Consider the following 144,179-nt stretch of genomic DNA (forward strand, 5'->3'; position numbering starts at 1 on the left):
TCTACATAATAGTTGATACTAGTGGTTGAGTTAAATTTTAGTTTCATTCAAGAGTAGGCTACTTTCTAGATGCAATTTTATGCTTTTGCTGATAACAGTAACTTTTAGTTTAGTTGAAGACATATATATCACCTCTTAAGGAGACAATTCTTGTCTGTCATTAAGGAAGATTGGGGAACTATAACTTTTCCAAAAAACCAGAAATATCTCAATCCTAATATGAAAGAAATTCTGCTATGTTAGGCTAGGAATAAATTACAGTAAATGTTCCCCTCTTATCACGTGTATTTCATCTGCTTGATTCTCATAATAGAATACTAATCTTAGGGACTTCCCTGATGGTCCAGTGGTTCGATCCCTGGTTGGGGAACTAAGATCCCGCAAACCGCACAGCACAGCCAAAAGAAAAAAAAAAAAAAAGAATACTAAGTTTACTTTTTAAATGTTTTTTGGCCGCGCCGTAGGGCATGTGGGATCTTAGTTCCTCAACCAGGGATGCAACCCCTGCCCCTTTCAGTGGAAGAGCGGAGTCTTAACCACTGGACCGCCAGGGAAGTCCCAAGTTTACATTTTTAGTTTTAAAAAATCTTAAGATTCCAGAAAAGTCTTTCCTGTCAGTCTCTGCTAGTCAAACTAAGCTGGCTAGGTCACTTGGGTTTTTCCCAGGAGAGCCCCAAGCGAGCAAACTCTTCGCTCCAGTTCAGCCCGCCTCTGCTCTCTGACCTCTCCTTCAGCCCTGCCCCGCCTCGCCGACCGCCTGCACCCCGGCCCCGCCCCTCCCCAGGCCACGCCCCTTCCCACATCCATCTCCCTTAACCATTTCCTCAGTCGGTGGTTCTCGCCCCGCCCCTCAGCGCCGCGCCGCGTTAAAGTCCTGCCCTAGGCCTCTCTGGCCCTCTGGAGGACTTGCCGTCTGTGTCCGGCGGCGCCGGGCGGCGGTGGGCGGGTCTGACGTGTGGCGTGAAGAGCCAAGCGAGTGGGCTGCCGTGTCGGGGCTGTTTTCGGCTCCAGTGTTTTGGCGATGGGGCTTCGGGAGATGTGGAGACTCATGTCGAGGTGAGTGAGCGAGCGGCCTAGGGCAGGTTCATCGGCTGCGCTCGCCCGGGTGGAAAAGGTCGGGGGGGGTGGGGACTGCCTGGCCTTGACGTTTCGAGTCGCCCTTGGAGCGCAGCTCTCAGACCCGACTCCCGACCCGCCTGGACCACCCTCAGCCGTCTTCTGGGTCTCGCTGTCACTCCTTCTAGCACCTTCTTTGCAGCATCACCTTCGTTTTCTGCCTCTCTGGCTCTTAATGCAGCCTTGACCCCCGTTTCTTTCCTTTTTCAAAGTTGAGTAAGTTTGGGGGACACGCAGGGTTTCAACTTGTGGGAATTTGGTGGCATGTTTTGTACTGCTAACAAACGCTCGTGCTTTGCCAGTTGTTATCTGTGCTTGTGGTGTGATTGTTGCTCAGCTCTGTCGCGTAGTTCCAGCGTTAGTGCAGCTGTCTGGAACTTTGAGGCGAGTGCTGCGCCGCACAGCTTGGCTTGGGGGAGTATGTGTGCAAACGTGTTTAACTTTTTTTTTTTTTTAAATATGGAACGCTTCACGAATTTGCGTGTCATCCTTACGCAGGGGCCATGCTAATCTCTGTATCGTTGCAATTTTAGTATATGTGCTGCCGAAGCGAGCACCGTGTTTAACTTTTGTAAGTGCTACTCAATGCAGCTTGAACTCAGCTGAGGAAATCTGGTAGCAATCACTGTAGGAAGTTAGGCTGCAGCAGTCTTGAGGCCTACCGCCTGCCCCCATGCATTACCAGGTATCAGCTCAGGCTGCTTGAAGGGAGAACCGGCTAATTTCCTTGACAGCTGAAATTCCTAGGGGTTTTTAGTCTTGGATTTCGCTTTAGGGCAAAGGGATGGGAGTGGTTTTTGATTTAAGAATACTTTCAGCTTTAGGGCAATGTGTCTAGTCGTTTTAACCTTGTATCCATGCACCTGGTATTCAGTATTTGAAGAAAAATCTAAGAGTTGCTTTCCTTCTTGTTTTTTTTTTTTTTTTTTTTTTTTTAATACCTTGAAATTAGTTGTCTCTGTGCCTCTAACCAGCTCACAGAGGAACTTGGCAGATATAAAGAAAATCGGTACATATAATCACAGCTGATGCTTTTTTGAAGCTGTGAGCAAATACCGAATTAATGGAGAAACAAATTGGGAACACATGTTTGTTAACAAAATTAACTGACTTGGGAAAGAATCTGTCATTCCCAGAGTTCAGATTGGCTTTGTTGCACGCCCAACTGCAAGGTGCAGACTGATTAGGCGAGTCCTGGACTGGTTTGGGGGCTTTGGTCAGAGATGCCTTTTCCAGGGCCAGCCCTGGAGTGGGTATTACCCTGGCAAAGCAGAGACCTGAGGCCAGTATCATCCAGTCTTAACAGCCTAATTACAAATGTACTAAGGAATAGGGTGCCACCGTTTTCTGAGAGGAACAAGGGTCCCTGTGCTGTGGTTGACATTGTTGGGCAGTCCTTGAACCCTGGCTTCCCTTGGCTTTTGTGGCACTGTCTTGCTTTCCTACTACCACTCTCCACTACTTATCTTGCCCTAGTGCCAATACAGCCCTTGGAATTTTCTGTTATTGTAGTTCCCCAGTAAAGTACCTCTCTCTGAAGGTAGCTCTCAAATTTGTATGTCTAACCTTGATTTATCCTGAGCTCTAGTACTAGTCACAACCACCTGAATGTCTCTTTTGCACCTCAAATATACATTTGCACATAAGTGCAACCCTTATGCCTCCTCTGCACTTTCAACTTCATAGCACTATCTATTCTTCTAGATTCCTAAAGTTATCTCAGTTCTCCTGCACTCCCAATCCTTCTCTCTTCCAGCTCATTCGAATTTGAACAATCCTCTCATTTATCACTTGTTCTTTTTGCAGAAACTTGATTAATGGACTTATCTCTTCCCAATTTGAATAGGTTCTGCACATGACTGCTAGACTAATCTTGCTGAAGTTTACTTCAGTGCCTTCCATTCCTCTGCTCAAAAGCTCTTTGAGGTGTCCTCCTACCTATGGAATTAAATAAAAAGTTCCCAGCCTGGGTTTCAAAGATTAGGCCCCAGTTTGTAGGCTCAAGCAGCCTTCAGGCCATAGTTTTCAGCTGTAGCTTTCTCACTTATTCCTCATAGAGAGCTTAGAGGTTCTTAGGCCTCAGTGATTGTCTACACATGTGACTTCCTGAAATGTCTTTAGTTCTAACATTTCTTTCAAACTCCAGTCTTTCTTCTCCACTCACTGTTGAATATTTCTACTTAGGTCATTACAACCTCAAATTCAAAATGGAATTCATATTTCATCCTACAAACCAGCTAGTTTCCTTCCCAAGCTTTTCAGTACCTATTTCTCCTAGCTCTCCTGGCGTGAAATCTTGTAGTCGTTTTTGGCATAATTCTTTTTCTTTTCCATTGAGTTTTTACTTCATAATAACTCAGTAAATCATTGCCTTGTTTCCACAGCTGGTGTTCATCAGTTCATGCCTGAGTTACTTGGCCTTGGACTTGATTTTCTGTTCTATTCACATTCTACCATGCCTAGTTCTGCTGTAATAATCTTCATTAAGTACTATTTTTATTATATCGTCATCTTAAACAGTTTCATGAAAAGTTAATTTTGTAAGCCCATGTGTGCTTTATTGGATAATCAAAAATCTTCTAAACGATAAGGTCCTCATCCTTCTAAGACAGTCGTTTTTAACTTTAGCATGTATGAGGATCACCTGGAGGGTTTGTTAAAAATAGATTTATGAGCCTTACCCCACAGTGTCTGATGCAGTAGGTGTGGAATGGGGCAAAGCATTTGCATTTCTGACAGGTTCCCAGGTAAACTGATTGTGTAGGTCCAGGAACCACACTTTCAGAACAACTGCTGCTAGCAGCCAAGTTGACCATCACTTGAAGGAGATAAGCCTGATAAAGTGAATTAGTAAATTAGTAGTAGCTGGAATGTGCATGTCTCTTCCCTTCCACCAGATGGCACTTTGGGAGTCAAAAGGAAGGAAAGAGACCATAAATTCAGAATTACTTGGAGACTCTGAACATGCAAATACATTTCTGAGATATAAAAGTTAATACCAGATTTTAAATAATAGCTGAGTATAAATTGGAACATATAGAAGTAATATGATTGTATAGAATCTGGCAGGGAACTTAGCTGTACTTAGGTTTGTTTTCTATGTTGCTTTATAGTAACTGGTCCAGAGATTTTTTTTTGACCTGTAAATGCCATACACAGTGGTTCAAACTTGCATTTGGTAGGTTTACATTAACTTTCTCTGAGTGAAATAGAATTCTATCTCATATGTAAAACTGGGACTTGAAGCCAGGCCTTGTGTTTCTCTTTGTTTATTCTTTATGCTGCAGGTAGTACTTAAATTGTTAAATAAAACCTGCCAATCTGGCAGCATCCTCATTAGCCTTGAACTGGCATTTGGGTATTGGCCATTAAGGAATTCAAAGTTATTCTGGATCTAAAGAAATTAGTGCTTAAGTTTTTTGATACTTAATTTTTCTTTTTGGAAATTTTTTGAGTTAAGTTGAAAAAAATTTGAGAAGTGGTGCTTTAGGGTAAGTATAGTTCAGATTTTAGAAGTCTATATGAAATCTCTATTTTAAAAATACCCCTAGGGCTTCCCTGGTGGCGCAGTGGTTGGGAGTCCGCCTGCCGATGCAGGGGACACGGGTTCGTGCCCCGGTTTGGGAGGATCCCACATGCCGCGGAGCGGCTGGGTCCGTGCGCCGTGGCCGCTGAGCCTGCGCATCCGGAGCCTGTGCTCCGCAACGGGAGAGGCCACAGCAGTGAGAAGCCCGCGTACCACCAAAAAAAAAAAAAAAAAAAAAAAAAAAATACCCCTAAATAAGGATCTGTCACTTCAGGTTAATTTTTTTTTTTTTGAAGTGGACCATTTTTAAAGTCTTTATTGAATTTGTTACAGTATTGCTTCCGTTTTATGTTTTGGTTTTTTGGCCGAGAAGCATGTGGGATCTTAGCTCCCTGACCAAGGATTGAACCCACACCCGCTGCTTTGGAAGGCGAAGCCTTAACCACTGGACCACCAGGGAAGCCCCCCAGGTTAATTTTTATAAAGTATTGATTTTAATGACAACTTCTCTGAACTTTGGAATCTTTTGGGGAGCTTCAAACAAAATATCTATGTCTGTGTCCCATCTCCAGAGTTTGATAATTGGTCTTGGATGTGACTGGGGCTTTGGAATGTTTACAGTAGTCCCAAGTGATTGTACTGTGCTGACTAGTTGTGGAATTACTGGCTTAGGATAAGAATATTCTGGGCTTCCCTGGTGGCGCAGTGGTTGAGAATCTGCCTGCCAATGCAAGGGACACAGGTTCGAGCCCTGGTCTGGGAAGATCCCACATGCCGCGGAGCAACCAGGCCCGTGAGCCACAATTACTGAGCCTGCGCATCTGGAGCCCGTGCTCCGCAACAAGAGAGGCCACAATAGTGAGAGGCCCGCGCACCGCGATGAAGAGTGGCCCCCACTTGCCGCAACTAGAGAAAGCCCTCGCACAGAAACGAAGACCCAACACAGCCATAAATAAATAAATAAAAATTAAAAAACAAACAAACCAAAAAAAGAATATTTTACTTGTGGTAAGGCAAATTCAAAATACGCTAGTCCAGGAATGTGAAGTGTGACTGACTTAAATTAGTGATTTTCCTCTTTTTTTGTAGTAGTATTCAATTTGAATGTAATAGAAAATGAAAGTAATACAAATTCTGAAAAGTAAGTTAGATTACAAATATTTTTATGAATTCAGTCAACTAGAATGTGGTTACAAGTGGTAACAATGGTCATATTGCCCTTTTTCTTAATGTCTCAGCTGAACTTTTGCCCTTCAAATAATCTCAAGGTATCCTTGAAAAATTAATAAATTGGCAATTTATCAAGTCCATCAGATAGTATCTGTGTCTTTGCATATGCACAGCTCCTGTCAGGCTGCTGCTGCTACTACTGATCTCAGCTTTGACCTCTCCATATATCTTTTTTTTTTTTTTTGCGGTACGCGGGCGTCTCAGTGTTGTGGCCTCTCCTGTTGCGGAGCACAGGCTTGGGGCGCTCAGGCTCAGCGGCCGTGGCTCACGGGCCTAGCCGCTCCGTGGCATGTGGGATCTTCCCGGACCGGGGCACGAACCCGTGTCCTCTGCATCGGCAGGCGGACTCTCAACCACTGTGCCACCAGGGAAGCCCTCTCCATATATCTTAAATCTCACTTCTTGTATCCCAGTACAGGTTTCCCCTGCTATCCGAAAGTAGAGCATTTCTGTGAAACCTCGCATAAGCCAAAATGGTGTAAAGTAAAGAAGCAGTTATCTTATGACACATCTTGCTAATAGATGTACAAAACAAATTGAGATAAAGCACAGAGGCTCCCACAGTTCAAGTCTTTGGTCACTTGGTACTGAGAGGCAGAATGCAGTTCCTGCGGAAGGAGCTCGGTGGTGCCACTCTCACTGCTCGGGGTGCATGCTGCCTCTATAACATCTCGCTTCAGAACAAACACTGAACGCTCTTTTTGCTCTTCACCTGTTTTCACAAAAGTGATAATCCTCTTTGGATTTCTTTGGATTAGTGAAAACAGGTGCCAATGTAGGTCTTTGGAAAAAGCAAAGTGGTGTAAAGCGAACTTTTTTTTTTTTTTTTTTACGGTACACGGGCTTCTCACTGTTGTGGCCTCTCCCGTTGCGGAGCACAGGCTCCAGATGCACAGACTCAGCGGCCATGGCTCACGGGCCCAGCCGCTCTGTGGCATATGGGATCTTCCTGGACCGGGGCACGAACCCGTGTCCCCTGCATCGGCAGGCGGACTCTCAACCACTGCGCCACCAGGGAAGCCCAAGCGAACTTTTGAAAAGCAGGAGATGCCTGTATCTTCCTAATTATGGTATTTTTATATGCATCTCTCTCACTAAACTTTTGAGTTTCTCAAAGGCAAGAATGATGACTTTTGGGGGACTTTTTAAAAGACCCAAAGCTTAAAGATACAATTTGATGGATTTTCATGAACATACTCATTTCAGTGGCACCTGGATCAAGAAGCAAGATAGTACCAGCATCCAGGAGCCCTCTTTATGCCCTCTCCAGTCACTACCCTCCCCCATGTTGCTTTGCTTTTACTTTTAATTAGAAAGTATCAGTACACGAAGTACTTAAATGTGCTATATTCTGAAGTCTATAGCAAGCTTTTATATATGTGAACAGTCCTGTAACCATCATGATAGAGACAACTTCCAACATTCCATGTTTCCTCATGCCCCTTCCCAGTTTCCCCCACCCTCCACCATTCTTACTTCTGTTATTATTGATCACTTTTGCTAAGTTGTATCTTAAGCTTTGTATTCCTAGCCTAGCAAACACTTTTAAAATAACAGACTTAGAGTTGTATTGTATTTGTTTTGTAGCCAGTTTTCTTTTTTTTTTTTTTTTTTGCGGTACGCGGGCCTCTCACTGTTGTGGCCTCTCCCGTTGGGGAGCACAGGCTCCGGATGCGCAGGCCCAGCGGCCATGGCTCACGGGCCCAGCCGCTCCGCGGTATGTGGGATCTTCCCGGACTGGGGCACGAACCTGTGTCCCCTGCATCGGTAGGCGGACTCTCAACCACTGTGCCACCAGGGAAGCCCGCCAGTTTTCTTTTCGTAACTTCTGTCATGACTATTTTTTTATGTCATAACTATTATTTAAATATTTTTAAATACATATTTTTCTTGGCTATGTAATGGTTTTGTAGAGATGACAGTTTTCAAAATATTACTATACTGTTAGATACTTTGTTTCCAGTTTTTTCCATATGTAAATAATTGTTGCAGACATCTTTGTAAATCAAACTTTGATGGTGTCTGAGGTTTCCTTAATACAAATGCCTGTGAAATTACTAGGTCTATGGGTATGATCATTTTAAAGGTTGTGGGTCCGTATTTCCAGCTTGCCTACTGGAAAGGCAATACCAATTTATATGTCTCACAGCAATGTCTGAGAATGCCTGTTGCATCCTTATCAAACTTTTTTTTAAATTAGCAGTTTTCCTTAACTTTTTTTATTTTTATTTTTTAAAATAAATTTATTTTATTTTGGCTGCGTTGGGTCTTCGTTGCTCCATGTGGGCTTTCTCTACTTGAGGCGAGCGGGGGCTACTCTTCGTTGTGGTGCGCGGGCTTCTCATTGCGGTGGCTTCTCTTGTTGTGGAGCACAGGCTCTAGGTGCACAGGTTTCAGTAGTTGTGGCTTACAGGTTCTAGAGCTCAGGCTCAGTATTTGTGGCACACGGGCTTAGTTGCTCTGCGGCATGTGAGATCTTCCTGGACCAGGGCTTGAACCCATGTCCCCTACATTGGCAGGTGGATTCTTAACCACTGTGCCACCAGGGAAGCCCTTAACTCTTCTTAAAAAAGCAGTTTTAGGTTTACAGAGAAAATTAGCAGAAAATTTTGACAAATGTATAATGACAAGTCTCTACCATTATGACCGTACAGACTAGTTTCACTGCCCTAAATATCCCATGTGCTCCACTTGTTCTTTCCTTTCTTCCTCCCGCCCCTAAACCTGTGATATCCACTGATCTTTTTACTGTCTCCATAGTTTTCAGAATGTTCTGTGGTTGGAATTATACAGTATATAGCCTTTTCAGATGGACTGTTTTGCTTAGCAGTGTGCATTTAAGGGTCCTCTTTTTTTTAATTGTGGAAAGATAGCTTATTTCTTTTTATTGCTGAGTAATATTTCATTGTATAGATACACCACAGTTTGTTTATCCATTCAGCTATTGAAGGACCTCTTGGTTACTTCCACATTTTGGCTATTATGAATAAAGCTACCATAAACATTCATGTGTAGGTGGACATAAGTTTTCAACTACTTTGGGTAAATACCAAGGAGTGCAATTGCTGGGTCATACGGTAAAAGAGTATGTTTAGTTTTGTAAGAAACTGCCAAATTTTCTTTCAAAGTGTCTGTACCATTTTGTGTTCCTACCACAATGAATGAGAATTAAACTTTTTAAAAAAATACTTTTTGTTGTAATAACTTTTCAAAGAAGCTAAAGCAAACAAAAGGGAATGTAGTATTTATACATTGAAACATGGCTACCCACATTACTGTGTTCATTGTATTCTACATTTGTTTCAGGTTTAATTCATCCAAAAGGACTAATATCATACTGCAGCATTTGGTAAGTTTGGACTTTGTTTTGCTGGCATTATTAGATTATAATGTGCAATTTAAAATGTTGTTGTTAGGGAAGTAGAGAAATACTGGCAGATTTCATTGATCTTGGTACACTTTGGTTTCCAATTTTATAGTGTCAAAACTTGACTCATATAACTTGTTGGAGGTGGCATAAGGTTATGGATAAGAGGATGGATCTTCAAGTCAGAATGCCTGGGTTTAAATAATGGGTCCGCTACTTAATCTTGGGCAGATTACTTGGTCTCTTTCAGCCTCCTTTTTTGATATATAAAAAATGGGGATAATAGTATCCATCTTAGAGTGCTTATGAATAGTAAATAATTCATTAAAAAATCTAGCATAGTGCTTGGCATATAATAATCATTTTATACATGTTAGCTACTATTGTACTAGTAGTACCATTCCAAAGCTTAGATGGTATTAGTTTATCACACTGCAAGGAAGAAATGATTTTTATTCATTTTTCTATATCTTTGCTATAGACTGAATGTGTCCCCCTGAAATTCATATGTTGAAATCTAATTGCCAGTGTGTTGATATTTGGAGGTGGGGCCTTTAAGAGGTGATTAGGTCAGGAAGGCAGAGCTCTCATGAGTGGGATCAGTGCCTTTATAAAAGAGACAGCAGAGAGATCCCTCACCTTTTCTGCCTTCTGAGGGAGGTTGCAGCGAGTAGACAGCCATCTATGAACTGGAAAATTGGACTTAACCAGACACTGAATCTGCAGACGTCTTGATCTTGACTTCCCAGCCTCCAGAATTGTGAGAATTAAATGTTGTATAAGATACCCAGTCTATGGTATTTTTGTTATAGCTGCCTGAACAGACTAAGACACCCTCATCTATGCAGTAGGTCCTTATTACTTATCTAGTTTATATATAGTGGTGTATATGTGTTAATTCCAATCTCCCAATCTATCCCTCCCCCCTTACCCCCTGGTAACCATAAGTTTGCCAAACAACTTACTTTTATTTCAACAACTTCAGTAATGTCAGAGCAAAATATTAACGTAAAGTCTAAAAGTTTTCATTCCTATGGTCAGAAAAATTGTATTTTACCCATAAATGGTGATAATGTCAGTAATGGCATAAGTCTCTCTGTGTCTCTTCTTACATATTTTAGGATTCAAGTCTACAATACAAAAAATTTGTAAACATTTACCTGCATTTCTTACTCCCTGGACAAATTTCTGAGACAGTAGACTTAAAGTCTGATACTGAGATGTGGACGTGGTCCCTAAAGGATTAGAACAATGGCCTGGATATCATTATAGAATATGTTATTATACGATAATTCAGAAATTTCTTGGTTCAGCATTTCTCAACAGTGTTTCTGTTAAGTGCTTTCAATAAAAGAGTTGTATAGTCAAAAAAAAGACACCCTCATGCAGCCTGACAAGTACCTTGCATGTAAAAAGGACAAGTCACTCTGATACAGCACTTATGGTATTATGCCAGGTGCTATTCTGAGTATTAGCTCAGTTGATTCTCATAGTCTTACGGAGCAGATACTACAGGTCCTTTATCTGCAATTCTGAAACCTCAAAATCATAAGTTTGTGTTTGGTTTGGGGTTAGTTTGTGGTAAATGCATTTGATGGCAAAATATGATCTGAACATACTTTTGAAACTCTTTTTGTCCATATCCTAACTAGTGTTTAATACTCATGGTTTGGTGCAGAAGTAGTAAAGCATTTGGTTACAGTGTACTGAACCAGACTCCACTTAGGATGTTTTATATACTATATAATATGTACTGTGTTACCTTTCCAAAATCTAGAAAATTTTCTGAATTCTGAAATGCATCTGGACCCAAGGGGTTTGGGTAAAGGGATTATGGTCTTATCCCTATTTAATGGATCGGAATTTAAGGGACAGAGAGGCTAAGTAGTATGCCCCAGTGTCACACATCTGGTAAACAGGAGGTGGGATTTGAATCCAGGTTATCTGGCTCCATAGACTACCTACTGCACTCTACAGCCTGTGGCAGAGTGAACACTAAGTAACTATTGCATAGTTTCTCAGTTCAGCCTACACGGAGATGGGCATATGAAAACTTGACTATCTTACCCTTATTTATTTTAGCCAGCTGATATACATGGGAGCTGAGGAATTTCCTGGAAAAAGAATTTAGAACAATGTTACTGTTCATATTTAGATTCATATTTAGATATGTGCACAAGTGGAATAGAAAGACATGACAGTCCAGATTCCATGGGGCTCTGTGACCTGGGGCATAAACCACATTGAAGAAAGGAAGGTAAACTGGATTCTCATCAGGGCCTGAAGACTGAATGGTTCTAGCTCCAATGTTGGCTTTTACATGTGCTTCAGAGATCGAGAAGCTGTACCCCAAGAATTCCTCCTGTGACCCTTCTAAGAGAGCTAATAGAGCAAGAGCCTCTTTTACTTCATAGCGGAGTGATGGGAATATGCCATTGATGGCGGAACTGTAGGCAGCGTTGTGAGAAATGGATAGGACTGACTTGTAATAATAGTGTGACATTCCTTGTGACCCTTCAAAGATATTAGATGGACCTGAACCTGGAAAGGAGGCAAAGGTTCTGCATTTCTGCAGATAGTTTGTCAAGCTAATGCAAGCTAGTAGGACCTATTAATGAGGTCTCCTTTATATTCATAGGCTGATTTGGACATATTTTTACAACAAAAATATTCATAGAAAAAATTTTTTTTCTTTTTTCCATAATGTTTAAAACTCTTACACAGCATTTAATTTAATATGCAGAAGCTCATTTTTTCCATATAATTTTGACCTGGACATGGAGAAGATTTTTTCCATCAGAAAGTAGTTCTTTTCAGTATGAAGGTATACTGGTTGGACTGCATGAACTGAAACTGCACATGTCATTTCACGACAGCAATCATGTTCATATTCTGTATGTGCAGATGATCTAGAATCAGTATCAACCAATTTATAATCTATGCCTTTTGAACAGACATACATTAAGTGCTTGCTTTGTATATGCAAAGAACTTGACTGATGTCGACTTTGTAACCAGTGAAAGCTTACTGGAGCACTGTCATTTATTTGATCTGGGCCTTGACGCATGATTAGGGTTTCAATAGGTAGAGATGGGAAGTAGTGAGAGTTCATATAGTAACACTAAGTGGGATTCTATTATCTCCATTTTGTAAACACAGAAGTTGAGGCTCTGAGACCAGCTTGTCTGAGGGTGTGTAGTAGTGAGTGGCAAAACTAATGTTTGAGTCCATCTGACTCCAAAATCTGTTTTCTTTCTATTGCGCAATGTGTTTATTCCTGTGGCAAGAACTGTGAGATAGGAGCATGGAGGCTACCCTCGGCTTTCTGAGTCTCCATTGTAAGGAGTGCTGTGCAGTGGTGGATCTGGAGAGTTTACCTGGGATCAGACGTGGAGAGACTTGAAGGCCATGTCAAGTAAAGTTGGATGTTTTTGAAATTAATGGCGAGTCATGGAACATTTTTGAATGGCATTAACAAGATTAGAATTGGGCTTTAGCAAAATTTCTCTGAACACAGTGTGAAGGATAGACCATCTGGCAAAAATTCTGGAAATCTGCCAAAAAGGAAAATTATAATAATGCCGTATGGCTAGGGCAGTGAGAGTAGAAAGTAATGGATAGAATCATTTTAGAACTAGTTTCTCTGGTATTTGGTAACTACTTCAAGTTGTTGGCAGAGAGGGGAGGAGAACAGTTAGGAATCAACACCAACATTTTGTGCTTGGTTGACTGAGAAAATGGTGATACCATTACCTGATACAGGGAACAGAGGAGGAGAGAGAGATTTGTTGGAGAGAAATTTCTTGGTAAATTCGTTTTTTTTTTTTTTTAGATGTTGGGGGTAGGAGTTTAGTAATTAATTTATTTATTTTTGCTGTGTTGGGTCTTCGTTTCTGTGCGAGGGCTTTCTCTAGTTGTGGCAAGCGGGGGCCACTCTTCATCGCGGTGCGCGGGCCTCTCACTGTCGTGGCCTCTCTTGTTGCGGAGCACAGGCTCCAGACGCGCAGGCTCAGTAGTTGTGGCTCACGGGCTTAGTTGCTCCACGGCATGTGGGATCCTCCCAGACCAGGGCTCGAACCCATGTCCCCTGTATTGGCCGGCAGATTCTCAACTGCTGCGCCACCAGGGAAGCCCGTAAATTTGGTTTTTAACAAGTTGAGTTTGGGGTGCCACGTAGGTACTCCTGTAATTGTAGCAGGCATTTGGAATAAGGACCTGGGCCTCTGGAAAAGTAAAGGTACAGATGCAGGTTTGAGCCAGCTGTTTAGAGGTGATAATTGAAGATGGGAAGTAGATGATATCACAGAAGGTGAGAGCTAGAGCACAGCTAAGGACAGTTTGAGAGACTCTCTATAAACCATTTCCATATGGAGGAATTCACTGACCCAATTTGAAGTCAGGAAGGATTGAGTGAAGCTTTGAGTAATCAGCATTTATTAAATGTTTTTTGATTCTATGAATCGTACTTGTATTGTGCTTTGGTGTCATATTTGTGTTATAATAATTTAAATTTAATGACATTCTTTAATATTGGCTGGAAATGGATGACATGTCAAAATAAATCATATTCTGCAAAAGGTAGGATATTTCCCTGGGTATGTCTTTCAGCTGTAACTTAGTTCAGTGGCAGAGAATGTCGCATATAGTGAAAGGTATGTGCTTGAGATTGGGATTTGGGTATCCACAGTGTGAAGCTTATCTTAGGCTTGTGTTACTCAGGACTGCATTAGTAGAATGAAGGATTATTCATTCAGCTTATTAAACATTTTTTGGATACCTGCTATGTGTCATGCACTTGATTTTCCTCAAAGGAAAGGCTCATTTCTCTCAATGTTTGTGAAGTCTCTGACAGTGTTTTCCAAAATGTAACCTGAATAATACAAGTCCCAAGAGATAGCTGTTCCATGAAAAGTAAAAAGTTCTTTAATCAAGTGAGAACTATGCTGCTCATTGTATTTTAAAAGTTTACATTGCGTATTTGCCTATTAAAGACTGAAAAGTCTTATAGGAATTAAACTTTATATTGGTTTAAGTTTTTCCCAAGCTTATTTGACCATGGGCTATTTTCTCCTTCAACATAGCTGCAATAAACATCTCTTTGCACACTTTAGGAAATATTGCTACTATGGATTTTGCCAGAATAGTTCCATGTTCCAGCAGAGTGGATGTTCTAAGTTATTTTATTTATTTATTTTTAAAATTTATTTATTTTTGGCTGCGTTGGGTCTTCCTTGCTGTGTGTGGGCTTTCTCTAGTTGCGGTGAGCGGGGGCTACTCTTCGTTGCAGTGTGTGGGCTTCTCATTGCGGTGGCTTCTGTTGCAGAACACGGGCCCTAGAGTGTATGGGCTTCAGTAGTTGTGGCTCGCAGGCTCAGTAGTTGTGGCTCATGGGGTCTAGAGGGCAGGCTCAGTAGTTGTGGCTTATGGGGTCTAGAGGGCAGGCTCAGTAGTTGTGGCGCATGGGCTTAGTTGCTCTGTGGCATGTGGGATCTTTCCGGATCAGGGCTCGAACCCGTGTCCCCTGCATTGGCAGGTGGATTCTTGACCACTGCACCACCAGGGAAGTCCTCTAAGTTATTTTTGTCTCAGGGATATTATTTTGGCAGACTTCATGCATTCAATTCAGCACAGGGCTGTGTGTTGATGGTGTCCATGCATTTTAGCAAGTTTCCTTCACATATATCCATTGAATGGATGTTGTCCTTACCCCTTCTATTCCATCCCCCCACCCCCAAATTTGGATTGTATGAGAAGTTCATTTCTGACTCTGGTCTCTGTAATCTTTCCTAATATGAGAAATTTCTCTTCATAGAAGCCTTTTCTAGGTTTTAACTAAAAGTTAGTGATATTTTTGGAAAAGAGATTTTTTTCTGCAGAATTAATTAACATACATAAATGACACTAATACTGCAGACTTCATCTTTTTCCCTTCTGCTCTTTTGCGTGAATGTTTTTGATTAATGCACTGATAGTTGTTTTCAGGTTTTAAGAAGGTCATGAACTTTTCAGGTGGGGGAAAAAAGATCCTTTGTTCATTAATTTTACCATTCTAGTGGCTTTTTTTTTTTTTGGCCGTGCTGGGCGGCATGAGGGGTCCTAGTTCCCCACCAGGGATGGAAGCCGCGCCCCTTGCAGTGGAAGCGCGGCATCTTAACCACTGGACCGCCGGGGTAGTCCCTCTAGTGGCTTTTAACAGAAGATTCTGTAATATTCTTTGCTCAAAGTGTGACCCTCTGTAAATGTCCTGCAAAAATACTTCACCTAAGTGCTGGAAAGTCGATGCTTAAAAGATATTCCTGCATCCATTGTAATAGCAAAATTTGTAAATTACCCAGTGCTAATCAGTAGGGGACTGATTAAATTGATATCTAAGGATGAACAGCTGTTAAAAATAAGTGGGTAGCATGAGTGTGCAATCGGCAAAATCCGTACTAGGAAATTCTATAGGTTAAAAGGCCTGGTTTTTTTCAACAAATTGTGAAGAAAAGAAAGGAATGGAGGCAGAACCTGTAGATGTTAAAAGACTTGAAAGATATATCCATTTTTTTAAAAATGGGTAGATGATGTTTATGGATGTACACTTTGTGTTTATCATAAAAACCAAGACAGTTGTTACTTTTGAAGGGAGGGTGAGGGCTATGCTCGGAATGGGGCAAGTGGAGGGCTTTTGGTCTGGCTAGACAATGTTGGGTCTGGGATAGGATTTTACCCCAATAACAAGTTAGTAGTTAGCTTGTTACTATTCCATGGATGCTGGCAAAAGATATGCAACTCTTGAGTTAGAGACAAAGGACGTCATTATTAGTGACCCAATTAGCAGCATTGAGCTTCAGGTTTGTATTGGTTCCCTTGCTCCCCAAGTCCCACAGGGGTGACAGAAGGCCCAAATGAATGCATTCATATGCAGTGGGTTGCATTACAGGACAGCAGTACTGAATTTGGGGAATCTGCTGGTTTGTAACACACTGTAAGCAAGCCTGCTCTCTGTCCCGGGGGGAGACTTTACATTTTCTTCAGTGTTTCTCGCGGCAAATACAGTCCTGAAAAATGACCCAGGTGAAGAGCATTCAGGCCCTTAGATCCATGAAATACACAGCAGTAAAGTGCAGGGAAGCCTCAGGACCCATGGTAGATGGTTTCTCCCTACAGCCAGTCAGCTCATTGCAGATGTAATTAGTTAAGATGAGGTCGTGCTGAAGTAGGAATTACTGGGGTAATTCAATATAATTTATCCTTATATAAAGGGAAAATTTGGAGACGTATATACACAGAGAATGACGTGTGAATATTGGAGTTATGCTGCAACAAGCCAAGGAATTATCAGAAGCCAGGAGAGAGGCCTGGAACAGAACCCTCCCCTAGCGCCTTCAGACAGAGTGTGGTCCTGCTGACACCTTGACCTCAGACTTCTAGCTTCCAGAACTGAGACAATAACTTTCTGTTTAAGCCTAAATGTAGTTTGTGATACTTTGTTATGATAGCCCTAGCAAAGAAACACAGTTATCATGTTACATTTGTCAAAATTAAGAACATTGCTATATTAGTATTAACAATAACTTCCTAAATGTAGTTTGTGATACTTTGTTATGATAGCCCTAGCAAAGAAACACAGTTATCATGTTACATTTGTCAAAATTAAGAACATTGCTATATTAGTATTAACTTTATACTTTTTGGATTTCACCAGTTTTCCCGTCAGTTTTCTGTTCCAAAATCCAATCCAGGATACCACATGGCATTTCTTTGTCATGTCTTCTTAGTTTCTTCTGGTCTCTGACAGTTTATCAGTCTTTCCTTATTTTTCATGACCGTGGCAGTTTGGAGGAACACTGGCCAAGTAGCCTGTAGAATAGCCTCTAATCTGGGCTTGTGTCTGTTTTTTTGTTGTTGTTCTTTCTTTTTTCTTTTTTCTTTTTTTTTTTTTTTTTGATGACTAGCCTGTAGTTAAAAGGTTTCTGGAGAGAATATCACAAAGGAAAAGCCCCTTCTCATCACATATCAGGGAGTATCTGTGGGTTTTGACATATGCCTTAGGGAGTACATGACATCCTCATGACACAGCTGGTGATGCTGACCTTTATCACGTGGTTAAGGTGGTGTTTGTTGGGTTTCTCCTCTCTAAAGTTACCATTTTCCTCTTTTCTACTCTGTTCTTTGGAAGCATGTCAGTAAGTTCAGCCCACAGTCAGACGGTGAGGGGGCTAAGCTTTACCTCCTGGAAGGGGGATTTCTACATAAATTATTTTGAATTCTTTTGTGGGTAAGATCATCTCATCTCCCCCATTGATTTATTCAGTTATATATATCAGTGTGGACTCGTGGATATTTATTTTATTCTTTGGGTTATAATCTAACAGCACATTATTTATTCTGTTACTCACATTGTTTCAACTTTGGCCACTAGGAATTCCTTCATTTTGGTTTCTTGTGTCCCTTTGATATGACCTTTTCCTTTTAATTTTCAATTTTTTAAAAACACCTCGCTACTTTCTGATACTGGAAGATGTTCTCTGGCTCTAGAATCAGCCATTTCTCCAAGGGGCTCTGGTTGCCTTTATTGGAAAATTGCATTTAGAAATCAAGATCTGAGTCTGGGAATGCCCCTTGCTACTGGGGTGTCAGGGTTTTCTCTTGGAGATAGAACTAGAGTAACGTATATATCTGTAGTAGAATACATATGCTGTATACTGTTTACTGTCCCATGTATACATAAATAGCAATAAGTGTTTCTGTGTTTATCCTCTGTTATATTAATATATAACCTCTTAATATATATGAAGAAAGCATGTTCATACTGCTGTCTCTGACTTTAATCCAGTACCACACGGCAGGCTTCATTCTAGCCTTCCCTTCTTGCTTGTCTCTAACTCTCCTCCTGACCAGTGAGAGCCTGGTTCTCACCACCCTCCATTACTTGTTTTTTTTTTTTTTTTTAATTTTTAAAATACAGTATGTACCTTTTTTTAAAAAAAATTATTTATTTTTGGCCGTGTTGGGTCTTCATTGCTGCGCGTGGGCTTTCTCTAGCTGCGGCGAGTGGGGGCTACTCTTTGTTGTGCATGGGCTTCTCATTGTGGTGGCTTCTCGTTGTGGAGTACGGGGTTCTAGGTGCATGGGCTTCGGTAGTTGCAGCACACGGGCTCAGTAGTTGCGGCATGTGGGCCCTAGAGGGCATGGGCTTAAGTAGTTGCGGAGCGTGGGCTCAGTAGTTGTGGTGCGTGGGCTCTAGGGTGCACAGGCTTCAGTAGTTGTGGCACGCGGGCATCAGTAGCTGTGGCTTGTGGGCTCTAGACCACAGGCTCAGTAGTTGTGGCGCACAGGCTTAGTTGCTCCGCAGCATGTGGGATCTTCCCAGACCAGGGCTCGAACCTGTGTCCCCTGCATTGGCAGGCGGATTCTTAACCACTAGACCACCAGGGAAGTCCCCATTACTTGCTTAACCTCAGTATACACGCAAAGCAGTTTTGAACAAATTTACTAACTAGAGCATAGGTTGACATACAGGGTTTTTTATATATTTCCTTACAGCTTGCAGTCAAATGACTGTTTTCTAAAGTTACTTAGGTCAGCTTTCCTGCCACCATCCTCAGGATCTCACTTCAGTGTGCTTGTCATACGTGTGTGGTTTGGTTACATTTATTTGCCACAGTCTACATTCCATGTTGGAATTCCCTGACACTGGGTGATTTTTAAAATATAATTATAGTTTGTATACATTCAAGTTCACTCTCTGTACATTTCTTTGGGTTTTGACAGATGCATAAATCATGCATTCATCACCCAAAGTCCATGCAGAACAGCCCCATCCCCCTAAAACTTCTGCTGTACTTCCCCTCTGCAGTCATTCACTTCTCCCACTCCCCATCACTGACCTGTGTTATGCCCCTATAGTTTTGTTTTCTACAGAACATCATATGAATGGAATCACACAATATATAGGCTTTTGCGTCTGCATTCTTTCACTTGGCAATCATCTGTGTTGTTGCATGAACTGATAACGTAGTCCTTCTTATCACTGAATAGTATTCCATTGTTTGGATATACCACAGTTTGTTTATTCATTTCCCTGTGGAAGAGCATCTTGGTTGCCTTCAGGTTTTAGTGAGTAAGAATAAAACTGCTACACCTGTTTGTGTACAGGTTTTTGTGTGAACATAAGTTTTTAATTCATTTGGGTAAATATCTAGGGCTATGATAGCTGGGTTTTATGGTAAGTCCATGTGTAACTTTATACAAGTTTGCCAAATTATCTTCTATAGTGGCTGTACCATTTTTCAGTTCCACCAACAATGAACAAGTGTTCCTATTGTTCTGCATCCTTGGCAACACGTTATTGTCTGTTTTTGGATTTTAGCCATTTTAATATGTGTGTAGTGGTAGCTCATTGTGGTTTTAATTTGCATTTTCCTAATGAGAGATGATGTTGAGCATTTCATGTGTTTTTTTGCCATCCCTATATTTTCCTTGAAGCTCTTCAGATTTTTTTTGCCCATTTTAATATCGGGTTGTTTGCTTTCTTATTGAGTTTTAAGAGTTTTTTATACAGTTGACCTTTGAGCAAGGTGGGGGTTAGGGTCACTGATTCTCTGTGCAGTCGAAAAATCCAAGTATACTTTTACAGTCAGCCCTCTACAACCGAGGTTCCTTCTCTGCACCTGTGGATTCAACCAGCTGGGGATCATGTAGTACTATAGTATTTACGATTGAAAAACATTTGAGTGTAAGTGGACCTGCACAGTTCAAATCCGTGTTGTTCAAGGGTCAGCTGTATATTTTGTATGCAAATTCTTTATCAGATATGTGATAGGCAAGTATTTTCTTCTAATTTTGGTTTGTCTTTTTGTTCACTTTATCTTTTGCAGAGCAGAAGTTTTAAATTTGATGAAATTCAGTTTATCAATGTTTTCTTTTGTGGATCATGCTTTTGGTGTTGTATCCCATTAGTCCTTAATGTTTGGAAGGCACTGTGAACCAGAGTCCAGGGGTGTGGCCCTCATAAGTGTTCCTGTCCCTTCTCTGGGGGTGGGCTGCCTTTTTCCCCCCTTTTCCTTTGTCCCCTGTTCCTTTTACCCAGCTGTGATTGGTAAACACTAAGGTCAGTAGGCTATGGTTTTGAAGTGCTTCTCCCTTGGGATTAAGGGTCTTATTTTATAGGCCCCCATCCCACTTCCCCACTGTGGTGGGCCTCCACCAGAACCCTGGGCTACCAGCTTCGAAGGCTCTCTCTCCCTTGAAGATTTAGCCTTTTGTTCTGTGTGGAAGATGAGGGGAAAGGATTCAGTTGTGCCTGCTGTTTCCCTCCCCCAGCCAGCACCACACGGGGGAGCTTTCTCCAGTCTTCCCTGGGAGAACCTGATTGGGTTCCAGGAGGAAAAGCCAGCAAGAATGGGAGCTCCCCCCGTGACTGTGACACCCGCCACCCCCGGGAGCTCCATACTATCACACTTGACCTCTAGCAAGTCATTAAAAATTCTAGTTAATCTTCCTTAGGGCTTCTGCCTGAGCTAAGCAAATATACTGGTCCTGCATCTCCCTGAAGGCACCTGTCTCTCCAGATTTTATTACGGGGCTGTTTGCCCTGTGACCTCCTGTCTCTGACTGAGTTCACCAAAGCCATTAATTTTCAGTCTGTTCACCTTTTTTTCTTGTTACAAGGTCAGGAGACGCATCTTTTCAGCTCTCAACATCTCTGAGCTGAAACCAGATAATAGAGATTTAAAGGATTGTCTGATATTAGGTGATAGTTTATGTAAAGTTGTTCAGTGGAAACAGTCATGGAACTTTTTTTGTTTTTTTTGGGGGGGGTGCTGGCAAATCTGACTTGGTTCAAGCAAAAAAGAAATTTAGTATGGAGAGAGATGAAAGTTTATGAATACTTGTGTGTAACATGTTTGTATAATATGAAATCTGTTTTACTTTAAAATTTAGAATGATGTAGGTATCTGAAAAGTACAGCTTTTTAGTCTGTCATCTGACTTTTCATATGAGTAAGGGTTTAATCAAGGAAGTAGAACCACTGAGTATTGAAGGGGAGCAAAATAAGCCACTCCAAAATGTGCCACTTGCCTCACTCACCATGGTGCATGAGGCCCTAAGAACTGTATAGACAAGTTCTTCACAAGTATATGCTTTCGTAAGCTCATTCTATAATCTGGCCTTAAACTACTTGTTCTGCCTACTTTCCTATCACTCATTTTCTCAATCAGCCTTTATTCCACTCATGTTTAACATCTTAATATTTCCAAATATTCGCTGTTCATGTTTTAGAATGTGTTACTCTCCAGGATTTTCACCCCTCTTTTTCTTGGCATATATCAAGGCCTAGCTCAAATATCACCTTTTTTCCCCCAAGTTGTTGGTAACTACTGTAGTCAGAATTATTTGCCCTCTCTATTCATCTTTGATTTCCAAGTACCTAACATATTGCTTGGTATACAGTAATAAAGATTTAAGAGTATTTCATAGTCCAAGAAATTCTAGGACTGGGCTCTATTTTATTTTTATTTTTTTAGGAACAAATTTTTAAATTAATTAATTAATTAATTTTTGGCTGTGTTGGGTCTTCGTTGCTGTGCAAGGGCCTTCTCTAGTTGTGGCGAGCGGGGCCTACTCTTCGTTGCGGTGTGCGGGCTTCTCATTGCGGTGGCTTCACTTGTAGAAGAGCATGGGTTATAGGCACGCCCGGGCTTCAGGAATTGTGGCACACAGGCTCAGTAGTTGTGGCATACGGGCTTAGTTGCTCCGTGGCATGTGGGATCTTCCCAGGCCAGGGATCGAACCCATGTCCCCTGCATTGGCAGATGGATTCTGAACCACTGTGCCACCAGGGAGGTCCCATGGACTGGGTTCTATTTTAAATCAGTTGACTAAATTCACTCAGAAATAAAAATTAAGAGATTTAAGAGGTATATGTAGTTTGCTTTGGAATTGTCTATCTACAGAGTCCAAATAACTTTAGAAAACTTTGTCAGATGTACTGAGTTATCCATTCGATTAGCTAACCTTAACATTGTGTGAAAGATTTGCATTTAATGTATGTTTTGATGTTGACTTGTGACAAAAACTTAATGAGTTTTATCCTAAAGTTATTCTTTGTTTACACAGGGAATGTCTAAGCACACAGATGCAGCAGCAGAAGTCCTATTGGAAAGAAAAGGTTGTGCAGGAGTGATAACACTAAACAGACCAAAGTTCCTAAATGCACTGAATCTTAGTATGATTCGGCAGATTTATCCACAGCTAAAGGTTTGTAATTTTCTTAAAGCAATCATATGGATCCTTCTGAAAGTATATCCTTAGAGAATATTTCTGATATTCTCTCCCATAGAATCACTTGACTGTCTGGGATCAATGCCCAAGCCCCATCGCTTCTAGAGTCCTCAGCGCTTTCCTAAGTGGTTTTCCTGGAGCACCCCTACTGATAGGGAGTTCATTGCCCCAGAAGACAGCCTCTTCCACTTTCACAAGGCTCCAAGTTTCTTCTTGTGTTCTGCCCCTCTTTATTTTATTTTTCCAACCTGATGATATATTAGGCCCGTATTTTTTCACCTTGGTCTCAGAGTTGTCGTGGCAAAGATTTCAGTTGCCATCATCAAACTTGGATCATAAAATGCACTCATCTAGCAACTTTGTTGGGATAGCCTCTAATTTATGTCAGAAAAGAAAATGAAGTTGGGATCCATTCTTCTGGATATGTTTTATAAAGCCTATGCTTTGTATATATCCACATATGTCTGTATATACACATGTGTTTATGTGCATATGGATGTATCATTAAGGAGTTTGTATTTATGATATGCTTATACCATCTTCTTTTACATTTGGATAGAAGTGGGAACAAGATCCAGAAACTTTCCTGATCATCATAAAGGGAGCTGGTGGAAAGGCTTTCTGTGCTGGAGGTGATATCAGAGGTAAAAACTTCTTTCCCTTCTCATCTAAATGCTTTTTTCCCCCAGTAAAACTGATAAGGTATTAGCAAATTTTTGTGGTACTTTGTAATTTGCTTTACTTTCTGGAATTGTTTTTTGTTAAACAGTTAATACATTTTTAGTGTGGTTAACTTAGAAAAAGAAAACATTTAAAGACTTACCTCTTGTAGTTAATAGAAAAATGAGAATAGCAGCTGTTTTTTTTTTTTTTAACTACATACGTGCCCTTCAGGTATCTTGTCTCTTTCCCTGAATCATCCTGAACAAAATGTCCAGTTATGGTATGTGATTCTGCTTTTTATTTTAGAAGAGCTGTTATTAAGCAATTCAGTTTATCACATAAGCCTGACAGCCTGGCCATGTTGAGTGACTTGCCATTCTCCAAACATGACATGCTCTCACATATTTCCATGACTTTGTGCTTTCCCATTGTTCATGATCCCAAAGCAAGAATGCACTTAATTGTAGTATTTATCCTATTATATTATCAATATTTTTTTGTGTTTAAATTAACATGCTGAGATAAATAAAAAGGTTAATTCTCCTTATCTTTCTAGTTATTTAGGTCAATCTGTACATATTTAACTATTAAAGACAAAAGAGAGAAGAAATGTTATTACCACTGGTTGTCAGTATTTTATATATACTGAAAACATTTTGAGTTTTATTTCTTATGGAATTGGTAGGTTCCTGGGATGGTTTTTTTCTTTGTGTTTTATTTTTTTATATTTTTTGTATTGTGTTAAGATGATAATGTTCAGGTTGATCTAATTACCATATTTATAATCTTATGTAAACCATTACATTTGAAATAGGAAGAAACAAGCTTGGTTCAGGACATAATTTCAAATATCTATTAAATTTAAAATAACTGAGTCTTAAAATTTCACTTTAAAATTTTCAGTTGCTTCGACTGACTGGTTAACGGAATCGTTTTTGAATTTGTTTTGCCCACTACCTAAATATTCTTAAAACATTGTTTTTCAGCCTGGAATTCATCTTTCCTCAAGGGCTGGGCTTTTAATCTTGTCAGTTTACAGATGGGCAGAGCCTTATGTATTGATTTTAGCTTCTTCTGACTGTGAACTATTTTTGCATATAGGCCTAACTTTACATTGCTGTTTGGAAATACCGTTAAAAATTCTAGAATTATTCTAGTTCACATGTATAAGCAACAGATTTCAATTCTAGGCAATTTAGTTTCTTTTAAACATCATAGTCCAAGACAGTAAGTGGGCACTCTGAAAAATAAAAATTTTTTTGTAATTTATTTATTTTATTTTTGGCTGTCTTGGGTCTTCAGTGCTGCCCACGGACTTTCTCTAGTTGCGGTGAGCGGGGGCGCTACTCTTCGTTGCAGTGTGTGGGCTCCTCATTGTGGTGGCTTCCCTTGTTGCAGAGTACAGGCTCTAGGCTCACGGGCTTCAGTAATTGTGGCTCACGGGCTCTATAGCGCAGGCTCAGTAGTTGTGGCACATGGGATTAGCTGCTCTGAGGCATGTGGGATCTTCTTAGACCAGGGCCCAAACCCATGTCCCCTTCATTGCCAGGTGGATTCCCAACCACTGTGCCACCAGGGAAGCCCTGACAAAAAAATTTTAAATGATGTTACTAAACATTTAATTTATATAGAACTGATTGGTTAGAATAAGATTGGAAGGAAATCTCAGAAGATTTCTGAGGTAAAAGAGCTTTATTCCACAGGCAATGCAATTTACACTCTTTTTCATTTAGTATTGGGGAGAAATGATGAAAGATAATAGATGAGGGTTTTAGGGGTTTTATTGGTGAAAGCCTCAGAATGACAAAACTAGATATCAAACCTTTTTTTATTTTTAAAATATTTATTTATTTATTTATTTGGCCACCCCATGTGGCTTGCAGGATCTTAGTTCCCCAACCAGGGCCTGAACCTGGGCCACGGCAGTGAAAGCACTGAGTCCTAACCACCAGACCACCTGGGAATTCCCCAAACCTTTTTTTTTTAAAAACCAAGAAAAAAAGTCAATATTTGGTTGGAACATTTTGAAGGAAGCTGTATCAGAGTTCTGAAGTTAGTCTAAAAATCTATTAATAGTCAACAATTTTTATGTAACTCTTTCCCATAAAAGAAGTAAATGTATATATTATATTTAATTTGTATTTTAGTAGGTAATTCTCATAGGACTTAGGAAAAGCATATGAGCTTGAAGTGTATGGAAGAGAGGTTTGATGGTGGAGTAGATTGGACTATGGAACTCTGGATAATAGAAACTTGCAATAGAAATGAAACCATTTGATTGTTATATATTATTAAGATATTTACTGAGCACCCGCTTATTAAGACAGGCATTTGTATGCTGTAGCAATATCTTTGAGAGGTTATATTTCCATTGATATTAATAAATAAGGTTATTACTATCTCATTTACCTTCTTAGCCTCACCTTTTACCATTCTCCTTTAGTCTTTTAAAACTACTTATTTCTTGATTTTATTCTTTCTTGCCTGTGTGCCTTTGTAGGTACTCCTTTTTCTACTCAGAACTTTTCACTTTTCAGAACTTTTCATTTTTAGGAAATCCTTACCTGTTGTTCACATTTGGCTCAGAGTTCTCTCTTCTGGGAAGCCTTCTTTTATTTTTTTAAAAAATTACTTTTTTGGGGGGTGCATCATGTGCCATGCAGGATCTTAGTCCCTGACCAGAGATCGAACCTGTGGCCCCTGCAGTGGAAGCATAGAGTCCTAACCACTGGACTGCCAGGGAAGTCCCTGGGAAGGCTTCTTTTAATTACATCTCTTATGCTCATATTCCCACGGCACCCCAACCTTAGAGTGGGCATGACACAAGGAGTGTAGCTCAGTAGTCTGTCTTACTAGTCTGAACTCCAGGGCAGCCGTCTTATATTGCTGTCTTGTTATCTACAGCACTGAAAACAGTGCGTGGTACCTGGTAGATGCTCAGCAAATGTTCCATGGTGAAATGAATGTGGCAGAAGTATTTAACTAGATGGAATATATACTGTGTATGTGTGCATGCACATGTGCATATATTTCTTTGTGTGTATATGTATAATGTACTTTGTGTTAAGATATATTACCAAAGGAAACATGTATCCAGCAAACATTCGTTGAGGTGCTACAGAAAATAGTCAAAAGAAAATGCATTTTGTACCAATATATAACTTATAATTTAAGTATAACACTTTGTAAGAAGTTCTGAATAAGAATTTTTGCCTTGAAGTTATGACATTGGACTATGGATTTGGGGCTAATTATAGTGTGTCCGTGGCATGGGTGACTTCAGAACCTTAACAAACCATTCTAGACTTTCCCCCTGGTACTTACTATCACATTATTTAAAATTTTTCTATTTGACTATATTGACTGGAAAACACTTTCTTTGATTTGTAATCCTTTTTTCTTTTTTTATTGTAGTGATCTCAGAAGCTAGAAAGGCAAATCAGAAGATAGCTCAAGATTTCTTCAGAGAAGAATATATGCTGAACAATGCTATTGGTATGTGTGCTCTGCTGAGAGCTTTGAAAATTGAATCAAGACATAAGCTGCACAGTATGAATTGTTAAAATGTAATCAACAGACACTCTTGTTTAATCTTTTATATACTTTGTGCCAGGAATAAACTTGATTAAAGTAGTCTGACTGCTCATTCCAGAACAATTCATACTTGATTATTAAATAGGGTATACTTAACTACTATTTGCCATATAATCAATATGGAAACATGGATTCTGATCATATGGTTGGCTTTCTTGGAAAACAAAAAACTTGGGTGCTAGTTTTCTCTATAAAATGAAGTGTCATTTCTGAATTCTTGAGGAACTCTGGGATGAAATTTCTTTATAGTTATCATTCCAGATTTTGTTGGAAGTGACACAGTAGTTACATTTATCAGGCATGTGTTTCAAATGTTAAATTACAGGGAATAATATAATAAATACTTGTGTACCCACCAGCCCAGAATGAATAGACCACTACATTTTATTTTTGCTTGATGTTTTGAAATTTATTTAAATTAAATAGAATACTATGAGTTTTTAAATTACTGTTCAGTCTACTTCATTGCTTGCTTCAGTGCCATTTCTTTCTCTCTCCAGAAGCAACCAGTATCCCTCCTCAGAAGCAACCATTGTCATTAGTTTTTAGCACATCCAGTTAGACTGTACCTTATATTTTTACTACATATTTATGAACAAAAATAGTATTACTTTGTGTTTTTGAAATTTGCATAAGTACTTTCTTACTGTGTATACCATTCCATAAGTTTTTAATAACATGGAATGTAACTGTTCTTATATTATTCACTTACCCCATATTACTTAATCTGTTCTATATTAGTGGTTATTTTAGATTATTTCAGCTTTTTACTAATACAGATTGTTACACCCTTATATGTACACCCTTAGTGCCCATGTGCAAAAATTTCTAGAAATAATAGAAGTCAAATGGATGGATCATAGAGTTTACGTATCTTCACTGTGTTTCCAAATTCTTCTCTAAAGTATAAGACTTTATTTTCTACGTGTCCTTTCTATCATTTTTTGTTTTTAAACTTTGTATGCTTGATATCTTATTGTGGTTTTAATTTGTACTTCATTGGACACAGGTAAAGTAGAAGGTGTTTATGTTAATCATTTAGATTTTCTTTTCAGTTTCATCCTTTGTTTATCTTTCTTTTGGATTGTCTTTTTCTTACTGATTTTATAGGTCTTTATGTATTCTGATTCTTCACTTTTGTAGATCATATATATTATAAATACACTTCTCTCAGTCTGCTACTTTATCTTTTGGTATATACAAGTTTTTGTTTGAGATGAAATGTATTCATTCTTTTCCTTTATGATTTCTGCTATTTGCATTTAAAAAACGCTTAATAACATGGAAGTTTTTAAGATGTTCTTTTATATTTTCTTTTAATAGTTTGTTTCTTTATACTCTAAGTCTTTGAAGTGCTTGGAATTTTTTGCATGTGACATCATCTAACTTTTACTTTTCAGCTAGAAAGCCAGAAGTTGTAATGCCTTTGATTGAATAGTCCTTGTTTTCCTCACTGGTTTTAATGATACTTCTATCATATATCAAGTTCTTATATGTGACCAGGTCTGTTTCTGGGCAACTTTGTTCATTGGCCTATTTGTCTGTACATATGGTAAAACTACAGTGTCGAGATTATTATAGCTTTAAGATATGTCTCTCTCTGGTAGGACAAGTTCCCCTTGTTTTCTTTCAAGATTTTCTTGGCTACTCTTGGACTTTTGATTTTTCAAATGAATTTTTTTGGGGGGTTTTTAAAAATTCAAATGAATTTTAAAATTATTTTGATATTTAATAAGCTTATGCAGTCATCGCCATTAATCAGTTTTAGAACATTTTCATCAGATTGACTTTCATGTCCTTTCATAATGTTTTATAATTTTTTCCATAAAGAAAAAAAAAGATTTTTAAAGTGTTATTTTTAGACAGTTTTTTTTTGTTACTACATTTAATAGTAATTTTTCTTATTACATTTTCTAATTGACTATTTCTAGCATGTAGAAATGCTTTTGATTTTAGTATTTTGTTCTTAACATCCAGCAACGCTGCTGAAATTTATTATCAGTTCTAATGATGTTTCTTTAGGTTCTCTTGGCTTTTCTACATTGGTAATTCTACCATCTACGCATAATTTTTTTCATCTCTTTCCAGTCTGTATACTTATGACTTTTCTTGTTATATTTTGGCTAGGACCTCTATTATAATGCTGAATGATTGTGATGTCTTATTTCTGATGTCCATGGGAAAGCTTTTAAAATTTCATTCTTCAGTATATAATCATTTTATAGACACTTTTTACCAAGTTACAGATGTTACTTCTATTCCAAATTTGTTAGGGGTATTTTCTTTTGTTTGTTCAGTTGTAGTGGTCCAGTGCCTGAGCATCCACTTTTCTGACTTTTTCTCTTCCTCTCATGGGCAGGAGCTTACTGAGTTTTAGGATCAGCAGATAGAGTTTTTCTAGCTATGTTTTACAAATCGTATAGCTCTTCCTACCGTGAGGCTTTATGCAGGTATTAACTCATAGCACGTTATGTGTGGCCCATGTTATTCCTGACTCAGAACAGATACACACACACACACACACACACACACACACATGCGCGCGCACACACACACACACACACACTCATAATCTTTGGCTGTAGCTTCCACACAGCTATTAGCTTTGAGTTTATTTGTTTCTGGCACCTGAGGATTTCCCTTGTTTGGCTTTGAACTTGGATATACACTGAAAACAAAATTTTTTTCTAGAATTTTTGTCTTTGAGGTAGAAGTGGGGAGACGAGGCTGTTTCCCAGTTTAACTCAGTGAGCCACATTGAATGGAGAGCTCTCATTTCTTTGAGTCTATAATTCTACAGATCAGGTTTTACTTAGGATGTTTTATTCATTCTAAAAATTCATACCAGCGCTGTCCAATAGTACTTTCTGTAATGATAAAAGTATTCTGTTTCTGTGCTGTGCAATATGATCACTACTAGCCACACATGGCTAATGAGCACTTGAAATGGGGCTACTGTGATCAGTAAACTGAATTTTACCTTTGTTTAATTGTAATTAATTATAATCTAAATAACTACATTTGGCTATTGGCTACTATATTAGACAGTGCAGTTCTATACTAAATAAAAGGAGAGGGGAGAAAACCTCTAAGCAGTTTGAGAAGAGTTTAGTAAAATGTTAATATACAGAGAGAAAGCCTTCCAGATATAATTTCTATACATTGTAATGACATATTTTAGTCATTAAGGAATTTGACAGATTCTGGCCTTGTGTTCCTACATCAATTAGCTTCTGATATTTCATATCTAAAATATAGGTATCTGTAGCTGAAATGGGATATTTGTATGCATGTCCACTCCAATCAATAGAGATATTTGTTTCCACTGTTTCTAGGGAATTATAGTTAAAAATTGAGGGCTGTGGAAGTCCTTGTGAATGTTAAATTAGAATTGTACTTCAGTGGCTCATTTGGCAGATGGGGAATATTTATAGAATTGCTAGATGGATCAAAACTGCACTTTTATATTGGTCTTTGGTAAGTAAGTTACATTGGCAACAAGCTGTAATAGAAGTACAGTGATTTATATTATGTTGTGCGCAACTTCCTCTTCAGAGGGAAAGGAACAGAGTAAAAGTTTACAGGATTTTTGAGCTGGAAGGAACTTTTGAGGCAAGTCTCGCCATTTAATAGAGAGGGAAACTTATCTATGTATTATATACATGATATACACATGTATGATAGGCATATATATGTATAACTTACATGCATGTATGTGTATACACATATATATATATATTGAATTGCCAGTATATAAGTATCTAATGCCAGTATATATATTAAATATAGTTGAATTGCCAGTTAATGACAAAGCTGAGACTAAAATTTGGGTCTTTTAACTCCCAGTCCTTGCTTTTTCCTGTATGCTGCACTTCTCTTTGTATCCAGATACTTCTTTAGATGTATAGAAGACAAATTATGTTCTTTAAAATACACCTGTGTTACATAAACATCAGTGGCTTATAAGGCAAATATTGTTCTTCTCAATAGCTGAGTTATATAGGCTTTCATTTGTTTCAAATTGAGGTGTTGAGTTTTTCATAATAATGAATAGATCAGGATTGTGTATGGACTGATGTTTTAAAAAGAACATATTTTATAAGCCATATGTTTAGTCTACTTTGATATTTCTTGCAAAAATTTCTTAGGGAAAATACTCAGAGTTCATGTAACATGTGATTTTTGGAAAAATAAAATGTATTTTAAGCATTATAACTAATTACAGCTCTGTTTCTTTTAGATTCTTGCCAGAAACCATATATTGCACTTATTCATGGAATTACAATGGGTGGGGTAAGTAGACTGTTTACTCTTATCATTGTTATGTGAGCTATATTAAAAATAACTTAATTATTAAACAGAAGTGAGACAATGAATGTAATACAATAGAAGTTGAAACAAATCATGTTTGGAGCTTTGCAGGTTTGGGATATAATATTTGCTTCACCCCAAAAAATACGTTCTTAATTATGTTCTATGGTATTTCAGCTTCTTGAATTAGTAAGCTTTCTTAACTAACAAAATTGATTATTTTTTTTCTTATGTAGAGCCCTTTTTCTACTTATAAGTAAACTGATTGCTTTCAACAGCTTCAGAAAAGAAACTGGAATGCTGAGGGTTTTTTAGACTCTGAATAGTGGAGATGTGATTCCTAAGTTATATCTACTGCACAAAATCTCACCTTAGTGAAAGTGTTTGGATATTTTTTGAAGTTCTCTGAAAGTGCATTTCTATCAGTTGACAAATCTTTGTAATAGCACAGATGCAAAAGAAATAAATTTTAGATTTTATTGGCTTTGAATAATTTTATAGGGAGTTGGAGAGAACGTGAAATAATTACAGAAAAAGTGTTCTAATGTGTGGCACTGGCTACAACAAAAGACAAGCCTTTAAAGAAGTGAGAGGTCAGATAGGTCTTCATGGCAGGAAAAGGTAGGATTGAAGAAGGTAGTAGGAAGCTGCTAGGGTGGAATTTCAAAGACTGAACTTGTTAAGTATTACAAACATTTAGTCACTGGGAGATGTCCCCCTCTTTTTAGGAAAACCACACACTAGATGAAGTCTCTTGGGTACTTGGAATTGCTTAGATCTTTCTTTTTGAATTTGTTTTATTGAAGTATAGTTGATTTACAATATTGTGTTAATTTCTGCTATACAGTGAAGTGATTCAGTTATACATATATATACATTCTTTTTCATATTCTTTTCCCTTACAGTTTATGACAGGATATTGAATACAGTTCCCTGTGCTATACAGTAGGACCTTGTTGTTTATCCATTCTGCACATAATAGTTTGTATCTGTTAATCCCACACACCCTATCCATCAGAACTGCTTAGGTCCTGCACGTCGTTTTGGGAAAGGGCTTCCATTAACCTGTCGTTAGGAGCAGGATCAAGGGCACTCTATACCTCTCAGCTTGTGGCAGGTACTGAGCGTGAGTTGATTGTGCTCTCTTTGTCAATGAAGTGCTAAGATGGGAAAAATAAGAGCTCCCTGAAAAAATTCTGCAGAACAAAAGGAAGGAACATAATCTGAAGCTTTGAAGGAAGAGCCCCCTGTGAATGTGAAAGGAACCAGAAAAAAATGAAAACAAACAAAAAAACATTGGGCATGCTTAATAACATGTAAAATGATGTGGTTCCAATGAAATAGGAAAGACAGCCCATAAGCAGACAACAAACTTAGATGAAAGGGCAGCAGGTTACAAGGGGGAACAGGCAACATAGGAAGGATGACTGGAAACTAAAATGCAATAGCAGAACCTGACATTGCACTTTGAAGGTCATAGATAAGAAGGAGTTGAATTTCATACTACAGATGAACTTGTCTGTGGAGGACAAACTTGAGAAGGTCTCACCAAAAAAGGACAAGGATAAAAATGATGAGAACAAACATTAGTCAAACTCGAACGGTGGAGCCCAGTAGTATGTGTTTTAATAAGTCCTCCAAGTGATTGAGTCCTGTTAAGTGGGAACTAGTGCCCAAGACATCGATTGTATGTCATGAATTAACTGCATTCATATTTCTGCCCTGTGATTCTAGAATGGTACCAGTTATATACCATGCTTGGAAAAACTGAGAAAATAGTTAAGTCTTTTGCAGTGACCTCTGGTTCAGAGGAGGAGCCCCTCAGTGAGAAAGGTTCTTTTACATATTGTCAGCCCTGCCCCTAAAAAAAGACAAAACCTGTGTCTTGTCTTCTGTCAGGTCTGCCACCTACAATGCCCCATATGTACTCTACATCTAATGCATCTTTAAAGACGGAAAGTTCTACCCTATATTTTTTTAACAGTCTTAAATACCACTATGATTACATGTGATTTTTTTTCCTTCATTGACTCAGTGCATTCAATCGTTACTACAAATTTGGCATTTATTCTTTTTTTTTTTTTTTTTTTTTTTTTTTGCCGTACGCGGGCCTCTCACTGTTGTGGCCTCTCCCGTTGCGGAGCACAGGCTCCAGACGCGCAGGCTCAGCGGCCATGGCTCACAGGCCCAGCCACTCCGCGGCATGTGGGATCTTCCCAGACCAGGGCACGAACCCTTGTCCCCTGCATCGGCAGGCAGACTCTCAACTGCTGCGCCACCAGGGAAGCCCCTTCTTTCTTGTAATGGGATTTTATATGTATCTTGGTTTTGAAGGCTAACTTTTCATGTCTCATTTACAAACGTTGCTTAATATAAGACTCAGTGAACTCTAGCTTTTGAAAATGTAATCCTCTAGATCTTTGGCTCTCAACCTTGGCTGCATTTTAGAATCACTTGAGAATCTTTCAGAAGTCCTGGTGCCCGGGCTTTACTTACCTCCCGAACCATTAATCACATATTGGAGCAGGACTCGGGTATTTTTAAAGCTCCCTTATAATCCCAATGTGAAACTAAGGTTAGGAACTGCTGAACTACTAGCAATTCCCAGCTAGTGTGTAGTTCAGTGTTAGCTGTGGACCTTTTTCAAAAAGGCAGTGGTTCTCACAGGTTAGCTCATATCAAAATCCAAGGGCTGGAAGGCAGTGGTTCTCACAGGTTAGTTTGTATCAGAATCCAAGAGCTTGTTAAAAGGCAGACTCGGGACTTCCCTGGTGGTGCAGTGGTTAAGAATCCGCTTGCTAATGCTGGGGACACGGGTTTGATCCCTGGTCCGGGAAGATCCCACATGCCGCAGAGCAACTAAGCCCGTGCGCCACAACTATGGAGCCTGCTCTCTAGAGCCCACGCGCCACAACTACTGAAGCCTGTGTGCTCTACAGCTCACGTGCCACAACTGCTGAGCCCACGTGCTGCAACTACTGAAGCCCGTGTGCCTAGAACCCATGCTCCACAACAAGAGAAGACACTTCAATGAGAACCCTGCACACCACAATGAAGAGTAGCTCTCACTCGCTGCAACTAGAGAAAGCCCACGCGCAGCAACAAAGACCCAAAGCAGCCCAAAATAAAATATTATAAAAAAAAATAAATAAAGATGGACTTAAAAAAAAAAAAAGGCTGACTCCTCTCACCCCCCCAGTTCCAGTTTAGTCAGTTTGAAGTGTGGTCTAAGAATTTGCATTTCTAAAAGTTCCCAGTTGATGTCGATGATGCTCGTGATAGTGGGGGTGCCTCACTTTAGGAACCACTGCCATAAAGTGTTGAGAACTTGCAGTTAATTCAAAAGGACTTTATTTTCAGAATTTTTAGTAGAATTTTAGTATTATAGGTAATTGTTTTATGGATACATTTTAAATCCTAATATAAAAGTATGAGACTAAGATAGGGCAAATATAGCTTACGAAAAGGTAGCCAAATAGTTTTGTCTCTGTCTTGATCTTGATTCTGATCAATGAATTGTTTCTTGTAAGAAAGAATTATAAGAAAACTTGAACAATCCAAAAGATGGCGCCATAGAGCTTGATTTTTATGTAATTTTATTTTTTCTTTTTTCCTATAGAAAAAAATATTTTTCCAGCAATGAAAATGACAGTTTTACTGTCTCTTGTTGTGTACCATGAAGAGTAACACAGCACTTTGTAGAGGGGATGACTAAATTCTATTATGTTTCAGATTTCAGAAATTCAAATGTTTACTTGATATTTTGATATACAGTAAAATAAAAATGTTTCTGAGTGGTTCTCCACTTGGTTAATTAAAAGTATGTAAGATTATGTCATTACGATGTTTTTGAAAGAGATGAAAAATTATTTGAATAGCAATTTGAAAGAATAATTCATTGTTTCCTAAGAAGGAAGAATTTTAGTTTCCTTTACCCTTTATTTTAGAAATCTAGTCATATTTTCTCAAGTTAATATATAATGGAAAGGCAAATTTGCTTTAAAAGTTAAAATTAATTTTAAGTAGATACAGAACAGAAAAAAATCTTATTTTTATTCTGTATGTGTAGTACTGCCTACATTTCCCTCCCAACTGAATTGGATTTTTAAAACTTTTAAGTTTCTTTCCTTTTCCTTTTTCCCTTTCTTTGTCCTTTCCTCTCTCCCTTCCTCCCTTTTCTCTTCCCACCAATGCATTTTACAGTAGAAACAAAATTAGCTCCCCCAAGCCAACTCAGAATATGTTTACAATATGGTATTGTTTTTGTGTTTCTCAAAGTGTCCTAAAAATGCTGCAAGCAAAAAAAGGGTTTTGTGATCAATGTAATGGAAAATTAAAAGTTTTAAGGCATACTTTAGAAGGGGTATACTCTAATGAATAGAGAAGGAGTGGGAACTGGATTGGAAACAGTGAGCATATACAATCTCCAAAAGACTTTTTGGGACACAAACCAGCCATGTGGAAAACTGACTAGTGCTCAGTTAAATGGGAGCTACTGAATCAGATTGAGTTTAGCTACAATTAATGTCACTGAGACATGTTCTTATGAGAAGAATTACTACAAAATGATGTAGTATTTGCATATAACCTATGCATATCCTCCTATATACTTTAAATCATCTCTAGGTTACTTATACTGTGTAAATGCTGTGAAAATACAATGTAAATAGTTGCTGTTGCACAGCAAAATTCAAATCTTTTCGGAACTTTCTGGAGTTTTTTTCTCAATATTTTGAATTCACAGTTGGTTAAATCTGCGGGTATGGAGGGCTGAGTGTATTTTGGATATTAACCCCTGATCAGTTATATGGTTTGCACATATTTTCTCCCATGTCATAGGTTGCCTTTTCATTTGTTGATGATTTCCTTTGCTGTGTAGAAGCTTCTATCTGATGCAGTTCACGTTTATTTTTGCTTTTTTGCCTTTGCGTTTGGTGTCAATCCCCCAAATCTTTGCCAAGACCAGTATGAAGGAGCTTATTCCTTATGTTTTCTTCTAGGAGTTTTATGATTTCAGGTCTTACATTCAAGTCTAATCCATTTTGAGCTGATTTTTGTGTATAGAGTGAGGTCTAGTTTCATTTTTTTCCATGTGGATATCTGGTTTTCCCAACACCATTTATTGAAGAGATAGTCCTTTCCCCATTGTATATTCTTGACTCCTTTGTTGAAAATTAATTGACCATATTGTGTGGTTTTATTTTGGGGTGCATTCTCTCTCTCTCTCTATTATTATTATTATTTTTTTGGTTCCACTGGTCTGTGTGTCTGTTTTTATGCCAATACCATAGTGTTTTGATGACTGTAGCTTTATAATATGATTTGGAGTCAGGAAGTGTGATGCTTCCAGCTTTGTTTTTCTTTCTCAAGGTTTCTTTGGCTATTTGAGGTCTTGATTATTCTGTATCTGTGAAAAATGCCATTGAAATTTTGACAGAGATTACATTGAGTTTGTAGATTGCTTTGGGTAGTATGGACATTTAAACAATATTCATCCGATCAGTGAGCACAGAATATCTTTCCATAATATGTGTCTTCTTCAGTTTCTTTCATCAATGTCTTAGAGTTGTGAGTGTATAGCTCTTTCACCTCCTTGGTTAAATTTATTCTTAGGTATTTTATTCTTTTTGATCCAATTGTAAATGGGATCGTTTTCTTAATTTCTCTCTCTGAAAGTTATTTGTGTACAGAAACACAACTGATTTTTGTGTATTAATTTTGTATCCTGCAACTTTACTGAATTTGTTTACTAGTTTTAACATTTTTTATGGCATCTTTAGGGTTTCCTATATATAATATCATGTCATCTTCAGATATTTTTACTTCCTTTCTGATTTAGATCCTTTTATTTATTCTTCTTGCCGAATTGCTCTGGCTAGGACTTTCTGTGGTGAATAAAAGTGGTGAGAGTGGGCATCCTTGTCTTATTCCTGATCATAGAGGAAAAGCATTCAGCTTTTCACTGTTGAGTATGATGTTAGCTGTGGGCTTGTCATATATGGACTTTATTATGTTGAGGTACATTCCATCTATACCTAATTTGTTGAGGGTTTTTATCATAAAAGAATGTTGAATTTCATCAAATGCTTTTTCTGCATCTATTGAGATGGTCATATGATTTTTATCCTTCATTTTGTTAATGTGGTGCATCACGTTGATTTCACATATGTTGAACCATTCTTGCATCTCAGGAGTAAATCCTACTTGATCATGGTATATGATCCTTTTAATGTATTGTTGAATTTAGTTTCCTGATATTTTGTTAAGGATTTTTCCATCTGTGTTTATCAGGAATATTGTCCTGTAATTTTCTTTCCTTACAGCGTTTTTGTCTAATAAGAACGGTAGACATTCTTATTGCTAAGGCTGCTTGTGTAGATCAAGGTTACTTGATTTCAGATACATGAATATGAGACCGGTATGCATTGAACTCTGATTCTTATTTGTCCTTTGTCGGTTTAGGGTGGAAGCAGCCAGTTGTTAACTGTGATGAAACTAGACCTGAAGCAAATGTACAAAGATAAAGGATAATCAGTCAGGGACTTCCCTAGCAGTCTAGTGATTAAGAATTTGCCTTCCAGTGCAGGGGGTGCGGGTTTGATCCCTGGTCAGGGAGCTAAGATCCCACATGCCACCCGGTCAAAAAACCAAAACATAAAACAGAAGCAATATTGCAACAAATTCAATGAAGACTTTAAAAATGGCCCACATTGGGCTTCCCTGGTGGCGCAGTGGTTGAGAATCCGCCTGCTGAAGCAGGAGACATAGGTTCGTGCCCCAGTCCAGGAAGATCCCACATGCCGTGGAGCGGATAGGCCTGTGAGCCATGGCCGCTGAGCCTGCGCGTCCGGAGCCTGTGCTCTGCAGCGGGAAAGGCCACAACAGTGAGAGGCCCGCGTACCACACACACAAAAAAAGGTCCACATCAAAAAACCTTTATAAAAACCCAAAAGGATGATCAGTCAGAGACTAAAGCAAGGTACTGCAGTGCAGTTGCCCTGGGAACTAAAAATAAAAGGACTATACTGACAGGCAAAGTTGTGTTGTGGAGAAAGCAATAAAATATATTAAGAGAGGAAGAATAATCAGACAAAAAAGGATATGGGGAATTCCCTGGTGGTACAGTGGTTAGGACTCGGTGCTTTCACTGCCAGGGTCCAGGTTAGATCCCTGGTCAGGGAACTAAGATCCCGTGGCATGGCCAAAAAATAAGAGCCTCCTTTAAGACTGAAGATTAATAACACGGCAGGATCTGTGAAAGGAAGAATAGAGAAGAAATTTCCCTTGGATTTCTAAGTGTTCAGAATATGTACTTATGTGCATTCATTTTCATTTGTGTCACTGTTGGCATTTCTCCAAGCCTGGATGGAGATCTTTTTCTTGATAGAGAAGGGTAGGTGCCTCCCTTTCCCCCATGGGATTATCTCTACTTAGATTTCCTTCTGCTTTATTAGGGGTTGCTTTTAGTTGCACAATTTCTCATAATAGATTTTTAGGGTTATTTAGTTTCTCAGTGAGCCTTTTTCATAGGTAAGCATTGGGTTCTATTTTTCAATACACAATGGATTACCCTCTAACAAATGTTCCTATGCTGTTTAACTCCATCTCATCCCTTGTCTGTCTTATTAGATAGAGCCCTTTATTCTCTCCTTGCCTCTACTCTTTTCACCCTGGCTTTTAGCCCAAACATATCTAAGTAGAGAATCGGAAAGTGCTTCCATTTACTAACTAGGAACTTGGCTTTACTGCCTGCCCCTGCCCCATCTCCATCCCCATTTTAAGGTATTGATTTCTGGGAAGTAGAACTTTTACTTTCCAGGAGTGTGGGTATTCTTGGCAACTTTCACAGATTTGCAGATTCTCAGATCTACAGGGAGTTCTTTTCCATTTCCTTGGCCACTTCGTGTGGGCATATTGGTTAGGTTTTTGGTTCATTTCCTTTTTAAATATGAAAGCACCCTAGGTTCTTGGTCAAGTGGCAGGCACCTTTCCTCTGTGCCCTTCTCATCCTGTCTCCATTTTATCCCCACTATGTTGGGTTGGATGATTTGTGGTCTAGAGAGCTCTGTGTCTTATTGAGGAGGCATCAGATTATTTCACAGAGAAGAAAGGGGAAGAGGAGCTCCTTTTGCCCATAAAATGAGCTCATTCTCCTAACGATATATGGAGGTAGGAGATCTAAGACTAAGTAGAGGTTCATTATGATTTTAGCAATAATATGAGGTTGTTCTCAGCTATTTCACCCAACCAGCAAAAATTTCTAGATGTCTGCTATGTACTAGATACTGGTTAGGCTCTAGGGATAGAATAGTGAGCAAGATAGATATATTTTCTTTCCTTATGCAGCTTACTGTCTTGTGAGGCAGGTACAGAGTCGTCTGGGAATACATAAGAGTACTGGCCTCAACTGTGTGTGTATGTCTGAGTACTTTAGTGATGGAGATGGTGTAGGGAAAGCACCCTGGAGGAAATTTTATTTAAGCTGAGACTTAAAGAGGAATCAGCCAGGGACAAACAAGGTGGGCTAGTGGAGGAATGCGCTATGGTTGGTACAAGCGTGTTAAGGGGTTGATGCAGTGTAGAAGAACAGTGTGTGAGTGAGAAGATAATAGTATATGTGAAGATGAGAGAATTCATGTTTGGGAAATTTAAGTGTGCCTAGATTTGGGAGTATGAAGGAGATAGTGGTTCAGTTCTGAGGTTAGAGAGGTGAGCAAGAAGCCAGATCAGTCCTCTTAGATATAAGTTGTTTATCCTGAGATCAAGAGGGAGAGCCATTTTAAAGTGCTTTTAGCCAGGAAAATGGCTTGAATGGTGCATTTTAGACAGAGAACTCTCTTGTGGGAGGAACAGGTTGTAGGGAGGTTAGGATTGGTTGTAAAGAGATGATTCAGGAAGCTCTTGCAGGGATCCAGCTGGGAGATTATGGTGATTTTGAACTAGCATGGAGATAATGAAGGGGGGTGGATATTAGATAGATTTAAGGGAGATACTTAGGAGGAGACTTGGTGGGATTTGATGATGTATTGGAAGTGAGAGAGAAAGGGGAGAAGGAGGCAAGGATGACTTCCAGGTTTCTAGACTGGGCAGTGGGATGAATGGTGGACTGTTTACTTAAGATTCGGGAGAAAGTGTGGCTGGGGAGTGGGTTGGGGGGAGAGAAGGGAGATGAGTTTAATTTGTTAGGTGTGAAGTACCTGTGGGCTTATCCACGTGGGAGTGTTCTGTATGAACAAAAGTGTTTTGTTGGTTATGCACATCTGGAACTCAGAGTGCTGCTTGGGCAGGAAGTAGAACTTTAGGACTTACAGAGGCACAGTATGCTCCAAAGTGTGTGCTTCTGCAACATGAATTAGCTCATAAGTGATTGGTAAATGGGAAAATGATGTTAGGATAATGCAAAAATTCTATTGATTCATATGCAGTTTTTTCTAGGCAAGGGGAGATAGGATAGTGGCAGTAGATATATAATCATCTAGACAGGAAAAGAGTGCTTAATTACCTCAGTTGCTGTACTGTGAATAGGCATTCTCTTGTCTGTGTTTTAAGAAAATTAAAAAAAAAAAAACCCACACAAACAAATGCCTGTTTCTGGGTGGACCTGCACCGTAAGGTGAACCCTCAACTCTTGGCACTTGATGTTTAATGGCGGTCCCACTGGCTTATAGCTGCACTTACACTGCTTTGTCTCAGCATGTGCCAGTCCTGCTCTGATTAAAGTATTGCCGTTCTTTCCACTTTATTTTTGTGCATTTTAAATATCTGCTGTGGCAGTCTCTGTTCATATTGAGCTGGTGGTCCTAATCAAGTCCCTGGCCTGCGACCATTTATACTTTCTGTTAGCACTCAGATTACAAAGTTGCATAGGTTTTGAGCGGACTGCTGAAACTCTATTTTTCTTATAAGCTCTGTGCAGTTTTGTAGAGCCTGAGGATTTTTTTCAGTAACTCATCATGTTATAGCAGAGAAACTTGTATTGAAAATTTGTCAGTAGAAAAGATAATGCAAGGAAATGTGACAGAAATAAAGTGACAACCAAAGTAAGTCCAGAATGGAATACAAAAAAAATGTTTATTGGCCAGAGGCAGAACAAGGAGCCTATAAAAGACACTAAAAAAGGGGGGCCCAGAGAGGCAAACCAGAAGAGTAGACTTGTCATGGGAACCTTCAAGTTGGCTTCTGTGCCCCAGAAATCTTTGAGAGTTTCTTTGCTTTGTGGTAAAGAACCATATTCCAGGTTTGTTTTGTACATCTTATTCACCAGACCTAAAATCGATCGTTTTTCCAAGGCAGCCCTGGTTACTTTTAGTAGGAAATGATGGTTAGCAATAATAACCTGGGCACTAGTTAAGTTGGTAATTGTTTCTAGGCCTTTTTGAAGAGAACTAAGAATATGTGTTTTATTTTTAAGAGAAAATAGGTCCTAGATCCTGAGTTCAGTACTTCCTATTCAAATTTAGATTCTTACTTCTTTGATATTTGTAACTTTCTTCTCATGTATGTTGAAAATCTTTATTTAAAAAAAATAACATTAAGATTGTGACAAATTTGCTTTGTCCTAATGTGTATAATAGTTTCAGAACAACAACAAATGTTATTATGAAGGATAGTCACTTGAAATAATTACTGTCTTTGCCCTATACCAAAATCGTTTAGTAACTTAGCTTTTTCATACTTTTCCAGAGTATTCAACTTGGTTCTCATGAAATAACTCTTTATTTGTGACTGACGTTTGGTAAACTCTGAACTCAACGATCAGAGAAATATCAGGTATATCAAAAAGTAGCCAGAGGGCTTCCCTGGTGGCACAATGGTTGAGAATCCACCTGCCAATGCAGGGGACACGGGTTTGAGCCCTGGTCCAGGAGGATCCCACATGTCATGCAGAGTGACTAAGCCCGTGTGCCACAACTACTGAGCCTGCACTCTAGAGCCCATGCTCCGCAACAAGAGAAGCCACTGCAATGAGAAGCCCACGGGCACCGCAACGAAGAGTAGCCCCTGCTTGCCCGAAGACCCAATGCAGCCAAAAATAAAATAAATAAGTTTATATATTTAAAAAAAAGTAGCCAGAGAGTAGCTTTCAGGATGCTAGTTAATATAGATATTAGTTTTACAGAGTTAAGGGAAATTGTTGGTAAATCTGAGGTTGATTAAGAGCACTCCTGTTTTAATAGTTCTTCTTGTTTGAATATATGATATGAGGTAGTGGTTTCTTAGAGCTTCTCTTTTTTTTTTTTTTTTTTTTGGGCGGTACGCGGGCCTCTCACTGTTGTGGCCCCTCCCGTTGTGGAGCACAGGCTCCGGACGCGCAGGCTCAGCGGCCATGGCTCACGGGCCCAGCTGCCCCGCGGCATGTGGGATCTTCCCGGACCGGGGCACGAACCCGTGTCCCGTGCATTGGCAGGCAGACTCTCAACCACTGTGCCACCAGGGAAGCCCAGAGCTTCTCTTTTTAAACATCTATTAAATATGATTGGGATTGACATATGCACACTAATATGTATAAAATAGGTAACTAATAAGAACCTACTGTATAAAAAATAAAATTCAAAAAATAAATATAATAGACATTTAAATATAATATGTGGTATGTTATAATATATTGGGGGAATGTGCTTATTTAGGCAAAAACCTTGAGCAGCAATCCAGGAGATACGTAAGAGTTATTTCTAATTTATGTTTTGTTTTTTAAATTAATTAATTAATTAATTAATTAATGGCTGCATTCGGGCTGTGTTGGGTCTTTGTTGCCACGCGGGCTACTCGTTGTGGTTCACTGGCTTCTTATTGTGGTGGCTTCTTTGTTGCGGAGCACGGGCTCTAGGCACGTGGGCTCAGTAGTTGCAGTGTGTGGGCTTCAGTAGTTGTGCCTTGCGGGCTCTAGAGCGCAGGCTCAGTAGTTGTGGCGCACAGGCTTCGTTGCTCTGCAGCATGTGGGATCTTCCTGGACCAGGGCTCGAACCCCTGTCCCCTGCATTGGTGCCACCAGGGAATCCCTCTAATTTATGTTTTAATGTATGATGTACCAGAATTATATTTCTGCTCACTGGCTTTTTTAAAACTTGAGGTATAATTGACATATAATGTTTTAGGTGACAGCATAATGATTTGATGTATGTATATGTTGTGAAACCATAAGTTAACACTCATCACCACACATAATTGAAAAAAAATTTTTTTCATATAAATTTTAAGATTTACTCTCAGCAATTTTCAAATGTCTCTCTGATATTTCTGTTTAAAGTAAAACTGTACCTCCAAGGATGGTAGACTGTTAATTCATAAATAAATTAAATATTTCTACTGCAGTTATTTGTTTCTGCTGAATATATTTTTTGTCCAAAAATAACATGAATTATATGCATCCAAAGCAGGATAATGTAAATGCTCTCTGTAGTCTATCAAAATATATTAATATTATGTAATTGGTATGTTAATACTATTAATATGCAATATTAGCCTGTTAATGTGAGAAGCATAATAAAAATATCTTTGTTTTTACTGTGTAGACTGCTAATCTAAGGCATGTGGTCCCATAGATACATTATGAAACTTATTTTATGATTATGATATTAACTTTTATACCATAGTGACATAATGTGTGATGAAAATCTATTTGAATTTCTAACAGAAATATATACCTAATTTCAAAGAACCATTTATAATCTTGAATGATGGTGAGAGAAGACTCTCATGTACTCACTGATACTGAGATGCAGTGTTCATTCTGGACAGGAGCTTATTCTCTCTGATTAGAATTTAAATTCATGACTCTTTGTGTGAGCATTTGTCACATCACCCCATTGTATGCCTTTCTGAGTTTGTTGTTTTCTTTACTGTGGTTGTTGGCGCTGGTTACTCTGGCACATTTATTTTTATTTTTATTTTCATTTGGATCAAAAAGACTATTGTGAAACAATTTCAATTAGTAATATAGTACAGAGAACTCCAGTGTATCCTTCATCCACATTCCCTATTATTTCCGCATTTGTTTTATTTTCTCTCCCACATGTGTCTGTGAATAATTTTTTTCTGAACCATTTGAAAGTTGAATACATGATAATTCTTTATTGCTAAAATTTTCAGTGTGTATTGCTTAAGAATAAGACACCAAAATCAGGGAATTTAACACTGATGTATTATTATCTGGAACATTTCTTTTTCAGGCACCAAATTAAATTGTTCTACATGTGTTTTTGTTTTTGTGTTGGGGGATTAATCTTGCCATTAGTATAAATCATGGAGTAATTGACTATATATTAAATTAACTTTAAATATCTATAATTATCAATTTTTAAAAATGTGCTTTTTGTCTAGAATAGTAATATTATCTGGAAATATAGAAGCGATACTCATTTCTAGTTACTGATAAGCATATTTGCATTTTGAAGGATTTAATTGTACTTTTTAAGTAATTATAATGAGATCTTCTTTAAAAGCCGTAAAGCTATACCAGCCTTTTTCATCTGTTGAACAGTGAAAGCTCATCTAGCTCTAGTCTCTTAATTAAAAAAAAAAAGTCTTAGATCGCCTAAGTTTTGCATTTAAGAATGCCAAGCTTTAAACAAGTAGGGTATGAGTTTGACTACATTCATATGTTCAGTTATTTATGCTTATCCATATTAATATTCTCTGTACTAGATTATAAATATGGATCAGATTCATTTTACGTTATCTTCACAGTGTCAGTACAGTACTGCAATGAAGATTGTTTAATAATCCAAGTAAAAAACAAAGAATGTCAGAATGCTTGAGACACCATAAATATAAGGCACAGAAGGGTTAAATGTAAAATAATAGAAAAAGTGTTTACCAACACTAAAATAAAGCTGATACAGCTGTTTTAATATCAAATAAGGTACATTTTATGGCAAAAGCTTTTACTTGATATAGGACATTTCATAGTTATAATAAACAGGTATGACAAATCTAAATTTGTATGTCCTGTGAATCTTTCTATTGTGTATTTTTTCTCTTAGGCTTTAGTCATGTGATCTTATGTCAGATTATTTCTAATTGAATGCTGGTTATTTCTAATGGAGTTATTTCTACTTGAGTATTATTTGAGCCCTGATATAGCATAATCTTCCTACCGTCGTTTCTAGTAGGAATCTAGGCTAAGGGCACTAGCAATCCCAGATCATCTCAATCCCGTCAGGAATGGGAGTATTTGAAGCTGAGCATTTGAATCCAGGCCACCCTAACTTCTAATGTGTAACATTTTGGGGCCCAGTTCAGCAAGCCCTCAATTTCAGTTCTTATTCTCTTAGCAGATAGGGCTTAGTTCAGTCTGTTGAAAGCTATTCAGCTTTTCACCTTCTTAAGTTCAGTGTAGTCAGATTCTGAAAGTAATTTTATTGACTCTAATCAACTATAGAAAGATATTTTATAAATACTTGTCTAAAACTCTCAATTTATAGCAATATGAAGCTGAACAGAATTGCTTAATGAGTTTCATAATGTACAGTATGACACTGAGAAACAATGGGAACAAACCTCTGCCTCTGTGAAATAACTCTACTGGTGTGATATTTTCAAACATTTAAAAATGTTTAATCTTGCAAAAAAAATAGAAAGCCCTTAAAGGGGAAATAGACAAAACCACAATCCTAGGAGAAGATTTGAACATACTTCTTTCAATGACAGATGAAGCAGAGACATAAACAGTATATGTACATATATACACATACAATTTACATGCATGCACACTATTTGAACATGATCCAATAAACAATCCAATTAACATGGACTCAGTAACTGTAGATTTCATGTTCAATTCATGTGTGCATGGAACATTTACAAAAATTGGCCATAGAGTTAGTCTCAGCATATTCCAAAGGATTAATCTTACAGACTGTTCTCTGGCCCCAATGGAATTCAGCTAGTAATCAATAATAGACAGAAAATCCTGAATGTTTGGAACATGTTTCTGCTACACTTTGAGGGTATGGAAGGATTACTTAAATGGATTACACTAAATGTACCATAAACAAAAATAACAAATTCGATTGTGCTAAAATTAAGAAGCTCTATTCATTCCAAGACATCATTAAGAGAGTGAAAAGGCAAGCCACAGACTGGAAAATAGGTATTTGGAATACAGTCCCTTGTTCTCAGCAGGGGATTGGTTCCAGGACCCCCATCCAATGCTAAAACCCAAGAATGCTCAAGTCCATTGTATAAAATAGCATAGTATTTGCATGTAACATATGCATATCCTCCCATATATTTTAAATCATCCCTAGATTACTTACAATACCTAACACAGTGTAAATGCTATGTAAGTAGTTGTAAACGGTGTAAATGCTATGTAAATAGGTGCTGGTATGCAGCAAATTCCAGTTTTGGTTTTTTGGAACTTTTTGTTGGAATTTTTTAGAAAATATTTTTGGTCTGTGGTTAGTTGAATCTGCAGATGAGGAGCCGTGAATATGGAGGGCTGACTATACATATATTTGACAAGAAATCATATGAAGGATGTAGAAAGAATTTCTACCAATCAATAAGAAAATCCAATGGAAAAATGAGCAATAGATTAGACACTTCATAAAGAGAATATGCAGATGACCAAAACATGACAAAGCACTCAATTGCATTAATCAGCAAGAAAAGGAAGACTGAAACCACAATGAAATACTAACATATACTCACTAGAATGGCTAAAATATTTTCTATGTGAGTCTGTTTCTGTTTTGTGAATAAATTTATTTGTATTATTTTTTTAGATTTCATATGTAAGTGATGTATGATATTTGTCTTTCTCTGTCTGACTTCACTTAGTATGATAACCTCTAGGTCCATCCATGCTGCTGTAAATGGCATTTCATTCTTTTTTATGGCTGGGTAGTATTCTATTGTATATATATACCACATCTTTATCCATTCATCTGTTGATGGACATTTAGGTTGCTACCATGTCTTGGCTATTGTAAACAATGCTGCTTTGAACATTGGGGTGTATGTACCTTTTTGAATTAGAGTTTTTTTCTTTTCCGGATATATGCCCAGAAGTGGAATTGCTGGATCATATGGTAACTCTATTTTTAGTTTTCTAAGGAACCTCCATACTGTTCTCTGTAGTGTTTGAACCAATTTACATTCCCACCAACAGTGTATAAGTGTTCCGTTTTCTCCACACCCTCTCCAGCATTTATTATTCGTAGACTTTTTCATGATGGCCATTCTGACTGGTGTGAGGTGATACCTCATGGTAGTTTTGATTTACATTTCTCTAATAGTGATGTTGAGCATATTTTCATGTGCCTGTTGGCCGTCTGTATAGAATGGCTAAAATGTGAAAGAAAATTTCAAGCATTGGTGAGGATATGGAATACAGACTCATATTGCTGCTGGAGTAGAAATTGGTACTACTGCTTTGGAAAATTGTTTGATCTCGTCTTTTAAAGTTGATTGAATTAATACTCTGATGCAACAGTTTTACAACCCAACCAAAATGTATGTACTTATGCCCCAAAAGACATGTGTAAGAATGGTCATTGAATCGTTATTTGCAGTAGCCCCAAACTGAAAAACCTAACTAGCTATTCACAGTAGAATGAAAATAGTTTATTCATACAAAGGAATGCTGTACAATGAAAGAAATTATTGCTGCACACAACATGAATAAATCTTGCAAACATAACATTGACTGAAGTCAAATAAATAATACTCTATGGCTCTATTTATATCAAGATCAAAACCTGAAAAAGTTAATCTCATTTTGTTAGAAGTCAGGATAGTAGTTACCTGAAGGATGGGGAGGGAGTAGTGCCTGACAGGGTGCATAAAACAATTTCTGATAATTTTTATCTGGGTTTTGGTTACAAGGATGTGTTCATTTTGGGATAATTCACTGGACCTGTGTGCTAGCTGTTTGTACTATTTGTGTACTTTCGATTGTATATTATATGTCAATTAAGAGGGAAAAAAAAGCTAGTGTGGCTGACAAGAGTGAAAGTGAGGAAAGTGGAGAATGGTAGACCATAAGATCAGGGAGATAGAAAGGGACCAGATCATGTAGGGCCTTATCAGCCAGGATGAGGAGTTTCAGTAATATTTTAATGTGATGGGGAGTCACTGGAGAGTTTTGGGCAGGAGAATGACATGAACTGAGTTACATTTAGTAAGTTTACTTGGCTGCTGTGCAGAGGATGGGTTGTGGCAAAAACAGAAGCAAGAGAGACTAACCCAGGCAAGAGATGATAGTGACTTCACGTAGGGTTGCAACAGTGGCGATGCAGTGGCCCAATCCAAGATATATTTTGAAGTTAGTGCTATCAAGACAGGTTCATAGATTAGATTGTAAGATCAGAAAGAAAGGATGATGCTGAAATTTTTGGCCTGAGCAGCTGGGTGAATGGTGATCCTATTTGCTGAGATGGAAAAGACTGAGGGAGCAGCATGTTCAAAGAGAAATCAAGAGGTTTACTTCTGATGCATGAACATTGAGATACATATTAGATGTTTAGGTGGAGATGTTAAGTAAACAGCTAGATATAAAATTCTGGAGAACTGGGGGTGGGAAAATAATTTGTCATTAATGTTACAGTGCTTAAAATCTTGGGGCTCTTGGAAGAGATCACCTGGGGAATGAATAGAAAGAACAGAGTACAGGTGAAGTGGAGTAGCGGGATGATATCTGATCATTGGGGCAGATCAACATTTTGATGTCAGGGAGAAGAGAAAGAACAACTAATGAGTTAGAAGGAAAACCAGGAGAGTGTAGTGTCTCAAAGCCAAGTCAGGTGTTTTCCTGAAGTAGAGAGTGAGCCACTGTCAAATGCTACAGAGATATATAATTATGTGATAAATGAAATTTGACTACTGGGTTGGGTAGGATGCAGGGAGAGTTAGGAATTGGAATAAATTTTACATTTGGGGAATGAATCTGTATAACCAGTTGTTGATATAATAAAACTTGAAGACTGAAGCCTTTTTAGTCTAGTAAAGGAGTATCTGCTAAGATTAATAGTTAATAGTATGTAATGGTAAATTTTGGAAATTTCAAGGGGGATTTAATATAAGCAACCTATAATGGATTCTTTTATATAAGATACAAAAACTAGATATGAATCTGCCATGAGAGTGCTACACCCCTTTCAACGTGGATCAGTATTATGTCCTTAGTATCTCCATGTCAGGTGGCTTGAATTTTCCCGGTCTTCATTTCATCTTAATTGAAAGGCATTTTAAATTGGCTCCTAATGGTACTTGTGCCAATGACCTCTTATTTGGAAAGCTTTTCATTAATAACTTCTTACTAAAATTTTGAAGTCTTTGACTTTGTTCATTATTTTATCAGCCATGGCTGAAACAAAACAACTGAATCAATGAATATGGGATTATAGCTTCTACATGAAAGAGTACAGGGCTTATAAATTTCTTTCTTTCTTGAATTTAGGGGTAGGGAGGGCCCTCTGTAGAGAATTTGGGCTGTTAGTGGTTCTTTTGCAAACGAATGAGTGTTCCAGAAGATATAATGGGAATGACTATCAGGAAGAGCAGTGTTAGGAAAAAGCACACAGCAGTCTTGGGATGAATTTATTAGAGGCCAGAGGCCTAAGACAGCTATTGTGTGATGCTGAATCATGACAGAATCTGGGTCTGGTTCTAACTGAAAATGTGGTGAAGAGACATTTTTAACTGAAAAGAACAGGAACTCACCCAAACAGATCCAGAAAAGAGAAGGGAGCAGTTAAGAGACAAGTGCAGGGAACAAATGGGAATCCAAAGACAAAAACGCAGCATAGCTTGTCTTCCTGAAAATTGAACTGCAAGTGTGGGCTTAAGGCAAGTTTGAGTAGTGCATTTGCCTGTTTTTCTCTCTCCAGCTATTTCTGTTTGCTTTGTTCTCTGTGTTGTACAGGCTACATGCCGCTTCTCAGTTTTTTCTTCGTCACCCCATATAATTTCAGCTTTCACTTGGCTGTCATGTCTTCTTCAGCTCAAATTTCAAATGACCTTTAAGCTTCTTTGGCTGTCATCAACTCACAGCTGCCCACTGTGTTTTAGGTTAAATACCAAAGAGTGAAAATCTTGTCTAATACACTTTTCTTCCTCCTTTGCTCCCTGGGCCTTAGAATTCTGGTTAGCCTCCATTGACTGTCCTTGGGTCCACTGCCAGTCTCTAGTTCAGCCACTGCTGGCGAGAGGGCAAAGTCTCTGGGCAGAGCAGATTCCTGCAGAGAAGGGGCAATGACGGGATGGGCAGTGGCCTACTGTAGTAGGTCCTCCTCACTTTAAAATTCCATGATTAATTGAAATTGTAAAGGCTTGGAACTTGGGAGAAGTAGCATGAAGGCCCTGTGGCTAGTGGAGTGAGCATGGAAAGAGTGGTGGGAGATGAAGTCAGAGAGGTAGGCTCCTGGGCCATATTATGTAGAGCCTTGCAGGCCATGGAATAGAGTTTGAAGTATGTGTGTATCTCACATAAATATCCACATCTGTTCAAATATGTATTAGAGATACATAGGGAAGAATCTGAAGGGTTACATACCAAATTAATAACTGTGTCTTTGAGGAGGGAGAGGGCCGACTGGGATTAGGGTTGTGGTTGACTTTATATATGTTTTATGAAGAGGGATATAGTCATGTGCTGTTTGTGGAATTCAGAGTTAATTAGAAGAGTCAGGGTGCAGTAACTAGAGGAGTAAGGTTAAGAGGCAGGGTCAGTCAGTAAGGCCTGGAGATCTACCTGCTGTGCGGACCCAGACAGGACCTAGTTCTTCTGAGCCCTAGGACTGAAAACATAGTCTGAAAACTGCGAATTCAGGCCAACGCTCTTAAGTTCTTAGCAAGACAGTCCCGAACACTAATAAGCTTTCAGCTACATTGTGTTAAACTAAAGCAGAGAATAGAATGTGAGGCAAGGGTTCTTAAAATAATATAAGAAATTATTAATAAAACTAGTAATGTTTTACTTTTATTAAAATTTAGGGCCTCCCTGGTGGCGCAGTGGTTGAGAGTCCGCCTGCCGATGCAGGGGATACGGGTTCGTGCCCCGGTCTGGGAGGATCCTATATGCCGCGGAGCGGCTGGGCCCGTGAGCCATGGCCACTGAGCCTGCGCGTCCGGAGCCTGTGCTCCGCAACGGGAGAGGCCACAACAGTGAGAGGCCCGCGTACCGCAAAAAAAAAAAAAAAAAAAAAAAAAAAAAAAAATTTATAAGATTTTATAATCTTGAAGTGGATAGTCTAATTTGGGTTAATGTTATCAGATGATTTTGTCATAATAGAATACTTATAACATGATATTGACTTGTACAAAGAGTATCAAACATTGTAGATTTAACTTATAAATGTTAACTCCAAAGGATGTAGCTAGTGCCTGAAGAATTTTATTGATTTCCATGCTTATTTATATGGTCTTTTAAAATTTAAGCTTAGCATACAGTACATAAAATTTATAAGAAATTGCATGTGTTTTTGAGTATTTTCTTAAGGTTTAAAAGTGTCAACAACTTTTAAATGGTTGAACTGAGTATGAAAACACTTGAAAGGCTTGAGGAAATTGTAATGAAAAATTAGAAGAGTCAAACAGAGATAAGGCCTTTTCTATTTAGCTTATACTTACTTACTCTTATTAGGTGACTGACATTGTTCCAAATATTTTACGTGTTTTAACTTGTTTAACTCTGTGATGTTAAAGATAGACTACACTAGTTAAAAAGGAATAAGAATGAGTAGAACTAAACAATCTAATAGAAGTTCTGAATAATCTGAAAAACATAACATAGGAAATGTATGTCACAATGTGAGCACTGACAAACTTGGATACTTTGTAATCACATGTATACCTCTTATTTTATTCAAATATATCTGTTGATTCAGAGATGACTGTTAAGTTTGTCATTTTCAGTGACATTCAACAAGTCAGAAATAGACTTCAGCCAAATCTTTTTATTTTGTAAAACTTGTGTTTAGTAATGGATTTTTAAGAGTTAAATAGTTACTAAGTGTTGTATCTGAGAAAAATGATGTTGCTAATTTTATTTGATGAACTATGTGAATAAATAAAATGTGTTAATATTCTATTTAAGGCTACTGAAATTTGCTAGAATAGCTTGGTTATGCTTTTTTGATGATTGGTTCCACTAAGAATACTCAGTGGTTCTGGGAAGAGTCAGTATTCTATAATGCTGCATCTAGTTTGAAATAAGAGGGAATTGGGGAAGAGGACATGAAGCATAACATAGGATACTAATTGAAAACATTTTAGCTAAAACAAATCTGTTCCAGATATCAGGGATACCCATGTACTTTTCACCCAGAAAGTTCTTCTGAAATTGTGTGGTTTAGGGTTTGCCTCCCGTCTATCTCCTGAAATTCCTTTAAAGAAATTCTTTATGAAGAATTATATATAATATATATTATGTATATCTTTGTATATGATATAATTTACTTGGTTTATAATGTTTGTGAATGTGAGGTTTTTTTTTTAATCCCCGCAGTATTTTTAAAACAATTTTTTGCCTTTTCCCTAGGGAGTTGGTCTCTCAGTTCATGGGCAATTCCGAGTGGCTACTGAAAAGTCTCTTTTTGCAATGCCAGAAACAGCAATAGGTAAAAAAAAAAAAATAAAAAATAAAAAAAATTCATAATTACTTTTACAATTATCATCTTTTGATACATTTCAGATTACAGTTATTGAAGGAATTGATGGAATCTTGTATGAAAGAACTTTTAAAAAGAAATTATAATAGGAAGATACCTAAAAGTTTATATTAGCTCATACTTGTATCTGAAAACACAAAGGCAAACATATTTAAACTGGAGACGCTAGCGCACTGTAGTCGATTTTATTTATTTATTCTTATTGAAGTATAGTTGATTTACAATGTGTTAATTTCTGCTGTACATGTCTTTAATTTTAGATGAAAGATTATTAGAGGAAATATCTTGCATTCAGATCTATGCTCCATTTTGAGTTAACTTTTGTATGTGGTGAGAGGTATGGATCAAAGGTATAGATCAAAGTTTATTATTTTGCATAGGGAGATAAAATCATTCCCACATCATTTTTTGGAAAAAGCTACTATTTCTCCACTCATTGCCTTTGCACCTTTGTATGTGCTGATCTTGGTGCCAACATCACACTGTCTTGATTACTGTTGCTTTATAGTAAGTCTTGATCAAGTAATGATAATCCTCTAATTTTGTTCTTTTTTTTTTTCTTTCAAGTTGTTTTGGCTCTATAGATCCTTTGTATTTCTATGTGAATTTTAAAGTGATTTTGTAAGTTTCAACAAAAAGCCCTGTTAGAATTTTTATTTGGATTGTCTAGGATCTATCAATTTAGGGAGAACTGATATCTTAACAATGTTGAGTCTTCAGACCTGTGAGCAAGGTATATCTTTCCATTTATTTAGGTCTTCTTTAATTTCCCTAAGCCATGTTTTGTAGTTTTCAGTTTCTTATACATCTTTTGTCAGATATTTCCTTAAGTTATTTCATATTATTCAATGATATTATAAATGATATTTAAAAAATCTAGTTCTGATGTTAGTTATCAATATATAGAAATATAATTGAGTTTTGTACTTTGTATCCTGCAAACTTGATAAACTCATTTATTCTAGTAGATTTTTTGTAGATTGAATTGGATTTTCTAAATAGATAATTATGTTGTTTACAAATAAAGTACATTTTACTTTTTTCTTTCCCATCTGGATACTTTTTATTTTTATTTTTTCTTGCCTTATTCCACTGGGTAGAACCTCCAATAATACAATGTTGAACAGATACGTTGAGAGTGGGCCTTCTTGCCTTGTTCGGGATCTTAGGGGGAAAACATTCAGTCCTTCACCAATTAAGTACAATATTAGGTATAAGTTTTTCATAGGTGCCCCTTATCAGGATGAGGAACTTTCCTTATGTTCCTAGATTTCTGAGGGGTTTTATTAGGAATGGACTTTAGATTTTGTAATTTTTTTCAGCGTGTGTTGAGATGATCATTGGTTTTTCTTTTTTAGTTTGTTAAGGGTGGATTACCTTGATTGGTTTTTAAACATTAAAGTAACCCTGCTTTGCTGGAATAAATCTCACTCTAGTATGATGTGTCCTACTTTTATTATGTTGTTGGGTTTGATACACAAAAATTTTATTTGGAATTTTTGCATCTATGTTCATGAGGGATATTGGTCTGTAGTTTTCTGGTAACATCATCTTGGTATCATTTTGCTTGCTTCATTTTGGTATCAGGGTAATGCTGGGTTCATTTCTGGAAAAGTTCAGGTAGAACTGATTCTTTTTTTTCTTTTTTCTTTTTTTTCTTTTTTCTTTTTTTTCATGTTTTGGTAGAATTCACCAGCAAAGCCATCTAGGCCTAGAGTTTTCTTTGTGGAGAGGTTTTTAACTACAAATTCAAAGTCTTTAATAGATGTAGGCCATTCAAGTTATCTATTTTTTTTTTCACAAACTTTAGTAATTTGGGTCTTTTAAGGAGTTTGTCCATTTATTAGCATAAAGTTCTTTTCCTTATTATCTTTTTAGTATCTGTAGAATATATAGTAATACCTGGCTCTCTCATCCTTTTTTTTTTTTGGTCATACCATGCAGCATTTGGGATCTTAGTTCCCTGACCAGGGAATAAACCTGTGCCCCCTGCATTGGGAGTGTGGAGTTTTAACCACTGGACTGCCAGGGAAGTCCCTCTCTCATTCTTGATATTAGTAATTTGTCTTCTCTTTTTTTTTCTGATCACTCTAATTAGAGGTTTATTAATTTTATTGATCTCAAAAGAAGTTTTTTGGTTTTCTGTTTTATTGATTTCTGCTCTGATACTTATTACTTCCTTCTACTTACTTGAAGTTTTATCTCCTTACTCTAGTCTCCTAAGGTGAAACCTGAGGTCATTGATATGAGACCCAGGTATAGAATTCTATTCTGATGTTTAAATGTCAGTACTTTAAAGATTTTGCTACACCATCTTCTCATTTATGTTGTTTTCCATGAGAAATCTGCTCTTATCCTTATCTTCGTTCCTCTGTAAATAAGTGTCTTTTTTTTTTCTTTTTTACTTTCTCTGGCTGCTCTTAAGATCTTCTGCTGATCACTTGTTTTGGTGTGCCTTGATCCCTTGATTATGACGTACCTTTTTGTAGCTTTCTTCCTGTTTCTTATGATTGTGTTTATTGGGCTAGTTAGGTTTATAGTTTTTGTCAGATTTGGAAATTTTGACATTATTTCTTCAAATATTTTTCTGTCCCCCCCACCATTTCCTTTTCAGGAACTCCATTTAAACTTTTGTTAAGCTCACTCATATATTGTTGATTTTTTTAAATTTCTTTTTTTAGTTTTAGATATTTGCTATTCATGTGTTTTCAAGTTCACTAATCCTTTCTTTTGCAAAGTCAAAACTGCCCTTAATCTCATTCAGGTATTTTTTAGCTTATACATTCATCTTAGTTTTCATCTATAGTAGTATCATTTGGGTCTTTTTAAAAAAATATATTATTTGTTTTTTCTTTTTCAAAATTTATTTTTGGCTGTGCTTGGGTCTTTGTTGCTGCGCGTCGGCTTTCTCTAGTTGCTGAGAGTGGAGGCTACTCTTCATTGCGGTGCGTGGGCTTCTCATTGCAGTGGCTTCTCTTGTTGTGGAGCACGGGCTCTGGGCACACGGGCTTCAGTAGTTGTGGCATGTGGGCTCAGAATTTGTGGCTTGTGGGCTTTAGAGTGCAGGCTCAGTAGTTGTTGCTCACGGGCTTAGTTGCTCCGTGGCATGTGGATCTTCCCAGGCCAGGGCTCGAACTTGTCTCCCCTGCATTGGCAGGCAGATTCTTAACCACTGTGCCACCAGGGAAACCCCTCTTATTTGCTTTTATTTAACTTTTTGAACATATGGTATATGTTTATTATAACTGTGTTGATGTCCTTGTTTGCTAATTCTTATGTTTATGTCAGTTCTGGGTCAGTTTTTCTCGTTTTGTTTTATTTGTCTTTATAGATAATGTTACAACATTTCAAACTTTATTCAAACACACAAGTGGTGGCAAAGAGCACAAACAAGTGACAGGCACAATTGCTAACGCCAGGATCAAAGGCCAGGAAGGAGCTCAAGAGAGCCTGTCGGTCCCTGCCTTCCCCACAACTTGCTGTCACTTTTCTTTTTTTCTTTTTTTTTTTTTTACTGGCGTATAGTTGCTTTACACTGCTGTGTCAATTTCTGCTGTACAGCAAAGTGAGTCTGCCATATGTATACATATGTCCCTTCTTGTTTGGATTTCCTGACTATTTTGGTCACCACAGAGCACTGAGTAGAGTTCCCTGTGCTATACAGTAGGTTCTCATTAGTTATTTATTTTATACATAGTAGTGTATATGTGTCAATCCCAATCTCCCAATTCATCCCCCCAACCTTTCCCCCCTTGGTGTCCATATGTTTGTTCTCTACATCTGTGTCTCTATTTCTGCGTTGCAAGTAAGATCATCTATACCATTTTTCTAGATTCCACATATATGCGTTGATATACGATATTTGTTTTTCTCTTTCTGACTTACTTTACTCCGTATGACAGTCTCTAGGTCTTTCCACGTCTCTGCAACAGTTCTGGATCAATTTTGATTAATTGTTTTATCATGTCATCATGGGTGGCAATTTCTTGCTGTTTTAGATTCCTGGTAATTTTTGACTGGATTCTAGACATTGTAAGCTTTACTTTGTTGAGTGCTGGGTATTTTTGTATAGATGGTTCCCAGCTTATGGTGGTCTGACTTACAATTTTTTGATTTTACGATTTTACAGTGGTGCAAAAGCAATATACATGTAGTAGAAACTGTACTTTGAATTTTGAATTTTGACCTTTTCTTTGGCTGGCCATATCCAGTACCATACTGTCATGTGATGCTGGGCAGTGGCAGTGAGCCATAGCTCCTATGCAGCCACACAATCACAAGGATAAATAACTGATACTTAGAACCTTTTTGTTTTTCACTTTTAGCATAACAGTCAATAAATTATATGAGATATTCAACACTTTATTATAAAATAGGCCTTGTGTTAGATGATCTTGCCCAACTTTAGGCTAATGTAAGTGTTCTGAGCACATTTAAGGTAGGCTAGGCTAAGCTATGATGTTTGGAAGTTAGGTGTATTAAATGCATTTTTGTCTTATGGTATTTTCAACTTATGATTTGTGATGGATTTATCAGGATGTAACCCCAATGTAAATTGAGGAAGACCTATATTCTTATAAATATTCTTGAGCTTGCTTCTGGGATGAGGTTATGTTACTTGGAAACAGTTTGTTCCTTTCAGGTCTTTTAGTTTTTTTAAAAATTTATTATTATTATTTTTTTTAGATGCAAGGTTGAAGCAGTGCTCAGGCTAGGGCTAATTATTTCCTACTACTGAAATGAGACCCTTCTTTGCATTCTACTCAGTGCCCCCACGAATTCTGAGTTCTCATAGTCTGATTGGTGGGAGCAGGCACTATTCTCAGCCCTATGTAGGTTCCCAGTACTGTTCTCGATAATCCTTTCCTGTGGTTCTTTCCATAACCTCAGGCAGTTGCTTCATACACATGTGCTGATCAGTACCAAGCTGAGGACTTAAGGGAGACACTCTGCAGATCTCCAGAGTTTTCTCTCTGTGCACTTCTCTCCTCTCTGGTACTCTGTTCTGGGAATTCTGTCTGCCTCAGTCTCCCTGTATTCTTAGCTTTATTCCCCTCAAATCAAGGGCTGTTCTGGGCCTGGACATTTTCTCAAGGCATTAAGCTGGAGCTTTTGTAGAGTTTACCTCACTTGTTTTCAGATATTCAGAAATCACTTACCTTTATTGCCTGACGGTCCAGTTTGTTGAAAACTGACATTTCGTATATTGCATTTGTTTTTCTATAGTTATTTCAAGTAGGAGAGTAAATTTAGTCCCTCTTACTCCATCTTATCCAAAGTGTAATTCTCCTGGATGGCTACTTCAGATTAGATGGTTAAAGAGGTTTTCCAAGGAGATGTCCTTTAAGCTGAGATTTGAATGACAAGAGGGAAGCAGTTATATTAATGTCTTAGAACAGAATACTGTGGTGTTAAGAAGTTAGTCTAAAGCAAGAATAAGGCTTTACCTATTCAAGAAACCAAATAGAGTCAACTGTCTGAATCAAGGGCAGGAGTGTTATACTGTGCTCTTCAAGAGGTCCACAGGGACCCCTGGTGAAGAGTTTGGATTTAAACCTAAACATTATGGGAAACTGTGGGAGAGTTTAAAGCAGGGAGTGGCATGGTCTGGTTTACATTTTTTTTTTTTTTGCGGTACGTGGGCCTCTCACTGTTGTGGCCTCTCCCGTTGCGGAGCACAGGCTCCAGACGCGCAGGCCCAGCAGCCATGGCTCACGGGCCCAGCCGCTCTGTGGCATGTGGGATCTTCCCGGACCGAGGCACGAACCCGCATCCCCTGCATCGGCAGGCGGACTCTCAACCACTGCGCCACCAGGGAAGCCCTGGTTTACATTTTAATACCATCATTCTGGCTGCTTTAAGGATAATGGATTGTAGGGGGTGCAAGAGTAGAGAGGCTTATTAGGAGGTCATTATATTAATCTAGAGCTCTGCTGTCTGATACTGTAGCCACTAACCACAGATGGCTATTTAATACAAATTAAATTTAAATAAATTCAGTTCCTCAGTTGCAAAGTGTTTAATAGCCACATCTGGTTAGTGGCAGCATAGATTATAGAACATTTTCATCATCATAGAAAATTCTATTGGCTAGCACAGTTCTAGAGAGAGAGAATTTTAAGCTTGGAGTAATATGGAGCTATAGAGTTGGAATAGAGTGGATAGATTTAGAAAATGTTTTGGAGTTAACTTGCTTGCTGATATAATGAATCACGAATAACTCCTAGGTGTTTAGGTAGTGCTACTAGATGGATGAGGCCAATTAGGGAAGGAACAGTATGGTTGGAGGGATGAGAATCAGGAGTTGTGTTTTTGCCATGTTATATCTGGGATGCTTATTATCTATGTGGTTAAATCTAGAATGCAGATTTGAGAGTTTGTATTCAAGGGAAAAAGGCATAACTAGATAGACAGATTTGGGACTGTATTGGTCTGCTAGGGCTGCCGTAACAAAATACCAAGACTGGGTAGCTTAAACAACATTTATTTTTCCCAGTCCTGGAGGCTGGAAGTCCAACATGAAGGTGTTGGCAGGTTTGGTTTCACCCAAGGCCCCTGTCCTTGGCTTGTAGACAGCTGCCTTCCCTCTGTCCTCACATGGCCTTTCCTCTGTGTGTGCCCTCAGCGTCTCTTCCTCTTACAAGGACACCAGTCCTATTAGATAAGGCCCCCACTCTTATAACCTCACTTAACCTTAATTACCTCTTTAGAGGTCCTTTTCTCCAAATTGTCACATTGTGGGGTTAGGACTTCAGCTTAAGAATTTGGGGACACCATATGGGACACAGTTCCATCCCTAACAGGGACTGATCCGCATATAGGTATTATCTAAAGCTATAAGAGCTAAGGAAATGCGTGTGTGGGGTATCGGAGAGCCTCAGATGAGGCCTAGGCACAGCAGTGGGCACAGGTCCAGCAAGGGAGGTGGAGCCAGTAAGGGGAACTGGAAAGAAGCAGCCATTGAGGCAAAGGGCAAAGAGGGAGAATGTGGTGCCCTGGAACAGACAGAAGTGTTTTCACTTGGGCAGAGTGCTCTTGAGGTTCAGCGGCAAGTAGGAATGAATATTGAGGAACAGAGAGACGACCAGAGTGGCTGGAGTATAGTGAGTGAGTAGTAAGAGATGTAATTGAAAAAGTGGTCAGAGGCCTTGAAGACTGATAAAGTTATTATTTTTTGTTTGTTTGTTTGTTTGTTTATTTTTATTTTTGGCTGCCTTAGGTCTTTGTTGCTGCGCACGGGCTTTCTCTAGTTGCGGCGAGCGGGGGCTACTCTTCGTTGCGGTTTGCGGGCTTCTCATTGGGTGGCTTCTCTTGTTGCAGAGCACGGGCTTTAGGTGCGTGGCTTCTGTAGTTGTGGCACTCGGGCTCAGTAGTTGTGGCTCGCAGGCTCTAGAGCACAGGCTCTGTAGTTGTGGCGCACGGGCTTAGTTGCTCCGCGGCATGTGGGATCTTCCTGGGCCAGGGCTTGAACCCGCGTCCCCTGCATTGACAGGTGGATTCTTAACCACTGTGCCACCAGGGAAGCCCTAGGAACTTTTTTTGTTTGTTTGTTTGTTTTGCAGTACGTGGGCCTCTCACTGCTGTGCCCTCTCCCGTTGCGGAGCACAGGCTCCGGACACGCAGGCTCAGCGGCCATGGCTCACAGGCCCAGCCGCTCCGTGGCATGTGGGATCTTCCTGGACCGGGGCACTAACCTGCGTCCCCTGCATCGGCAGGTGGACTCTCAACCACTGCGCCATGAGGGAAGCCCCCTAGGAACTTTTTAACACGTAGAACTGGGAAGAATTTGAATGCTTGTATTTTTATCTGAATTAATTGAAGCAATTTTCAAATAGATAGGTGGATTATAAACCTAGAGGGTCACAATTGTTTAAGGAGCTCTTAAACACCAGAAAGTAGTGTACTGGCAAGTATTTGCATATATGCTATTTTTAGTTGTTGCCAGTAGAGAGAATAAGGGAATTTAAAAACTACTCATGGTTAAGAAAAGAGTAAGTGCAAGTGATTTAATTAGGTATAAACTTGTTCATTTAGTAAGACTAATGGTTATCACATCACTTTAAGTATCTTGAATATTAGATAATTGACTGTTTGGACATTGATTAAATGGTAATAATAATTTATCACCTAATACCCTTAGATTACATATATTTTTTCCTGTGCTTATCATTTGGAAAGAAAATATTTTTTCATTCTTTACCTACATTGAAGACTCTTAAAAGTAGTAGTAGAGATGAGAAATTTAAGTAATATTTATCAAGTAGTTATATCCAGAACATTGTGCCGTCAAATCCTTTATTGACTTCTATAGAAATGAAACATGAAAAATCTGAAAAGTACCCCTTAATTAAGTTAGCACAATTTATAGCAAGTCTTTTGTGACATTGGTTGCATTGTATATAGTACGTTGTAGTAGTGTGGTATAGTAATAATATTTTTACTGTAGATTCAGACTCCAGAGAAAAATGGCTCTTTGATCTCAAGTAAAGAGAGCTGAATTTATCTTTTTCCTTTGAATCATTGTCTCTTTTTGTTTTTAATTATAGGGTTATTCCCTGATGTGGGTGGAGGTTATTTCTTGCCACGACTTCAAGGAAAACTTGGGTGCTTCCTTGCATTAACAGGATTCAGGCTGAAAGGAAGAGATGTGTATGCAGCAGGAATTGCTACACACTTTGTAGATTCTGAAAAGGTAATTACTTGGATGATTGCATTTTGTGTTGTTTGGAATAGCTCATGGGGAGGCAGTATGAGTGGTTGAGATTACAGGCTTTGGCCTACATGGGTGTGAACCCTACATGTACCCTTAAAGCTGTGTGACCCTGGGGAAGGTGCTTAAGCTCTCCAATCCTCATTTCCTCATATGCAAAATGGAAATAATTATATCTGGATCTAGGGCTGTTTTGCCTGGTACCTTCAGTGAATATTTTTTAATGAATAATTATAGTCTGTGTAAAAAAAAAAAGTAATATTTTAAGAAAGTCTAATATATAAAAATCTGAATTTATGTATAAAAAGATAGGCTTTTATAAAGATATTTTTGAAAGATTCTTTTGTTAGTTTCCCTAGTGCATTTAAAAGTTTGTAAAATATGGTCTTAAAAACTCTTCTGAAGGGTATCTGTTGTGAGGGACACATATTACTTACCTTGGCCTTAAAACATTTTTCTTAAACAGCACGGTCAGTTTTCTTAGCCCAGGATAGCACAGTGGCAAAGGATGTGCAGATGGACAGCCTGGTTTTAAATCTTAGCTTGAATTTATCCTCTTTAGCCCCAGTTTTCCCATCTCCACAGTGAGGACGGCAGTTTTATCGTAGCAGTTGAAAGTCATTGTGTTAAATGTAACAGAAGGCCCAGTTCAAGGTGGTTTTGCCTCAGAACTCCCAGCAAGAGATTTGGGATTTTTCTGCTTCAGCTGGCTTAGCTCAGTCTTATTGGACTGGCTTGTGCCTGAACCACATGGGTGGGTGGAATACACTGGCTAATCTATCCTAGCTAATGTGCTCCATCCCTGGAACTGTGGGGTAAAGTCAGTTTCCCAGGAAACCCATGGATTTCTGATCTTGAGGGAGGGGTGTTATGGGATAGGGGAAGGAATGCTTTTAAAATGTATGAAGTATACAAAGTTGAAAGTTGTCCCCTTACACTGTTACGAGGGCCTTCCATCACATTAGCCTGAATTTTCAGATCTTTCTCTTTTTTAGATCTTTATGGGCATCCTTGGTCACATTGAGTAGGTGGCTGTCTCATTCTTCCCTTGAGCTGTAACAGGAAGCAAACACGGGTACTCCATTATTTGCTCTGGAGGGACACCCTTGATTATAGTGGAATTTGGTTAAGGATGGGGGAGAGAGCTGATCCACAGCCCTTTCCTCTCTTAGTCAGATTGCCCAGTAATATATGCAGTGCGTAGCCTACCATTTACAGGGCCTGTAGTGGATAACAGAAATGAATAATACACATTGGGAATGGGGCTAGAGGTGGGTACAAAAGATTAAAAACCATCTGTATCATCTGACAGAGTAAAGTATGGTAAGTGTACAAACAGAATACAAAGAAAGGATTCAACGGATTGAATCCATTGAAGGAAGAGCTTACTCATAAGAAAGGACTGGAAGTTTTCTCATAGAGGTTGCAGTTCAGCTGGGCCTTGAGATAGGTATTGTCAGAAGTTTTTCTGGATAGAGGAGACTTTAATGAGCAAGCCCCATAGGGGTAGGAAAGCATTAGCTGTGTTTTAGAAACAGTAAAAAGTCCATTTGGCTGAGTGTAGGAGAGGTATATGAGGGATATAGGGGGAAAGCTGTTGGAGGACAGAGGGAACGAAAAGTACCCACCGAACTGAGAAGGTATCTTGATACGAAAAAATGAGGCAGGCGGCTCCATCTAATCAGTGGATCAATGTGTTAGAGGGGAACTTATGCTCAGGGTGGCATTGGGCGGACAGTGATCTGGCAGCATTCGCAACTGCACTCTGCACTGCTGAGGGGCCACTGGGATAGTTGTATAGTTGACCTTTGGGTATGGGGATGTGTGCTTGGAAACGGGACATGCATTCCTAAATTGGGATTTATGAATGGGTAACTCGTCTCTTGGGCACTGGGAATACGTACATCAGTGAGAGTCTTCATCATTGTTTGGGGACTAACAGAGCATGGAGGCCACTTGCTCCTAATGATTATTAGCCGATGTCTATTAACTATTGATACAAAGCCCTTGATGACAGAGAAGTGATTTACCACACAGTACAGTCCTGGGTAGGGTCAGTGGAAGGACAGGAGGAACTGTATGGGCCCAAGATGGTGTCAGTTATGTTAATAGCCATACAAGAGTTAAGTGTGGCTATATTATAGACCTGTGCATTGACTATAGTAGCCATTAGTCACATGTGGCAATTTTCGTTAAAATTAATTAAAATAAAATTTATAATTGGGATCTTTAGTTGCAACACTGCGTTTCAAGTGCTCAATAGCTAGAGGGAAACAAAGATGAATGTCTCTATTTCTCCTCTTCAGTTTCTTTGGTCTTTATCCATTCCTTGCAAGGCAGCATTTACTTTGTGGGAATGTGTGTGCCTTCAACTTCAGTGAAAATTGCCTTCATTGACTCAGCTGAAGGGAGAGCATCATAATTTTAAGACAAGGATTTTTAAAAAGAATATAAGATTTCTAAAGAAAAAAAATTCTGCATTGCTGTGGTGTTTTAAATGTTTTCCTTTTTCCCCCCGCTGTAGTTGGGCATGTTAGAAGAAGATTTGTTAGCCCTGAAATCTCCTTCAAAAGAAAATATTGCAGATGTCTTAGAAACTTACCATGCAAAGGTAATCTTGTCAGTATTCTAACCACAGATTTTAATGCATGGGGAAAGGGAAGTGACTGAAAAATAAGCAGTTGGTGAATATTATAGTTTGTGGATATAAATAAATGCACTGGGATTTATTTACTTTAAAGCTTGTTGGGAGTATCAGTGCTTCACAGTCATTAGGATGGCCATCTGAGAAGATGACTTCTTTACATGCAACTGCACAGCTTGTTTTCTCATTGCTGGTGAATTTCAGTGCATAGCCTTGTGATTGGCCCTTGCAAGGGCTTTTTACAACACACTGTGACATTTGTGTAATGGAAGTTCAGTGTTGATGCTATTTGTGGAGCTGCTAAAGTGAAACTCTGGTCTATATCGAAATATAATAATAACATACATTGCAGTGTTTTCTTTTAATTCCTTTTGTTGTCTAACTTCAATTCTCTTTTAAGAGCCAAGAATCTATAAAAATGCTACATGACTTCTAGTTAAACATGATAGATGCCATATATGCTCCCTCCTGAAACCCCACTAAAATTGTAGTAAAGGAATAAGAAAGGCAGGAATCCACAAAGAGAAATAGAACAGAAAAGGAGACAGTGGCAGGCATGAGATGTCAGGATTTTGGAAGCTTGAAAGTGGAATGATGAGGGCCACTACTTTAGACCTGAGAACACTGAACTCAGTGGGGGAAGCCAATAAGAAGTAAGCCAGTTCTTTCTGTAGACTCTTTGTAGGGTACCAGCTCCCTCTGACAGGCCTCGCTGGCTAAGGGCAGGGATAGGTGAGGTGCTCTACTGAAAAGAGGCAGAACATATTAAATGGGAAGAATTCTGGCCTCTTTTCCTAGTTGGTTTCCAGAACTCTTACGTACCATCTATCTAAGTTTGGGCAGCCATAACAAAAATACCGTAGACTTGGTGGCTTAAACAACAGAAATTTCTCACGGTTCTGGAGGCTGGAAGGTCCAAGATCAAGGTGCCCGCCTATTAGGTTCCTGGTGAGGGACCTCTTCCTGTTTTGAAGATGAATGCCTTCCTGCTGTATCCTCACACAGCAGAGAGAGAAAGTGAGCTCTCTCAGGTCTCTGCTTATAAGGGTGCTAATCCCATCCTGAGGGCTCCATCCTTTTGACTTAATTACCTCCCAAAGGCCTCACCCTCAGATACTATCACATTGGGATTAAGATTTCAACATGAATTTTGTGGGGACACAAACATTTAGTCAGTAGCACCATCCCACTCCCAAGCAGTTCATTAGAAGCAAAAGAAAACCTGTAGCTATTGACATTCGAGCACCCCTCTAATGAAAAAAACATCCAGGCCTGATCACCTCATAATGCGTCAGACAATTGACAGTCCCAAAACTGCAACTGACATTACACACAAAGCTTCCTAATTTTAGTGCTTCACGTAGAATAACAAGAATTGCCAGGCATTAAAAACCGGAGATTGGCTAAAATAAAAAATGTACTTGAAGGAAGTAGGCAATGCAAGAAGAAGAAGGAACCCTAACAATTATAGGTTTGGTTTTTTTTTTTTTTATCTTCATATAAGAGGAAAATATTTCATCTGTGAAATAAGAACAGATGTTACGAAGAGAAATAGTTAAAGAATAAAAAGAAATTTAAAATGTGACAGCGAAATGGGGGAAAACCTCACAACAGATTAGATTAAAATTGATGGATGAGGAAGACTCTAAGAGGATAATAAGGTGGAAAATGGAGAGAAAAGAAAATTAGGTATTATTCCAGGAGGTCCAAACCTGTTAGGAATTTGTAACAAAGGAGAGGAAATATTTAGAGAAATGGTACCCCACCCCCGCCCCAAATTACCCAGAACTGAAGAACATGAGTACAGATTCGTGGGCCCTGAATAGTTAGTGTATGAATATAAATACAGAGCCTGTGAGCGTTTCATCATATTTTGTCAAAGCATCTGACAGTCTCTTACGTTGTCAAATTGGGTAGACGTGGGATGGATTCTAGCGTGTGGGGGGTTGAAGCGCCTTCCCAAGGAGTTCTGTTAAATGTTTGGGTATTAGGCTGTAAGTGAAGCCGTCTTGGCCTTCTCTTAGTCAGTGTTTTCCTCAGTGATTTGGATGAGAATGTTGATGGTGTTTTGATCAAACTGATTTGAAACTAAGAAACTAAGTTAAATTAGGTAAACATGTTTGTGAAGAAAAAAACCACTTCAAGTTCAGAGTGATCTGTTTAATAGTAAAAATGTGAAATTTGATAGATGTGTGGGGAAACCCTCCATGTGTTTTCCTTTCCTTCTCACTACTACCACATTCACAACACTCCTGACTCCAGACGTGTTGGTTTTCCACACATCAGGCAATTCTCCACGACACAAGCTGGGTGTCTTATGATTCCTTTCAATGCTGACACTGTCTACCTGAGGTTCACATCAGATCCCACAACTTAACGGGCCCAGTCCCACAAGATGGACCCTACTTTACACACCAGTCACAAATCCCAGGTTGTCACCTGTACTTCTCACTGACTGGCAATAAATTGGGGTTCTCATGACCCCCTCCTTGGGTTTGATAATATGCTAGAATGACTCACAGATCTCAGGGAAACACTTAACATTTGTTGGTTTATTATGAAGGATATGAATGCACAGCTTGATGAAGAGATACATAGGGTGAGGTCCAGAGGGGCCTCAAACCCAGGAGCTTCTGTACCCATGAAGTTGGGGTGAACCACTCACTCTCCCTGCATGTTTATCAACCTAGAAACTCTCCAAACCCCATCCTCTGGAGTTTTTATGACAGCTTCATTATATAGGCATGATTGATTAAATCATTGACATTGGTGATCGAACCCAATCTCCAGCCCTTTTCCCTTCACTGGAGGTGGAGACGGGGGTGGTGTGGGATTAGATAGTGGAGTATGGTACTGCAACTTCCCTTGGTTGGTTGCCCTGGCAACCAGCCCCCATCCTTAGGGCTTTCCTATAGTTACCTCAGTAACATAAACGAAGGTGTGATTGAAAGGGGCTTGTTGTGAATAACAAAAGACAACCATTTCACCTTTATTTCAGGAACCGAAGACAAAAGACTAAATATTATAACAAAAGGTGATCTACTTAGGGATTTTCATGGGTTTTTGGGAGCTGTGAGCCTGGAACAAAAGGCCAAATATATGGACGAAGACCAAATACATATTTTTTATTTTAAATCACAGTATCACAGTAGAGATAATTGTATTTCAGTCCAAGGTACCAAATTCATAAGTACAGGATGGGAGAAATGTAGCCTACAATGGCACCATTTTTTAAAAAAAGTTTTAACTGCCCAGTGTAAATCACAGCATAATAGGACTGCCCCAAAACTAACCTAGAGTTAGTCCTGTTATTTAAAGCATTGTATCCAAAACAAGGGTATGCGGAACCTTGTTGTACTTTGCTATGATTCAGCCACATCTACAGCTAAGGTACATGTACCACACTTTAAGAATGACCTTGATAAACTGGAATTTGTACATAAGAAGGACCTGGATTGTGAGGGGACTCAAAACTGCACTGTGTGAGAAAAGATTAACTCAAGGGGGATTAACTAGAACTATAAACACGAGAGGGCTGATTTTTGGTTCAAAAAAAATTTTTTTTTTAATCCTAATTATAGTTGTTCAAGCACTTATGAGTTCTTTTCTGAGGTAGTGTTTTTTTTTCCCCTGGAGGTCAGTGCTGCGGGGATATTGGGGATGTGGTAGGGATTTCTATATCAGACAGAAATTGGGGCAGGATGACTTCTCAGGTCCCTTGAAATCCTTAAATTCATTGACACACTTTAATGATAACATAATCATATATAATGGCATACAAATAAAAATACAAGAACATTTTTTGCTGTTGATAGTTTTAAGAGCTAGTCTTGAGTAATACATAGTGTCTGAATTTTGAACATATGGTAGTAGTTATTTATGAGACTGGATGTAATTTGAGTGAAAGTTGCAATCTGCCACAAAATATATCATTAAATATGGTGAAAATTTTAAGAATTTTTAAGATTTGAGTTGCTTCAAATTAATTAAAGATTTTTATTTTCAAACAGTCCAAGATTGATCAAGACAAGTCTTTTATACTTGAGGAACACATGGACAAAATAAACAGGTACTTAAAGAGAGGTGTCAATTATATCTGTTCCTTTGGAAAGACTATATTAAAATTAATTTACTAACTGTAATTGTGCTGTGTTTGATAATGCACCAAATTCTGAGATCAGATAACGCAATGTTTTTTTTAGTTACCTTTGAAAGTAGCTTCCTGCTCACTCCTTCAGGGGGAAATAAACTCATTATATTTAAGTTATCTATCATATTGGTTCATTTTAGTGCAAAACATTTCTTTAATGGGGAAGAGAGTCTAGAAAATAACAATTGAATTAACTTATCTTTTATCATTGTAAAGTCATCTTCTCTGAAGGTCTTATCAAGCTGATCAGCAAAACGTTTTGTGCAATGATTTGAGAGACGACTGACAGACTGACTTAAACACAAGAGGAGGAAAACTGTTGGAAAATAAGGCAACTATCATTACGTTTTAGAAGTATCAGTTTTTGACAGTTAAGACATCATTTACTTATGTATGATAGATGCAAGAAAGCAGAAGAGAAAATGTAGGCTTTATTTCCCACTAATGAAGGTAGACTGCAAATACCCAGAGAAACAATGTTCTATTTCATCATCCTGTAATATAGGTTGGAAATTTTTTCATTATTGAAATAAGGTTTAGGGGAAGCCTGTGTTTAGACTCATTGCTATCATGGAAAGAAGAAATCGCTTACACATTGTTGAAATCTTATGTTTCCCTTTTTTTCATAGTTGGTTCTCAGCCAATACTGTGGAACAGATTATTGAAAATTTACAGCAAGATGGTTCATCTTTTGCCCTAGAGCAGTTGAAGGTAATGTATAGATTGTTTCCGCTATGAGAGTGGTGAATTCTCGTGGTAGGGAAACCTCTGAGGGGTGTCAGAGCTCCGTGATGGTGACATAGCCCACTGCACAGTTTTTTTTCTGAACTCAGTTGAGCTACAGAAAGTAGTTCCACAAAACCTTTACCTAAACCCAAATGCCTTGTCTACCTGCTGGATATTGATAACAAAGCTAAGCTGTTTTTAGGTCTTTTGACTATAACAGAGAAGGACTTCATAGGCATGCTTCATCTCCAGTAGTCCTCCTTGTCTTGAGGGAGAAATGTTCAGGGATGTTTTTATTAGAAGGGTTGGATCAATGGAGAACAGTCACCTTATAATATATTGCAGTTGTGACATTAGTCTGTACGTTCTATTTAATGTGCAACACATCAGTATATGGTCTTTTTAGCAGTAGGTTTAATAAGAAAGTGATCCTTTCTAAACTAACAAGAGGCTCCATCTACAGCCATAGCCAAGTCCTAAGCAGTGTTCCTCAGTGTTAGGTACACTTTGATCTTTCTTCAACATGACTCAACGGGTAACAGCAGAACAAAAGCTGTTTTTGTGTAAATGAGTGCATATTGGATACTGACATTCATGGAACTATCATGTGACTGTGAAGCTTGGGGTACTTTAGACTTCTAGACAAAGGAAAGAAAATGTGTTTCCTTTTACTAGAAGGAGAAGGTGTTTCTCTTTATCTGATAGTATTTTTCAATTTACAGGTATAGTTATAGCATTTCAGTTGTCAGGTAACTTACTGACAAAAAATTTAAATTAAATCTTACCTGTGAAGATGAAAACATTTCCTCATTCTTAAGGGAATATTAATTTGTCTCTTAGGATCTTATTTAGTATTGGAATTCTATTAACTTTCAAGGATAGGCATAAATTAGAGTAAGTAGACCAGTCATATATTTCCCTAACTCACAAAAGTAGTGTTACTGTTAACATCTTTCAGGAATGTTTGCATAAATGTAGATAACCATATTATATTTCAAGGATTCTGACTTGAAATTTGGTTCTCTTGTTTTCAGAGCAATATAGAAACCAGCATGCCTGTTTGTTTGTTTGTTTGTTTTTTCAGCAATAGGGTTAAGTATGCACTTAGCAATTTCATTTGAAAATAGTCATGCAGCACATTACCTCATAGGCTACATATTGAATAGTATAAAAGCAGTACAGATAAGCAACTAACCATATTATTTTAAAACCACTGGCCTACCCCAAAACTGAGGGATAGGACTCAGATGGTCTTCCAGTTTTCCTCCCATTTCTCTGGCGATATGTTTATTCTGCATTCAGAAGAGGGTACTTGGCAAGCCACCCATCACAGCTAGGATCAGCATAAGCACCCTCACTGGAAGGACCGATTTTCATTTTTATTCAGTTGACCTGCTCTGTTGAATGAATGTGGCTCCACAGTATCAGCATCTGCTGGGAGTAACATGATGTGGGGATCAGAAATTCCCACTGAAGCTTCCCTGCCAGAGACTTAGAAACAGGGCTTCTTTTAATTATGTCAGCCAGAAACACACACCAAGAAACAACCCTGAAGGAGAAGACAGTTAGTGCTTCAGTGACAGGTTTGCAGATCACATGTTTGAACAACTTTTAAAGAAGATTCTAACACTTGTGTCAGTAAACCTCAAGGATTGCTCCTGACCCTGTGGACTCTTCAGGGATTCCTGTATTCCTTCTGCAGGTCCCAATGATCTAGTCTGTATTGATGTTTGAAGTTGCAACCATCTACTCCATGTCTTAGGGGTTCCTTTCTCTCTAGGATTGTCCGTCGGGAAGGACATAATCTTTTTTTTGAGAAGATGTTGGGGGTAGGAGTTTATTAATTTATTTATTTTTGCTGTGTTGGGTCTTCGTTTCTGTGCAAGGGCTTTCTCTAGTTGTGGCAAGCGGGGCCCACTCTTCATCGCAGTGTGCGGGCCTCTCACTATCGCGGCCTCTCTCGTTGTGGAGCACAGGCTCCAGATGCACAGGCTCAGTAGTTGTGGCTCATGGGCCTAGTTGCTCCGCGGCATGTGGGATCCTCCCAGACCAGGGCTCGAACCTGTGTCCCCTTGCATTAGCAGGCAGATTCTCAACCACTGCGCCACCAGGGAAGCCCAGGACATAATCTTTTCAACATACTTGCTTATCATTAAATAAAAACATACAGTTTTTATTTAATCCTTCAGATTTTTAACTGCCAGTCACTATAGGATAACATACGGGCTAAAAAAACTGAAAAATATGGGGAAGTTGTAAAGAAGTTCCATCTTTACAGCTGATGGAAAGTACCTTATTTTATGGCTTCTAATGTCCTTTCTTAGATTTTCCTCCTAAGTTCCAATACACTTTTTTTTTTCTTTTTCTTTTTCTTTTTTTTTTTTTTGCGGTACGCGGGCCTCTCACTGTTGTGGCCTTTCTCATTGCGGAGCACAGGCTCCAGACGTGCAGGCTCAGCGGCCATGGCTCACGGGCCCAGCCGCTCTGCGGCATGTGGGATCTTCCCGTACTGGGGCACGAACCCACGTCCCCTGCACCGGCAGGCGGACTCTCAACCACTGCGCCACCAGGGAAGCCCCTTTTTTCTTTTTTTAAATAATGCTGTGGGTTGGAATTCATCAAATCTCCTTTTAATCATTCTTTTGGTGTAGGTTGTTCATGGTGCCAAGCAATCCATGTAAGCTAATGGGATATTTAAATGCCCTGATGGGTAGCTTATATTAGAGAAACCTTAACCAAAGACTCCCATTGTGGTATTCGTGTGTGTGTGTGTGTGTGTGTGTGTGTGTGTGTGTGTGTGTGTGTGTGTGTGTGTGTGTGTGTGTGTGTGTGTGTGTGTGTGTGTGTGTGTGTGTAGGTAGTTGTGGTCAAATACATGTAACGTAAAACTTAACATCCAAACCATTTTAAAGTGTATAGTTCAGTATTGTTAAGTATATTCACGTTGTTGTGCAATCAATCTCCAGAATATTTTCAACTTGCATAACTGAAACTTTATACCCATTAAGCAGTAACTCCCCATTTCCTTTTCCTCCCAGTCTCTGGCAACCACCATTCTGCTTTCCTTTTCTGTGGATTTGACTACAATGGACAGCTTGCATAGGTGGAATCATACAGCATTTTTCCTATTGTGACTAGCTTATTTCACTTAACCATGACATTTCAGGTTTCACCCATGTTGTAGCAGGTACCAGAATTTCATTCCTTGTTTAAGGCTCAATAATATTCCATTGTATGTTTATGCCACATTTTATTTATCCATCTGTCTGTTCATGGGCATTTGGGTTGCTTCTACCTTTTAGGTCTTGTTAATATCGCTGCTATGAACATGGGTTTACAAATATCTGCTTTTAATTCTTTGAATACATACTCAGAATTGGAATTGCTACATCACATGGTAATTCTATTTTTAATGTGTTGAGGACTTCCACACTCTTTTCCATAGCAGATGCACCATTTTATGTTCCCACTGACAGCAGTGCACAGAGGTTCCAGTTTTTCTGCATCCTTGCCAACACTTGTTATTTTCTTTTCTTTTCTTTTTTTTAAATAGCCATCCTAATGGCTGGGGGGTGATAGCTCATTGTGGGTTTTTTTTGTTTTTGTTTTTTGGCCACGCTACACGGCTTGCGGGATCTTAGTTCCCTTACCAGAGATTGAACCCGTGCCCTTGGCAGTGAAAGTGTGGAGTCCTAATCACTGGACCACCAGGGAATTCCCTCATTGTGGTTTTAATTTTCATTTCCCTAATGGTTGGTGTATTAAACATCGTTTCATATGCTGATTGGCCCTTTATATTTTCTTTGGAGTTATGTTTAAGTTCTTTGCTCATTTTTTAATTGAGTTTTGTTGTTATTGTTGTTGACTTGTAGGAAGTGCTCTCCTGTTTCAACCTCCCTTTTCTGGTAATGAGACTAGCAAGCTTGCCAAAGTAAAGAAGGTTCTTCAGGGCCAATGAGAGAAGTATTTCTTTTCCAGAATTACAAGTGATGTCAGTAATCAAAGGAATCATGGCTAGAAGCGGTTGAGACGACCTCCCTTGCCTCAACTCTCGGCAAGGATACTAATCCAAGGAAGGAATTTAAATGGGTCACCAGTCCTTAGGAGGGCTGGGGAATGAAGTCCACGGCCAAGAGAGGCAGAGAGGCAGAGAAACAAGAGCAGAGAGCAGTGAGTCAAATTAGTGTCCAGGAAGGTGGTCCTGAGCAAATGTCCAGGGAAACCAGCGTTGCTTTTGACTTGTCTTTTAGGTGTTTTCTTGCTATTGATGTAGGATATCCTGTTGTGTTAAAGGCTTAGAGAGAGGGCGTATACTTTCCTTTTCCAGTACTAGAAAACTGTTACTAGGTTTTTTGGGATTTCTTCTTTCTAATCACTAATGTGAGATTTATGTATTTTTTTAATTTTAAAATGCTCATTTCATGAAGAGTAAATTAAACTCAGTTTTTACTTGAAGAAGTTAACATACAAGAATATGACAGGCCTCTATAAAGAATTCATGCACTGAAAAATTGGAGGAAAAATAGGAAAACTAAGAAAGATAACCAGGGCATAGATTTTAAGAAAGAGGAGCAGCAAAGTATTAAAATGAGAAATTAAACTTAAAAGATTACTAATCTTTCTGTAAGCTTTGAGAATTACCCGTATACTGTACTATTTAAAAATAAAGTGACCGATATTCAAGAAAATTGCTACAGGAATTGTTCTGCTGTAAACAACTAGAAAACTGGACAAAACGTATGAAACAAGTATTTGTAGACGTTGGACAATGCAGGCAGCACATGTGATTCCTGAGAGAAGGGAAACAAACAAGAGAGCCCTAAGATTGACTCAGCTTTCTTCCTGCAGGAGTTTCCAGAATATTGATCTGTACGTGTTATGGGTAAAACTCCACAAGAGCAGGGAAAGAGTCACAGGAAAGCAACAGTCTGAACAGTTGGCAAGTCTCACACAGGTCTGGGAAGTGTTCATGTTCCCATCAGCCAGAAGACTTACATTTTAGTAGTGGGCGTAAATTAATACTAGAGTAATACTTGCTCTGAACTCCCAAGGTAATTCAGTGGGGAAAAGATAGTCTTTTCAACAAATGGTTCTGGAACAATTGGATATCCATATGCAAGGAAAAAAAAAAAGTTTTTGACTCTTACCTTGCCCTTGTAGGGAAGGAAAAAATTCTCTATCCTCTTAGGTCCTCTCGCTGGGCCTAAGAATCAAACTGACATAGACAGATTAACAGAAGAGTGTACAGATTTTATTAAATTTTTACGTGTACATGGGTGTCTGTACAAGAGAATGAAGACCTCAGGAATGACCAGAGCAGGAAGCTTGTATACCTTTTAGACAAAGAAACAATAAATTTGTGAAGAATTGACAAGGCAAATAACTTCTGGCTAGGAGTAGTAAATGGTGAAGAAGTAACTAGGAAGATAAGGGTTAATTTAAGAAGGTTCGTTTGTACAGATTTCTTGGCCCCAAATTCCCTACCTCTGGTGATCAGAATGGCTTCCTTCCTCCTGGCACAGGGAGGGTACCTTTCACATGGGGGTTGTATCTCCTGCTTTCAGGAAGAAAAGGAGGGTCAGAGTGCCCTTCTTACACCTATTGTTTCCCAGGTGCCTTTAACTCAAAATAATCAATATGACAACATGGCGTTATCTTGGGGTGACATGCTTTGAGCTCCTTCACACTATATGCGATTCAAAATGTATTATGAACTTAAATGTAAGCACTAAAACTATACCACTCTCAAGGAAAACATAGGAGAAAATCTTGGTAACCTTGGGCTAGCTAAGATTTTCTTTTTAATGCAAAAAGCTGGAACTGCAGAAGAAAAAAATTGATAAATCTTTATTATAATAAAACACTTTTCCTCTTTGAAAGACACTATCAGAAAAATGAGGAAGCAACAGATTGGGAGGAAGTATTTGTAAAACATGTATCTGATAACAGGACTTTAATCCACCACATATACAATATAAGAATGTAAACAGCACAACTAAAAATGGGAAATCTGGACATGTCACCAAAGAAGATACATGAATGGCCAGGAAGCCCATGAAAAAATGCTCAAGATCTTTAATCTTTAGGAAAAGGCAAATTAAAACCACAGTGAGATGTTGCTGTGCATCCATTAGAGTGGCTAAGATTTAAAAGGTTGACAGTACCAACACCAAATGTTGGTAAAGATGTGGAGCACTTACAACTTGCATATTGCTGGCAGGAGAGCAGTTTGGCAGTTTCTTATAAAGTTAAATGTACACTTACTGTAAGATCCAGCAATCCCACTTCTAGGGATTTACCCAAGAAAAATGTAAACTTTTGTCCACACGGGTGCTTGTACTCACATGTCCATAGTAACTTTATAATAGCCCCAAACTGGAAACAATCCAATCCCTATTAAGTATTGAATGAGTAAACAGATTGTGATATATTCATACAGCAGAATATTATACTCAACTATAAGAAGGGATGAGCTGATACATTAAACAGCTTGGATGAATCTCAGAAGCAATATGCCAAATGAAAGAAGGCAGACACAAGGACTACCTACTGTGTGATTTTATTTTGATGAAATTCTGGAAAAGGCAAAAACCTGTAGGCCCAGAAAACAAATCAGCTGCCTGGGGATAGAACTGAGGGAAGTAGAACTCTTTGGGGTGATGGAAATGTTCTATATCTTGATTGTGGGGTAGTTGTACAACTGTATACATCTATCAAAATTTATGGACCTATGCACTTAAAATGAGTGAATTTTATCATATGTAAATTACATCTCAGTAAAGCTAATTATTTAAAAAATAAAATGATATGCCAAATTATGTTTAAAAAACAGTTTGACCTATAGAAGTGGGCATTATATTTGCTGAAGGTACCTATTACACTGTGCAGTTAATTGCTATTAATAAGAGTAACTGAATGGCAGTGTTGATGGATGCATTGTTCCTTTGGGAAAGAGTACAATAAACCTTAAGGGGAAAATGCATCAATTTATGTAGACAGGAAGAGAAAACAGTTTCCAGTCCACTGATGGAGCTTAGTGACCCTTAAGTGCTATCATGAGCATTTAGGATATCATCAAACAGGAGTACCTGCATCTTTAGATACTGTCTTTTCTTTTTTTTTGATTGTTAATGCTTTTAAGAAATTACCGGAAAAATCTTAAGGTTGCAAAAAACACTCTTCTTGGACTGGTTCTAAGCCTTTTATGAGAGGAAAGAAATATTAGTGCCCATTTCTTTAAAACAATATGACCCTCCAGAATGGTGAAAAAATATTTAAAAACAAAAATATGTGTGTGAAGCTGCAGTATTCGGTGAAGTAGACCAACTTGTTTAGGTATTTTGTGTTTCTATTGTTTTTTTGGTCAATCTGAACATTTCTGGAAAAGATTTATAGATATAAGTACATAATGTATAAGATGATTATTTAGAAAAATATTCACAATTCATAGCAAAACATAACTCTTAACTACAGTTGATATAAACTAGTTAAAAAAATCAAAGACCTGTTTAACAGACGGGATATAACAGGGGCTTATGCCGCTTGGTTTTAAAATAACAGATGATGTGATTTACTGTGGCTTAAATTCTACCTTCTACTTAATTTTATTCAATCCCAAAGACAAATGCTAAGAAATATTTCCCTTTTAAGCCTTAAAACAGCACAACAAAGCTTCACATATTTAGTGGCAGTGTTGAACACCATAGAAATGACAGTGTTATTCCATAAAGACCTCTACCTGCTTGTCCCTGTCCCTATTATGTGTCCTTTTCTCTCTACTGCTCCTGTCTTTCTGCTTTATTGAGTGCCATCTATAGCAGACTATAAGCTGCTGAGAAGCTTGCTTACTCCCGTATTTCCAGACACCTGTCACAGAGCATTTCACATGGTAGGTATGATGAATGAATGGGTAAGATGCTGTGCTGCCACTGAGTTTCAAAAATGAAAATTCAGTACCTGTTCTCAGAGGGAGTTCACAATCCAGTGGAATAGACACATAAACAAAATACGGTAAGTGCTACTAAGCTAGAGTCTTGCACAAATTATTGTGGGTGTCCAGAAAATGGTGGAAGGAGTCTTAAAGGCTTCACAGAGGAGACCTCTGAGCAGAGAATAAAAGATGGGAATGAGTTGTCAAGTGGCAAAGGGTATATCAGACAGGACAAAGCACATACTCAAAGGACAAATGTTAGGAGAATTCAGAGCTGGGAACAAGGAGTAAAGTGTCAGAAAATACGGCCAAAAAGATGATTGGAACCAGACTGTGAGGAGCCTTATGTTAAGCTAAAGAGCTTGAATTCAGTGAATTTTTTCTGAATGTGTATGTATTTTAAGAATTCATTTTTTTTGAAGTACAGGAAAGTTATAATGTATAGCTGAAAAATTTTTACAACATAAACATAATGAACACCCAGAATAAATTAGGCACTCGATATGTCTTATTGAGTCCCATCCCAGTCACTACCTCTCCCTAGGCTAACTATATACTGATTTTTAACACCATAGATTTTGTTTTTGAGTTATATATAAAATCATATAGTTTTCTGTCTTTTTCTCAGCATTGTATTTGTGAGGTTCACCAATGTTGTATGTAACAGTGGTTTGTTTTCATTGCTTTAAGTTTCCATTGTGTGATATATCACATTTTATTTATTTATTTCTACTGTTCGTGGACATTTGGGGTTTGTAGGTTTTTACTGTTAGAAATAATGCTGCTAAGGGCCTCCCTGGTGGCGCAAGTGGTTGAGAGTCCGCCTGCCGATGCAGGGGATACGGGTTCGTGCCCCGGTCTGGGAGGATCCCATATGCCGCGGAGCGGCTGGGCCCGTGAGCCATGGCCACTGAGCCTGCGCGTCCGGAGCCTGCGCGTCCGGAGCCTGTGCTCCGCAACGGGGGAGGCCACAACAGTGAGAGGCCCGCATACCGAAAAAAAAAAAAAAAAAAAAAAAAAAAAAGAAATAATGCTGCTATGAACAATTTTGTCTGTGTCTTTTGTTAACAAAGATATGCATTTCGGTATATACCCAGGAGTAGTACTACAAAGTCATCACATGTTGTTAAAAGATACACTAAAGCATATTAAGAATTTTGATAGTTTTTTTGAGCAAAAATTGATCTAAATCAGGCAGCACCAAAGCAGAAGTGGTAAGAAAAGCTCTACTGATACGAGCTTAGGGGAAGCCTTTTATGCAGAGGAGGTGGAAGCAAAGCAAGGAAATATTGATTGGCTGTAGCTTAAGCAGTTGCTTTAGTTGGGAAAGGCTTTGGCTATTTATGATCGGCTGTCCTTAGGTTTCGATTTTTTTTTTTTTTTTTTGCGGTACGCGGGCCTCTCACTGCCGTGGCCTCCCCCGTTGCGGAGCACAGGCTCCGGACGCGCAGGCTCCGGACGCGCAGGCCCAGCGGCCATGGCTCACGGGCCCAGCCGCTCCGCGGCACATGGGATCCTCCCAGACCGGGGCACGAACCCGTATCCCCTGCATCGGCAGGCGGACTCCCAACCACTTGCGCCACCAGGGAGGCCCTTAGGTTTCGATTTTTAACCTTGAGGCATTACAGGCTTAGATTTTGGTTTGCTTACAGTCTACTAAAGCATTAAGGGCACCTCAGTTAGATGGCCTCTGTTTAATTTAAAGCATGTACATTTATCTTAGTAGTTACTGTCAAAAAGTTTTCCAATATGGTTGTACCAATTTACATTGGATACTAAGTTGCTCTACATTCTCACCAACACTTGATATTATTTGTCTTTTTCATATTCGTCATTCTGGTGTATGTAAAATAGCATTGCATAGTGGTTTTAATTTGCATCCATGATGACTAATGGGGTTGAGCATCAATTCATACCTTTATTGGCTGTGGTATCCTTCCTTGCGAAGTGCCTATTGAATCTTTTTTATTATTACTGTTAATTTGTAGGAATTATTTCTATCTTCTGCTAATTAAGTCCTTTATCCAGTACAGGTACTACATATGTCTTCCTCCTGTTACTTGCCTTTTTTCTATCTTAATCGTGGCATTTATTGAACAGAAATTTTCTGTTCAAAATTTGGAGAAGGTTTCCTGAAGATTTGGGGCAGATCCATAACAGTCCATAAATGAGAGATTTCATTACAAACTCTTTACATTAACCAACTATAATGTAGAACAGGAGTTTGTTATTTTGGGGTTTTTGAGATCTGTTGTTTTAACTATGTTTATGTTCTTATGGCCTTTTAAAAAAGTGATTGGATATACTATTTTAGATTTTTCTTAAGTTAAAAATCCAACTATATAAAGTGTTTCTAATTATAGTATTCCTTAGTTTTTTATTTTCTAAGTGTCATTTGCCCTCGTAGAAAACATTGTTTCTACTCAAAATGTTTTCTGTATGCTTTCAAATAATTTGTTTTGACCTGTTTTGCACTGATTTATTTCTCTTGTGCCTTGCAAGTATTTTAAAGTATCAGCTATTCAAATTAAATAATTTTCTATAGTATAATATGAGCAAATGATTTATCCTTCTCCTCTGACCTCTATAATGTACATTGAACACTTCTTAAGTGGTTACTGTCTGTGGCTTATTTAAACTTTTATCTTGATGGCATTTTTAACGGTTCAATGAAAGTTTTTACAAGTAGTAAATTTGGTTTTTTAATGGAATGATTAGAAAGTTCATCTCATAATATATTAATAGATTGGAAATATGCTGTAGCCATTTTTCAGAGGAGAGCAAAATTACACCCATTTGTATTTTTCCTATACCTTTATGTATTCTTTTGAGTTAGATGAAGAATAAGCTAATTTGTTGCCTTTAATTAACTTCTTAAACTTTCATTTCCTGTTCATTGTCTTTACCCTGTATGTAATGTAAGTCAGTATCAGCTCTATTTTTTAATGCATTTTTAAAAAGTAAAATGGGGCTTCCCTAGTGGTGCAGTGGTTGAGAGTCCGCCTGCCAATGCAGGGGACACAGGTTCGTGCCCCGGTCCGGGAAGATCCCACATGCCGCAGAGCAGCTGGGCCCATGAGCCATGGCCACTGAGCCTGCGCGTCCGGAACCTGTGCTCCGCAACGGGTGAGATTAAAACTGGCAGAGCCTAGACTTTTAAAGAATGTTATACATGATATCCTTTTTTATAAAGGAAAGAACTCCAGAGATCATTTTCTAAGATCACTTAGTGAATCAGAGAAATAGTTGTTATAGCCCTTGAGTCAACTCTGAGTCCTACTTGGTAGAAATTTTCTAATTGTAATCAGTAGGCTTGTTGAATACTGTTTTTCTCTTGATAATTCATGTCAGACTATATATTATTGAGTGTTCTGGTAGACTCCTGAGGAGAGGGTCAGAGGCATTATCCTGAGTTTTCCTTTTGTGGTAAATTTCGTAGGACTTACTAAATAAAACTTAACCAAAAGAAGGGTTCCTAGGATTCTTACCCAAAAGGCAGTGATTATAGTGCTCATAATGCTTTGAGTGCAGGACCGTGTGCTGTTGATTATTGTCTCCCTTGAAGTGTCTAATGCATAATAAATGCTCAGTAATATTGTTGAATTGAGATGAGAATGTGAATCATTTGATAAAAATAAAGGAAAAAAGAAGTTGGCTATTTGATATACAGGAGACAGCTAATCTTTAAAGGGTCAGATAAATTGGTTAGAACACTGACCAGTGTTCCTCTAATATGCAGAAATGTGTCCATTCAGTTAGTTGTATGGGTGGGCGCAGGGTTGTATCCATACACATTTCTGGCTTAGCTGAAGATCCAAGGTCCTAATCATTATCAAAATTTCCAAAACAGTCTGTGTTCCCTTTATCATGAATGAAGCTGTGTTAGCTCCTTTAATGCTCTTCTATCATCCCTTCTTTGATTCCTCTAACACGGGGGTCCCAAAGCCCTGGGCCGCAGACTGGTACCAGTCCTCGGCCTGTTAGGAACCGCACAGCAGGAGGTGAGCGGCGGGCGAGCCAGCGAAGCTTCATCTGCCACCTTCCGTCGCCCCCCATCCCTGGCGTTACCTCCTGAACATCCCCCCAACCCCGTTGTGGAAAAATTGTCTTCCACGAAACCAGTCCCTGGTGCCAAAAGGGTTGGGGACCACTGCTCTAATAATATGTCCCACTTCCTTGTCAAGGGAAACGTCCCCATCTGTGGTCTTATTTCATCCTTTTCTGCCTACTCTAAGAACTAATTGCATCAGCCATCTCCCTCTTTCAGTATCTTCAATTTTACCTTCTTGAGTTAGTGGCATATTTTCTTCTATCATTTTCAAAGCTTTCCTACCCTTACAAAAAAGCCTTCCCTTGACTCTGTTTTTTTCTCAAGCTACTCTCCTGACTTTGTCTTCCTCTTTGCCATTGAAATTACACAAACAAGTTTTTCTTTAAATAAATAAGTAAATTTATTTATTTTTTATTTATTTATTTTTGGCTGCATTGGGTCTTCGCTGCTGCGCGGGCTTTCTCTAGTTGCTGAGAGCGGGGGCTCCTCTTTGTTGCAGTGGCTTCTCCTGTTGCGGAGCATGGGCTCTAGGCGCATGGGCTTCAGTAGTTGTGGCTCGTGGGCTTCAGTAGTTGTGGCTCGCGGGCTCTAGAGTGCAGGCTTAGCAGTTGTGGCTCACGGGCTTAGTTGCTCCGCAGCATGTGGGATCTTCCCAGACCAGGGCTCGAACCCATGTCCCCTGCATTGGCAGGAAGATTCTTAACCACTGCGCCACCAGGGAAGTCCCCACAAACAAGTTTTTATTCACTTCTTCACCTGACACAATGTCCTCTCCTCCATCTTTGTTCTTTTTGACGTTTATTCAGCCTTTGACCTTCTTGACTACTTTTATAGCCTCATATAGTATGAGGAAGTAGGCTTTGGAGTTGGCTGGCTTAGGTTTGGATTCCTGCTCTGTGTGACCTTGGACAAATTCATGAGTCTGGTTTCCTCATTTGTAAAATGTGCATATGTGTGAACATACTTGCCTGAGAGCTAAGGAAGATGTGCTCAATAAATGTTCCTTCCCTTCTCTGATTTGCTTGCTTTCTGACACATTGCACTATCCCGTATTGCCATGCTATTTATGAGGTGGGTAATGTTTATTATCTTCATTTCACAAATGAGGAAGCTAAGGTCAATCATGTAGGAGGTAGTGGAGCTGAGATTCCACCTCAGAGCTGTCTCACTCTAGAGTCCAAAACCTTAGCCTCTGTGCTGAAGTGCCAGCATAGTGAGTGGTTGGAGACTACAGTTTCTTCTTCTATTATATCTGTCTTGTGAAAACATCTTTTAATATTTCATGAAATGTCTGAACCAATGGAGCTTTTTATTTTTTATTTTTTATTTATTTATTTATTTATTTTTGCGGTACGTGGGCCTCTCACTGTTGTGGCCTCTCCCGTTGCGGAGCACAGGCTCCAGACGTGCAGGCTCAGCGGCCATGGCTCACGGGCCCAGACGCTCCATGGCATATGGGATCTTCCCGGACCGGGGCACGAACCCGCGTCCCCTGCATTGGCAGGCGGACTCTCAACCACTGTGCCACCAGGGAAGCCCGGAGCTTTTTAAATGAAATTTTCTTCCCTTTTTTTTTTCTAGTTTGTGTATATGGCACAAGCACAGACAACTGGGGACCTTAAGTGGCCTTTCTTATGAAATTAATTGGTAGCCAGGTGAGGAAGTATAGCGAGAGACAGAGTTTTGTGTCTAGATGGCACATAAAGTACCAAACTAAGAATTGAGGACATAGGCAGTTAATCATGACAATAGTCCTGAGTGAGGTACATAATTGTGAGCTTGCACACCACAGCCCTGTTGGAAAGGGAATTGTAGCTTCATTGTTTTTGCAGACTAGAAAAGATAGAAGGTAGCTGTGTCCCTCCCTTAAGTACACCTTTTAGCATTGTGAATGAAGTCCTTCTAGATCTTCATTGTGATAACATGAGCATTGCTTTGACCAGAGAAAACTACTGGGTTTGGCAATAAAATGGACCCATTACCTACTTGCCTATGGAAAGGATGGGCCCCCAGTACAGTATGCGGACTGCTGCAGGGTGCCATCATCCTTGTGGCCTGCAACCAGAAGGGTGAGAACATGGGGCATTGAATGGGATCATGTCCATACAGCACTGAGGGCAGAAGCATGAGTTCCTGCGAATATGAACTAGATTCATAAAAGACTTAATTGTTTCTCTCTCCTTCTCATCTTCTCTTCAGCATTGTGGCTGTAGGTAGGGTACTAATCTTCCCTCAACTTTTCCTGTACAGTAGTCATCTATTTAAGCTCTGGCAACTGCTTGGTAAGATATTGCCCTACCCACTCAGTCTGTTCTCTGAATCTGTTGCCCGATTTGAGGATGATACAAAGAACCTGGAATCTTGATGTGGGGAGTTCTTTGAACTCAAAAAATGAAATTCATGCCTTGGAGACAGTCGCTCAACAACATGCCTGAAAACTATATATTGCAATTATAAAGGAAAGGGCGAAAAAAAAAAAAAAGGAAAGGGCAAGCCTCAGATTTATACGCATGTAATGGGACCTCCTGCAGCAGCTGTTGTATTCACAGCCATACACATGTATTGGAATATCAGTAATAGCATCTTTAAATTCAGAAGGAAGTGGCGTAGCATTGTAGCCAAGGAGTCAGGCCTATATTTCTTATTTTATCAAATATTTAAGTACTAGAGAAGACCATGTCACAATACCTTGCATTATTGTCTCTCTCTTTACTTCCAAGGTAAGTGGATTTATTTTTACGTGAAGACTATAGTTCAGTTAAGACACTTTTCTAGAGTTACAAAGTGGGAAGGAGGAGCTACTGTATTTCTGCTCTTTCACTTTCTTTATATTATAAAGTGAAATGTCTGTCCTCTGATACATTAGTGCTTTGTGAGATGTGTATTAGTTTTATTTAGGCATAATCACTGCTTGCTTATTACATAGTCGAGATGATAATTTATGTCAGGCAGGCTACAAAATGTAGATGTACTTTATTACTTCAGTTATGGGTATAGGATTTATTCCACTTGTAGAATGATCTGTTTTGTTGTACTGGATTAGAAATTTTTGTTTGGTGCTTTGGCAGGATTAGGCTAAGGCATAATTTTATTTTTATGGGACTTTGTTGTATGAAAGTATTGTTAAGGAGCAAATTTTAATATGATTATATCAAAACTCAGGTAGTTTATTATAAGCAGTAAAGGAACTATTGGGCTAAAACTAGTAAATTTTTTCTCTAATAGGTAATTAATAAAATGTCTCCAACATCCCTAAAGATCACACTAAGGCAACTCATGGAGGGGTCTTCCAAGACCTTGCCGGAAGTATTAACTATGGAATATCGGCTGAGTCAAGCTTGTATGGTAAGAATTTTTCTTTAAAGTATTGTCATTTTCTAGTTATGAAAGTCATATATGTTCATTGTAGAACATGTAAAATATAGAAAATTTATAAACAAGAAAATGGAAACTATCTATAAATCTACTCTATGAAAATACAACAGGCCAGTTAGCTTAAGGCACGTGGGAATATTGGTCACAGATTGTTAATAAGCCTTTATGAAACAGCCGTTACCTTTGCATGTAATTGTAAGAAGGACTCTAGCCTCAAGTGAAATTCAGAATAGAAATTTTAACCATTTTTCAGGCATAGTCTCTGACCTTGGGCAAGAAGCATAAATTCTCTAAATCTAAATGCACAAAGGGAAGTTATTAGTCTATTATATGTTTTAATTAATAGATTAGCATTGAAAATACCATTATAGATACACTTAAAATAGGCAATAATCACATAGAATATTATTGATTTCATGAAATATTTCAGAGTCATAGTGATTTATTCTTCCAGATAAACCCTTTTTTTTTTTTTTTTTGCGGTACGCGGGCCTCTCACTGCTGCGGCCTCTCCTGTTGCAGAGCACAGGCTCCGGACGCGCAGGCTCAGCAGCCATGGCTCACGGGCCCAGCCGCTCCGCGGCACGTGGGATCCTTCTGGACCAGGGCACGAACCCCCGTCCCCTGCATCAGCAGGCGGACTCTCAACCACTGTGCCACCAGGGAAGCCCCCCCAGATAAACTCTTAAAAAAATTTTTTTTTAATTAATTAATTAATTTAGGCTGTGCCGGGTCTTTGTTGTGGCATGTGGGATCTTTTAGTTGCGGCATGCAGACTTATTAGTTGCAGCATGTGGACTCTCAGTTGTGGCATGCAAACTCTTCAGTTGCAGCATGCACATGGGATCTAGTTCCCTCACTAGGGATCAGACACAGGCCCCCTGCATTGGGAGCGCGGAGTCTTACCCGGTGGACCACCAGGGGAGTCCCCAGATAAACTCTTTTAAAGCAGAATTATCTCTTTTGTGTTATGTGTAGAGGACCCTTAGATTAATACGCTCATGGCCTAAAGGAAATATTATGTTTACTAACTAGAAAGCAGACATACCTAACGGTCTTCGATGTCCTGAAATAGTGAAGATATTCAAAATAGTTCATCCAACCATAAATTAAGCTCTATTAGTTATATATTGAGGTCACTCCATAGGATGTAAATGGCAGCTGAGGTCTTCTGTTTATTATGAGTAGGTACTATCCTAGGCACTTTACGTGCATTCTCTCAGTTAAATATTACATTATCTGTAGAAGGCAGGAACTATTATTGCTTCCACTTTACAGATGAGGAAACAGTGGCATAGAAAAGTAACCTGCCTAAGGTGGTGCAGCTGTTAAGTGGCAGAGACATGGCGTGTGAAACCAGATGGTCACGCTCCTGACCCCTACCCGGTACACTTCACCCAGTCCCTGTTTTTCACTGTACATTTAGTGTACTGCCTGGATTGATTGAGTCCCTCCTTCCTTCATTCTCTCAGCAAATATGTTTAGCTATGTGCCAGGCACTGTGCTAAGTATTATGCTGTTGTATGTCCTTGTTCTCATGGGATTTATAGCCTCCTGAGACTATAAAGAACAAGTAAACAAAATAAGTAAAAGAATTACAAATTGTGGTAAGTGCTCCAGAGGAAAACCTACAGGGTTGGTGATAGAATGATGTGAGGACAAGAGGGAATGGGGGAAGCAAAGGGAAACCTTTAAATAAGTAGGTCCAGGAAGACATCTTTGAGATGTCAGCTCATCAGTGACCTGAAGGGTGAGAAATGGGAATGTTGAAAGCCTCCTGGGTTTCAGCAGGGGGTGATTTGGTTTTAGGAAGGTAATTATTGCTACTGAATGATCATGGGGTTGGGGAGGGGATTCAGAGTGGATGTAGAGATCAGACATGAGTTTACTGCGGTAATCCAGGTGCAGAATAGTAGTGGCGTAGACTAGAGTGGCAGTGGAGAGAAGTAAATGGATTTCAGACAAATGTAGGAGATAGAATTGATAGGCCTTGATGGATATGAAGTAAAGAACACATTTAGGAACTGGAGCTTAGAGGTGTGGGTTAGAGATTTAAGTCTGAGAGACATTACGCCAAGTAAAAAAAAGAACACTTTGGAGGTTTATTTATTTACTTAACAAATAAGAGTGCTTACCATGTGCTAGGCACTAATACATAGGTAAACAAAACAGAGACATCCTTGCCCTCCTGGAACTTACTTTATAGTGGGGGAGATAGACTATAAACAGATAAATTTGTAAAATATGTATGTAGTATATTATTACAGGTGCTAAGGGGTACAAGTAAATCGGGAAGGAGGGTATGGAATACAGGGGGATAGGAGTTGAACTTGTAGATACGAAGACCAGAGAAGACCTCACTGAGATGATGTGCTTTGAGTGAAAACCTGAAAGAAGTGTGGGAGCGAGCCATGCACCTATCTGGAGGGCCCCTGACGTACAGAGCTCTGAGGTGAGGGGTGGCCTTTCTGTTCTAGGAACTGAAGGGGGGCCTTGCTGATGGAGTGGGACAGGGGTGGTCGGTGAGTGAGAAAGGAGGTCAGAGCGGACAGCGTAGGGAAGGGCTGTGCAGAGCATACATGGCCGTGGAGGTCTTTATAAGACTTTGGCTTTTGTTCTGAGTAAAATGGGAAGGCACTGGATGTTTTTTGAGCAGAGGAGGGACAGGTTCTTATTTTTAACAGAACTGATCACTCAGGCACTGATGTGTTGAGTTTAGAGTGGATAAGATCATATAGGAGAATGAGCAGTGGAAGAGAAAATGGACAGAGGTGGGAGAACCAGGAGAGCGTGGTGTCATGAAAGCAGGAGAGGAGTGTTTCAAGGAGGAGGGAACACTGCCACAGCCTCTAGCAGACGAGGATGAAGGCATGCTTTGCGTTTGGCAATACTGAAGTTACAGGTGATTTTGGCAAGCCATCTCGGGTGTGTTGAGGCAGAAGTTGCAGTGTGGTAAGCTGGAGGGGAAGTGAGTAAACGGGATGTGAAGAATTGAAGACTGTGTTCACAATGCTTTCTTCTTGAAACAGAAATAGGGTAGAAGCTGGGACTGTGGAATTAAGTGAGATTTCCTTTGGAAGATACTAGAACATGTTTGTAAATGATTGGGAATGAGCCAATTGGGAAAAAGGATTATGTCGATGATACTAATAATAGTTAACATTTACTGAACACTTACTATGTGTCAGATGCCGTGCTGGAATGTGGATTAAGATAATCTTAGGATAGATGTGTTGATATTACCATTTCATATAAGGAAACTGGGAGTTAGAGAAATGACTAGCCCAAGGTCACATAGTTACTGTGTAGTAGAGCCAGGAGGTGAACCCAGGACATTTGAACTGCATGCACTCAACCACTAAGTTATACTGCCTACATTGATGATGGCAGGAAAAGAGAGACAGGTGACCTTCTCAGGCTTAGTCCTTGAGAAGAGGGCATATGAATGGGAAGGCAGGGGAGGATTGGCCTTTGGCAGGGGTGGGTCCCTTCCTCCTTAGACGGGAAAGGGAAGGCATGTGCAGATGGCTGTAGTTGGGCTGCAGATGTTTTAGTGGGAAGAAGAGAATGTTCTGTCTTAGGGCGTCTTTTTTTCTTTTTTTAAAATAAAGTAGGTTAACTCATTAGCTGGAGAATATAGTGTAAAGAGTAGAACTTGCTAGGGGAAGAGGTTGAGGGGACAGAAGACAGTTGAAGTCATTACCTTGCAGTGGGGGAGAGAACATGGATCGTGAGGCAGTTTTCCATGCCTGTTTGAGGTTTCTGATCATGAATTTTAAACGAAGCCAGTCACAGTAGTATGATTTTTCTGCAGTAAGATTTTAGCTGCTCGAACACAGGCAGAGGTAAATAGTAGGGTTCAGCTGGTGCTGAGATTTTGCCAAGATAGAATAAAGGGCCGGGGGAAAGGCTTGAGGGAGATAAGGGCATTTTCAAGAAAAAAAAAATGACCGCATTAATGAACTGGGGAAACTGGGCTGGATGAAGAGCAGAGTGAAGCCAGAACAAATGGTGAGAAAGTCGCGTAGATCAGCGGAGCTCAGTTAAATCAGGGATTTGTGGCAGTGGAGATATTTGAGCAAATAAGAATAGGAGGAGGTGATCAGAGTGGGTTCTCAGAGGTGGTCCAGTCTCTGAATGTCGTGGCTCAGGGTGTGGCCACGGAGTGGGGGCTAAAGTGGCTGGAAGAGAGGAGATGATCAGGAATGAAGATGCCCAGAAATTCCGCATTTAATCTTGATTTTCTTTCAGAGAGGCCATGACTTTCATGAAGGTGTTAGGGCAGGTAAGTGACAGTTGTTTCCTTCCTGGCTATTATGGAAATAGGATTTTTGAGCAGATACTGTTTAAAAAAAAAAAAGATGATGGTTGTTTGATTAGTGAAAATCAAACTTTTATAAAAATTGCAAAGTTTGGTTTTTTTTAAAATATTACCAACTGGCATATGAGGGAAGACCAGTCTTTGAAACCAGTATTGTTTAAAAAATTCCAATAATGTGGCCACCGCTCCCTAATGTATATATAAGAGGTAATCCTGCTCCTACAGTCACATGGACTCCCTCTGCTAAGTGCAGCGTGAGTTTGTAAATTCATTCTGCTGCTGAAGCCTTTGCAAGGTACGTTTATTCTGCAGAAAGGCCTGAAGTCCCCTCTAAAATCCCAGCTGTGTTGGACCCTACCATCCACCTCTTTGCCTGAACCTAGCAGTTAAACAGTGACATTGAGAAAAAAACATATGGCATAATTAGTAACATCTGCTACTATTATTAATTTCTATTTTTGCTTATAATCTTCAAAGTAAGAATATTAAGAAAAAGCAAGTGAAGTAGTTGATTTTTTTTGTTCCTAGCAAATCTGCAACCATTTCTTTTCATGTATAAGTCCATATGCCTATAAATAGTAGCTGTCATTTATGTTGTATAAAATGAGTTCTTTCACTCTGCTTGTATTTTACATATCTAATTTTCTTATGTTTTTATTTATCACTTTAATATAGTACAGACTCTAGATATACTTTACCTGAATAAAAGGTTATGCTCTCTGAGCTGTAAGCTTCAATAAACACTGGTCACTGTGGTAGAATTCTCTTCATTTCTGGCATGATATAGTATAAGAAAGAAACAAATCCTTTTAGGGGACATGTGGAGTTGAGTCAGAGGAAATGGCTATATGTTTTATAGAAAACATGCATTCATCCTACTAATTCCTTGCAAATTCTTTCTGCATGTGGATCAGAGCTTAGACCTCTGATTTTAGGAGGACCTGTGTGCTACTTGGATTATGTTGCTAAAGTATTCATTCATTATATGTTATAGCAGCCCTTCTTAAACTTAGAAAAGAAAGGTATTGTTTTTTAGATATACTGTCAATTATTTTAAGGAAAAAGAGCTGAAACCAAGCAGCATCAAAGTTCTGATTCATAGCCCAGGTGCTTATCAAGCTACTTTTTAATGAAGAGAAAGTATGTAACCTCATCTTTCAGCATAACCTCTTTATTCAGAAAGCAGTATCTATTCTGGGTAAAACTGTTAAGATGTTCTTACATAACCAAATGTTTGCTACAATTTGCTAATTATAAAGTATGTTACCAAATTAGATGAAATAACTATCAAATTAGGGGAATGGCTGTAAAAAAATTCTTACTTTTAACATCTGGAATAAACTTCTTCCTTTAGAAGAATTTACAGAAAAACATTTTTTAAAGGATTATCTCAGAAGAGCTAGAGAGCTACCGACTGGAATTTGAGTGGGTGCCTCATGAAACCTGAAAAACCTGAGTTGTCTGCATGGCAAGAACTTGTTTTATCTATGCTAGAATAAAAATTTTGTTAGTTTGAAATTAAATAACATGCAAATTTGATTAATATTCTCTTCCATTTGACCTTCAGTGTACTGTCAAGGAGGTAGATAGCATTGACCCAGAGGGCTTTTAGGGAAGAGATTCTTGTAGAAAGAATGCTCCAGGATTGTTTTTATTTACTCTGTCCAGGGAATGTAAAACTTTCAAACTGGCAGGGATCATAACATCAGTGTTCAGTATCACCACTGATCTGACACTGGAATCCTAGAGTTAGGCAGCCAAACCTTGAAAACCTCCAGTATCCACACTTACTTATGCATAAAGCCCCCTTCCCTCTACCTTCTGAGGCAGCCTACTGCCTTTGGTTCCCAGATTGCTTCTTTAACTATTTCGCCTTTTAGTGATTAACTCATTTTTTAAGGTTCACTGTAGACTTTGTATGTTTAAATACTTTAAGTCCCCACAAGAATTACGCACATTTTAAGCATGGCTGAAATTCCTTACCACAACCAGACTAGGTACAGCCCCGTTCTCTTTTTTGTTTTTAATTTTTTGAGATAATTGTAGATTCAAAAGAAGTGTAAAAAATAATATGGAGAGATCCTGCATACCCTCCACCCAGTTTCCCAAATGGTAACATTTGTATAACTGTAGTGTACTATCACAACCAGGAAATTGACATTCTCCTCCCTTTTTAACGGAGGTCATGGACTGATTGCCTCATACTTAAAATCCTGTGGGGATACTATGTGGCTACACCAAGTGATGACTACACTGAAATAAGAGAAGCAGAGCTTCTCATGATAACCTGCAGGTGGTCTGGTATTTTAATTCAGTGTGAGCTAGAAGATTCAGCAAAACAGTTGTACCCACATTTAATTATGCATAAAGTCCCTTTCCTTGTACCTCAAGTAATTTTCCTCTCAGTTCAATGTGGAGGAGGTTAGAAGACAGATCTGGGCCCTCCCCCCTCTCCTGCCTTCCCTTTAAGCCACACCAACTGTGGTTTTAGCTCTTTTATAAAGAGCTAAAGAGAGATTTCATTTATGATATTATTAGAAAAAGAAAAAAAAAGTTCTAAGGCTTAAACCACTGGATTAGTTCAGCAGACTGTATTCAAGCTAGAGACATCAGGCTTAGCAGGTGAGGTCATCATCCAGTTCTGTGAGGGCTTAATTTAAGGGGAAAAAGAAAAAGGAACACATACAAAAATTTCAACTTTGCAGAAAAAGATGTGCTATAGAAAAATATGCCTAGTCCAAGGTAGTTTGTGTCAATTCAGTAATTAAAATCTGGTAATACCAAAGAGAATACTAATGTTTCCTATGTCTTTACTTGACAGTTTTAATAGATAAAGACCAGAGTCCGAAGTGGAAACCAGCTGATCTAAAAGAAGTTACTGATGAAGCTTTGAATAATCACTTCAAATCTCTGGGAAGTAATGATTTGAAATTTTGAAGAAACTGGATTTTTAAAGTATTATTTTGGAGCAGAGTTGGCAAACTATGGCACATGGGCCAAAGCCAACATGCTGCCTTTTTTTTTTTTTTTTCATATATCCCTCAGCTAAGAATGGTTTCTGCATTTTTAAATGGTTGGAGAAAGAAATCAAAGACCAATATTGCATGGCATGTGAAAATTACATGAAATTCAGATATCATTGTCCATAAATAAAACTTTATTGGAACATGGCTTTACTCATCTGTTGACATATCTGTGGCTGCTTTGAGTAGTTGCAGTAGAGATTGTAAGGCCTGCAAAGCCTAAAATATTTACTGTCTGGTCCTTTTCAGAAAAATTCTGCCAGCCCTATTTTAAAAGATGGGAAAATTTGAAGGTCTTTAGAGATTCTTGAGTTAGTATATCCAATTGAAATGGGAACTTTATGTTTTGGCTTAGGGTATTGGTTTTTAATGTTGATTAAGTAAACTTATGTATAGGTTATAAAAAATAAAAACTCTGAAATTTTTTTGGATACTGTGTTAACACTTCATAGAATTTTCTCCATATATAAATCTATTTTAAAATAATTATGAGTTTCTGTAGCTGAAGTGTTCCTTTTATAATGATAGAAATCTCAGGCAAAGAGAAAAGGTTATTATGAGGTTGTCTTTCCAGTATTATCAACTCAGCCTTGGCTTTTTCTGAAGTTAACCAGAATCTCTTCCTATGGGGAAAGTAAAAGCATTATTTCTTGTTGTTTAGAGTATTTGCTAATCTGGCAGAATGAAGCATTAGAAAACTCTAATCTCTAACATAGAGACACTCTGCCTTCTGCAATTTACATCAGACTTTTGTGTGATAACAGTAATTTGTTCTTACACAGTTCAAATCAGGAGAAAGGACTTGAAAACAAGAGGACTTTTCAAAATAGAAGTACCTTCAGTAATTGGTACTGTTGACAAAATAATTTTTTTTTTAAGGTACACAACTGTGGATGTTTCAGACTTGGAACATTAATGTCTAGGTAAGAATTATTTTTAAATTAAAGATCAGCTTATGATTTACTTTATAGCTTGGTATAATTTTTCCTTCATTCCAAACCCCTCTGAAACTAAGAGAACTTTAGTTTTGTGAAAGAATGAAAAGGAGGCAGAACCGAAAAAGACATCAAAGATTATATCCTGCACCCTTCTCATAGATGAGGAAATTGCAGTCCAGAAGGAATTGCTTTAAATTTTCTGTTCTCAATATACTTAACATGAAGCATTTTTCTTCCCCCCAAAATTAGGAACATATTTGGAAAAAAGATGCCATGATAATGAACATGTTTACATTTATATTCTTAAAGCTTCTAAATGTGGATGTGAATGATCTAAGAAAATACTTGTGTAAATGGACTTTTATTTTCTTTGTATTTGCTAGAAATGCAGAAAATGTTAATAAGTCCTTTATGTTAAAAAATTTGAAATCACACAATGGTGAAAAGCATTTGCTTGCTTCAATTAAATAAGGACACATAACTAGTTAATTGCAACTAGACTTTTATTGAACAGTTAGGAAAAATGTCTTCACAAAAATATTTGGGAAAAAATATACCATTTCATAGCTAAGTCTTACAGTGAAGAGAATTTGCTAACAAAAGTTGAGTTTTGCCAAGTAAGATGTAGGGAATACATCTGAGCCTGTGCCCACTGCTCCAAGGAAGACATGTCCAGTTTGGTCACACAAATACTGGATGGGGGCATTATGATTAAGCAAACAATTTGTTAGAACTTTGTTTTTAAATTACTGTTTCTTGAGATTATTTATAATTTGTCTCTAACTTTTGATTTCTCAAACTATATAATAACAAAAGCATAGTTCCCCCATCTCATACAATGCCAGTGATACTGAGTAGGATATATGAGTGTCATGCTACTTCATTCGTTCAACATGTCTCTTTTTAATACTTATAAGGCAGTTTGACACAAATGATTCCTTTGGGACTAAGATAATTTTTATCCCCTTCAAAATTGTGCTTTAAGTGCTAATAACCATAGGTAGTTTGCAAAGAACTGATAAGGCAATGGAAAGTGGAGAACTGCCAGGTCAAAGGCCTGTGACTGAAAGGTAATAACTAGCCCTCAAAAGACACTGAACTGGGAAGGGAGCAGTGAAGCACGTGTGTGGGGTTATGTGAGTTTTCTTAAATGAGGAATCGGCACATTTCTCTCTGCTAATCTGCTGCTTCCAGAGTTGCCCCCTGCAGGTTCTTTGTCATGCTGGTGGCACTCATCTGCCCTTCTACTGGATGTTCTTGAGGGAGAAGATTCAGTGTTTGGGCACGTGTGAGTGTGGTAAAGAACGGAACGGAACTTGGCTACTGTGTCCTTCCCCTCAGATGAAAACATTGGAAACTTGTTTTTGGAGCCTGACGTGAGTTTCTTGGGCCCTCTTTCCCCATTTTCTTTTCCCTTATAATTTGGCCACTATTCTTATTTCTTCTGTGTTTGTGATCTAAGTTGGAACAAATATTTCCCATTCCAGTAGCTAATAATGCTTTCAGTCTTCTGTTTTATATGTCTCCTTCCTTCTCAAGCAGCCCTTCTACTCTTTGTTCATGAAAGACCTTCAAAATGAAGTAAATCCAATATTTTAAAATGAAGGTATGTAAGAAGTTGAATTATCGTATCAAAGATGTTCTCATTTATCTTGTCATCTAGGCCAAACTATATCTTGATAACAATCATACGCAGTATATTTGTTGATCCAGCTCTTTCCTGCCTGCCCCCAACTTGGTTTATCCACTAACTCACTGATTATGCAAGCCTTTGTAGTTCCGTGTCCATGGTTTGGCATATTATACAGCATACATCTCCGTAAGTCTCTGTATGTCACAAGATACTATACTGTTAAAGTGAGTCAGGGGCAAGGGGGTGGTGCTCAAATAGTATCAGAGAGGGTGGCAACAGAGGTTAGACTTCCAGCTAGATATGGGTCTGGCAGGCCTGCCTGTATTACACCCCTAGGAAATAGAGGCCCAGGGCAAAGGAGGAACCTGAGATCAAAATATTTAGATATAATCAAAGCCTACTAGTCTATGTCCCTATGTATGCTGAAAAATTTAGTGTGATGCGCTGCTTTTATATGGCTTTGTGTTCTCACCATAATATGTATCATCTTATATACTTAATTATATCATTTAAACAGCAGTGATCTTGCAGCAAAAGTATCTGATGTAAAATATAAAATGAATGAAAAACGGCAACATCTAGGCTTTTGTCTGAGTCATTAGTATAAGCACTCATAAGCTTAAATATTGCTTCATGAGCTGGAAATACGTTTTGCACTTTTTGGAAACTTTTTGTTCTTAGCCTTGTAACTTCAGATCCTTGTATAAACAGGGGTGGTGGTTTTTCTATTTTGTAAAGTTGCTAGATTATAAGTACAACAGGACAGTACAAACCCTGGGCTTAGGTGAAAGTTAAATGACCAGTTGTCCAAAGGCAACTGAAAAATGGCACACCACTCACTTCAAAAGAATTTTCTTTGCCAATTTACCTTGGAGAATTCAGTCTATTTGATTGTGGGTTTCAGAGTATAACTGCTAAAATCAGAGGTAGCAATTCTGCCTGCTTATAAGGTCATACACATTTATGTCATTAGAGGTCACAAGCCTTTTTCTGCCTTTCTTTAGATTTCAATAACAAGGGTCTGTTGTATTTTAATAAAAGGATCTAATTGCACGGGCTTAAATAATTCCTATTCCAGTTAAACTCAATGTGTGGCAAATCTTGATGAAAAGATACTTCTAAAGACTCAGTCTCAATTTGCTTGCAAGTTACATCTTCTAGTATCTTCTTCCCCCTTTCTTGATTTTTCTGTTACCATTGATCTTAAACAGTAATTAAAAAAAAAAAAAGCTTCCCAAAAAAGTAGCCAAATTTATGAAAATAGTATAGTATATGGCTGTAAATGCCCCATGGGCTTTGTTACCATTAAAAATATCCATGAGTATTCCCCTTGGAAGAGTATTTGATCTTTTGTAATAACTATAAATTCTCATGCATAATCTGGTCCCACAGTAATCTGAATGGTGATTGCCCATGTACCAGCCCCTTGCATCTGTGAGACAGTAAACGCAGCACTTAACATACACGCAGCACTGAGACCAGGTTCTTCTTTCCACCTTCCCAACTAGGGCTTCTGTTACTTTACAGTTTTCTGGATTGCTGTTTATAAAAGCTACCTCTGCTTGTTTTCTTATATAGTAATATCACTGGGCTACCTAATTCAATGCAATAAACATTGTCATGACTTTTGTAAATTGTATATTGTTAAGATGCTTATATGCAAAGTCTGAGTCATCCAGTAACAGGTGTGATTAGTTAGGGCCCTGAGGTTCAAGGTGATTGATAGTTATGCTTTTCATCTACAAAAGTAAGTATCTTATTAAGGACATGGTTCATGGTGGACCTCTTCTACATGGGTTGCTTTCTAATGCTTGGTCATTTGTGTTAAGAAGGGGAGGGATCCTTGACTCAAAAGATTTTGGCAAACAAGACCCACTGTTAACAGCTATGGCTTGAGTGCCCAGGCAATTCCCTTGCCCAGGCATTTCAAGAAAATCCTTTTCATATCTTGTTTTTTTTGGTATAAATTGACAAATAGTTACTTTAAAGGAATGCCTTTAAAATGACCATTTTGAAAACAGGGGTTTTAAATAAATTTAAATTCTTAAAGAATTTTTTTTTAATTTTGAAGAATTTTAAAAATTCTTATTTCTTTGGTAATGGCATTGTTGCCTCTGGAAGTGGTGTGACACAGCTGATTACTGTGGCACCAGAGGACTTACATTTAACCCTTAAATGACTAAAATCCAAGACCAAGCAGATAGAAATTGCTGTTAATGTAGAACTGCTTAAAACACTTCACTTAGGTATCCTTAGACTCTTGATGGCTACCGAAATATTTTTCTTTACACCCAGATGGAGTTATTTGTATTTATTCACACCAGTTTTTGCTGCTGTTTCATGTATTTAAACTAGCACCAACTTTATCCACAGTTTGAGAAAGTGTCATCATCCTACACACAGCGTCAAGGCCCCTCACTCTCAATATATGGGATGTCATAGTACTTGAGGTGGTTGCCAGCCCACTGCTGCAAGGCATCACTCAAGATCTCCTGGGACAGGCGGTGTGCAAATTCAAAGACCACAATTTCAGGCCCTAGGGGTTCCTTCACTTCCTCTTTGATGTTAACTAGAGAAGGCATCCTGAGTAGAAATCTCTCTTCAGGCATAAAGTTTTCTTCACTCTCATGCCTCTTCTCACTCTCGAGTGTGGTGGGAAGTGGGAAAGTTTGCTTTGATTTCATGCAGCCCATGTTATGAAGAGCTTTGACTGAGTGAAGGAAAGCAGTAGCAAAGACTACTTCAACAGCATCTTTGGAAAACACCAAGCTTTGTCCACTTGATATTGAGCAGTGCTTTTCCTCTCCAGGATACTTCTTCAGAAATCAATGTTCCCTTTCACCAGTCTTCACATATAGTGTTTATCTGTCAAGAGAAGGGAAGTTTCATTTTGAAGTCACAGAATGCCAACTACTGTACAATTAGGTAGCAAGTAGAAACAAATCTTTACCACTTTCATCATTTGGAGGAAATGTAAGGTAACAACAGCTTTATCTTAATGGAAAGAAAAGATAATCATTCAAAAATGGCATTTAGAAATAGGAAAATGTCTTTTCAAGATCAGGCAAATTTTATAAAACTGACAACAAACTTTTGCTACCTTTGATTTATTTATGTACACCAGGGCTCAGCAAACTATAGCCTTCGGGCCAAATTCTAGCTGCCTGTTTTTTCAAATATAGTTTATTTGAACATAGGCGTGCTCATTTGTTACGTATTGTCTATGGCTACTTTCATGCTTTATTGGCAGAGTTTAGTTGTGACAGAGACTGTGTGGTTTGCAAGCCTAAAATATTTACTCTGGCCCTTTGGAGTAAATATCTTCTGACTGACTGACTCTGATCTATACTGTTGAGGGAAACAAGCATATCAAAACGTGCTCCTGCCTCAAACATCATGAGCCTGCACATCTTGGGCTGTGTCAGACTTTGTCGCTTGGTCACACGTTTTACAACTCAAAGAGTAGGACAGAATGACGGTCTTTCTTTATATTAGGGCCAACTCTAAACAACACAAGTTAGACATGGCAAAGCCACCTATTTTTCCTTCTGAATTAGATATTATGAAATTATGAAGCACGGACAAGATGGTGGAGTAGAACGACGTGAGCTCACCTCATCTCACAAAAACAAACACCAAAATCACAATTGCTGAATGACCATCAACAGAAAAACACTGGAAGCTACCAAAAAAGATATCCTACACACAAAAACGAAGAAGCCACAATGAGATGGTAGGAAGGGCACACTTGCAATAAAACCAACTCCCATATCTGCCAGGTGGGTGACCCACAAACTAGAAAATAATTATCTTGCAGAGGTTCTCCCTCAGGAGTGAAAGTTCTGAGCCCTACACCAGAATCCCCAGCCTGGGGGTCTGGCATCAGGAGGAGGAGCCCCCAGAGCATCTGGCTTTGAAGGCCATCGGCGTGTGATCACAGGAATTCAACAGGACAGGCAGAAAAACTCCACTCTTGGAGGGTGCACACAAGGTCTCATATGCACCAGCATCCAGTGGAAAAAGTAGTGACCTCATAAAATCCTGGGCCAGACCTACCTGCTGGTATTGGAGGGTCTCCTGTGGAGGCAAGGCGGGCAGCCGTGGCTCACTGTGGGGACAAAGACATGGTGGTGGTAGGTCTGGGGAGTACTCGTCGGTGTGAGCCCTCCTGGAGGCCCCCACTTTCTCACCAAGACCTGGGCCCACTCAACAGACTGCAGGCTCCACTGCAGGGAAGCCTCAGGCCACACAACCAACAGGATGGGAAGACAGCCCCACCCATCAGCAGATGGGCTGCCTAAAGTCTTCCTGAGCCCATAGCTGCCTGCTAGACACACCCCTTGATAGGGCCCTGCCCACCAGAGGGACAAGACCCAGTTCCTCCCACCAGGAAGCCTGCACAAGCCTCTTAGACCAGCCTTATCCACCAGGGGGCAGACAGCAGGAACAAGAGGAACTACAACCCTGCAGCTTGTGGAGTGGAAACTGCAATCACAGAAAGACACAACGACAGAGGAATATGTCCCAGACAAAGGAACAAGAAAAAAGCCCAGAAGAACAACTAAAGGAAGTGAAGATAGGCGATCTACCCAAACAAAGAATTCAGAGTAATGATAGTAAAGATGATCCAAAGTCTTGGCAAAAGAATAGAGGCACAGAACAAGAAGATACAAGAAATGTATAATAAAGAGCTAGAAGATCTACTAAAGAGCAAAGAGAGATGAACAATACAATAACTGAGAGGAAAAATACACTAGAAGAAATCTGTAGCAGAATGAGGCAGAAGAATGGATAAGTGAGCTAGAAGACAGAATGGTGGAAATCAAAGACAGAAAATATTGAAACAAGTGAAAAGCAACAAATAACATACAAGGCAATACCCATAAGGCTATAAGCTGATTTATCAGCAGAAACTCTGCAGGACAGAAGGGAATGGCATGATTATATTCTAACTGATTAAAGGGAAGAACCTACAACCAATAACACCCAGCAAGGCTCTCATTCAGATTTGACAGAGAAGTCGAAAGCTTTACAGACAAGCAAAAGCTAAGAGAACTCAGCACTGTCAGACCAGCTTTGCAACAAATGCTAAAGGAACTTGTCTAGGCAGAAAAGAAAAAAAAAGACTACAACTAGAAATAAGAAAACTACAAATGGAAAAGCTCACCGGTAAAGGCAAACACACAGTAAAGGTAGGAAATCATCCAACACAAATATGATACCAAAACCAGCAATTGTGAGAAGAGTACAAATGCAGGATATTAAAAATGCATTTGAAATTAAAAGACCAGCAACTCAAAACAATCTTATTTATATATAGAGTGCTATATCAAAACCTCATGGTAACCGCAAACCAAAAATCTATGATAGATACACACAAAGAAAAAGAAAAAGGGATCCAAACACTACGTTAAAGATAGTCGCCAAATCACGAGAACAAAAGAAGGGGAGAAAAAAAGACCTACAAAAACAAATCCAACACAATTAACAAAATGGCCATAAGAACATACATATTGATAATTACCTTAAATGTAAACATTAAATGCTCCAACCAAAAGACATAGACTGGCTGAATGGATACAAAAACAAGAACTGTATATAAGCTGTCTACGAGAGACCCACTTCAGACCTAGGGACACATACAGACTGAAAGTGAGGAGATGGAAAAAGGTATTCTATGCATATGGAAATCAAAAGAAAGCTGGAGTAGCAATACTCAGACAAAATAGACTTTAAAGTAAAGACTGTTACAAGAGATAAGGAAGGACACTACATAATGATCAAGGGATCAATCCAAGAAGATATAACAAGTGTAAATATACATGCACCCAACATAGGAGCACCTCAGTATATAAGGCAAATACGAACAGCCATAAAAGAAGAAAGTGACAGTAACATAATAATAGTGGGGGAATTTTAATGCCCCACTGTCATCAATGGACAGATCAGACAGAAAATCAATAAGGAAACAAATGCCTTAAATAACACATTAGACCAGATGGACTTCATTGATATTTATAGAGCATTCCAACCAGAAGTAGCAGGATACACATTCTTTCCAAGTGTACACGGAACATTCTCCAGGACTGATCCATGCTGGGCCACAAAGCAAACCTCAGTAAATTTAAGAAAACTGAAATCATATCAAGCATCCTTTCCAACCACAATGCTATTAGATTAGAACTAAACTACAAGAAAAAACCTTAAAAAACACAATCACATGGAGGCTAAACAATATGCTACTAAACAATCAATGGATCACTGAAGAAATCAAAGAGAAAATCAAAAAATACCTAGAGACAAATGAAAGTGAAAGCACAACGATCCAAAACCTATGGAACACAGCAAAAGCAGTTCTAAGAGGGAAGTTTATAGCAATACAGTCTTACGTCAGGAAACAAATAAACCACCTAACCTTACACATAAAGCAACTAGAGAAGAACAAACAAAACCAAAAGTTAGTAGAAATAAAGAAATAAAAATCAGAGCAGAAATAAATAGAAACAAAGAAAACAATGAAAAGATCAATGAAACTAAAAGCTGCTTCTCTGAAAAGATAAAATTGATAAACCTTTAGCCAGATTCACTAAGACTAAAAGGGAGAGAGCTCAAATCAATAAAATTAGAAATGAAAAAGCAGAGGTTACAACGGACACCACAGATATACAATGGATAATAAGTGACTGCTACAAGCAACTATATGCCAATAAAATGGACAATCTAGAAGAACTGGACAAATTTTTTCTCTCTTTTTAAAAAAGTTTTGGCCATGCCCCACAGCATGTGGGCTCTTAGTTCCCTGACCAGGGATCGAACCTGTACCCTCCTGCATTGGAAGCATGGAGTCTTAACCACTGGACCACCAGGGAAGTTCCCTGGACAAATTCTTAAAAAGGTACAATCTTCTAAGACTGAACCAGGAAGAAACAGAAAATATGAATAGACCAATCACAAGTACTGAAATTGAAACTGTGATTAAAAAACTCCCAACAATCAAAAAAGTCCAGAACCAGATGGCTTTACAGGTGAATTCTATCAAACATTTAGAGAAGAGTTAACACCTATCCTTCTGTAACTCTTCCAAAAAATTGCAGAGGAAGGAACACTCCCAAGCTCATTCTACTTGGCCACCATCACCCTGATACCAAAACCAGACAAAGATACCACACAAAAAAGAAAATTACAGGTGAATATCACTGATGAACATAGATGCAAAAATCTGCAACAAAATACTAGCAAACAGAATCCAACAACACATTAAAAGGATCATACACCATAATCAAGTGGGATTTGTCCCAGGGATGCAAGGATTCTTCAATATATGTAAATCAATCAGTGTGATACACCATATTAACAAACTGAAGAATAAAAACCATATGATCATCTCAACAGATGCAGAAAAAGCTTTTGACAAAATTCAAAACCCAGTTATGATAAAAACTCTCCAGAAAGTGGGCATAGAGGGAATGTACCTCAACAGGATAAAGGCCATATATGACAAACCTACAGCTAACATCATACTCAATCATGAAAAGCTGAAAGCATTTCCTCTAAGATCAGGAACAAGACAAGGATGTCTACTCTGGCCACTTCTATTCAACATAGTTTTTTTGGAAGTCCCAGCCACAGCAATCAGAGAAGGAAAAGAAATAAAAGGAATACAAATTGGAAAAGAAGAAATAAAACTGTCACTGTTAGTCTATGACATGATAGTATACATAGAAAATCCTAAAGATGCTACCAGAAGACTATGAGAGCTCATCAATGAATCTGGTAAAATTGCAGGTTACAAAGTTAATACACAGAAATCTCTTGCATTCCTATACACTAACAACAAAAGACAAGAAAGAGAAATTAAGGAAACAATCCCATTGGCCATTGCATCAAAAGAATAAAATACCTAGGAGTAAACCTACCTAAGGAGGCAGAAGACCTATACTCAGAAAACTGTAAGACACTAATGAAAGAAATAGAAGATAACACAAACAGATGGACCATGTTTTTGGATTGGAAGAATCAACATTGTCAAAATGACTATACTTCCCAAAGCAATCTACAGATTTAGTGCAATCCATATCAAATTAGCAATGGCATTTTTCACAGAACCAGATCAAATAATTTTACAATTTGTATGGGACACAAAAGACCCCGAATAGCCAAAGCAATTGAGAAAGAAAAACGGAGCTGGAGGAAAATCAGGCTCCCTGACTTCAGACTATCCTACAAAGCTACAGTCATCAAAACAGTATGGTACTGGCAGAAAAACAGAAATATAGATCAATGGAACAGGATAGAAAGCCCAGAAATAAACCCATGCACCTATGGTCAATCAATCTACAACAAAGGAGGCAAGACTATACAGTGGAGAAAAGACATCCTCTTCAATAAGTGGTGCTGGGAAGACTGGACAGTTACATGTAGAAGAATGAAATTAGAACATTCTTTAACACCATACACAAAAATAAATTTAAAATGGATTAAAGACCTAAATGTAAGACCTGATAATATAAAACTCTTAGAGGAAAACATAGGCAGAACAGTCTTTGACATAAATCGAAGCAAGATCTTTTTTGATCTGTCTCCTAGAATAACAGAAATAAAACCAAAAATAAACAAATGGGACCTAATTAAACTCAAGCTTTTGCACAGCAAAGGAAACCATAAACAAAACGAAAAGACAACCCTCAGAATGGGAGAAAATATTTGCAAACAATGCAACTGACAAGGGATTACTCTCCAAAATATACAAACTGCTCATGCAGCTCAATGTCAAAAGAAACAGACAACCCAGTCAAAAAATGGGCATAAGACCTAAATAGACATTTCTCCAAAGAAGACATACAGATGGCTAAGAGGCATATGAAAAGATGGTCCACATAGCTAATTATTAGAGAAATGCAAATCAAAACTATAATGAGATGTCTCTCACACCAGTCAGAATGGCCATCACCAAAAAGTCTACAAATAACAGATGTTGGAGAGAGTGTGGAGAAAAAGGAACACTCCTACACCGTTGGTGGGAATGTAAATTGGTGCAGACACTACAGAGAACTACAATGGCATTTCTTTAAAAAACTAAAAACAGAGCTACCATGTGATCCAGCAATCCCACTCCTGGGCATATATCTGGAGAAAAACATGGTTCCAAAGGACACATGCACCCCAGTGTTCACTACAGCTCTGTTTACAATAGCCAAGACATGGAAGCAACCTAAATGTTCATCGACAGATGAATGGATAAAAAAGATGTGGTACATATATACAATGGAATATTACTCAGCCATTAAAAAGAATAAAATAGTGCCATTTGCAGCAACATGAATGGACCTGGAGATTATCATACTAAGTGAGGTAAGCCAGACAGAGAAAGACAAACATATGACATCACTTATATGTGGAATCTAAAAAAAAATGATACAAATGAACTTATTTACAAAACAGAAACAAACTCACAGAAAACAAACTTATGGTTACCAAAAGGGAAAGGTGGTGGGGGAGGGATAAATTGGGAGTTTGGGATTGACATATACACACTAGTATATATAAAATAGATAACCAACCAAATATTATGAAAAGCTTAGATTAATTTGAAATTACCTTAAAAGTTTCTCCCCCTAAATATCTTACTGTTTGATGTTTGGACAGTCAGTAAGGTACAATGCTTGTGAGGTACCTTCCAAACTTCTCAGTGGAATGTTGTCACTGAATGAACTTATCTAAGATAAGACTTAAGGGTAACTAAAACAGTACAGACTTCACTGGAGGGAGGCCTAGCCATAAGAAAGTGCAGGCAAAGACTATAAATGAGGTTGTGATCCCTGACTATATCATAGTTTTTGGACCAAAAACAGCTGTAAAAATTCATGAAATGAAACTCCATTGATTATTTCTGAAACTACTGATCTTAAGGTAAAAACTAGCATGCATTTAATTTACTTTTTAATAGTTTATAGGAAGTCCAAAAAAGGTGACCTTTGCCCAAGTCAGTACTAAATATTTTTTAGATTTCTTTAAGTTTTATCCAATTTCTCCCATAATATACCCCACCTCTACCACTTTTAAGGATGATATGGAGGGTTGGAAAGGAAATCTAGCTCTCTGCTTCTGATTACCTTTAGTTCTATATGCCTTGCTATGTGCTCCAGAGATGCATTTCAAAAAGGGCATAAGGGATGTGTGTGATGTATCTGGTTTACTAGACTGAACTCCTAGAAGACAGGAACTGGCCTGGTTGTGCACCTCTAACATGTAATGACTTAACGTAGTATCTGTTTTGTACTGAGGGATTGTTAAGGGAACTGGACTTAGTTAACCTGAAAATGATTAGAATGCAATGAATGTCAGACAAATAAAAGTCCATGAGAAGAATCATAAGAACATTCTGTGTTTTCTAAGATCTTTGGTTTTGCAAAAGCAGCTTTATCTTACCATGACAAAAGTAGTGCCAGATTTGCCCTCACACCAAAAATAACTTTAAACCTGGACAGAATATATGTGGGTGGCTATTTTCAGACACTGAACAACAGCACAGGATTCTGATCCTCAAAAGAAGGGAAACACATGATGTTAAACCCCACAATTGATCACCTTGAGATTCTGCCTGAGAATCTGATTCAAGCAGAGGGGCAATTCTGCTGTGCTACAGAGGCAGAGGCTGAGATACTGAAGCAGGTGAAATTACAAGAGAGTTCAAGAGTAAAAGGAGCTGAGAGGGAGGCAGAGATTTCCATGGGGTCTCACTGAAGCCGAGCAGGACCCTGCAGGGCCTTCCTAGGGACAGACCTGTGTGTCCTCAGCCTCTGGTTTATAGAAAAGCTTTAGCCTCCTAGGCCTTCCCCGAGTGCCAAAGAGCAAATGCAGAAAGAAAGGAAAACAGTCAAGCAAGACAAAATAATAACAGCTTAGCCATGAAACAAAGTCAAGGACCTTTAGTTCCTCCTCAAGGGATATAGATATATGTATATGTATAACTGAATAGATACATGTATATGTATAACTGAATCACTCTGCTGTACACCTGAAACTAATACAACATTGTTAATTAACTATACTCCAATATAAAATAAAAACTTAAAAAAAAGACAAAATATCCAACAACAAAAAAGAAATTTGAGACCACTTTAGGAGTGAACTTTAGAGCAGAGGTTTGACAAAACTTTTGTTAATGGGCTAGCTAATATATAATTTAGGTTTGTGACCCATATGGTCTATGTTATACTACTCAGGTCTGTTGTTGTAGTGCAGAGCCAGCCGTAGCTAATATGTAAACAAATGGGCAATGGTTTTTATGTTCAATAAAACCTAATTTACGAAAACAGGCAGCCAGCCCACAGGCCATACTGGGCTAAGTTCAAACAAACAGTTCCATTCTAACGAATAAAATTCAATACCATTCAAAGGAAGATGGCATAATCCAAATTCCTATGGGAAGTAATATCCACAATGTCTGTCATACAATAAAAAATTACTAATAATGCAAAGAAGCAGGAAAATGTGCCCCAAGTTCAAGAAAAAAAAAAGTTACTAGAAACAGATCCTCAAATGACCTAGCACTTGGTAGTTAAGAGAACTCAGTAGAACTGTAAAGCAGCTATTTAAATAAGTTCAAGGACATAAAGGAAAAATGATCATAGAGTGAACAAATAGAGAATCTCAGCAGAGAAATGGAAATTGTAACAAAACACACAAAAAGTAAATTCAAGAACTAAAATGAAAAACTCACAGTGTGGGCTATTGGGCATTGGAGAAGAAAGATTAATGAGCTTGATCATCTATAGACATAGCCAATCTGAAAAAGGGGGAAAATGATTTTAAAAAACGTAACAGAGAAACAACTAAAAAGATAATGTAAGTATGGCTTTAAAACAATGAGGCATTAGATACATTTAACCCAGAAGGCGGCAGGAAAGGATGAACATAGGAAGTAAAAAAAATGGGACAATTAGAAATCTGCAAAGTGGCTGACTTAAACCCACAGATATCAAAAATTACTTGAAAAAAAAAATGGACTAGAAATTTCAATTAAAAGGCAGACTTACCGCAAAAAAAAAAAAAAAAAAAAAAGCAGACTAGTTAAATAAGCTCCAACCCACACAAATGCAGTCAACTGATCTTTGACAAAGGAGCAAAGATAATACAATGGAGTAAAGACAGCCTTTTCAATATGTGCTGGAACAACTGGACATTCACATGTAAAAAAAAAAAAAAATCTAGACCTAACACCTTTCCCAGAAATTAAAGTGAATCATAGACCTAAATATAAAGCAAACTATAAGACTCTTAGAAGATAACACCCAGGAGTTAAATCTAGAGAAATCTAAATGACCTTGGGTTTGGCAATGACCTTTTAGATACAACATCAAAGGCATGATTCATGAAAGAAATAAATGATAAATTGGACTTTATCAAAATTAAAAACTTCTGCTCTGTGTAAGACACTGCCCAGAAAATGAAAAGACAAGCCACAGACTGGGAGGCAGACTGGGAAAAGATATTTGCAAAAGTGTATCTGATAAAGGATTGTTTATCCAAAATACACAAAGTAGTCTTTAAAACAACAATAAGAAAACAACCTGATTAAAAAATGGACACCAGATCTGAACAAACACCTCACCAGAGAAGACATACTGATGGCAAATAAGCATGTGAAAAAAATATTTAATATCATATATCATTAGGGAGTTGCATTTTTAAATGACATTGCGATACCACTACAACCTATATGAATGGCAAAAATCCAAAACACTGACAACACAAAATGCTAATGAGGACGCGGAGCAACAGAACTCATTCATTACTGGTGGGAATGCAAAATTGTACAGTCACTGTGGGAGACAGTTTGGCAGTTTCTTACAAAACTAAACATACTCCTACCATATGATCCAGCAATCACACTCCTTGGTATTTACCCAAATGAGTTGAAAAACTATGTTCACACAAAAACTTATACATGGATGTTTATGGCAGTTTTATTCATAATTGCAGAAATTGGAAGGAACCAAGATGTCCTTCAGGAGGTGAATGGATGAACAGTGGTCTGTCCAGACAATGGAATATTATTCAGTGCTAAAAAGAAATGAGTTATCAAGCCATGAAAAGAAAAGGAAGAACCGTAAATGCATATTACTAAGCCAGAGAAGCCAAGCTTTCCAACTGTATGACATTCTGGAAAAGTCAATACTATGGAGACAGTAAAAAGCCCAGGGGTTACCAGGGGTTAGAGAGGAGGGCAGGTTGAATAGGTGGACACAGAGAATTTTTAGGGTGGTGAACTACTCTGTATTATACTATAATGGTGGATACGTGCCATTATACAATTGTCAAAACCCACAGGATGTACATCACCAAGAATGAACCCTAATGTAAACTACAGACTTGGAGTGATCATATGTCAGTGTAGGTTCACTGACTAACACTCTGGAGTGGGATGTTGATAGTGGGTGAGGCTTGTGTGTTGGAGGGGTTGAGGGGGGTGGGAAGGGGTTAACTGTACTCCCTGCTCAGTTTTGCTGTGAATCTAAAACTGCTCTAAAAAAGGAAGTCTATTAAAAAAATCCAGCTATATGCTACCTATAAGAGATATACTTTAAATACAGATACACAGGTTGCAAACAAGAGGGTTGGAAAAGACATACAATGCAAACAAGAAGTATAAAAAGCTGCTGTGGCCGTATGACTATCAGACAAAGCAGACTTCAGAGACCATTCGTATTACCAGAAATAGGGACATTTTATGTGTCAGTCAGGAGAAGACATGATAATCATAAATGTATACGTAACTAATAACAGAGCTTCAAAATACATTAAGGAAAAACTGACAGAATTAAAGGCAGAAATAAACATTACTCTCTCAGCAACTGGTAGAATATTCAAAGGAAAAAATAAGGAATGCAAGTTTTGAACAACAGTATCATGCCACTTGAGGTAACTGACATTTATAGAAGACTATTCCCAACAACTGTAGGATACATATTCTTATAAAATGCATATAGAACATTCACCAAGACAGACTACATGATGATCTCAACAGATTTCAAAAGCTTGGAATCTTATATTTTCCAACCACCACAGAATTAAATAAAAAATAATAAAATATCCAGGAATCCCCCAAATACTTGGAAACTAGATATCACATCTCTAAATAACCCATGGGGCAAAGAAGAAATCACAAGGAAATTAACATATATTTTCAACCAAACAATAGAAACCACAACATATCAAAAATTTTTTAATGTATTGTTAAAGTTTAGAGGAAGATTGATAGATTTAAATTCTTGTGACAGAAAAGAAGAAAGGATTAAATCAGTGATCTAAGCTTTCACCTTAAAAAGCTAGAAAAAGAAAAGTAAATTAAACCCAAAGTAGAAGGAAGGGAATAATGTAGATGAGAGCAGAAAACAAAGCAAAGGAAAAGGGCCAATAATGGAGAAAAATCAATGGAACCAATGGTGGTTCCTTAAAAAGATCTAATAAAACAGATAAGTATCTAGTCTGATCAAGAAAAATGAGAGGACACACAGAACCAAGATGTGTGTAGGAAAAAGGACATTACTACAGATTCCATACACATTAAAAGACTAAGAAGGGAATATTATGAACAACTTTATACATACCAAATTACCAAAACTGGCACAAGAGAAAATAGAAAGTCTGATAGCTGTATATCAATGAAAGAAATTGGATTTGTACCTTAAACCTTTCCAAGAAGAAAACTCCAGGCTCAAATGGCAACTCTAAAGCTCTAAATTCTTTCAAACGTTTCAGAAAGAAATAATACCAATCTTACCCAAACTCCAGAAAATAGAGGAAGAGGATTCCAAATTCATTCTATATGAAGTCAGGATTCCCCTGTTACTACAGGCAAAGACAGTTCAAGAAAAGAACACTCTACAAGCCAATATCCCTCGTGAACACAGACCCAGATATCATTTTTTAAAATGGCAAATTGAATCCGGCATATATAAAATGGTTACTACATCATGACCAAGTGGGATTTATACCAGAATGCAATGTAAATTTTGAATGTAACATTCAAAACTCAATACATATAATTCACTGTGTTAATATAAAAAAGAACACCAGATGATCATCTCAATAGATGCAAAAAAAATTTGATAAAACAACCATTCATGATAAAAATTCTCAGCAAACTAGCAATAGGAGAGACTTCCTCAAACTAATGTTAAGTGTAATGGTGAAAGACTGAACAACTTTTTCTATGATAGGAACTAGGCAACAATGTTTATTCTCACAATTTCTATTTATTTATTTCACAATTTTTATTTAATATTGTACTAGAGGAAAGAAAGAAATACAAAGCATAAAGGTCATCAGGAAAAAAAAACTGCCTTTACTTGCAGATGACAAGACTGTATATGTAAAAATTCCTAAGGATTATATATGAAAAAATTACTAGAAGTAATAATTTTAGCAAGGTCTCATGATACAAAATTAATATATAAAAATCAACTGTACTTCTGTATACTTAGATAGTGAGTAATTGAAAGATGAAATTAGTGCCATTTGCAATAGTATAAAAAATATGAACACTTCAGGGATACCTTTAATAAAATGTATGAAAGAAAACTACATTGTATGTTGTATATGCAGTATGTAAATAATACAAATTGTTACTGAGACAAATAAACTAAATAAACAGATAGTGTTTATGATCTCGAAGATAATATTGTTAAGATGTCAATTCTCCCCCAATTTATATATATATATGTATGTATATATAAGCATATGTGTATATATATACATGAGCACAATCCCAGGAGGCTTTTTTGTAGACATTGACAAACTGATTCTAAAATTCCATTCAAAATCCCAGCAGGATTTGTTATAAACATGCTGATTCTAAACTATATATGGAAATGTAAAGAAATCAGAATAGCCAAAACAATTTTGAGAAAGATCAAAGTTGGAAGACTCACATTATCCACTTTTAAGAATGATTAAAAGCTACAGTAACCAAGACAGTGCTATATTGGTGAAAGGCCAGACACACAAATCTATGGAATAGAAGAGTCCAGAAACAGACCCACAAAAATATGGTCGATTTTTTTTTTTGCAGTATGCAGGCCTCTCACTGTTGTGGCCTCTCCTGTTGCGGAGCACAGGCTCCAGACGTGCAGGCTCAGCGGCCATGGCTCACGGGCCTAGCCGCTCCGCGGCATGTGGGATCTTCCCAGACCGTGGCACAAACCCGTGTCCCCTGCATCAGCAGGCGGACTCTCAACCACTGCGCCACAGGGAAGCCCGGTCAATTGATTTTTGACAAATGTGCAAAAATAATTCAATGCAAAAGTAATTTTTTCAACAAATGGAACTAGAACAACTGGACAGCCATATGCCCCCCCAAAAAGACCTATACCTTACCCTTTATACAAAAAATTAACTCAAAAGGAGTCATAGATCTAAATGTAAAATATAAGACTTTTACAAGACGTTACAGAAAATATTCATGATCTTGGATTTGGCAAAGAGTTTCTAGATACAACACCAAAAGCATAAACCATAAAAAAAAATTGATACCCCTGACTAAGTCAAAATTGAGAACTTTTGCTCTGAGAAGAACACAGTTAAGGAAATAAAAAGATGAGCCCCAGATGGGGAGAAAAGTATTTGCAAATCGTTTGCCCAAAAAATGACTTCAATCTAGAATAGATAAATAACTATCAAAAGTCAACAGTGAGAAAGCAACCCAGTTTTTTAAATGGGCAAAAGACTTGTACAGACTTTTCACCCAAGACATCATCTATGGATGGCAAGTAAGTATATGAAAAGATGCTCAACATACTGGCCTTAGAAAAATGCAAAGTAAAACCATGATATGATACATCTGTACATCTATTAAAATGGGTAAAATTAAAAAAATATATAATACCAAGTGCTGGTAAGTATGCAGAGCAACTGGAGCTTTCTTTCATACATTGCTAGTGGGAATGCAAAATGAGGTACTCTGGAAAACAGCTTAGCATTTTCTTATAAAGTTGGAACATCCACTTACCATATAACCCAACCCACCTAGGTATTTAGAGAAATGAAACTTGTGTTCACATAAAAAGCTTTATGCAGATATTTATCACAGTTTTATTCATAATTGCCAAAAGTTGAAAGCAACAAAGATTCTGATACCAACATCAATGACACTTAAAGGTGTTATGCTGATTGAAAGATGCCAGTCTTAAAAGGTTTCATGTTGCATGATTCTATGTATTGCATAATGCATGATTCTGGAAAAGGCAAAACTATAGGGACAGATAACATGTGGCTTTTAAGGGTTAGGGTAAGAGGAGAATGTGACTACAAAGAGGCAGCAAAAGGGAATTTTTTTGGGTGGTAGAACCATTATATATCCTTATTGTCATAGTGGCTATACGAATCTATACATATATCAAAACTCATAGAATTAGTCACCAAAATAAAGTCAGTTTTACTGTATGTAAATTAAAAATTAAAAAGGTATTTTCTTTCTTTTTTTTTTTTTTTGTGGTACGCGGGCCTCACTGTTGTGGCCTCTCCCGTTGCGGAGCACAGGCTCTGGACGCGCAGGCCCAGTGGCCATGGCTCACGGGCCCAGCTGCCCCGCAGCACGTGGGATCTTCCCAAACTGGGGCACGAACCCATGTCCCCTGCATTGGCAGGCGGACTCTCAACCACTGCGCCACCAGGGAAGCCCAAAAAGGTATTTTCAAAACAACAATACCAGGACTTCCCTGGTGGCACAGTGGTTAAGAATCTGCCTGCCAATGCAGGGGACACGGGTTCGATCCCTGGTCTGGGAAGATCCCACATGCCACGGAGCAACTAAGCCCGTGCTCCACAACTACTGAGCCTGTGCTCTAGAGCAGCGGTCCTCAACCTTTTTGGCACCAGGGACCAGTTTCGTGGAAGGCAGTTTTTCCACGGACGGGGCGGAGGGAGAAGGTTCAGGCGGTAACGTGAGCACTGGGGAGCGATGGGGAGCGGCAGATGAAGCTTTGCTCGCTCGCCTGCCGCTCACCTTCTGCTGTGCGGCCCAGGGGTTGGGGACCCCTGCTCTAGAGCCCGCAAGTCACAACTACTGAGCCTGTGAACTGCAACTACTGAGCCCACGCACCACAACTGCTGAAGCCCATGTGCTCTAGGGCCCGCATGCCACAACTACTGAGCCCACATGCTGCAACTATTGAAGCCCACGTGCCTAGAGCCCGTGCTCCGCAACAAGAGAAGCCACTACAGTGAGAAGCCCACACACCACAACGAAGAGTAGCCCCTGCTTGCTGCAACTAGAGGAAAGCCTGCGCACAGCAATGAAGACCCAACACAGCCCCCCCCAAAAAACCCAAAAAAACACAACAATACCATTATACACTCATTAGGATTGCTAAACTTAAAAAGCCCAACAATGCCTAGTGTTGGTGAGGATGTGGAATGCATATATTGCTGGTGTGAGTGGAAAACAGTACAACCACTTTAAAGAACTGAACCCACCATTTTACTTCTATGTATTTATTTAAGACAAATGCAAACATGTCTGCAAAAAACTGGTATACCAATGTCCAGAGCGGCTTTACTCCCAACAGCCAAAGCTGGAAACAACTCAAATGTCTATCAGTAGGTGAAAGGACAAGCAAATGGGGGATATATCCATAAAAGTGAGCATGGAGCTCCCATTCCTAATTCAGTGTTCTTCTGGGAATAACAGTTGCTCTAATAATACTTTATCCGATCATGGCTTATAGTATTTAAGTGTTAAACATCCTCCCTCTCTTGAATTTATAGAACCTCCCTCCCCACTTCTAGTTTTGATGTTAATTCTGGCAAACAAAGACCAGTGTAGCTCCTTCCCAGGGTCTCTTGTTACTCTCTGCTCATTGTCCCAGTCCTTGACCTGGTCTCCATCAGCAGGCACATTATGGCTTGGAGCTTCCCAGGCTCCCAGAGACCACTACCTAGGACTAGCTGTCAACTCTGGCCTTCAGGTCCTATCTTGGATAAAACAACACTGATACATTCATGCCATTATGTAATCAACTGGTCCAGTAACTGTCTAATGGAATTACTCATCATCACATGCTTAGAAAAGATGCAGTTGCCCTGACAGAACAGGATTGGTAACCCATATTTTTGTTAATCAGATTTTAATTCTGTGATTTCTGTTCTACAGAAGCCTCTTGAGATTTATCATGAGTAAGTAAGAGTGATCCTGAAAGGAAAGTCAGGGACAAAAACAAAAAGTTTATGCTACTACTGTTCATGGTAGCAGCTATTCAAACACTTGATAGACATCTTAAAAGGCAATGATAGGGAGTTCCCTGGTGGCCTAGTGTTTAGGATTCAGTGCTTTCACTGCTGTGGCCCAGGTTCAATCCCTGGTCGGGAAACTGAGATCCTGCCAGCCGTGTGGCGTGGCCATAAATAAGTAAGTAAGGAAATAATAAATCAATAAATAAAATTATAGATGTGAATTAATAAAGAAATGTGAATAAAATGACCTTTAAAAAAAGGCAATGATAATCCCAACCTGTATAGCACTGAAGAATAAGCTTTATATAATTTCATTCTCCCCTAATAAGATACTTGATTCAAAATGAAGAAATAAAGTTTCAACAATGTTAGCTAGTAATGCAAGTCAGTAGTTGAGCAGATTATATAATTGGTCTTCTTAGGACAGCATGTGGGATGAGCTCTTCTAAGTTAATTTTTAGACTGTATTATTCATCAGTCAGGTTGGAAAGTTACCATGGCTATCAGTTGAAGGTATGATACATTTAATGCTGGATATTAGCCAAAAAAATTATTTTGGCTCTCTTGTCAATGTAACTAGCTGATATAGAAGTATAAAATATTTTTTAAAATACACTTTTGAAAAATACTGAAAATCAATTTCTTTTATACTATAGTTTAAAATCTTAAGATACATAAAGAGCTGCCAGTGAGAACGTTCCTTAACCATCTAGCCAGTATTTATTGAGTCTATACTATGTGTTCAGCACCAATATCCATCAGTATAAGTGCTTTCAAAATTTATTTAACAAAATAAAATCAATGGGAGATAGAGTGAGAATGAGATGACAGTTTATTCAGGCTATAATTAGTGCAGATGCCCGGCAAGGATCCTTAGTTTTACCCTTGTCCTAATACGTGAAGTGGCCATTTGTTCATGCCACTGACAGCAAAAATAAAATATAAAGATGCCTTTTCTCCCATCACTCCCTCCCCCAAATCCCAACACACATACATGTATACATACACATCAGAGTCATACGTAAAGAAAAGAAAACCCCATTTACTTGGTTCCCTCAATGTTACTCTGAAGCCTCAAAGCACTGAGTATATAAAGTGTGTCAGGCCATAGCCCTGGTGCTTCCCTCAGGAATGGGTCTAGCCACTACAGGGTCTTCTATTAGATCTTTCAAACAGAAGATGCAGTTTACTGCAGTCCATAGTTCATCCTGGAGCTGTGGTCCCCCGTCCTGCATACAGTGTCATCAGATTGAGCCTGGTGAGTAAGCTCCCTGGGAATATGCCAGGGAAGGTGCCACAAAAAAAGCCAAAACTTGAATATGAGTGGGGGCCAGACCACACAGTTCTAGCAAAAAAAAAGTAACTTCCAAAATCTGCTCTGGAAATGAACAGGCTGCTAAATCCCTGAAAGTCTTTCTTAAATATTAGATTAACAGAAATGCTTATTACTGTTGTTCTACTTCAGATAATCTTCTAAGCCTTTAAACAGGTTTTAAGACATTTTATATCTCAAGTTATACCTTAAAATGGGCCCTAGCCCTGAATTAATGCAAATATCTATATAATATCAATAAAAACCACATTATAGTCTTTAAAAGCATAATGAATATACTGTCTTTCAAATTTCAATGTAGATGCAATTAATTAAAATGCAAATTCATTAAAAATATAACTGAGTTCATTTAAAAACAATAATGAAGTTCCTAAGAGAAGGTTTGTCATTATTTGTTCTCTAATATTGGATACTAAGAGCATATTTTCCTTCTTGTAGGGGTCCATGAAAATTGGACAGTAAACAGAGGACTTTGTACTGGTAATACTGACAGTCACTGGCCTAGACTATAAATTCATAACAGGATCAAAGGACACCAGTTAAACTGGCAAACAGAAATGAACTCAAAGTTAATACTCAGAAAAAAGTAAAAGCTAGAAAATACAGCAAATGTGATTTTGGTCTATCTGAAGGTCACCTCAGGGGCACTACTGTACAGTCTCTGGAAACTTAGTAGCTGCTTTCATCCTCAGGCACACACAACACATGCTGTGTGCAGCTGCTCAACACCAGGGCAGTCACAGGAGGCTCTTCATGAAGTCACATTTGGGGCCAAGTTTTCTCAATGGAGAGGCAGAGAAAATAACATTGATAAATGAAAGGACGATGCAAGAGATTCTAATAAACCTGAGCAGAGCTGTGTGGTATGACTTCATCCATAAACTGGGAATCTACCCTGATCAGACGTTCATCATCAAAATTGTGAGCTTCGACACGTAAAGCATCTAGAACCGCCTTGGAACATGGAAGGTGTTCAAGTGTTCAGTAAGTAGTATTTCCTTTCCTTCTCTCTCTTAGATTGTCCCCTAAACCTACTAACATCAAATTATTATTTTAAGTGCTTTAGTTCTTATGTTGTAGGATTATAATTAAGGAAAGAGAATTATAACCTAAGAATGCTGACGGTCATTTGGGAATTAAAGAGTTAGAATTGGGTGCCAGATTTAAGTCAGGGGTCAGTGCTTCATCTCATTTACCAGGTCCTCCGGGTAGAGAAGGGAAACAAACAGGCTTAACTCTGGGTACAAGTCTGGCTTCACCTGACCACTCCTGTTTATGACTACAGACACTGAATTCAGTCTGCAGTAGTTCCTCCAGCCCTGTAATCTAAATACTTGCAGGAAATGAAAAGTAGCTTCTGACGAACTAGTTGAAGAAAACCTGATCTAGATCACCACTAAGACTGTAAAACATTTAAACTTTATATTCTGTACTAATTTCTCAGTCATGTCATGTCCTAACTAAATGACACAACTGTACTCATGACACATGAATTAAGCTCTGTAAAATTCTGAAGGCAGTTTCTTACGCAACTGTTGTTAAATGGAGGTGAGGGGTGGAGGGAACAGGGTAACAGTGTCAGAATATTGCCTTTAGTTTGTTACAACTGGACTATTCTTTAGATCCTGTAGCTGAAACTAGGTTATCTGAGCCCAAATCAGAACATGAAACTAATAAAACGTAAAAGATAAAAATGAATGCTCAGTTCTCAATTCATTATAATTGGAAAATCATGATCCACTCATCCTTATATACTAAGCCAATTACTTACTCCATAAACTCCTACATCACATTTGTAAAATGCTTTCTCTTTCAAAAGGGCTTTCTTATTTTTTCCCTCCTTACTCACACAGATATCTTCTCTTTAGAAACTGACCCACTCTTAAGTGTCGACCTCAAGTACACTTCTGTGTAAAGGCCTTCCCACTACCTCATAGCACTCTGTCCCTCTCTTGGGTTTCCATAACATATTTATCTCCATCACAGTACCTTTCTCATTCTGCTTGTTGACAAGTCTGTGCCTAGACTCTCAAAGGCAGGAATATGGCCATAGCACTTAAACTCTTTCTGAAAGAAGATGGGTAATAAGTAATTGTTTATCTTTGTATCTCACTTCTATATGCCTAGCATAATGAAGGGCCTCAGTGAATGTTAATTGATTTAAATAATTTAAGTCTAGATATTTTAAATAAAATTCCAGTCCTCTTAGAAAGAGAGCAACAGAGTGTGTACAGCCCTAAGTTACAAATGATAACCAAGTGTCTGGAGCTTTTCAGAGTAAATTATCCATCTACCTCTGTTTCTGTTGAGCATATCTCATTTGCATTTTCCCTTTTCCTCTTTCCCTGGTGTCTTATAATTAATTTATACAACAGAAAGGAATTATTTTTCCTCACTTTACAAAATACATTGATGTATAACTCTGTATGTATGCAGGTTAAGTATCCTGCCTGGGGAAGCATGTGACCTTGATGACACTGTATGAGAGACCACATGCACTGCCTGTTCTAAGATCCGTATCTTTTGATTCTAGTTTCAGGGATCTTGCTGCTGTATCACAGTGCCTGCCTTTCACATTTCATGACATGTGCTAATTCAAGTAAACTGCCTAATTATGGAACAATTTATTTTACAAGCCCATTCTTCAAAACAATTGTCTTAAAGTGGATGTGGTGCAATGGACACTCAAATACAGATGTTAGTAGTGCAAACTGGTTCAACAGTAGCATAACAATTCATGTTAAAAGCCCTAACCCAAATATTGCACTTTGAGAAGTCTATCCTAAAGAAACGATCAGAGTTGTAGACAAATATTTATACATAAAAATTTTCATGAAAGCCCTTTTATAATAAGAAAAGTTGAAAATAACCTAAATGTCCAACAATAAGAGGTTTGTTATCATATGTCTATATCCTGGAATATTATGGAACTATTAATAACTACAGCAGACAGTCTCTAAAATGGCCTTCAACAATCCCTGCCTGCTGGAATTCCCATGCCTTGTATAATCCCCTCCCCTTAAATACAGGACTAATGACTCACTTCTACCAAGAATATAGCAAATGCTGTGGGATGTCACTTCCAAGACTGGGTTTCAAAGAAACCATGACTTCTGTCTTGCATTCACTCTCTCACTCTAATGGAAGCCAACTGCTGTGCTGTGAGCAGCCCTACAGAGAGGCCCATAAAGCAAGAAATTGAAGGAAATCTCTCTATGGCAGTGTGCAAGGAAGGGATTGTCCCCCAGTTAAGCCTTCAGATAAAGACTATAGCCCCACCTGACAATATGATTGTGAAAGACTTTGAAGCAGAGGTACTCAGCTAAGCCGTACCCAGATTCCTGATCCACAGGAACTGTGAAATAATTGTTTGTTATTTTAAGTAATTAAGTTTTAGGGTAGTTCATTATATAAAAATAAATAATAACTTAAAAAATATTTAGTGGGCTTCCCTGGTGGCGCAGTGGTTGAGAGTCCGCCTGCCGATGCAGAGGACACGGGTTCGTGCCCCGGTTGGGGAAGATCCCACATGCCGTGGAGCAGCTGGGCCCGTGAGCCATGGCCGCTGAGCCTGCGCGTCCGGAGCCTGTGCTCCGCAACGGGAGAGGCCACAGCAGTGAGAGGCCCGCGTACCACAAAAGAAAAAAAAAAAAAAAAAAAAAATTTAGTAACATGAGGAAATGTTCACGTTAACTTCTAAAATTACTGATCAAATGGTTTATTTATCCATAGCAAAACAATTTAAAAACTCAGCCTGGGGCTTCCCTGGTGGCGCAGTGGTTGAGAGTCCGCCTGTCGATGCAGGGGACATCGGTTCGTGCCCCGGTCCGGGAGGATCCCACATGCCGCGAAGCGGCTGGGCCCGTGAGCCATGGCCGCTGAGCCTACGCGTCCGGAGCCTGTGCTCCACAATGGGAGAGGCCACAGCAGTGAGAGGCCCGCGTACCGCAAAAAAAAAAAAAGTGAGAGGCCCGCATACCGCAAAACAAACAAACAAACAAAAAACTCAGCCTGTTAATAACAAAAATATTGTTTAAAAACAGACTGTGGGGCCTCCCTGGTGGCGCAAGTGGTTGAGAGTCCGCCTGCCGATGCAGGGGATACGGGTTCGTGCCCCGGTCTGGGAGGATCCCATATGCCGCGGAGCGGCTGGGCCCGTGAGCCATGGCCGCTGGGCCTGCGCGTCCGGAGCCTGCGCGTCCGGAGCCTGTGCTCCGCAGCGGGGGAGGCCACAACAGTGAGAGGCCCGCATACAGAAAAAAAAAAAAAAAAAAAAAAAAAACAGACTGTGTACTCACTATTTGTTATTCGAACTAATAATTTCCTACAACATTTCCATTCATTGAAAATATTTTCAAGACTGTTATAAGCCTGCCTTATAATATCATACAATTTTAAGTGTAATTATCATTAGCTAAAGAAATGACACCAAACATTGACGATATTACAATCTGCCTCCTAAAATATAGTAGAAAAGTTTACAAAGATTAGATTCTTCCAAGTCTTCAGAATTTATAGTTAATGTTTAAAAGCATAAGACTATAATATACATGTATGATTCCAATTTTTAAAATATGGTTGAAAAAGAACAAAACAGGAAAACATCAACAGTGTTTCTCTTTGGATGGTGGGATTATAGGTAATTAAAATTTTTCTTTATGCTCTTCTCTGTTTCCCAATTTTTTTCAAATGCATATATTATTTTTTATCATCAGAAATATCTTTTACAAAAAAGTCAAACTAATAATTTGATATAATACTTTTTGTGTGTGTGTGTGGTACGCGGGCCTCTCACTGCTGTGGCCTCTCCCGTTGCGGAGCACAGGCTCTGGACGCACAGTCTCAGCGGCCATGGCTCACGGACCCAGCTGCTCCACGGCATGTGGGATCTTCCCGGACCGGGGCACGAACCCACGTCCCCTGCATCGGCAGGTGGACTCTCAACCACTGCGCCACCAGGGAAGCCCGATATGATACATTTTACTACTTCAAACCAAGATTTAATGCTAATAAGAGGCTCAACCATTTTGCAAAGAGACAGAATAGCACTGGACCCATAACAAGATCTAGGCGATAGCACTCAATTAGCAAGTAAAAGTCAATAAAACTATAGTATATCTAATTCTTTTTTTTTTAAAAGAAGAAGGCTTCATGCTGAGTCAGATGAGAGTTAAATTAATGCAGGATTCAGAAGCAAGAACAAGTTTGTGAGGGGATATGATAGATGTGCTCCATAGCACTGGTTCCTGAAGGTCAGTGTTTACAAATAAATTAGAATATTAAAAAGCTGTGCAACTCCTGTATCTCCCATAAACTCAATATTTATCATCTGTGATCTACCTAAACATGCTTGAACCTTACATTCTAGCCCATATCAACTTTGGAGGCCATGTTTTTCTATATACAGTATAAAGTATGCTTTTTATTACAGCTATATGTACGGGAAGAAGGGAAAAGTTGTTTCGGATTTTAGGATTTGGTAAACAAAATTATTTTTTGTCAGGCCATTTCATTTCTCTGAGTGCAGACAGGTCATTCATCCAAGATCCTGACGAGGTTCTTTTAAAAAAAGACACCTTGATATTACAAAATACCAAACTTAAAAGGTTCCACTAAACAAAATGACTTTATACTCAAAATCAACGCATAAAATCTTTTTCTCATAGAGTTTTCTTTGAACTTCACTGGGTTTAAGGAGAGAAATTTATCATGTACAGCAAACTTGTGTCATTTTGAGCTCAGAAAAGTCAGAAAACCCAACAGATTCTACCCAGAGTTCTTCACATAACTTTTGTCTAAAAAAGGGTAGAGGAATTTAATTAGCTATGAGACCACAGGAGTTTTTCTTTGCTTCTTTGAGACTCTGCTTCCTCATCTCTAAACTGAGGGTAATAATGCCTGCCCCAAATTCCTCGTGAATAGTGATAAAGGAAAAACATAAAGCACCATAGAAATGCAGCAGCTATTCTGCTACTATTATTACTAAATTGATAATGAGGTAAGAGGAAGGAAGAAAACACTGTGAAAAGGAAGGAAAAGATGACATTTGAGTAGATTATTCTGGGTAATTCACACTCCCTGGTTCTGAACAGTTCTTCCAATCCCCTCCACAAAAGTCCACCCACAAGAAACACATCAGATACCCCGATCTCAAAACTTCCCTTAAAGGTGGAAACCATATACTCCAAAACAATCCTAAAAACTGCAGATCCTTGTGGAATTACAATTTAGTATGAATGCATATCCCATTCCACTGGAATGGACGATGTATCTGTCAGTCTCTCTCACAAGCCCATGAATTCACGGAGGGTAGACATTTTGCCTCACTCGAAGCCTGAACTTTAATAAGTAGTTTCTAATTCGAGGTTGGTCCAAAATACCTAAATCTTGCTCATTTTAATTGATCAAACAATCTTAACTGACATTTTTCTGAGCCACTAAATTTTATTTATCTCAATCGTCATTAAGGAATTTGAGAGGGATCACAGTTTGTCACGACAATGCATAAGGCTTGTTTTGAGCCAAAGGCAATTAGCTCTCTGCCCTCCACCTTTTTTGTCCAAAAGCAGGGCATAAATTTCCCTTTGTAAATGTGTCTCCGTCTCCTATACCAAGAAGGAACCACTCTGGAGACAATTCTTATCTGCAAAACAAACAACCCTTATTTATCATACATTTCCTAGCCACCCTCTCAGAACTCACTGTCATGCCAGAAGCCCAACCGCCTTTCCTTAGTCTAGCCCCTTTCCACACTGTATCACCCTTTGTTAAGATGATACAGAAGTCCGCAATTCTAACCATTTCCTTGAATCACATTTCTTTGTGAACTCCCATGCATACATAGGTAATTAATTTTTTTCTCCTGCTAATCTATTACCAGTTTGATCTTCAGGCCCAGCCAATGACCCTAAGAGAGGAGAGGAAGATGATTTTTTTCCTTCCCTATATATTCAAGATTAGTTAGTCTTTACGTTATGTAGTGGAACCACCTCAAATATTTTAGAACAAGTAGGAGGCATAAATATTAAAAGTGTTAAGTGCTATGCACCAAATTAAATTCCAGACAGTCGTACACGTAATTTTGAACGCTTAAAAGAACCATTATTCTTGTAATGGAGACATGGAAAAACATGGTATCCAAACCCACTTGGACTCTGGGTCAAAGGACCAAGAATTTTGAAAGTTTTGCTATTTAAATTTTGGTAATTTTTTTCATGATACATATACCACACTCCTAAGGAGTCATTATAGAGTTTCTACTCTCTGTAGCTGATGGTATAATATTTCAGGGTGGGGAGTGGACGTAAGGTGGGGCGGAGGTACATTTAATTTAAACCAAAAAGAGAGATATGTGTATACATATTGCTGATTCATTTTGCTGTACAGTAGAAGCTAACACAACGTTGTAAAGCAACTATACTCCAATAAAAATTAAAAAAAATTAAAAAATAAAAAAGGTAAATAAGAAACCGCCCCCCCCAATTTTTTTTTTAAAAAACCCTTTTTACCTATTGGATATAATTTCTCACTAATCCAAGGAAACTTCCTCCCCCCTCAAGCTATTATCCTTACCACACACACCCATGCTCATTTTCTCCTTCTGGCCTTCCCTTAGGTTGAAAAATACCACCTGCCCCATATCTCCACCCAGCACCCTTTCCCCTCTTCCCTGCGTAAACCAAATCTGTGCCATCTTCAAGGCTAGGGGAATCCCTGTCTCCTTCAGGCAGACTTCCTGGAATTCCTCAAACCTTTATCCAGAATTCTTCTTGAACTCCTATCCAGCCTTTTTAATTTATAAGAGCTGCCTCCCCAAATGAGATTAAAGATTCCTCAAGGGCAGTAGCCATTTCTCCTTTTGCTATTTTGCACAGAACAGTTCTCCACATAGAGGCACACTTAGTGAATGCTAAATAAAGTCTGGCTATTTATCAAATATCCATGTGCTTCAAAGTGTGTTAGATGCTGGGGATAAAACAGTGACCTAGGGGCTTCCCTGGTGGCGCAGTGGTTGAGAGTCTGCCTGCTAATGCAGGGGACACGGGTTCGAGCCCTGGTCTGGGAAGATCCCACATGCCGCGGAGCAACTAAGCCCGTGCACCACAGCTACTGAGCCTGCGCGTCTGGAGCCTGTGCTCCACAACAGGAGAAGGCCGCGACAGTGAGAGGCCCGCGCACTGCGATGAAGAGTGGCCCCCGCTCGCCGCAACTAGAGAAAGTCCTCGCACTGAAAGGAAGACCCAACACAGCCAAAAATAAATAAATAAAATTAAAAAAAAAAAACAAAAAACAAAACAGTGACCTATACGTAGTTCTACCTCTTTCAGGGCACTTACAACAAGCAAAAGCCACAAACTCCCAGTAGTGTTAGGGCCAGTGTTTCATTTGGCCAGTGTAACGTTCCAACTGCTCTGAATTAGAAGAGTTCTAAGCTGGGCATTCACTCTCCAGTTCACAGGACTCTGTACACTCCCTTGTGTCTGGCACCCATATAGCTCCACTAATTTATCTTCAGCCCCTTGTGAAACATCCTTTATTTCACAACTCTTAATTTATAAGGAATAAATTAATTCTTAAAGTACAGATTCTTCCTATATCAGATACTGACTAGTTATTTATTACTCCCCAAACTTTCAACATTAGAATGCCATTCTATTCATATCACTCTTACTATGGAAAACAGGCTCCAGTTAAAAAAAAAATCCAAATCCAAGGCAGATGGTATATTAATTAATTAGAGAAAGAAAACAGAACTGCTCAGCAACTGTTTTGCTTTCTTAAAAGCACATGATCTTTAAGCTGGAAAGGACAGAAGAAACCTCATTAAGAGAGAACCAAGGTACAAGCAGAAGTCACTTTAAAAGAATTCACGTCTTCAAAATCTGGTGAATTATATTCCAGGGCGCATCGGCAGATGCAAGCACAGAAATGTTCTGACAACCTCAGAACAACACGGAGAAGGAGGCAAGTCTCAAGAGGCTAGAGACTCAAATACACTTTTCCCCCCTAATTTTTTAAAAATTCAAAACTGAAGGAAAAACATAGAATTCCTAGGCATTACAAACCAGTTAATTTGATACCAATCTGGCAAAATTCAAGATTTAATCAGAAAACGGGGAATATTTAGGGGGAAAAATACTGGGGATTTCAAGGAACTAGGAGTTTACTAAGAATAAGTAATTTTTAAACTAACATCACTTACTTTTGTGGTAGACCAGAGAATATTCAAGATCTTTAATTTAAGCAAAGCATTTGATTAAAATTATTCCCATAATGTCCTTATGAAGAAGACTGACCTATGGGCTAGAACAGTTTAATCTGAAGGACAGTGCTAGCTGAGTTCAGCTGATTAATTAATTTGTCTCAGCAATATCTACTGAGGGCCAAATAGATTCCCAACCAGTACTGTACTTGGCACTTTCAGTACATTACTTTGAACTCTAACAATTACCTGAAAGGCAGATGTTCCTAACCTCATTTTATTGATATGGAAAAGAAGTTTCTCAAGGTCACAAAGCTAGTAGCCAGGCTCCAGAAGTCCAGAACTTTCTATGTGCCACAGGCTTCTAGATGTGCCACCATGGCAAAAAGACCTATCCTATGTATTATCAATGACTCAAATGTCTGGTGAACAGACTCACCACACGTGCAGTTGACACAAAATCAGAAGGCAGAGTTAACATGATGAATGCCACAATCAAGATTAAAACACATCTAACAAACTGGAAACTGGAGAGAGGCTTAAAGTAATAGAAGACAAGAAAAAAAATGTTCATATTCAAGAAATTTTTAACTGCATAATTAAAGAATGAATAAAGCCTACCTTGACAGCAAAGTGTGTGTGGGGTCGTGGTGGTGAGTTTTTCAGTCAACTTTGGTGTATTTACTACAAAAGCCAATTAAAAATTAGATGATTTTCGATAGCTAGTGGGAAGCAGCCAACGTAGCACAGGGAGATCAGCTCGGTGCTTTGTGACCACTTAGAGGGGTGGGATAGGGAGGGTGGGAGGGAGACGCAAGAGGGAGGGGATATGGGGATATATGTATACGTATAGCTGATTCACTTTGTTATAAAGCAGAAACTAACACAACATTGTAGAGCAATTATACTCCAATAAAGATGATAAAATTAATTAAACCAAAAAAAAGTAAGAACATCAAAAAAAATTACATGATTTTGTTTGAAGATAGGAACTCATTGCACTCTGCACTGTTCAGACTAGACTGAATTAATGCATTCAATTTTAGGCTAAGGGTCTTTAGCACAGAGAAAGGTCTTAGGTAAGAAAGGAAACATTAAAGTGAATATTATTTGGTGAAGATAACTAACATTTACTGACTTCTGGGCAATTATGCTAAGTATTATGAACATTATCTCATTTGATTCTCACAACAACCCTACAGGTAGATAGAGTACATCATTATTCCAATTTTACAGATGAGGAAGCCAAAGCTCAGGGATCTGAAAGGCTGTCAAGTAAAGGAGACGAAAGTCTTACTCTGTACCACCTAGACTTTTCATTTCTTAACAGTTTTTTGGTCATAGACCCTTTCAGATGGATGAAAGTTATAGATCTTCTCTGCTCAAAAATTCTACATATAATTTCACGAGTTGGAGGGCTATTGGCAAAAGTAGGATTAATGAGAAACAGGTCCAAGGAAGCAGTTGTCAGTTCAGTGTAAACAAGGCCTTGCTAACAATAACAGAAGGGAGGGATACCTCACAATGCAGTGAGCTCCCTGTCACTGAAGTGCTCCCTCTCAAAGTGTCGCTGGTCTGTTGGGAGTGCAACAGAGGGAATGTTAAAATGGATTTTGGAGGTTGGTCTGTGATTTTAAAGTACCCTGTTGTTATAAGACTGTGGGCCTAGTAAGTAATTTTTGTTTGATGGCAAAACAAAGAAGTTAAAAACTGAAGTTACTGTTTTAACAGAACATTCTGCTGAATACATCAGGCAGAATACCTAAATGTTAATGTTATTTCCCATCTATATATATGGTACCTGTATCAGGTACTTGAAAACAGCCTCATCCAAAAATTAAAGGTATATTCAACTGTTGATCTTGATGTGAATTATACTTTGTCATAATCAAAGTAGACTCCTTATTCCTCTGAACTCCTAACTAAAATGTGCCCTAAGATAAATACCATAAACACCAGATCCTAAAACGATGGGGTCTTTGATGAGAACGTTTACTAGTTTATAATTTTTGTTAACCTATTTCCATAAAGGATGGGGAGGGGGCAGACGGGAAACATAAGAGAAACAAACTCCGATTGTTCTGCTCTGCCTCTCAGATCCCTTCGCTAACAGCTGAAGGACCTTACCGTCAACTCTGCTTTATTTCCCATGTGCATCATAATTAACCTCCAGATTCAGGCTCCCGCCGCTCAAAAAGGAGCTCACACTTTGCTCCTGACATGCCATTCAGAGCACAAGCTTGACAGCTTGGCATACAAATTAAGTGTTCATAGGCAAATCTTCTACCTGAAAATCTTTACTATTCAGGCAGGAAGGATCAGGTGGAAGGTGAAACTGCCAACTCGTAAAGCAAAACCTTGAATTTGAGGGCTCAGAACAAGGTGGAAGGAGCGGGGGCTAAGTTCTTTAATTAGGAGCCGGAGGCACGAGGCTCTAGCCGAGGCAGCTGGCCGAGAAAGGTCCGGTTTAATCAAAGCCTCCTGTAACTCACAGGTTTCTGCCACTGAAAATCAAAAAAGGCAAAACTGACGAGCAGAGACCTACGGACACACACGGGTCGCCCACCTCCCAGGTGTTCACTTACTCGACACGTCGGCGGGCAGCTGCGCGCCCCTCGGGCGTCTGGACGGCGGCGGGGACCGAGCAGGCATCCGGCGCTCCTGCAACTCCCGGGCCGGCGCTGCCCCGCGGTGGGTCGGCGTCTGGGCGGGCGGCGAGCTGAGGCCCGGGACAAAGCGGAGTGCGGTCCAGCTGCAAAGGGCAGCGGCGCCGCCTTCTCACCAGCGGCCGGCTCAGTCAAGTGGCAGCATTTGGAGGACGGGGTGTCCTTCGGCCGCGCTCCGGGCTCCTCCTCCCGCCGCCGCGCCCGCCGCGCGCTCCTGGCGGGTTCGCGCCCCGCACCCGGCCCCGCAGGTGGCGGCCGAGGGCGTTCGGCTCCAGGGCGCGCCCTCCGCGGGCCGCACTCGAGTAACGGGTGGCGGGGGCAGCCACGGTCACGTCCGCAAGCGACGGTCCGGGGCAGGGGCGGAGCTGGCCCGTGAAGCTGCTGGGTCCGGCCACCGCCTTCACGGCCACCCCAAATACACTACCCAGACTGCGGTCATTCCCCAGCCCGGCAGGAATTAGACCCCCAAATTTCTAAGAAAACAGAAGCGAGCAAGTCACTTCACTTCCCTGGCCCCTGACGGAGCCCCCTGGGCTGCTAACCGTCCTGGGCTCTGCCCAGGTGAGAGGAGGGGCTGGTGTCTGGGCGGGGGCCTGCCGTGGGAAGAACCGGTGCTCGCGGCCCCCGCACGGAGCCCATGTGCAGGAGAACTCGCGGCAGCCTCACCGAGGCCTTCCCATCTAGGGGTTCTGGCGCCCGGGGCCACGCTTAGCAGCCAAACCCGCTTTGACCTAAAACTCCACGCGGTTCAGGCGTAGGTCAGGGACTCTGTCCGTCCTAACTAGCTTGCACCCTAAGTATGCAGAGCAAAAGCGCTTGATGTAATTTTAAAAGGACACATTCATTTGGTACTTCTCTATCCAGAAATACTGAAGGACATTTTCCAAGCATGTTTCTCCTTAAAACGCCACTAACAAAACATCCTTTTCTCGCTTTTTTTTTGGCACTGAAGTCTCTATCTCAAAACATGGCCATTATTCAGTTGTGTTTCCTTTCGCATTCCATGTGATGCCTGTATCTTTCCAGCATGATTCCTAGCAATAGTAAAAGCCCCAAGAGAACTACAAAAGAACCATTATTTTAGTTGTGTTCTACAATGGATTAGTCATGCAAAATTCACGCTTGAAGAGACTTTGGTGATAACTTCACCTGACTCCTTTACATTAGAAGTGAGGGCACTGAAGCCCAGAGTCCAGTGGCAAAACTAAATGTGAAAAAGAAAGACTGGAACCTACACAGCTCAGTCTGTAGATTAACATGAGGGTTAGCCCTCTAAAGGTATAACTAGTAAAGAATATGCCTAGATTGCAGAGGGATTGAGAAGCATAAATTATACAAAATCTAGTTCAGATATTTTTAGACTTTAAATGAATCAAACATTCCTATTTATTACTAGGCTTAAATTAACTAAGGCAACTTTTATGTACAGACAGTAGCTCAGAAATGTAATTTTGCTTCATGATAATATTAATGGATTGGAGTAGGCACATTCTGACAATCATAGAATGTGAATATACTTATATTAACTGTTTTGTCTGATCAGTATCAATTTCTAATGTACTCCAGTTGACTATACTAAGATAAGCAAGTATTTAGTTCTGTATATTTCAGGCATATCATGCTAAATAATTATGACCAAATGCAAGGTTCCACCTTTAGGCCTAATTCTTCACTGAAGGTATCACTGCTTTCCCTCTCCCTTCGCACTTTAAGCTTTTACCAACCTAGTACTGCAGTGATCCATAAGAGACCTCTGGGCTCCACACTGAGAGATCAGTGTCAGTCTATGATGTGCTCAAGGTGAGAAAAGAGAAACTTAAAAATTTGTACTTTTACTTCCCAGTCATCAGAGCAGTAAAGGGCGAAGAATGAGTCTCTGGCGTCCACCAGAAAAGAAAGACCTTTTGAACGCGTTCATTCCTGTGTCTCACACAGTTCAGAGATAGGCTGTATCATCTTTACCAAGTATTAGTTCCCCGCGTCGGCCAGACTCAGGCCAGGCCATCCCTCTACCATCCCGGGTCTGGCCAGGTCGGAGAAAAACCCAGGAGCAGCCCTCTCCTCTCTCTGCGGGTCTTCCCGGGCCGGTCCCTCACTAGGACCCCGGGTCTGGGGCGGTGCTCAAAGCCTGCGCCGCGAAAGGCAAGGCTTCGCTGGGGCTCCTGGGCAGCCGGGTGGGCTTACCAGGCACTTCGGATGAACTTGGCCACAGAAGATGCTTCTCCAAGCTCCTCCAAGAGACGGCCTGCTTCCAGCCTTAGGACATCAAAAGGTGACCGGGGCCTCGGCCTCTCCTCAGGACTCTAGGCCGTGCTTCCGGTCAAGATGGTACCGCCTGTTAAGCCCCGAGGGAAGATGCCTCGGAGAAACGTGGCGCCCTCTGCTGCCGGAGCCCCAAAATGCTGGCTTTCCTCTCAGGCACCCAGCCAGGAGCTGGGAGTCAGGGCCCCATCGTTTCTGCCCTCCTGTTATCCTCTCACCCTGGCGGAGGAGGTGGGTACACAGAGCTCCTCAAACCGATGGTGGCAGAGACCGACTGCAGGGTTTTGAAAGTGTGCGGAAACACCTTTTAAAAAGCTGGAGAGCAAAGCGACAGAGAGGAGGAAGGACCCTGAAGAGGGCCCAACGCGAACGTGGTTAAGGTGAGGGTGCCTGCGCGATAGCGGTGTTTGATGTATTTTCCTTTTACCAGAAGAGCATGGAAAATAAAAATCATAAAACCGGTGATGAGAAAATACTAGCATTTGAACACAGGTGATCTGATACCACAGCCCATGCTGTTGACAGGGACGCGGTATGTTGAGCTGGATTGAGGACTGCGTGCCAACAGTAAACCTGCAATTAATAGGATTAAATCCAGGCGCCCCCCGCCCCATACACTCCCCCTCCTAAAGAAATCCCATTTCCACTCCTAGAGCCCTAACACTTCCACTTCCACTCCAGACAGGTCAGAGAGAGGGAGGCAGCTGACCCCCGCCACTGGTTTTCCTACTTAAACACTGAGAACCTCAGGCTTCCATTTCTGCTTCAGAAGGACCCGTCAAAGCATACACCTCTGGGAGAAGCATGGAGGGCGTGCCAGCCAGGTGGAGGGAACCTCCTCTTGAAAAGAGCTCTAAGAGCTCTAAATGATGAGACTCCGTCAGAAGGGATCTGGGCCCTGGGACTCACCTCTCTGCCACTAGGGCTCTTCCTAGCATATCAGTCAAATGCCATCTGTCTTCTGATAGTGAAGTGATGAGGACAGGATAGGTGGATGGAAGAATCTGGGGGAGTTCACGTGGATGCAAGAGGATGCATGTATGTAAGAGAGTTATGAAGGTCACAGGAAAAATTTATAAAGAATAGAAAAACGACTGAGGAGATAGAAAAAATATATCATTATGATATACCATTATGGGGTATGAACCCTGATAGAATAGCACATGGGTATGATCTATGAGAAAACTCATTTTAACATTTTGACTTTCATAATGATAAGGCTCTGCTACGATAAAGAAATTAATAATTTTGTTTTCCACGTATAAAATTTGAAATTCTACCTCCTTTTTTCTCATACAGTGGTCTACTACTATTAGTGACAGTTTTAGGTGGTTGTGAGTGGAAATAGGATTTCTTTTCAAGGGGAAGCATACAGGGTGGTTTGACTTAATTCTACTAATTGCAACTTTACTATTTGGTAATCCAGCTCAATTTTTCTCTCCTGTCTACTATAGGAAAAAAAACAAAACAAAACACTTTTAGTGTTTACTGGGAAGCAGAGCTATTTCCTACATATATTTTTCACTGATCCAGGTTTTATGTGCTATTTTTTATATGTTCAGGCTAAAATGGTTTCTCCAAAACAGTGCACTTACCTTGTATGTGCTAAGATTTTATCTAGATTACGCCGAGAGACCCAGATATTTCCTCTGAGTAGGTGACAAACACATTTTCATGTCACACCCTAGACTAGGGTTTTAGGATGCAAAGCTTTAAAAATTCAGCAGCAGAAATGGCATATTGATTCTTTAACACTTTCTGTAGCCCAAGATATATGAACATGTTTCTTGATGAAGAACTAGCTGTAGATACGAAAATGGTGTCATCCTGGACCTTTTCCTGCACCCTCTGTACTACTCACAGTTGTTTCTATGCCAGAGCAGCCTTCACAATCTTGCTGTAAACCTTAATCACACTGTTGTGAAAGACCTCTGTCTGTTTAACATTTGCCCAGAATCAAGGAACAAATCATCAGATTACCCAACCAGCTAAACAGGTAAAAATGTAAACCTGTGAGAGTTTCCTATTTTGATATTTTAATATATATATCATGATATGTTTGAAAGTTCATATGCCCAAAATAAACGTTCACAGCTGTACTTTAGGCCCTTCTGACCTTACTCATTACGTCACTGAAATGAGAAATGATTAACATTATCTTCCTCATATGGAAGACAGTCAAATCATCCCCTTGTACCTTCTCTTTCCTTGAGGGAAGGAAGTGTATTTAACTTTTTCTCATAAGATTTCCTTTACTCACCTTTGCCAGGCTTTTCTAGACCTAATCTGGTTCTCCAAATGCAATTATATGCCTGGCAACCCAAATTAAGGGAACATTCCAAATAAGAGTTTAACAATGCTGAGCATTAGAGTATTACAGAACGATATTTCCCTACCTTGTATTGTATAATCCAATTCTGTTCATTATATTAACAAGTATTTAGGTTGACAACCATGCCATAAGTCTATTTCTTTTTCCCACTTGTCTTGTTTTTCCTTAAGGTTTTTCTGCGTTCTGAGTTTTGGCCTTTAAGTTTACTGATGTGCATTTGTCAGTAAATAAGCTTCAGAGTAACCTATACAAGATCTGTCTGAAGATCTTTACACTAAACTTAATTAAATGCACTTTGGAGTCTTTAAATCACCATCAACATTCTCTATATATCTCTTGTAAAAGTAGATTTAACAGTCCCCAAAGAGGGAGAAATGTGTTGGAAATAAATGAACACCTTATTTTTTTTATTGTTGTTGTTTTTATGGTTATCTATATTTGTTTTCCCCCTCTAGATTCTGAGTATCATGAGGACAGGAACCATGTACTTTATGTATTTTATGTGCTACTTATTTCTAGCACCTGGCATATGGAAGGCATTAAATCTTGTTGAATTAAATGTTATTTTTCTGCTTTGGTGCTTTCTATAGTTCCATCCCATTTCAAACAGAGAAAACATTACTGCTTAGACCCATGAATCCAAGCTTCTGTAAGTCTTCTTTACCTACCTTTATTCTAACAGTAAGATAGGGCCAACTTCTCTTGAAAGTGTAGATATAAGACATTGTTAAAAATCTGATAAATACTGCAGTAATCATTGCTCCAAAATTTATTATTTCAAATGTCATACTGTAGTGCATGTTTTATTTTTTTACTTAGGGCATATGTGCCTTTCAATATGAATCACTTTCTATTGTCTCAATACCCTGGTTTGTTAAAAACAATCTGTTGGGGACTTCCCTCATGGTGCAGTGGTAAAGAATCCGCCTTATAATGCAGGGGATGTGGGTTCGATCCCTGGTCAGGGAACTAAGATCCCACAGGCACACGGGACAACTAAGCCCGCGGGCCACAACTACTGAGCTCACATGCCTCAGCTAGAGCCCGTGTGCCACAAACTGCAGAGCCCATGTGCTCTGGAACCCATGTGCCACAACTACAGAGCCCACGTGCCCTGGAGCATGCTGCCACAACTAGAGAAGAGAAAACCCACAGGCCACAACTAGAGAGAAGCCCGTGCACCACAACAAAGAGCCCAGGTGCTGCAACGAAAGATCCTGCATGCCTCAACAAAGATCCTGCATGTCACAACTAAGACCCGACGCAGCCAAAAATAAATAAATCTTTAAAACAAACAAACAAAAACAAAAAACCAATCTGTCCAAATTTGATTAAAATAGTTCAGTTTCCCCTGGAATTCTGGATTTTCACATATTTGTTTATTAGCTCATAATTTTAAAATTAAAGCCAAATATTTGATAAATATACCTTGAAAACAGGCATAGCTACATAAAGACAGTAGGATGTTTGTTCTGGAGAAGCTAGGGGAATTAGAATTGATATCTAAGGGGTATTCAAATGGAAGAGGGGCTATACTTAATCTACATTGCTCTCTGGACATTACTAGAACCACTAGGAAGAAGTCATGGCAGGCATATTTGGATTTGATTAAGAAAGGACTGTCTATTGGTTAGAGCTTACAACAGAACGGACTGTTTAGCGAAAGAGTGAGCTTCCCCTTAAACCAGAAGTTACATGATCTATCTGGAATGTTATAATGGATATTTCTAACAAAAATAGCAAAATTCCATATCCTCTAAGAAAATCTCTCCAAAGCCAAGATTCTGTAATCTTAGGAGTCGTTCTGCAGTACGAATACATGTGAACTTGGCCTTTGGACTGCATCCAATCCAGCACTAGAGCCATTATCTTGATGTCTTACTGTTTGTGCCATCTACAGGGACAGAGAGACAGACCCCTGATGTGTCCTCGGCTAAGGAGGCAGTTTAGCGTCTTTTAGAGATTCTTCCTTAAAAGCAAATCAACCACCAAATGCTGTATAAATTGGTACTCAAAGAATTTGAGCTAATTCAACATAAGAAACTGTTTATCTACAAAGGGATATTTTATGGCTTGTGATATTTCACTTAACAGCTAACCTCATTTGTTGGAGTGCAGACCTACTATAACTTAGAGGTAATAATGATAATTACTATTTATTGAGCACCTACTATGTACTGGGACCCACAATAGCCATCCACATGCTATCTCAGTTAATCCTCACAATAAGATAAGGTAACTGTTAATATATGGTAGAAGTTGAATTTGAACCCAGGCCTAAGTCCAAAGCCAGTGTTCCTTCTATTATTCTATATTGCTTTCCAACTTCTCAGTTGTCCACATAATGGCCTGTTAAATCTGGCCATAGTTCCACACAGCAGTCCTCCTATCCAGCTCTTAATCCCTCAACTCTGATGGGCAGTATCTATTACTAAGGTAGTGAGATTTGGAAAGAAGATGGGCTGTTACCAAAACTGATGAACTTGTGGTCATAGAATATCTGGCTTGAATATGTTGATAGAGCATGCATTCTGAACAACTATATTTTCCATGGCCTCTATATTTCTGAGCAAGGATCTATCCCATGGACTCTGTGTTTCATACCACACATGCAATACCTACATAAAGTCAGCTGTAGAGATAAGATAGTCATGAAATAACTAAAGAATAGCTATAACCAAACCAACCAGTAAATACATACTAGTGGGCAGAGGACAGAATATACTGTAAAATGTAAATCATAAGAGGTCAGTGAAAAGTGGGTGGGTTTTGGCTAGGGTCATGAGACAAGCATAGAATTTTAATTGTTGAAAGAAGAGGATGGGTGTTCAGTTGATGCTATATCCACAGGGGTGGCAATGAGCCTGGAACACATATGAATGGGAAGAAAATGAATCTTTGAGAAACAGCTAGCAAGGCATGGGGCCCACTGATGTCAAGCTAGGGTGATTTGTTTAGACAAATAACAGACAGCCACTGAGAGTTCTTAAATTGTAAAGTGATATAATAAAAATTGTCCTTGAATAGAATAGATTTAGGATTAATGTGGCAACTCTGAGCAAGTAAGTAGAGGTTAGTAGCAGAAGCCAATCATGTAGCACTTACCATAATGCCTGAGAGAATGAAAAAGCGTTCATAAAAGATGTTTTGTTTTTCCCAAAGACTTATTTTTCCTTCATAAACTTAGTCTATCTGTGGTTATTCTTACCACCAACTACCAAGATCTGAAACTCTTAAAGCTTAATGGAATCACTGTACATTGAGTTTAAGTATTTCAAGTAATAGGAAATTTGCTTGGGAAAAAAAAAGTATCTACCAATTATATATTTATAGACTGGAATCGAGGAAAAACTGAATCACTCAGTTTGCTCAGTAAAAATAAGACAAAGTTTTTAGCTGAGTCTGAAAGAACTGGGAATTTAAGAAGAGAAAGTCTTTTGTTTTTAGAACTTTAAACTTTTTTACAATGAACACTGATCACATTTGGAATCAGAAAAAAAATCCAATAAAACAATTTTCATTTTGAAAAGAAAAGTTAAATAGAATAGTTTTGGGATACCTCTAAGAAACCATGATCATGTTAAGGGGTCCTTGTTTAGGAATTAGCTACTAGTACAGTTTTACCACCTCTTTTAGCTTCATTTTCAGGCCTTGCTTGACTTTCAGTAAAATATTTTAGACAGTAGAGAGTTTCACTGTTTACCTTTTTAAAAAAATTTTGTTTGCATGTTGTAATAGAGAATTAGAATTATTGGTGCAAGAGGCAATTTATGGATAATCTATGACCTAAACCAAAGGAGATAGGTGCTTTTAAACCATTTCACTGCCTTCCGAGAGGTCCTCCTAATGTACTGCTTGCTATTGAGCTAAACTGACCATCTCGATTTAAGGGATTAGCTTCCAATTAAAAACAGTTACTGGGGGTCCATCAGATATTTAAATTAAAATTCTTTCCCAGGAGAATGCTTAGCTCAGTTCCAGAAAGAGTTCAGTTACTGGGACATTACTACTTTATCAGATCTAGGATTACCCAGTCTTCATGTACAAGGAAGTTCAACACACATAATTTTCAGTCAACATCCCAGATTCCTAACCAGCCTGATCTAAGAACTGAGATTGACTCTACAAGTCTAATTTAAATAAAGAGACCAGAAAAGAGTGACTCTACCTAGGGTGAAGTACCATGGAGCACCTGTACGACAATTGCATCATCCCAGTTTTAGGCATGGATCTCAGCTCCCATTTCCTCCCATGCATAAGGCCAAGAACACCCCTCCTGTCACTGTGAGTGAATTACAACCTAAGCTGCTAGGCTTTAGGGTCTATTTCTGGGTGTGATGAACCCTGCCCTTCTTGCCGCACTTATACCCACCCCCCCTCTTGATGTCAGCTTCTATGCATACGACTCTAGTTTTCAGTTTCTGCTTTTTTGGGAGGTACTGGGAATTTGTTCCTTTTTTGTGAGGTCACTATACATTTAAATTTGTTATTTGCATTTAGTATGTCTGCATGTTTAGAGAGTAATGAGTGGTGTTCAGTCCTCATTTTGTAGAACTGGAGGTCCCCATTTGCTCCAGTCTAGCTTCTACCCCCACCACTCTAAGATGCCTGTTCCTGTCAAAGTCACCAATGTTTTCTGTATCATCAAAATCAACAGACATTTCTTAGTCTGTATCTTAATCTTTAGTGCATTCATAAGAGCTGACCAGTCCCTTCTTCCTGAAACACTTTTAGCTTATGCAACGCTGGTTTCCTTCCTGTGTCTCTAGCTGCTCCTACTCTTCTGATTAATCTCTAAATATTGTTGTCCCTCAGGGCCTGCTGTAGATTCTCTTCTCTTCTTTCTCTGCAATATTTCTTCAAGGGAGTTTATCTGTTTGCATTGCTTTAATATCATCCTTATGCCAGTAACTCCCAAATTTACATGTCCTGCTTTGGATGCCTAACAGGCACCTCAAATTTAACATGTCAAAAACAGAACTCTTGGGCTTCCCTGGTGGCGCAGTGGTTGAGAGTCCACCTGCCGATGCAGGGGAAACGGGTTCGTGCCCCAGTCCGGGAAGATCCCACATGCCGCGGAGCGGCTGGGCCCGTGAGCCATGGCCACTGGGCCTGCGCATCCGGAGCCTGTGCTCCGCAATGGAAGAGGCCACAACAGTGAGAGGACCGCGTATCACAACAAACAAACAAACAAACAAAAAAACAGAACTCTTGATACCCGTTCTCCAAATATGGTCCTCCTCTGGTCTTCTCCAACTCAATAAGTGGTAACTAGTGGCTAAAATCAAACTTAGGAGTCATTTTCAGTTCTCCTACTTGTATTTCCCCTCCTCCCATTATATACAGTTCATTACCTGTTACCTGGACTATCTCCTCCTCAATCTTATCCATACAACTGGTTCCCTCTCTCACTAAGTCCTAGCCACACTTGTCTCTTTCTCCACCTCAGGGCCTTCACACCTTCCATTTCCTCTGTTTTTCCTACTTTTTCACTTGGCTGTCTCCTTCACATCTTTCACATCTCAGTTCAAATGTCACCTCTTTGGAGAAGACTTTCTTGACTAGTCTGTCTTAAGGCAGCCTTCTCTCTATAACCAGCTACTCTCTTACACATCACACTGTTTATTTCCTTCATAGTCTTTATCACTAATTGAAATTACCTTATTTGTTTTTATCTCCCTTCTCTAGAACATGAGATCCATGAAAAGAGTAACTTTTAATAGTATTTAAACATTATCTACCAGTGCCTAGAATAATAGTAGCTGGCATACAGTAGGCACTAAAAATACTTCTTGAGCAAATAAAAACAAGATACTTCCACTTCCAATTATAGCATACTAGTTTACATTATACCAACTCTCTCCATGAGAACAACTATAAAATTTGGATAGAACATAAAAAAAAAAAATCAAGACTGAAAGTATCCAAAAACTATCAAGGCAGCCAAGCCTCAAGGAGCCAAGATCCTGATTTGAATAGAAATGCTGAGAAATGAGCCTGTTTTTTTTTTTTTTTTTTTGCGGTACGCAGGCCCCTCACTGTTGTGGCCTCTCCCGTTGCGGAGCACAGGCTCTGGACACGCAGGCCCAGCAGCCATTGGCTCACGGGCCTAGCTGCTCCGTGGCATGTGGGATCTTCCCGGACCGGGGCACAAACCTGTATCCCCTGCGTCGGCAAGCGGACCCTCAACCACTGTGCCACCAGGGAAGCCCTGAGCCTCATATTTTTGACGCCTTTACAATTTGTAAGCAACAGCCTAGAGGCTGAGGATCTTTCATTCACCTCACGGAGTTTGGGAGTTGGAACTGCTGAAGAGGTACACTCCAGGAATAACCAGAATAAACCAGGAATAAAGTGAAAGTAAATCAGCTCTCACAAACTCAGTAAGTCCAGTCTTGATTAGCTCAATACATTATGTAGTCTTTCCTAGTCTAACAGACTGCAAAAGCATCATCCAGAGTCTCAAATTATTCCTAAAATTTTCAAATCACAATGTCTGACATTCAATTAAATATTACCACACATATTCTGAAGACAAAGACCAAAGCAAAGACTAAGAGAAAAATGGGAAAAATAAGTAGATCTACAAGCATTCCAAACACAGATTATAAAATAATTATGATTAATAAGGTCAAAAATAGAAGCCCACATAGAATCATTGTTTTAAATCAGATAGAAACTTTAGAACAGAAAAAGGCAATAACTAAAATTAAGAACTCAGGGACTTCCCTGGTGGTCCAGTGGTTAAGACTCCACACTTCCAATGCAGGGGACGTGGGTTCGATCTCTGGTCAGGGAACTAAGATACCACATGCCGCGTGGTGTGGGAAATAATTAAATAAAAAGTATAAAATTCAGAACTCAAACAGATAGATTGAATGCAGATTAGATGCAACTAATAAGAGGAATAATGAAGAGGAAGACTGGACAGCAGAAAATATCCAGACTCAATCTTCAAATATTAAAAAGATAAAAAATGATGAAAAAGTGTAAGAGATTATGAGACAAGATGAAAATATGTATCATAGGTGAAATTAGAGTCCTAGGACAGGATAGAGAGAATAGGGCATAAGTGATATTTGAATAGTAATGGGAAAGCATTTTCCAAAACTGATGAAAGATATCAAGCCACAGATTCAAGATCCTCCATGAGCACCAAGCAGGATAAAGTCCAATAAAATCACATCTAAGCACATAATAGTAAAACTGCTGAAAAACAAAGACAAACAGAAGATCTCAGAGGAGCAAAGGAAAAGATACATCAGCAACAATAGTGTTTACAACTGGCTTTGAACAGAACTGATGAAAGCTAAAAGACAATAGAATGACAACATCAAAGTATTGAAAAAAAACCTGCCAACATATTAGTAATTTTTCATCACCTTGGGTAGGCAAATATTTCTTAAACAGAATACGAAAAGCCTATCCATAAAGAAAAGATTGATAAATAGTATCAAACTAAAGAGCTTCTTTTCATGAAATGATACCATTAAGAATGAATATGCATACCATATCATAGGAAAAGATATTTGCAAAAAGGTATCTTATACAGGACTCATGTATAAAATAAAAAGAACTGCAAGAAAAAGACAGATAACCCAATTTTTAAAATGGGCTAAAAACTTCAATGGGCACTTTACAAAAGAGGATGTCTAAATCGCCAACAAACGTATGAAAATGTGCTCAACATTATTAGTCACTATGAACTGCAAATTAAGACCAAAATAAGATACCACTAGACACCCATCAGAATCAAGAAAACACCAAATGTTGGTTAGGATGATAAGCAACTGGAACTCTCATATACTGCAAATGGGAGGAAAATTGGTACAATCACTTTGGATGATGTTCGGCATTATTATCTAAAGAAAAATATATGCCTATCATATGATTTGGAAATTACATTTCTAATAAAATGCATGCACATGTGCACCAAGAGACAAGAATATTCACAACATCATTATTTATGATGCTCCAAAACTAGAAACCCTCATCACTATTACAAACACATCTGGCAACTATTGTGCACTCAATGAATCTACGTTTTATTACTATTCTTTTTAGCCTGTGAAAGTCTTTCCATATTTTGTAGATTCCAAAAAATCTGCCCAGCTGAGAACCAAAAACATCTACTCAGAAATATCTAATTAAATGTAATTGCCTAAATATAAATTTATTAAATATAATAAATGCCTGAATAAAATAATTATTACCTCAAGGATTGTTAAAAATTTATGGTAGGTTTAATCACTGAGTTTTTTTCTTCCAAGTAGCAGAATTCTAACATTACGCATAAATTAGATTCAAGTTTATTTTTAAGAGGCATAAAGACTCTTCTCCCTATTGAACTGCAGAAATAAGTTTTTCAAATAAATATCTTGCAAAGAGAAGAAAAGTTTTCTGTTTGTTATTTCACTATGAATCACCGATTAACATCTTCTGTTTCACAGACAAAAGTTGGAAAAAATAACTTGAAGTTATCAGGTTCACAAAACTATCATAAGTCTCCTTCAGCAGTTGTGAGCCCAACTGAATGGTTTCTGCATAGATCTTAGAGCCTTGCTTTTTCAAAGCCTCTCATGCTCCCTTTCTAAATGATGGATGAAAAAGATTTAATAGATGCAGTCTTAATCCTAAGAAGCACTGGTTTAAAAAATGTATACACACACAATGCAAACTGGAACTTAGCATAATGTGATTGGTTAAAATTCTTACATATTCTCACCGAAAATGGGGAAACAAGGATCCACAGTTAGTGGCAAAGGAACTAGTCATAATCTAAATGATTGATTTAGGAGTTCTTTTCCCTATCCTTCCATTACATTTTATATATGTGTCCGTAACAAGAAATACTTAATTGTAAAGAATGGTTTGTATTTATGTATCCTCACTCAAATGGCAGAGATGATGTCTTTTCATTAGTATGTCCAATTCCTAGTTGAGTGCCTGGCATCTAGTAGGAACTTAAAATATGTCACATAGATGAAAACTAAAGGAAGCTATAAATACATTAGGGAGAACTGTGAATTCCAAGCCAAGATCTCAGATTTGTAAATCACAGGGCAAGACAAAATTTTGTAGGACTTGATATCCCCTGGATGACCTAATAGAAATCAAATCCTAAAACTGTAAAGTCAAAAACACACCAGTTGGATGATGTCTACCTTAAGATGATCCAGTAATCTGTTTCAACCCTGGAACAGGCTTGCTCATATTTACCATAATGTACTCTTATGCTTACTTTCTAACAGTGTTTCCTTGTAAAATAACTTTTATTCTTTTCTTTCTAGTGGAATAAAAAAATAAATTTACTCTCAAATATCTAGACAGAGAGGTAAATACTTAAAATGATAAATTTACCATCACTGTTTTCGAGACTAGAAATATCTTCATTAAAACGCTTCCTTAAAATTTGCTCCCATGTGTCCAACATCTTAAGCAAGAAAAATCCAAAGGAATCCTCTGATATGTCTATCAGAACTTAAGTTTGGGTTGTGTTTATTATCAATAAACCTTACACAAGACTCTTAGTCATCTTAGTTATTTTCCTGGTATTTCGGTAAGTAAGCATGGGGATATTATCATTCCAATTTTACTGATGGAGGAATCAGAAGGCATAAAGCCCTCCTGCCTTACCTCTGCAGTCATAAATGTGGTAGAAATTACAGTCCAACTTGTTTCTCTCAGGTGTTGCCTTTGTGGCTCTATTAGCAATTCAGCAATTCTATTTTCTTTTCCAAAGCTTCTTTTCATAGAGTTCTAATTATACATTTCACTTCTGTATACGTTCCACATTTATGGCTTCTTTTCCTTCCAAAGATTTTCACTCCATTTTTTCCCAACTACTTCATTGCCTAGGGTGATTGAGAAGAATATTCTGCTTAAACAGAAAGTTGTCATAGAACCACTATATGCATAACCAATTTTTTAAAAAGTTATTGTATTAGAACAAAAAATTTACTTATATTACTACTCAGATTTTCAAAGAAAATAACTTCTCTATTTCCTGCAACCTATCCTATCCTAATTAATCTCCACTCCAACAGGGAGCAGTCTGAAGGCAAGGGTGGGATTTTGGGAAGTAACCATATGTGATCCAGAGGAGTCTCTGGGTTTAAATCTCATGTCCTCTGCACCAGAAGGGAGCATCCTAGGTAGCAATGCGCTTGAAGAAACTTGATTAACAGGGCTGTCGACTACCAACTAGGTTAATAACCTTAATTTTGGAATTGTTGATCTGAAGCCATTTTCTTTTTTTCTGGCAGAGATTAGAGAGTAGAACCAATAGTCTTCTAAGGTCACTCTTTCTTCCTGAGAACAAACTCATATCCTCTGATTAGAGGTCTTTTCTTTTCGGAGGCTGAGAGAAAAAAACACGCAACCTGTTTAACCAAAAGTAAGTTTGGAACCCACTCCTATTTTAATGCACTCGCAAATATTTTCTTACGCAACAAGGGAACACTTCCACTGCTCAGCCCCTGCTTCTGCACAAGCATCTGTAACAGGGAAAGTCTATATTGAGCTGCTGCATTTTTTTATCTCATAATTGATTCCTGCCCCCGGAGTCAAAGGCAAAAATAAAAACTAATAATCTGTTTTAGAGTGAGTCTATCAGAGTTCTCCACAAGACAACATGACAATAGTAAAGAATGAAATGGTTATGTCTAGAGTCCACTGCTACTTGTTTAGAATGTAGGCCTGAGAAACCCAGATGTGTTGTTTATTGAAAATAAATCTAGTATAATTTTAGATGGAATGTCTATTAAATTAATAGGTTGCCACTTGGTTAGAGTAAAGAAATGCATTTTAAATGCTGTTATAAACTACATTCTGGATTCAACCATATTGGACCACCCCTGTGGGGCTGATTTAAGGCAAACAAAATGACTAGTTAATATGTCACCATAGGAAGTGTTATTGATCTTTTCAGGCAAGGATTTCTGGAGGTAAGGTCTTCTTCAAGCACCAGCACCATCACTGAAATTAGTGGGAGCCTCTTCTAAAGAGCAGCTAAAATTTGGTTTCTTCTCTACAGCTGGCCCCTCCTGTTACAGCAGCTGACAACACGAGCAGACAGCCTTGGATATCCGGCTATTCCCGCAACGTCAGCAAGAATGAGAAAAGCAAGGCACGAGTCCTATTTTAGAATTATCCTCAGTTCTAAGCAGTAGCATCAGAAAATTACCCTCACTATAAACTGAAGATGGTTTGAGAAATCAGAAAACCATTGACAATTGATTAAATTGTTTTCTCCTCTCATATTTGCCTGCACTTTTCCATTTTTTTGGCAGATGGAACAATATAACAACAATTCTATATGCCAGTCAAGCAGCTTCAACAATCAACATTTTACCAATTAAGTTTTGGTTTTTTCTAGTGTATTTCAAAGCATATTATAGATATCATATGACTTCATGCATAGACCCAAAGAAGTTATTTCCTCCGCACATACACTACTGTACCATAAACTATAATAAATAGGGCTTGAAAAAAACATAACCAAAATACCATCATTATAGCTAACAAAAACTACAATTATTCCCTAATGCCACATGGAAATATCCATGTCCAATGTACCTGTTTGACCTAAATCTCTCTCTTAAATTTGATTTGTTCTTATTAGGATCCAAACAAGTATCTTACATAGCACTAGCTGAAATATAATTTAATCCTCTTTTTTAGCTATAACATCCCCTCCTCCTTTTTTCTTTGTTATTCCTTTGATGAAAAGATTGGATTATCTGTCCTGTATTCTGTACTTGTCTGTATGCATCCTATCCTGAACACACCACGTATATTTTTAAGAAAAAAGTTTAATTTAATTATAAATGTAATTATCAAGAGAACTGAATTAAAGTCCTGGTTTTGTCCCTAAATAATTGGGAAACTTCAAACATTTTTAAGTCTCTTAGAGACTATTTGCTCTATAGGATTTTCTAATGACTCATCTAAGAGCAAATGAAAGTGACATTTTAGCATTCTTCATATGCCAGTATTTTATTAACTTTACTTTCACTTAAGAGTACAAGTGACTGGGACTTCTCTGGTGGTGCTGTGATTAAGAATCCACCTGCCAAGGCAGGGGACACAGGTTCGAGCCCTGGTCCGGAAGATCCCACATGCCACGGAGCAACTAAGCCCGTGCGCCACAACCACTGAAGCCCGTGCGACTAGAGCCCATGCTCTGCAACAAGACAAGCCACCGCAATGAGAAGCGGGTGCACTGTAACAAAGAGGACCCCCCCCCGCTCGCAGCAACTAGAGAAAGCCCGCACGTAGCAACGAAGACTCAATGCAGCCAAAAAAAAAAAAAAAGAGTACAAGTGATTGACGAGAAATTAAACTAATTCTATCAGTTCTTTTAAGATTAAGCAGAAAAAAAATCAGTATTTCTTTCAAAGATGAAACCTTTTAATATTTTGATATATTTCCTTTCAATCTCATATATTTTATAGTAAATGTCTATATGCATATTCCATACAGTGGTTCTTATACATATGTAGTTCCATAATATGAATTTTATTTCACATAACATTAAATAGGATTGACTTTTCTACAATTACTGACTATAAATTTATAGAATTTAACTGAATGAAACTACATTTTCATTTAGGGAAACAATCTGGAATATGATATATTTCTTTCCGATTTAAAGCAAGTATAACTAGACTTTTATGTAACTGCAAATGGACATGGGGCATCATTAGGAAATGTTACTGTTATATTAAGAAATAAAAGTTAGTTATCCATGGGATTAATATACTTTATCTGTCTTGGAATCTTTCAAGCATTTATCATTCCTCATGCTGAAATCTTTTGTGGTTATTATTTATTACCTACCTTTAATTTTCAAAGCCTAATCCTCTTAAAAATATCCCAAATGAATAAATAGAGCTAATTACATAAAACACTTTGTCTTAATGTCACTTTACCTAGTCAGTGAAGGTCAAACACAAAAGT

The 144,179-nt window shown here is 38.8% G+C and overlaps 2 protein-coding genes and 2 non-coding genes across 5 annotated transcripts; 1 reads left to right on the forward strand and 3 right to left on the reverse strand.

Moving 5' to 3' along the window:
* Positions 1 to 879: 879 nt before the first annotated feature.
* HIBCH (3-hydroxyisobutyryl-CoA hydrolase) lies at positions 880 to 91,768 on the forward strand. 2 transcript variants are annotated; one of them, XM_060106438.1, is made up of 14 exons: positions 880 to 1,056; positions 9,179 to 9,221; positions 22,344 to 22,484; positions 23,068 to 23,152; positions 26,586 to 26,666; positions 31,006 to 31,058; positions 52,561 to 52,639; positions 61,237 to 61,382; positions 63,925 to 64,011; positions 68,055 to 68,113; positions 68,824 to 68,905; positions 84,127 to 84,246; positions 88,528 to 88,561; positions 91,419 to 91,768. In XM_060106438.1, the coding sequence occupies exons 1-14, from the start codon at positions 1,022 to 1,024 to the stop codon at positions 91,532 to 91,534; spliced, it is 1,161 nt and encodes a 386-aa protein (XP_059962421.1). In that variant the 5' UTR covers positions 880 to 1,021; the 3' UTR covers positions 91,535 to 91,768. The 2 variants fall into 2 exon arrangements, with proteins under 2 accessions (XP_059962421.1, XP_059962422.1); XM_060106439.1 differs by lacking the exon at positions 88,528 to 88,561 and having other exon boundaries at positions 91,419 to 91,511.
* On the reverse strand, positions 1,570 to 1,673 carry LOC132495565 (U6 spliceosomal RNA). Its single transcript, XR_009533295.1, has one exon. It is a non-coding gene; the product is annotated as a U6 spliceosomal RNA (small nuclear RNA).
* A 4,722-nt stretch (positions 91,769 to 96,490) lies between the features above and the next one.
* Positions 96,491 to 96,956, reverse strand: C8H2orf88 (chromosome 8 C2orf88 homolog). Its single transcript, XM_060107315.1, has one exon. It carries the CDS (start codon positions 96,882 to 96,884, stop codon positions 96,597 to 96,599), a length of 288 nt encoding a protein of 95 aa, XP_059963298.1. The 5' UTR covers positions 96,885 to 96,956; the 3' UTR covers positions 96,491 to 96,596.
* A 4,030-nt stretch (positions 96,957 to 100,986) lies between these two features.
* On the reverse strand, positions 100,987 to 101,060 carry TRNAW-CCA (transfer RNA tryptophan (anticodon CCA)). The gene has a single exon. It is a non-coding gene; the product is annotated as a tRNA-Trp (tRNA).
* Between the last annotated feature and the right edge of the window lie 43,119 nt (positions 101,061 to 144,179).

Source organism: Mesoplodon densirostris, chromosome 8 (assembly GCF_025265405.1).
Source record: "Mesoplodon densirostris isolate mMesDen1 chromosome 8, mMesDen1 primary haplotype, whole genome shotgun sequence".
Taxonomy (NCBI): domain Eukaryota; kingdom Metazoa; phylum Chordata; class Mammalia; order Artiodactyla; family Ziphiidae; genus Mesoplodon; species Mesoplodon densirostris.

Coding starts and splice junctions, on each gene's coding strand:
- C8H2orf88 (XM_060107315.1), bottom strand. CDS start 96,884: ATGGGCTGCATGAAATCAAAGCAAACTTTCCCACTTCCCACCACACTC.
- HIBCH (XM_060106438.1), top strand. CDS start 1,022: ATGGGGCTTCGGGAGATGTGGAGACTCATGTCGAG. Junction 1,057..9,178: donor ATGTGGAGACTCATGTCGAG/GTGAGTGAGCGA, acceptor CATTTGTTTCAG/GTTTAATTCATCCAAAAGGA. Junction 88,562..91,418: donor TCATGAAGGTGTTAGGGCAG/GTAAGTGACAGT, acceptor TTTACTTGACAG/TTTTAATAGATAAAGACCAG.